Raw genomic sequence first — 140,523 nt, 5'->3', positions numbered from 1 at the left:
TCAGCTCATCAAGAGGAAATGCGTGCTTCATGTACCCATTAAACGCGTGATAAAACATATCTCGCACCTAACTCAGAAAGAAAAACAATTTAACTCGAATCTCTCTTTTACTGGGCTCTAAAAGCAGAGAACGAATTCTCGATTCACTAAATAATCCCATGAATTCGAGTTCCAATATCGCATATGAGTAAAAGGAACTGTGAAATCTCAAGAAAAATTGCAGGTGAACGCACCTCGTCTCGAAGCTGCTTCGCTTCTTGAGGAGAAACGCCATCAGCTAGTGTTGTTGTCCCAGTATAGACGGCGACAAATACAAAATACAATAGCCATGGTCTCATCTCTCTTAGATTTGCATCTAGCAAGAAAGCGCGCTAGAAGTGCGTACTGGAAAGGATTTGGGGAAAGGGATCATCTCCAGTTGCCTGAAACCATAGATTTCTTTTCAACACCACGAGGCGTTGAGTTTAGATTCGGACCGTCTGATTTGCACAGGCCTCTTTAATATTCGTGCTAAAGCAGATGGACCGTCCAGTTCTAAACTATAAATTCTGTAACCTCAGGTGATTTTGGTTTTGACAGGTAAATTATAATTAAAATATAACTTAGAGATGGAGATTGTTTAAATTATTCTTGTGATAAAAAAAAAAAAATTGTAAGAATGAATGATAATGTTCTTAAATAAAATAAAAAATGGGGGTTTTTTTAGATGCAACAGAATCGACCGTCTGAAACCCTCTATTTTTCATTAACCATAATACATGGTTTATGAACTTCTTTGTAATCACCAATGTTGTAAATTGCGGTTTTGTTCATGCATGCGGAAGATCACTGTATAACGCATATGCGAATTTTAATGCAAACGTATATATGCAGATTTTAATTGAGAATAATCTACAAATATAAATATGAATGAATAGTTATCGGATAATGACTCAATATAACAGCAAATATTAATGGGTGCATTACAAACTGATTCAAAATAGATGTGTGGCCCAAAATTATTCGGTCTCATTTGCTATTTTAGCCTGGACAAGTGGCATTTGTGAGTAACGGAGTACAAAGCATAACCAAGGCCCAAAATTCATCAATTATTTGTTATTTAAATTATTAAGGCGCACCAATTACGTGCTTACAAATGAAAGTTTCAGATTTTTGCACAGCGAAGAGCGAACCACGCTGAATTCACGTGAATCCCATAACGTCCGTCCGGTTACTCCGGTACAAACAATAGTCCCAACTCTTAAAAATAAAAATAAAAACTTTTTGAGAGCCTCTAAAAGAAGCTCCATGGCCAATGTAAAATTTCACTTAACTGGCCTTGCGTCCGGATAAGTTCTTAGATTAATTTGGATTTCGGATTTTACTGGATATTCAATTTATTTTTCTATTAATATTAATAAAAGTTTGATCCGATTTTGGATTAATTTGTATTTAATAATAAAAAATATTTGGTTGGATTGCATGTATTTTAATGTCGTATGCATGAACTGTATATGTGGTTGTGTATGCAAAATCACATATATATATATATGGGACTGCATGAAAAACTGCATACGCATATGCGGTTGCATTTTGCAACATTGGTAATCACTATACATTTTTTTTTCTACTTGAATCTTAACCGTTTAATTTTAAACGGAGCTAATCCGGCACATGCTTATAACATAAGGGGCCTTTCAATATTAGTGCAGATCTAGTCTGCACGAATCTTAAAATAGATCAGGCGGTTTAGATTCATTAATGCAGAGGATACGAATTCGAATCTTTATGCATGTGTATGTCTACTGCTTACAAATTAGGCCTAGCAGGATCTTCTTTTTCACTTGCACTTTGTAAAGCAAGACAAAAAGGTACGTAGAATATATAATTGATAAAGTACTTCTATCCGGGAATGAGAAGGTATATTTCAACAGAACTCATAAAATTTTTCTTCTGCCTTCTGAGGTCGTTGATGCAATGCATTTTACTTTATGTGTGTGTATTGGGTACTCACACAGTCAAATGTTGATGAGTTTTCATTGTTTTCTCATTTTCTCCCTTTCAAACAAATGTTCAGTTGAAATTTGAATATTGAGAAATTGTTGCTCTCTATGAAGTCTACACCATCTGAGTGATTTTATTGCCCATGTCTTTTCTGAAATGTTATTTGAGTATCTGATAATTTCTTTTCTTTTTTTCTTGCGAGCTTTAACGACACTACAATTCTTTACCAATGTAAATAAATTTCAAAGGCCAATTCCTGCTAAAGTTCCCCATGCATCAAACTCAACACTTAAGTTTTACATTAGAAACAACAAAAGATAAATAAAATCTTTACATCGCAAATTAAAGGTTTACAAGTTTGTTTTACATGCGTAAGACTATATATAAATGAGTTTCGCTCAAGGACTTCGCATCAATCAATTACCACCTAAATTTTCCAGATTTTACACCACCAAAAATATATAAGAGAAACCCACCGCACAACCAATCAAATCAAATATATTCTTGCAAGAAAAATAAATTGATCACCATTAACACCACAAAATTATATCAATCAGCAGACATCATGAAAAGCACAAAAAAAAATAGTGCATGCAATAGTGTGTATTTGGAGATACAAATAAACTTAGCTTGTAGTGGGAATGCAAAACAAGCAATTCTTGAAGAAAGATGACGAGTTGCTCAGCCTCTTCATCTTATTTGGCGATGTGCTGATGCCACTCTCTGACAGTTCACCTGAGACACCACCTTTTCCCAGAAGCAATTCTTTCTCCACAGCTGACACATTTGATGGTTTTTCATTGTGTGTAGCATTCTCGGCTGACTCATTTTTCAAATCTATTGTTTCATCAGTTTTCGACACCAATGGGCTCTTTGCACCATCTTTTGTTGTTTCATTTACCTCCGCGATATCAATGAATGGGCTTTTTTCCTTTTCTTCAGCTTCTTCTTTTAGGTTAAGTGGTGTAGAGGACCTCACCTCAGTTGCCATGGTGCTTACTTCTACGTTTACCTCTTTGGTGGATTCAACCACTTGGTACTTGTCAATTGGTTGTTCTGTCTCGGGTAGTTCAACAGCGGTTGAGGTGCCTTCTGCAGCTGATTCAATTCATTTGTTTGGTTAAATTGCAGTAGTTAGTAGAAATTGAGCTTATTTTATCTTAAACTTTTATGTTGGCAATTTCAATTAAACTGAGACATGAAATTCAACTTTGTACTTAATATGCCTGAAAAGAATTTATGTTAATATTAAGTTTAAAATAAAAATCATCCGAGAGAATTCCCAAATTGATTTCAACACAAAAAGTATCTGTCGCATACTACTATGACATATAAAATGGATGTAAAATTGTAATAATATAAGACTGATCATCTTGTAACATAATAATTTTTGTTAATTAATAATTAGACAAAAAGTCCGATTCATACTAAAAAATTCTATAAGATATGTTGTTTCTTTTTCTTCTTTGGATTGGAAATTATTGCTCAAGTAATTACATAAACCAAATTGAAAATCTAAGAAGAAAAGAACCTTTTTCTCCAGCAAAATGTGCCTCATTTTCTGCTGATGCTGTTACATCTGCACTTGTAAATAATAAGGAATTAATGGATCAGGATGAGAATGAGATATTACATCTTAATTCTTAAATCCGTTGTTTTACTATATATATAACATGTATCACAACAATACTATTTCTGCATATATTACCATTTGGTACAAGATATATGAAACAAACTCATATTGTACAGGGTTCCTGTGGTACCAACACAGAGTCTGAGATGAGCATATATACCTTAGCCCTCAACAAATTACAAGAGCTCAAGTTGTTTAAGAAAATACATCAATCCTTAGTAGAGTGCTGGTATAAACCATCCATGTTAGGTTAATTAAACTGCATAAGTAATATGATTTCAAACAATAGAGAAAAAGATTTCGAAAGTACCTTGAAGCTTGGTCCTTGCTGGTGAATGACCAATTTTTTCATCTATTGAGCGATCTGTTGATGCAAACATAACAATTATAATTAAGTAAATAAACTTCTCTGAATTGTTGCAGTTTACTTGGAATCTTCCAATGTTATGTAACTAAATCGTATTTGTTTTAATAAGATTAATTATAGCTTTCAGCTTTTCAATTTGGTATAACATGACATTTGAGTTTCTATAATATTTAGTCAAGTTTTAAAGTTCGACAATTTTTTAGAATGAAAAAGAAGAATACAAATCCTTGGACAAATTTAAAATGCTCAGAGACCTTGTTTTCCATGCTGGTTCCCCATTTCAGTAGTCGAGTTCTCTGCAACAAAACATCAAGGTTACACCTTTTGTCTAATTCAATTTGTATCAGAATTTACATGAAAAAAAAAAAAAAAAAAACATACGAGTTATATAAGACATCGATAATGGAATTAAAACATGCATGTTATTTTGAGTCAAAGGTTTAAATAGCGTTTATCGCGTCATAGCGGAATGGTTAAAAAAACGACACCATACCCATATAGCGCTGCTATAGTGCGCTATAGCGCCGATAGAGCCATAGCTTTTATAGTCCGAAAACGCTATAATGCCGCTATAGAGTCGCTATTGCGCGCTATTTATTAGAACCTTGTTTTGAGTTGAGAATGATGAAGGTGGGGGAAATGCTTACCTAATTAAGCACCTGATCTCTTTGATCACTTTGTGTGAGAGAAATAGCAACAATATAACACCCCAAAGAAGCTCAAAGCACCTGATTGATCACTTTGTGTAAGAGAATATAACAACAAGGTAACACCCCCAAAGAACCTCTATAAAGCAATCCTTGGTGAAACCATTGACTTGGGCTTTTTCAAACGCTACATGGGCTCAACAAAAATGTTGTTTTCATGCCAGTTGTTCCAACCAACAATAATAAATTATCCTAAATAAAATCAAATAAAATCAATAAAAGAAAAATACTTCCCCTCTGAATTTGGGGCTGTGACTCTTTATGTGTACTGTGTACACCTCACCTGAAAAACTTCAGATCTTCTATTGCACTATAGGTGTGTCCTTTTAGAAGTTGGGGAATGTTTTTGGCTATGCCAAATGACAATAGCATACCTTTACTGACAAAATATATGGATCATTTTGGTTTGGTACTTATTTGTTATACTTCATTGTACGGGAAACTTTCTGAAGCGTACAATTAATGTGCTTTTGATATTGCATGTCGATATTCTAATGGTGTTAATATTTATTTCATATTATTTTTTTGAGAAATATTCTGGTACCCCAAGTCATCATATTCCGAGCACATCTCCCAAGTAGTTTAACAGAAAAAACTTCGAATGTTATCTAACTTTCATTTCCAGTGCTAATATCAAAACATTTAAAACTATATTTATAACATTTTACAATGTTACTCATAAGCATGTAAACCTCTGTCTGAAAATATTAAAATTCTACATCTGTATAATTTTAACTCCTAACTACTTTTGTCTTCATGCCAAAAATGAAAATATTCATTTCATCCACTCTTTTTTATTTTTTCTCTGATCATTATAATTTATTTTCCCGATGATCAGTGATGAATTTTACGAATCTAAAAATACGAACATTTCCTATTCGATTTAATCTTTCAAATAAAATCTATGAAGAAATATTTTTGAGTAATTTTAAAGTCATTTGTTTTTTTTAAAGTAAAACTCATGAGCATTTTAAATTTTCAAGTTTTTAAATCTCAGTCTACAACCATTAAAATTTTCAAGACTTTGTACATAAGGTTTATATGCTTTGTAAATGCAGTGTTATTGTTGAGGTTTATATGCTTTGAAATGTTATTGTTGAGGTTTTAATTATTTGTACATGAGGTTTATATGTTTTATTTTAGAGATTTAAAGTGTTATTAATGAGGTTTAAATTATTTTGAAACAAAATTAAAAAGAAAAAACAGAAAGTTACAAAGATTTAAAGTGGTAAAAAAAATTATGACACAAATATAACTCGAAAGTTATTCTTCATGGATCTCATTTGAAAGAGAAAATCGAATAAAAAAACGTTCATATTTTTAGATTCACAAAATTCATCACGAATCGTCAAGAAAATGGATGAAAATAATCAGAGAAAAAAAAAGTGGGTGAAAGGAATCTTTCCATTTTTTGGCTTAAAAAAAGTAGTTAGGAGTTAAAACTATACAGATTTAGAATTTTAATACTTGCAGAGGTTTAAATGCTTGCGAGTAGCATTGTAAAATGTTATAAACAGAGCTTTAAATGTTTTGATATTAGTGGAAATGAAAGTTAGATAACATTGGTAGTTTTTTCTATTAAACTACTTGGGGGACATGCTCGGAGATTTTGTTTGAGGTACAATTATCATGCTCCTATTTTTTTAGAAAGTACAAACTTTTTAAAAATTATGTTTTGATACATTATATGTATTGTAAAAACCAATTAAAACAACAAACTATTTTTCAATTATATTTATATTATTTTCGAATCACGAACTTTGCGAATTAAATACGAATAATTCTTTTTTTTGGCGTTGCCTAACCGAATGCCGAATTATCCGGTTGACCAAATTTTGACCGAATTAAACCCGAATAATTGGCGAATTTTACGAATTATTCACGAATTTTTCCCATAACATTTTTTTTACTCTCTTGCAGGACTGATATCTCTGGTCTGGATAATTCCGAATCATTCTCGAATTATGCCCAAATTATTTTCGAATCACGAATTTTTATTCTCACCGAACCGAATCCGAACAATTCATTTGTCACTATGCCTATTACTATGGGATGAAGTAGTAGGGGGTGCTCAAAAGCTACATGTTTCATGCCACATAAAACCCAGATGCTAACAAAAATAATATCATGGGTCCCAACTCCCAAGCATGTATTTCCATTTCGGATCATGGCAGGCCAAGGCCCAAAATTGATGTTTAGTGTTTTTATCTTGTTTTGAAATTTGCAATTATACTTTAAACATTAGAAACTTGAGATGTGTACGTTTCTCTTCGCTTGTTTCAGTATCAACAATCACTTGTAAATTTCGTCAAAACTTAAGCAAAATAAGTGATTAGAAGAAGAGGAAATAATTAATCCCAAAATGATAAAAAAAAATCCAGATCGCTATCACAACAAAATGATAAAACAAGCAATTAATTAATGGCCAATGAAGAGTTTGCTCTATATTTTCACAAGTTCAGATGCGTTGACAGTTGACCCAACCAGTAAAGATAAGGATTAATAAACTGATCCATTATTTGTTGTCTAACTTGTAGCACAGACTAACTTATTAATATATAATTTTGTACTGGACCTGGAATTAATAAAAGGATGCGTAAATTAGATACATGAGTACTATAAATTAAAAGCACTCAAAAATTTGTACAGCAATTTACTTATTGGCATTAAAAATAAGAAATGGCCAGCCTCTTTGCAAGACCCAGCTATATCTCTTGAATTAATAACAAACAAATAAATTCTGGCCATGTTCAATCAACAAATAAAAAAGATATAATTAAATTATCATGAAAAAAAAACCAAGTCTTTTTTCCAAAAAAAAAAATATATCTGTATATCTGGCATTAGTGGACTTTCAGCTTGGGTAGAAACAATTACGCTGCAATTGTTACCTAGAAGAAACATCATGAGGAAAAATAATACATGGTTTCGAGATCAGAGAAGACAGCTTAATGAAGAAATTAAAAATAAAAATAATAAAAGAGGGGCAGGTGGCGGCTGCTAATGACCTTAACAATTAAGAAGTCATGAGACATTAACACTTAGGGGCTTAATTAAGCTTAAGGCACAATAGAAAATTAAACATGCATCTTTCGTACAAGTATATCTTTGCTTAATTAAGCTTAAGGCACAATAGAAAATTAAACATGCATCTTTCGTACAAGTATATCTTTGCATCTAATATCACTCCACGCCAAATGAATTCAAAGCTCTTGTTGACTGAGTAACAAGTACATCTTCAATACATGAATGGAGGGGGCTTCAGATCCAATGAAGTAACCTAAAAGTTGGGTTTTAGATTGGGACTGTCTGATTCAAATTCGTGATCATCCATCCGAAGTGGAGCGCACATATCCCGAACAACGAGTCCGAATTCTGAGACGATCTCAAGCGACGGATTCGAATCGGACGGTCTCGATCCAAAACCCAAAAATTGGGTTACTTTAGGGGATCCGAACCCGAATGGAGTGGGTGGTGGTCCATCAAGATCGTGGACATAATATATTAGGGATATTAATAGATACGATACAGATACGGTGAAAGCATTTTCATACTCATATTCACTAAGAATTGATTTTATCCATATCCTATCCATACTTATTAAGAATTGACTTTATTCTATCCTACTCTTATCCATTAAAATTATCGGTTAACGAAACAGTAGCAGGTGAATAACGAATAATACTAATAAAATAATTTATTTTATTATATTTTATAAATAGAACATCAAAACGCGTTCATTTCACACATATGCAATTACATTACTAATAAAAAAAAATATGCAATCAATTCCAACTACTTTTTTTTTTATATAAAGCAAGATAATTTAAAAACACTAATATCTCTTCCAACAAATTCAATTATTTAACTAAATAACAAAACATTCAAATTAAAAATAATATGTTTAATATTTTTCTTCTAGCAAAAAATATACAATCAGTAACAAATATCACTAATTATTGCTCGAACTTTATCATATAAAATATAATACAAATAAATTTTATCATCATTAATTATTGCTAAAACATTATCATATCATTTTTTTTATATAATTATTCTATAGGTAACGGGTACGATAGTCTTTATCCATATCCATACTCGTCTAGCTAACAAAAAAAAAGGAATCTTTATCCATATCCAAACTCATACCTGATAAGATAACGAAAAAAAAATCTTACCCATATCCATCTTATCGAATACGATACGGATAGAATAAACAATTAAAAAGATATGATTGACACTCATACTTATTATAAATGACGATTTTTATCTGTGATCGAATAGGTTGATCCGATGCCTATACAAAAATATATGCGATACATTAATAAATAAGCAACATAGGCAGTGACGGAGCCAGAAATTTATACGATTTTGATCTGTGATCGAATAGGTTTTATGATGTACACACATAGGCAGGGGTGGAACCAGAAATTTATCGTTAGGGGGTCAAAATTAGTAAGCTTTTAAATTGGAGAAGAAAATATAATATGGGGGTCAATAGTGAATACAATTAGTAAATTTTATGGGGGTCAATCATAGTTGAAACCAGGGGCGGATTCACTGTAGCACAGGGGGGTCAGTTGCCCCCCGCTGGATTTTCAAAAATAGTGCTAAAAATCTGTTTTTCGGACCTCTGCCCCTCCCTGGAATTCAAATTGCCCCCTGTAGCCCATTCTGGAATTATAATAGACGGAACGGAGCCCATATAAACTCTGAGCGAAACAAATTAGCGGAGCCCAAATAGGCGCTGATCCCAAATAGCGAAAATTAGTTGAACCAAAATGTTTTTATTTATTTTATTTATTTTTTAATTCAAAGGCAGAGGCTGCTAAGTTGAACCAAAATGTTGATTTCAAATTCCCTATAAAATGTTGAATTGTTAATTTTTTTTCAAGTAATTTAGGATTTTTATTATATTGATTGGTATTTTTTTTTGTTATGTTGAATTGTACCCGATAAGCTATTTGCATTCGATTATTGCCCCGCCCTAACAAAAATCCTGCATCCGCCCCTGGTTGAAACTATGATATTTTTCTAAAAATTTATAAAATAGCATGTTAAAATGCAATTATTTGAAGTATAAATTGAGTCAATTGATCCCAATTCATCTCAACTAAATCCGCCTCTGCACACAGGTAGGGGGAAATTAGCACCCAAGGACCATTATTGCTATATCTTTTCTGAAGCAGAGCATACTTGTAAACTCAAGAAAATTCATACTCCACAATAATTCCACAATCATGTCGAACAAAAAGATAGACAAAATACTATAACAGTAAATATGTTTTGAATTCATAACCGAAGAACAGAGACACAAATAATAACCCCTTAACACTATTCATCTTTTTATTAACACGACATCTTAAAAAAAAATTAAATATATGAGCAATCTAAATTCTTTTTAAATATCCTTTCAGCTGTCATATATTTACATAATGTAATTAATGTTGTATTCATTTATTAATTATTTGATTTCCACAATTGCTAGATAATTTTTCCCTTTTTCTGATTTTATATTGAATTATTCTTACAATATTTTGATTGAAAATAATGTTATAGGTTAGTTATCTAGTGACAGAGCTTTTTCTTTGTTGGTTTACCATTCCATAACATTAATGGAGAAAAAAATTAACAAGTTGGATGAATTTTTTTTTTCAATATGATATTGAGAAAATTTTGGGATATTTTTCAATTTAAATTAGTGCAAACAAATTATTAATTCAAAGGTCCAAAATGGGCTTTTCGCAATGAGGAGGATTCCAATGCCTCATGTCTTTCATACCTCATATTTTATATCTTCATTTTCAAAGTCCAAATTGTCGATCCGAACCGTTCAACATGATATATATACTAAAATATAGTTAGGGATGAAATTTTATAATTTTTGGAAATTTTTTACTATTATTTAAGATGGGAAGAAAATCACTATTTTTTGAACGGTTCAAAAGCAGTGATTTTGTATCTATCTTAAACAATAGAAAAAAATTCTAAAAAATATAAAATTTCATGTCCATGCATATTTTAGTATAAATATCATGTTGAACGGTTCGGATCGACAATTTGAACTTTGAAAACGAAGATATAAAATATGAGGTATGATGACGTATGAAAAAGATGAGGCATTGGAACCCTCCTCTCACTGATCTAATATCCAAAGACTCAAAAAACAAAAGAATAATAAAAGATAGAGCAAAACAATGGGATTTTTTTTTAAATAGAACAAAATTTAAATATTTGAACGAAACCAGGACACTGAATTTTGTTTTTATGAAAAATAGCTCCACCGATCCTGTGGATCGTTGCAAGCAAACATGTAAGCATAGTAAGTATGCATAATAAGTATAGTAGCTGCCAGGATCGGTGGAGCTGTTTTTCATAAAAACCAAATCCAGCTTGTTTGTTTTGTTGAAATATTTAAATTTGATTCTATTTAAAAAGAAAAAAAAAATCCACAACAACCAGTATAGATATTGTCCATGGACCATGAGTAAGAATCCAAAACATCCAGAAAATAAAATATGTAAGAATTAACGAGAGGGTCTTCTATAAGGAAGCCCATGAACAAAACAATAAAGAGAATTAACGAGGCCCAATTAAGGTCCATAAAGGCCCATCAGGACCACTAAGACCCATGGACCAAAATAACAACTGAGCCTGCATAACAGTAGTAGAATTAGAGGAACCAATAACATGGCTGGCGCACCAATTATAACACAGACGAAGCCGAAGACAGTGAAACATATTTTGCATTGAGGATTTATAATACATGAAGTCATGCTCTTATTCCCCCTTCCCACCACACACACTCTCGTTTCAGAATATTAGCACCATGCACACAGCTTAATTTCCAAATAAATTTGTCAGTTTTAGTTTTTTCAAGCATGGTCAATAATTCAATCATTTACCTTTGCTCTTCAAAATAGCTGATTATCTATGAGCAATAAACAAGGATTTATAACATCCAAAAACTGTCCTCCAACATTTTTGTATAAGGATGTGGTTTTGAAAATTGGAATATATCATTTATAAAAATGACAGAAAGCCCAATGTTATTATTTATTTATTTACATGTACATATATGATTATATCAAATGACAAAAAGCTCAGTAAACAGTAATAAACTAATTAATAGCTAGTTCATATCTCAAAATGTGTCTTCGTAAAGATTCCAGAATCCATCTTACAAATTGAGATTCTTTACCAAAAGATGCATATAATATCTTATTTTCGGAAAAGGATTCATCCATAGCCTCGATGCAGTCGATAGCTATCACATGTCGATGGTCCTATCGAGGATATGTTCGTTATCTGCTAATATTTTTATTCATTAAACCAACTGTAGTATATAGATATTTTATTGCAATATGCATATCCCCTGTTCTTGTTTACTGATAAAAGATTCCTCGATCGATGAATGATGCCAATGAAGCCTGATACCAATCATCATGCGCTTTAACCGCTATTAAAATTATGTCACCAAAGGATATATGCTGCAATTATGTATCTTATTTTTTGGAATTTGTTAGTGTGTGTCAATCGTCTTCACACATTTATAAGACTGAAATTATTTATAATTATACAGTAAAGGTTACCTTCACCGAAACATTTGTATCTCAGCTTTATTTAAGCGTGACAAGATTCTCGAATGTGTAAGCAAATGCTATCTACTTTTTCTGATAAAGATCATCAATGATCTAAAAAGCAGTCTGAAACTAATAATCAATCGCTAATGGTTTTTCCTATTAACTATATTTCTTTAACAAATTGTACAAGCATGTCTATATTTAATTAATTTTCATATATATATAAGACTTCACATTATTGGTTCTGAAATATACATTTAGTTAAACAGAGAGGACCACTAACACAAAACCCTAAGGACCACCCTCCAAGTACCTATTAATCTGTATAATAGGGTTTCTGAGTGCCTTGTATGGGGCATTCAATATTTTGTACGTCTTTGATCAGGGTCCTTTTTCTTTTCTTTTTTTTTGAATTGTTGTGATGTCTCAACTGTTTTGCTTTTATGGAGATGGCTACAAGCCTACAAGTCTGTACTGCGTTCTATTTATAGAATTGATATAAAATTATCTCTGCCTCTGAGTCTGATCCTCCTTTTAGTTGATACAGGGCTAGCTGGAAGATGTTGGCATCTTTCAAATCTACAAGATATTCTTACCTAACAATTATGAGCCAAATAATGTATACTAACTTTGCTATTTGTACTAATTAATTAAGAAGCTAGACAGCAGTACAATGGAGAGAACCCAGATCCCTCAAGTTGGAAAATTATACTCTAAATATAGGATTACATAACTAAGATGCTTAAGTAATTCATATATAGGTTAGGTTAATATTTTTAGCATATTAATTCCTATGCTTCGGAGTTCCGTTTTTGTCGTTAATTATTTCTGCTTGTAATATATATATATGAGGAGAGATCAAGTTACAATAATTTTTGAGTTACAACAAATTACAATAACCATTTTCTACAAATAAAACGGCGGTTCATTTATCATTAGTGGCCCCAAAAACCTAGTGTGTTCTCCCGGTTATTTAATTCCTTGAGCTCTTCAGTGGACTGTTTGCAACCAAAACAGAAATAAGAGAGTAAGCATTATTTTGCTAATGAAAATTATAAAGAATACTCTCCATATATATCCTCTAAGTTTTGATTGAAATAAAAAAAAAAAAGCTTTTATGCATCCAATCCACAATCTCTTTCAATCATGTTACACTTGAAGCTGGGTTACTACTAGCCACAAAAAACAATTTGCTGAAATTAACTTCAGTTCAAGTTAAAAGGTATATATAATGTTTTCCAAAAAAGAAGAAGATTAAACTACCTGAATTAGATAAAACAAATGAATTTTGATGTATATATTTTTTTTAAAAATAAATAAAGATCTTCTATAAACCAAACGGTTATGTTGACTCAAGAAACATACAAGTACACAAATATAAGCTGTGTAGCAATATTAACAACACTATTTTGGCTTCATACAGCTCCCATACAATATAATCAAAATGAAAAAAGTACATATATATATATAGAGAGAGAGAGATGGGCTATGGTGCATTGCAATGCATGGAGGGGTTTGTGCATTGGATCATAAATCTAAAATTTAAAATTCAAATGACTGATCCAAACCGTTCATCCTGTTCTCCATATTAATATGTGCTTGGAGACCAAATTTTACATTTTTTCTGAATTGTTTTACTATTTACTTAGTATTTTACAAAATTGTTGATCCAACGGTGGCTGCTGATTTTACTGTTTTGTTAAGCCACCGTTGGATCAACAATTTTGTAAAATACTTAATAAATAGTAAAAGAATTCAGAAAAATGTAAAATTTGGTCTACAAGCACATATTAATATGGAGAACAAGATGAACGGTTTGGATCGGTCATTTGGATTTTGAATTTTAGATTTATAGTCCAATGCACAAACTCCTCCATGCATTGCAATGCACCATAGCCCATCTCTCTCTCTATATATATATTTTGCATTGTATATGGAGTCAAATTAAACAGCATTATCAATATCTTTACCCCCATGATCAGCTACACAATATAATATTTTTGTGACAGAAAACATTTAGCAGAAAAGTAAGAATAGCTTTTAGGAGAGGGGACCAGGGATATGGTTCAAGAGAGGTGCTATACATATATATATATATATATATATGCCTTCTGCTTTTGTGCTTTTGGTCATTAAATATAAAAGCATGACAACTGATTGAATAAACTTTTGGTGATTAGTTATGCTTTGATTGGTTTAAGGCAGGCAATTATTGACTTGACCAATTACGTGTCGACCTTATAAGGGCTGTCAATGGATAATTAAGTTACTGATAATTAAGGTTTATTATAGGGCCGGTCCTGAAGATTTTGAGGCCCGGGGCTGGACAAAATTTTGGATCTTATATGTACATTTTTTTTATCAAAATAATATATGGAGAACCCCTATTGTATTTATCTTTAGAAAAAAATAATATTAGAATCTCTAATAGGACCATTGTCAACAAGCAAATCTCTAATCGACCGAATCGGATCGAAAACTCAGATTTTATTGGTAGAAACTTGTTTTCAGTAAAATAATATATTTTTTTTTTAAATTATGTTAAGCCAAATAAATAATTAACATGAGACATTATTGCTGAAATTATTTTTTTCTCTTAGTGTTCAATAAGTTAAAATTAATTTCAAACCAATTTTAATAAAAATGACAAACTTCACAGCATGGATTGTCTCTTTTTTTTTAATAAAAAATTAACGAGACAGTAAGCTTGTCTCCATTTTGTCTGAGTTGGCTAGCGACCTCTTCAAATATAACATGGATTGTCTCCATTTCTTATGTATTGATGATTTCTCTAGTACTGCGATGTAGGTCGCATATAATTTGGGCCCACCTACAGCGTTGTTCTTTTAATGTTTTTCTGCCCCGCACTTGACCGAACAGCCCGAAAACCCTTCTTCTCCAATCAGCATTTTAACCAAGTCAAAATTGTAAATTTTTCCCCCAAATCGGACGTGGGTGGTAAGTCGTAACACTTCGCTTCTCCTTATTTCTGGAAAATTGAAATTAACTTCAGTTCTTCACCGGTTCTTCACCGATTTTTCCCCCAAAACAGTTGTAACTTCGATTCTCCAAACTGGCTCCAAATGTCAATAATCAGTGAAGAATCACTTGATTAAGCCAGTTTGAACCGGTTTTTCCTTCTATGGTTTTTAACATATACAATTGTCTTTTAGGCCCCGTTGGATTTTGGAGCCCGGGGTCGTCGCCCTGGCTACCCTGGGTCAGGGCCAGGTTTGGGTTTATATTGTGTAAGGATATGGATTTTACCAGTATCTGTCAGGCATGCTAGCTAAAAGTATTTTATTATTCATACCGAGATTATACTTTTGTTGGAGATACAGCTAGGTCAAATGATAAAACCTTAATTTTCAAATTTTCATATTCAGTTGTTATATGTCGACTTCCTTTAAAATTTTGCTCAAAAGTTTTCTTTGATTAGGAAGGCAGCTGGTCGGATTCTTCATTTCGGGTCAGAATTTTCACCGCTCGTGTTATAAATAAAGCACAGACGCAATTAAATGAGACAAATTCATATTTTAGTAATTGAACTTGCCCAAAAAAAAAAAAAAACTTATTCTCTGAATTTTTATTTATGGGAAATCAAATTAGTCTGGAGTTTTGAAAATGAAAACAAATCAGTACTTGAACATATTGAACAAAAAAGTCTGTTCTTAAATTTTTATTTGCACCAAATCAGTAATTAATTTGATGGTTGAATTTCTTTCCAAATAATTGAGTACTAATTTTAGTATTATTTTGATTAAATAACATGGTTGTGGCTAGGTCTAGTCATATGAGCTGCATACATGGGTTTTCTATCAATGTAAAGAAAGCTAATGGAAGCCCAACCATATGAATTCATATCCAGTAAAGTAACTCAATTTTTTATTTTTAGATCGGGACTGTCCGATTCGAATCCACAACAATTCATCTGAAGTGGACCGCACACATCTCGAGCAACAAATCCGAATTCCAATGATCTCGAGCGACGGATTCAAATCAGACGGTCTCAATTTAAAACCCAAAAGTTAGGCTACTTTAGGGGATCCGGACCCCAACTATATAAGGGGAGTGTATCCTCTGTAGTAGTGTGGGAAAAATGGCATGGCGGAGCCGGCTCCGTCACGGAACGGCACGGCACGTGTTACTGTTCCATGCCGTGACTCGCGTGTCGCGTGCCGTGTCCATTCGCGTACTGTGACCACCCCTTGACATTTTGGTCACGGCACGGGTCAATATTCACTTGATCACGGCACGGCACGAGACCAAAGTCACGGTGTGTTAATCACGGCACGGTACGTTTTTTCCACTCTACTCTGTAGTATCGTATGTACGTAATCACAGTCGAGAGAGAGTTTTTTTTTATTTGGATCAATCGTAGATGTACGAAGGTCTTTAAAATTTGTGCCAGCTAATTTGAAATTCATAACAGTCAAAATGGACGGTATAGATTCCTCATTCTACACAGGAAGATACTCTAATAAATCTGGATCCACCATATAAGAGGATACCCAAAAGGAAATATATCATGAAATCAAAGTAGTATCCAATAAAACAAATTAGTTTATTACTTTATTAGAATATATATATTTTTAAGTAAAGTTGGAGTTCAAGCCACTGAACTATTTTAATATTTACAAGAAATTTTCTATCCGGATTTTGAACTGCGGTCTCTCATAGAAAACATTGTCTTTGTCAACAAAAACTCGTTCTTAAATAAAAGAATATAATTACTAAAAATTAATATTCTTGTAATTAGAGCATATACATAGGGGGGATTAAGATAAAAAAAAATATATATATTTTTAACTAGGAAGATGAAAGTCTAGTATTCCAACTTCTATTTAATACATGTAAAGATTAATATAAAATACAGGCTTGACTCTTATTATTTCTCAAAAAAAAAAAAAAAAATTACAGCTGTTGTTGAAATTTATCACAGACGCTGCATTTTAAAATTAAAATCAATTTTAAAACATATCGCTTCGCCTCGGTCCTGTGAAAGACTTTAATACGCCTAATTATGAGATTCATAGCGGTACGAATCCGAAACCTAGCTAGCTATCTATCTATATGAATCGCATTTTAATTTTAACCTTCCTCTCTGCACTGGGCCGTCCTATTTCCCTGCATCCCTAACCCTACAATCACACCCCCCACAAAACCACACACACACACACACACACACTGTTATATATATCGCTCTCTCTCTCTCTTTTTCTCTCTCACACACACACACTGTTATTGAAAGAAATGTCCAAGGGAAAGAGTGAAGCTGCCAGCATGATCTAGCTTAGGTTGATTAATTTGTGAATGGAAATTAGAACCAAGCTTTGCTAGGTCATGCTGGAACAGCCTCACTTCTTCCCTTTATATTGGACATATATAGATGCATATATAGTACATATCAGATGCAAATAATCATATGATGAGCACTCTGCAAATGAAAGGTAACTATTTATGTGTACTTTTGCAACGTACAGATTAAATAAAATAAGGGCCAAGGTGCATCCATTTTATATTTATATATTTGTTAAAGCAGCAATTTATTAGTGGGTAGAATATGCAGCTAGCTTTAATTCCTATCTATATGGTATCTTTACCAATTTATCTATGATCACTTATAGAACCCTGCTCTTCTTAATTTTTTTTTTTTTTCAAGTTATCATATATGTATCCTGTAATTTTGATTAAGTGAAGTGATATTTCTATCTTCAATGGAAGGATTAGATCTTATAATAATTAGTCTGAATTACATATAAACAGATTTTTTTTTTAAATTTAGAGAGCTGATCATATATATGGATTACTTTGCGGAAATTAAACAAATATAATACCAACATTGTTAATAGTAAATCTTAATTAGAAGGAAGTATATGTGTGTTCACAATTAGTCATTATTGGTGGCTCTATCTTACTGATCAATTCTGATTTCATTTTAATTAGAAACACAAAATGTGGTTAAATCATTAGCTCACCGCTTATTAAATATATAGTGATTTCAATCATTATATGTTGCAAGTGCATTACAACTATATATGCATCAAGCTATATATAAGCAAAGAAAGGAATAAGAATCATGCATGCATGAAATCATACAGTTTTTTTTAAAGTATATCTGAGCTTATATTTAACAGTATATGCCATCATAAAGTAATCAATAAGCAACTAAATCTTGTACATATAGAAAGAATCTTTCTTTTGTCCAAAAAGCTAGCTATATTTCATAAGAAAAAAAATATATAAAGTAGATACAGGGATATCACATAGTACTTGATTGTGGATTGCATCCAGTGATTGATTCCTTTTCTTTGCCTTAATTTATTGCAATAAATATGTGCAATAATATCAAATGTACATGTCTAAAAAAAAATTAGTCTTTTTTTTTTTTTTATGGTTGACGGCAATTGCCGACAACAGATATATTGATAAGAAAAGTTTAACTACAAACACAAAAAAATATTACAAAATGCTCTACTCTCCTATCTATACAATGATGTTAGCATCTCTTAGAACATAAAACTAAAAGATCAAATAACTCGATTTTTCTGATTTCCTTTAACAATTAATTCTCCACGACTCAATTTCTAACGTTGTTTTATTAATTATGAGACGATGAACCGGTCTCTGTTTATTAGAGAAAAATCTCTTATTTCTCTCCCTCCAAATTGCTGATGTTCCTACCACCCAAATAATTAATGTTCCAAAGAGATCTCCTTTTTGATGTCATTAGTCGGCATGTTTCTAGCCACACCTGTTGTATATGGTTCCCACCGCATCTAGAGATGTTGTAATGTGTGCCAACAGTCTCCACCAAAATCTGACCAAGTACCCACAATCCCATATAATATGATCCTTGTTTCTATTAGATTGGCCTCCCATAAAAAAATAGTTATATATGTTTGATAATATTAATTAGGAACTCACTTTCAAAATTATTCATACGACTACAAATTAAAACAAATTATGTACGCACACACACACATGCATGCATGCATGCATGCATGCATCATCATGCATGAGGGCAGGGCACGTGTACATGTTATTTTTCTTCAAAAAAAGATGAAGAACATTGTTAAGAAAAGAAATGGTGGATACACCCTTTAATTTGAGGCGGAGAGAGAGAGAAAAATAACAGCAATATTTTTCCTATCATCTATTCTTAGTATTATATTTTACATAACAACAGAATATATTTTCTTTATAACTCTAAATATCAAAAGAAACCTATATAAATTTGTACAATATTAAAATAAAAAACAGTATTAATCTAAACAACACAGTAAATTTTAACAACTCTTCACTTAAACAGTCATAACTTTCTATTGGAAAGTTTTAAGTGTCCATCTGACTTGTGATAGTTAAAACTAAATGAATTGTAAGATTACTATATATGATTCTTTAATTTTCAATTATTTATAGACTAGATTTAAGATAGATGTAAACTAAATGAATTGTAATAATAATATAATCTACGGTTTTTTCTGGTGCGTCGAAAAAGCCATACAATCATAGTTGTTATTTATAAGTAATTTTGAATTATCGATTTTTTTTTAAATGAGTCTTTAAAGATTTGTATATAGCAGTGTTATAAATAACGACATGCGCTCGTCGGACGAACAGAGTACTGTCAAGCGATTAATCAGTATACGGCTTATTAATTGTAATTTTGCGGTCAATATGTGTTTTTATTAAAATTATGTGCATATATTCATAATTGAGTAAGGCTACAATGCTTTGCAAATTAAAGTTGGTGTTTTAATTAATTGCACTCATATCTCTAGTTTCAAAGTTCAAAAACGTCGATCCGAACCGTTCAAGTTGATATCCATATTAAATTGTGCTTGGAGACCAAATTTTATATTTTTTGAAAAAATTTTACTAATTTTTAGAATTTTTAAAAATCACTGTTTTTTTTCAGATCTGGACCATCAAAAATAAAGCCCATAAAAATAAAAGGTTGTGAAGGAATCTAAATCCAAAATGGGGACTGCATAGGAGATTGTGCCTGATCCTGAGGGATGTCATATGATAGGGACACCATATCCCTTTCTTGGTTACTAAAATTAGGTTGTTACTGAAAGAGACTCATCTTACGATCTTGCTCTTTTCCTTTGCCATTTCCACATATATATCTGCCAGGAAAACAACTCACACCAACCATATAAAGATCAGAGCCAGAGCCAGAGCCAGAGCCATCCTTTCTCAACATTTCTTTGTGGCACCCACTTGTAGTTACAACGATCGATAGCAAAACAAAATTTAATTATGATCGATCGATGCCTCTTTAATTCATTCGGAGTTTCAGTTCCTCTCCAGTGGGGTAATTAAATATTAAGGATGTGATTGGATTGTTAAAGAAATAGTACAAAAAAAATGTTATTTAGATTAGATTTGTGTGTAAGAATAGTGTGACAAAAGTGTTAACCTGAATAATATATACAAGAAGAGTGTTAATTTTGTGCTCTTTATTAATTTCTATAGTAAAAGGCGCCAATTTTCCTATTTCATGGTTTGATGGAGCTAGCGTAATAATTGTTAATCTGAACTATTCGGAATAACAAAAAGTTGTTTGAATTGCACTTAACTAAAAATAGTGTACAGTGAAAGGGGAGGTAGTACAGTTGGCTAAAAAAAGGTCCTAGAGTTATTGTATCCAAAGATCGAGAGTTCGATTCCCCTTCACAACTTTGTAGCTTCTACGAAGATTTTCCAAAAAAAAAATAGTGTACGTTATTATTCCTAAGTGCTATTCTTATATATGAACATGTTCTTTGAACTGATTTTACGGCACTTTGTTGTTTTAAATTTATATGTTTCACAATTACAGATAAGAAGTAATTTTGGTATTGTGGTCAAGATATAACATCGTATGTGTGAGAAGTTGTAAGTTTGAAGTTCGAGTCCTTATGAATATTCGAAGTTGGAAGACATAATTAAAGAAGAAAAAATGTGACGTGATATAATATAACGTGATTATTACACTGTGATTTGGTCACATTACGTTACCAAAATTTATTTTTACATGTTGTAACGTGAAGTGACTAAAATGGTGGAAGACAGTCACATTACGTGAATAGTCACATCATGTGTGATCACGCTGTGACAACATCTGATATTAATATTCACGTGGCGTGACTGATTGTCTTTAATTATTGTTTTCAAGTTTAAATTAGTTCAAAGAAAATAATAACAAAATGTATCAAAAAATAAGAAACTACATGTTACAAATTAATTATACTTAACAAATAATTTTTATAATATCAGTCACGTAATGTACGTGTGACGTGACTAAGATAGTAGAGGACAGTCACGTCACGCGACACGCGTGTCACGTTACGTGATGTGACGTAACTAGTAATAGCGTGACTAATTTCCTTTTCTAGACACAATTCTAATTTTTTATAGCAAAAGCATCACGTACGCGTATACGTTAATTTAATTACCATCATTAATTACGGTTTGTATTACATATATATGGTGCCATTTTTATTAGAATCCTATGTTGCAAACATGATATTAGAGAGTTCCTTTCAAATTCTTCTATAAAGTAAACTAAGTGTGCATGGAAATTTTAATAAATAACTTCTAGTAAAATATCCCTTGGCCACTCATATATTTCACTAGAATACTAGAATAGTATTTTCTCATGACATAGATTTGAAACTTGTAAAGTAAATTAAAGCTATCAGAAAGCATTGGTTGACTTTTTATATAAAATGGAACTAAAAGATTCACTAATTAATCCAAAATTATGTGCACTCATGAAGGTTAAACATATAAAGTTTGAAAGGGAACATGCTTTGTACATATAACATAGAATTAAGTTACCCATATATAACTTTGTAATTAATTGTATGGATGTAACATGCGGAGTGTTTATCATTTATTTTTATTTTTATTTTTATTTTTATTTTGAATGATCTTAAAGAAATTCATCATAAAGATTTTATTGAATAAGTAAAAGTACAAATTTAAGAATTCTTAATCATAGTAGTGTAAGATATATCATCACATGTAAACATTTTTCGAAATATCGCAGCAAGTCAAATGAATTTCTAAATAACTATTAACTATCTTTTAGAAATTAAGGTCTCTAAAGTTTATAACTTTCACATGTCTGAAATTAATTTTAGAGTTTTTATTAAGCTACGTTAGCAATAAATTAAAAAAAAAAGAAATAATTTGAACCAATTATTTGGTCAGTGTAGAGTTTATAAACAGTTTCTTAATAAGAAATTTTCTTACATAGTTTATAAATAAAAAAACTCTCCCACATCCCTAAAAAGATTAAAAAATCTAATAATATCAGCGATGTAGATGCTTTAATAAATCATTTTCCTTTCTGCTCTCGCCTTACACCCTTAATTTGGGTCATAACTAAAAGGGAAGAAAATATTTAATAATAATTTAGCTTGCTAATCTTAGTAATAATTTTTAAATCATTTCAAATAAACTTGAAAGTTAAAAAATACTGTACAAATATCACCATTTTTATATGCATGATATCTACACCATATAAATCATATTAGTTAGATTGGATTATAAAATTATTATTTATTTTCTTCAATGATCAAAATTATCAAGATAATTAAATAGATGACAAGTGATCTAGCCCTAACTTATAAATCCAATGAAAACATTAATTGCTAGAAGAGAGAAATGAAAGTTAGACATGTCCCAATCCTTAAAAGAAATGGAGAGGATGGAAGAGAGAGAGGAACACAAAAAAGCCATCCAAAATGGTTTGTAACTTTGTATTATTGGGACAGTAGGGGACCATATTTATATCACAAGAAAGATCTCTCTCTCTCTCTCAACTTCATGGGCATGATGCAACTAACAACATAAGCCTCCATATTTATATCACAACTTCAGAAGAAAGATCTCTTTCTTAATTTCATGGCCATAATGCAACTAACAACATAAGCCTCCATAAATTATGACCCAAGCTTGAGTCGCCTTACAACAACCATTTTTTGACTAGTGATAGCCACATTTTGTACTTAATTAGTTCCTCTGTGGAGCCAGTGCATGGTTGGCTGGAAAATTAAAAGGTGAAACTATTAATTTCTTTATATAATTGGGACCCACATAAACAAAAATTATACAACTTAACCGCCGAAATATATATATATATATATATATATATATATATATGGCTGTGGCTAATTTGCTGCCGGCGGTGCTGCCGGCGGTGCTGCCGCCCATTTTTCTATTTTGTGATGTCCAAACAACAAATCTAAACCGTTAGATGTTTAATCTATATTATAATCTACTTGGAGACCAAATTTTACATTTTTTGGAATTTTTTTACTATATATTAAGCTGGTTTGAAAACCGCTGATTTCAATGCTGCAGAAATTTACTGAAATCAGCGGTTTTCAAACCAGCTTAATATATAGTAAAAAAATTCCAAAAAATGTAAAATTTGGTCTCTAAGTAGATTATAATATAGATTAAACATCTAACGGTTTTGATTTGTTGTTTGGACATCACACGGCTAAATATAGCCCCGGCAGCACCTCTGCTGAAATGCTGCCAGCAGCAATTTAGACAGACCCTATATATATAGTGTAATTTTAAAATTAATTATTTGGGACATTCATTTCAATCTGAACAGCTCAGATATATCAATCTTAAACTAATTTTGTTGCTCTTAATTTTTTTTAATGTGTGTTATATATGTTTCAACATGTTCTGACGTGTCTTCTGATTTTCTCTATATTTGCTGACATTTTCTATGTCATTTATATTACAGCCTACCTTGCAACAAAACTCCACATATAAATGAATTTTTTTTTAGAGACCATAAATAAAAAAATAGATTTTATCAAACCAACTTGATTGCTTTGTTTTTTACAAAAACCATAAGAACCGAGATGCCATTATTTCGGTCCCTTTTTTTTGAGACCGAAATGGCAATTTGGTCCGAGTCGTTTTTACATATTGCGAGAAAAAAAATACGTTCAAAAATTGTGAAAATATCTCGAACCGAATTGTCATTTCAGTCACGAAAAAAAAATCGGACCGAAATGACATTTCCGTTCTTATAATTTTTGTAAAAAAAAAATTAATCATGCTGGTTTCATAAAATCTTTTTTTTAATTATGGTTTATAAAAAAAATCCATATAAATGACATAGAAAATGACTTTATTCTCATTAAAAGACATGAAAAATCTCCACATTTTCTATGTCATTTATATGTTATTCTCATTAACATTGCAACAAAACTCCACATATAAAAACTCTTTTTGTCTATTTCGATCTCGTATGGCAGTATTTATATCGAGTCGCTGAATACTTCAAAACTTACCTGTTACATGAGAAGTTACATACAATCTGAGTCATGCTATATATAACACTTGTGCAAGATTGAAAACTCACTCTTTTGCATTCAGGCCCTCCAATTTCATCCAAATTGTAAATATTTGTGTGGTAAGTTAGCTTGATTTTTTTTTTATTTAAGGAATTAAATATAAGGATCAAAGTCCTTATTTATTAATTTATATATTTATTGGAAAATTAACTCGATTTTTTAACTGTTATTCTTCCTTGTTTCGAAATGGGATAATTTCCCTGCTAGAATGTTTCTTTTGTTATGTCAATCATTTGGGTCATTGGATAGTTGTGTATTTTTTTTCAGGATGCATGGACCCTAAAAATTTACAAAATTTATTTTATTTTAATATATGATTTAATTTAAATATTATTTTTTTAAATATATGTATCTAGTATTGCATATAAAATATATGAAGTGTGTATTTTAATATTGTGTAATTCAGATTGAGGTCTTTTTTTTTTCAAAATGCTCGTTTTGTACTTGCAAGCATTAATTATTGTTGAATAAGTTAATTTTGAGATCATATGCTAATTGTTGTTTCGAATGGTGACCTTGAGATTTGTAAAATTTGCATCCATGTTAGCAAATATAATACACGAGAAAAATATATTATATCAATTAAATGATAAGTATTAATATCTTTTTATATTTTGGCAATTATGTAATTATATAATTAGCTTTTAACTTTTTACATTTTACTGATAACTTGTGTCTTTTATCTCATTTATTATGTTTCCCCTTTTTTGTGACAACTTAACAATTCTATAAGTATATATTACATTTGATAACTGCATGAAGAAATTAATTTATATATATATTTATGAAATCGAATCATTTTTAAGATTATTGTTCTTTTCATATAGCATGCTAAATCGTCCTTTATATGTATATATATAACATCTCTTATCTATTACCATACTCTATATCAATACATAATCTATATAAATTTTAAAATATCTAAATAATTATGTTTCAATCTGTCTCATTTATCCGTAATTTTCTTCATCCAATTTATATCAAAATGATTCCAAACATACACAGAGTCGGACTTTCAAACTATATATAAAAGTCAAACATATATACATGGAATCAATTATATAAATTATTTATATTAAAAATAAAAATCAATTTTACGGTAGAGAGATGGGCTATGGTGCATTGCAATGCATAGGCACCCTTGTATATTGGACTATAAATCACCGATTCAAAGTCCAAATGACCGATCCAAACCATTCATCTTGTTCTCCATGTTAATATGTGCTTGGAGACCAAATTTTACATTTTTTGAAATTTTTTTACTATTTTTTTAGATTTATTGAAAATCCGGATGAATAGTAAAAAAACAGTAAAAATTTCTGGACCACCAGATCAGCGATTTTCAAAGTGGCTTAATAAATAGTAAAAAAATTCCAAAAAATCTAAAATTTGGTCTCCAAGCACATATTAATATGGAGAACAAGATGAATGGTTTGGATCAGTCATTTGGACTTTGAATCGGTGATTTATGGTCCAATACACAAGGGTGCCTATGCATTGCAATGCACCATAGCCCATCTCTCTCTCTATATATATAGAGTAGAACTAGGGTGCTCTTAAGCTCACCAAAGTTTTGGTGAGCTTAACTCTAAAACTCATCAAATCGATTTCAAATAACGAATCCGAACCGTTGAAACCCGCCTACCTTACGTGTGATGCATCTACATGTGAAATTTTTAAACATTCGAATTAATTTAGTATAAAGTCAAGCGGTCAAAAAACGTTCAAAAAATGAATGCACTAAAATTAATTTATTAACCTTCTAATTTTGACCGCTTGACTTTATACTAAATTAATTCGAATGTTTAAAAATTTCACATGTAGATGCATCACACGTAAGGTATATATGCGGGTTTCAACAGTTCGGATTCGTTATTTGAAATCGATTTGATGAGTTTTAGAGTTAAGCTCACCAAAACTTTGGTGAGCTTAAGAGCACCCTAGTTCTACTCATATATATACACACAACGGCCATGTTCGGCAACCTCCTTAAGAGGTTCAGGATTAAGATTTTAATCCTTGTTAAGGAGCATTTGTTCGGTAAAGTAGTAGGATTAAGAATGAAGACTTAGTATGAATAAAATATATTATGTAATATGTAAAGACTTAAATACCCTTACATTAATGTTATCATGCAATGTGACTAAGAAGAATCATTACATTATAATATAGTGTATATAATCACATTTAACTGAAATTAAAAGTAATTTTGTTAATAAAATAAATAAATAATTTTTTTTAGCTAAAATTTAGATTAAGTAGTCAAAAATCATTCATCAAAAATATTTAAAAGGCGAGCAATGGATTAACTTGTATAATGGTATGCAATAAGAACAAATTAATATTAGTGAGCCATAATAGCAAATAAATACCAATGTTATAGACTAGTCCATACAGGCACCAACTGGTTCGTACCATGATCAAATGGTATACCAACCAAGAGCAAAATTAAATCAATTGCAAATAACAATGATGTCAGTTATAATATATTAATTAAAAACATACAATTCAATAAATAAACAAAACCAGTAAACAATACCACTGAATGTAAAATTGATCAAAAATCCAAACAAATATGTGAGGTGGGGTACGCACCAGTAAACACAAACAAAAGAAAACAAAAGACCAAATTATAAGTTTTGCTAATTCTTTTCATTGAAGTTAATCACCGGTGTAGAGTTATTCATTTGCTTACTCAACTATACGCACACTCTCTCCTGAAGTTCATCAATGGTGTAGAGTAATTCTATTGCTTTCTCCCTCTCTCCTGATCTGATCAACAATGGAGCTCAAAATACTTGAACAAAATAATGAGCAAATGGGATGCCATTGAAGAGAGGGTTTCGCCACGAACGTCATACAACTGTCGGATTGAACTGCCGGTCACTAGATCGCTACCAATCTTCACCGGCGATAAGAGGGTTTTTTTCTTTCATGCGTCTTGGGAAGCGTCCTCCCAAGAGAGAAGAAGACATTAAAAAATAAATAAAAATGAGAATCCTTAAGGAGCTGTCCACTTTTGAGGGCATTTTTTGTCCGAAAATATTTGCTTTTGGGGCTTAAGGAGATCTAAAGGAGCCTTGATTCTTAAGGAGGGGGTGAGACAGGCTTAAGAAATGTTGCTAAGGAGGTCGGTTAATCCTGTCTAAGGAACTTGTGTTCGTCTGGATTAAGAGCCTAAGGACTCTAAAGGAGACTTAATCCCTCCAGCCGAACATGTACAACGGGCTAATGAAATTTTACTCCTGGAGAGGAGCCTAACCTTTACTGCTTTGTATTCTTTGTCAGTTGTTTTTTTTTCCCTTGCTAGTTACCATAGTGACAAATGAATAGTTCCGATTTGGTTTGATGGGATCAAAAATTCGTGATTCGGGTATTATTTGGAAATGATTCGGTACAATAAAGAAGCAAAAAAAAAAAAACCAAAAACCCTGCCAGAAGAAAAAAAAAATTGTGTTTTTTTCGCAATTTTCTCGCGAATAATTCGTTACTTGCATTTTATTCGCTTTTTATTCAAGAATTAAACGTAATTTTTTTTTTTGTATTTTATTCAGAGTTCGATTCGATAACATCAAACCAACGAATAATACATGAATAAATGCAAATTTTTCGCGAATCTTGTCACTATGCTAGTTATCTAGCTATAGTTGAGCATTGTGACTCGCTATATGATATATACGACCCGGGGCGGTCACGGTGGATTCGGGTTTTTTTTTCTCGGTTGGAGCATCTACCTGAATACGACATGCAGATGCATGAAATTGTTCTTGAAGCTCATTTATTTGTTGAAAACGCTAGCATTCGTTCCTCTCCATTCCAGACAAAATGGATATGATTGTTAGTGCGAATATTTATCCCAAATTTGACTTGAGAAAAGATCGCATATTACCATTTAAGGGGGTAATTTATTCCTATATATTGAAAAAATGGATTATTAATTCTTTCTTTTCTTTTTTTCTGATGACGAAGAAGAGGATTATTCTTTTTTATGTGATTGACGTCATTTTTTTTCTTTACTTTTGAGGAAAATTATAGCATACATCCAATTATTATGTACATTTATCTGATATATTTTTGTTAAATACTGTTCAAATTAGAGTAAATTTAAAATTTCATTATAAAATCATTAAAATTCTGCCATTAAAAAAGTTAATTATTTGATGAAAAAACTTCATCTTTTTTTCAAATCGGTTCAAATTAATTTGATACACGTACGTGCAATTTTAGAAATGAAGAGCATATATGTAATTCTAACTTTTTTAATTTAAACCATATTTTTTAAGAAATGATCAATGGATGCACATAAATCAGGTGTTCTTATAAGATTTTTCTAAATACAGATTACTTGGATAAATTTGCTAATTTCTTTTGGAAAATATATTTATATAAATAGCTATACAGATTTTGAGTGTTGTATCAACATCCAATATTATATTGTGTTGTGTACAAAAATGACCATAACATGAGACCAAATCTATCTATATATAAAATGCAGAATAAGCAAGTTTAGCTTCTTTTAAAATAATCAACCGAAACTTCAAAACTTTTGCATACAAGATATATACCAAATGGAGAAGAAGTACACCTTAAGTAGAAACCCTAACTGACATCTTAGAGGTCTGACTGAGACAATATTTATGCATTCTTTTTTTCTTATAGGACCACTATCTCATGCCTTAATTGTAAATTGCACCCTTTTTATTACCTTGCAAATATCACCTAACCCCCCTCCCAGACCGAATCTCCTGCAACCCCGGGGGCAGAAAATTCATACTCCTAGAGTCACTGCCGGGTGGGTCCGAGGTAGGCCCGAGATCAAATATTTAAATGTTAAAAGTTATTCTAGTCCCACCCGGCAGTGGCTCTAGGGACAAGAATTTCCTGCACCCCTGAAAGTAGGTGATCCCCCCACCCCTTCCAACCCAACAACAGATGCAGCAGCACACAGAGACACAAATCTCCTCTTTGTATATATGCCCTCTCCCCTTGGTGTGAACTGTTCCATAGCATATAATTATAATCCTCTTCTCTCGGCCTCTTGGTGTCTCTATGTCTTTCTATGGGGATCTTGTACTTGGAGAGGTTAATTAGTGCACCACAAGTAGGTGAAGCTGCCAGCTTGATCTGAGAAATCAGATCTCTATCTCTCCCTTCCGCCGTTCTCTCTCTAAAACTATCAGATCATGCTAGCAGTTTCATCTGCTATTGGGAAGCACGCGCGCGCCACGTGGCAATCTCTCCAGACTCCTAATTTTTTCAAGGTTGATTTTTCTTATACAACTTTTTTGGTTATTAATTACAATATAACTGTTAAATTATATTCTTATATATATAATTTTCAGTTTCACATTAATTAATTATAAGCCAATTTTTTTATTATATATATAGTCTTTTTTATCAAAATGTGTTGTTTATCTGGACAACCCTCATGGCCTCTCATGAATTCTCCTTAATTCATAGAACTTCTCTTCAATCATTATATTATTGGCAAACTAGTTTGAATTTTCTTTATTTTGATTGGCTATATAATTTGCTCCTTTTTTAAGCAGTATGAATTCAGTCGTGTTCTGTTCATCCATTCCTTATGTCTCTCCCTAATTTAAATTTGATGGGAAATTACTTGAGAATTCTTTATTTTGATATTGTTCACACACTTCAAAACTAAAATATAAATTTAAAATTAAACATTATATGCACAATCTATATTATCACGCATTGTGTAGTCTATAAAAAATATTCAGCTTTGTTGTTAGACTATTTGTTTGTCCAATAAACATACCTATAAAAAAAATTCGTTTTTAAAATTTTATTTGAATTTTTTTTTTAAATCATTGACAAGATTGAGCAGAAGGGTATATAATTATGGAAATAAATCTGCTACAATCATTCATGAGTGAATAGTAACCCTACAATTCCTCCTTTAATTTCCGAATCCAACTGTTGAATTGTTTCGAGATATGTGCACATAAAAGCTCTGAAAAAAGTTACTTTGAGATTCGTTCTCCAAATAAATAAACGGTTGGATTCGAAAAAAGAGAGATTGTAGGGTTACTATTCACTAGCAGATTTATTTCCAGATAATTATAAGTTGATAACAACGCTGGAGATATAAATGAAGTGCAATAAAAATTTTGATAGAGAACTGCTATAATTAATGTCAGCATTTTTTGTTCTGTGATGGAGAGGTCCAAATTACTAGATTCCCCTCTCTCACCTCTCTCTCTCTCTCTTATTTTGGAAGTTTGCCAATATTATCTATTTGAATTGTGTCATTTTCGACTACCCTCTTTGACTGCATTTATTTTCTAGAAATCCTTGTGAGAAATAGTAAAACAATGAGCATGGATGTTATATACCATGTTAATTATTAACCTTCTTTATTAGAGATTTAATACTAACGGTACTTTAAATATTGAAATTTAATTAAACCTAATTCGAGAATTGATATTGAAACTTTAAAAATATATAATTATCATATTAGATTTGAGCAAGTATATATGATAGAAGTATTAAAAACTCTCGTTTCTAGTTGTATTTGGTTTTCTCTTGTATCTTTCCTTCTTATTTACATTTTGTCCTTTTCTTTTTCTTATGTAAAATTGCACTTCTATGTTCCTTATTAATATAATTTGAAGATCTGACCTTCATCTTATTTCTAAAAACAACCCTTGTGTTTCAAAATTCACATCCTCTCCAATACTGCACAAGGGAACCTTTCACAGTTAAGGATCTGGACCATTTTTTTTTTTTAACTTGGTACGAATCTCAAAACCCAATAATATTGCCCCCTGTGCTAATCTGAATCCCAAAGCGATGAGATTTAATCTCAAACCATAAAATGATCCTTCCTCTACAGTATTAGAGAGGAATTGAATCCCATGTTTCAACTGTATGTGTTAATTATACAATCTAGCTAATAAATTTTTTTCAAATTTTGAAAATTGTCTCATATAAGATTATGATATTAAAATAAAGAAAATTCACTCAAACAGCCTCTTCTGATATAGAAATGTCATACTGGAGTGCTAGTTTTTTTTTTCTGTAGTGATAATATCAACTGTAATTAGTCTAAACATATTAGTGTTAATTAATTTACTTATTGGGGTCTATATAGTTCTAGCTGGCCTCATTATTAAAAAGTAATAATCCTTACACATAAAATTAAGGAATGATATTTTGAAAATCTAAATATTATATTCCTTGAGAAAATCTCGACCAAATTTATTTATTATATATATTAAGTTTCGTGAGTAGGGTTAAATTGTAAAAATGTCTCATTGTTTTTGTGCTCCAATTACGTCTGACATTTTTATCTCTGTTTTGAAAGTTCAAACAGTCCGAATTACTCAACATGATCTCCATATTAAAATGTGCTTGAAGACCAAATTTATATGTATCTATTTTTAAAATATTTAGTATTTTTTTTAAATAGCGATTTTGTATCATCTATAAAAATTTGTCTCCATGTATATTTTAGTATAAAGGTTATATTGAGTAGTTCGAAACAACAGTTTGAAATTTGAAAACAGAGTTAAGAATGTGCTCCAATAATAATAGGATATTTTAATCCTGCTCAATTTTCATTGCCGACTGATCTCTCTCTCATTTATCCTCTTTCTTAATTTCCTGAAGCTCCATATTACTTATTGTCTAATCGTCTTTCTTGTTATGTTTAACTATTTTGTGAAATATAATAATTAACAAGACAAAATTTTGAATGATTGATGACTGATGCTTGATAGAATTTCATTGTACAAATATGTAAGAAACAAGTTTGAACAGGTTAATTTTGTGATATCCGTGCGTATCTTTTTTTTATTATTATAGTCCGTAGGCAACACACACTTTTTGCTTTCAACAGAAATCGAATCCACATTGGATGTCATGACCAGCTGCACTAGACAACGGTGACTGTCCATGCATATCATTGCAACAGCCGGTAAGAAAGTCTTCCTGGCTTTTCTTTTCTTTCTTCTTTTTTTTATTTTTAAATACTTGACAGTGGTTGTCAAATATTTTTTTTCTTTTGTTTTTCTTTTTCATAGTCCTTATTATTATACTTTTCATTTTGTGACCAATTCAATGAATTTGTATTCATTTAATATATTAACTCAAATTTTAAGTTAAAATCTGGACCGTCCGCTTTAAATCCGCACTAATATTAAAGAGCCCGTGCATTATATATAGGTGTTGACCAGATTGGTCTGAATTTTGATCGAACGGTCACAAAATTAACTCAAACGGTGTGTTAATGCAGAGGATATGTATTCTAATTCGATTGGGAAGATTTTAACAGAGCAGTTTTGGCTTTATGTAGAATACAGGTTATAGAATCAATATAGTATATTGTATATTTGTGCATTGTATGAAGTCAAAATTGCAAATTATTTTCTGAGCTACCCACAGTTTTCTCTGAAGGAACGGAAAAAAAAAAAAAGCAAACGAGGAGCTTTGAAGATTTGATTAATATATTGTTGCGTCTAAACAATATTTCTCGAATTTATGGGCCTAGCTACTACTTGCTCAACGGCTCAACGACCCCCTCTCTCATATTGATTTTGTGATGTTGTCTCGTTGGATAGTCTAACTACCTTACCTTTTTCTCTCTCTAGGTTGTTATAGTATTTTGTCCGTATATACAGTTTTTTTTTCCAAAGCTCACCGTCCAAGCAGACAAAGTCTCCTTTTTATGAGCAACAATTTCTGACTTGCAAGCAACTAAGAGAACTCTTATCTTATATTCTGCCTAATTTATACCTCTAAAATAACTTTCCAATAAGCTAATTAACGCATGTAATTAAGATAGCAAATGAAGAATACTTATGTCGTTTTCTATAATTGATCTTGGGATGGAAAAAAAGAACAAAAATGAAGAGAAAAAGAATCTTTTCTCCTTGTAGAAAAATATCTCCTTAATAAGACAACATAATTGAAAGTATTGAAATTTGAAAGTGTTGAGTAGTTGGTAAATATTTCTTGTGTCAGCTACACTGTTATCGGTTTTATCACGGCATGTCACAAGTATCAGTTACATGATGTGTTTTCTTTTCGTCAAAATGGCATGTCACATAATACGCAAATAAATCTAATCAAATCGTTCAAACCAATTTACATTATGAGTGATGTGTTTATATACAAATTTTTTTATATTTTCGAGTTATTTTAGTATCAAATCAAGATGTATTAAAATTAACTTAAAAACTCACACATTTGACCACTTGACTTAATGCTAAATAAATTCGAAAAGTTATAAATTTTGCATGTAAACGCACAACTAATGAAGTAGATCGATTTGAACGGTTTGGATTCACCGTTTGAAGTCGATTGGATAGGTTTTAGAATTTGTGTTATATAGATTGAAATGACACTGATGATATACTAGCCAAACTCAACTTAAAGTTAGAAAAAAAAAATCAAACATGATCAATCGGATCATATATATATAAATAAAATTAATAATATTTATGACGTAATCAAATCACAACATATTAATTATATCACACCATATTTTCCCATCGTTGTGTGCCAATAATCTGCAACGAATTGCAGTTGAGTCCGCATCGTCTCCATTAACTCAAAAGAGCATCTTTTGAGTTAATACATATTGACCGTTCGATTATAAACGGAGTCCATCCGGTCCCGCTTAACCACTTAAAACATAGATAGATCTTCAATATTAGTGCGGATCTAATTCGTACGAATTTTGAAGTTGATCGGATGGTCCAGATACATTAACTCAGAAGATTCCCTTTCGAGTTAATGCAGAGGATACGAATTCTTGCAGTTGTTGTGACTATTTTTTTCTGGTGAAGGAAAATATTTTGGGCAAATTTAGACCCATCAACCATGCCTTGATGGGCTTTATTTTGGCAGTAAGCCCGTAGGCATAAGCTTGCTGGGCTTTATTGCCATAGGCCCAGTTAAATTCTAAACCTCAAATGCACCATTTGTCCTTTGGGGATACATTCGTTAAGTTCCTTCCCATCGGCTGTGCACTGGAATCCGTGAGAGGGGAGAGAAGGAGGTCTGGCGGGAAAAGGAGATGGAGGCAGGAGAAGAGGAGAGAATACAAGAAACGATTCGAATTTCGCATTTCAATAGACCTCTTTCGCCAGAAGAGTTTGCTACGCTGATCGAATCCAAAAGCATTCCAGGAGTTAGTACTCCTTCCCTCATTTTTTTTTGTTTAATTTCACAATGTCTGACTCGTCCTGACATCTAATTTTTATCGCTCAAAACTTGTAATTATTACTTATATAAGATGACTTCAATAGGTTTTTCGTGGAGTTGTCAAGGGCTGGAAGGCTATCTCCTTGTGGGATCCTTCAAAAGGAGGTCTTAACTACTTGTCGGTATTCACCTATACAACTTTTATTGTTGAATTATGGTTCAATCAATCAAGCTATGTCCATTGTTGAATTTATCTTGTGTTTGAAAGTTGCTTCTCACAAGCATTTAATATATCTTCTGAATAAATATGTGTTTTATAGTGTCTAAAATAATTTAGGGAATATTGGCGGTGTTTTAATCCAGTTATAAAGCTTCTTTCATGGTTATTGGGTATGTTGGAAATTTGAAAAAATAAACCATTTGCAGGAAATGGTGGGGCCCACTGCTGTTGTAGAGGCCATGATGTCAAATCATGCACATATTTTTTATGGAGATCTTAGAAATCATGAGAGGGTAAGAACATTTTCATATAAATAATATGGTAGATTTTGACTCCCAAAATAAGGATTGTGGAAGTGGAACTGGTACAACAGTGCAAGCATCATTTATTGTTTCAGTTTTTAGGCTATGTTAAGCTACTTTTTGTGTGATTAACCTCCTCCAATCAAAGAAATGGTGAAAGGGGGAACTGAAACTGGGGCACAAAGAAATATATTGTTTTAATACTGCCCAGTTTGCACCAGTAGTAGGTCCTTTGCTCAATTTGGATTAGACACCCAAGATCATAATTTTAATTCTTCATTGTTAAACTGAGGTTTTGCTGATCTCCAATAGCTGACTTATGGAGGAATATTGAAATCTAAGGTGTGATAAGTTATATATTCTGATGACAGGTGACGCTGCCATTCTCTGCCTTCATTGCCTCATGTAAATCATATATTGAACAGTTGAGCCTTCTTAGTGTCTCCTGTCATGTGTCAGACAGTGATAAAGATAAAGCTACAAATGAAGAAACATGCTCAACTTCCTTAGATGCTCCTGACAAACTCTATTTAGCACAGGTGCCTTTTTAGTAACTTGTAGTTTTGGTTATATGATCTATTTGTTCATTTATTCGCATTTTTGTCCCTATTTATATTTTTCTTATGTAGCTTTTCGTAGTTGTTGAACTTTATTTAACATGCAATGTAAATTTCAACAGGTCCCAATTTATAGTGCTGAAAGGAAAGAGCGTTGCTCTCTGGAGGTGCTCAAGGAGGATATACAGACAGTTGGTGCCTTATTTTGTCTTTTATTCTGTTGTAATATTATTATTAGTCTGTTTACAATATTCTCATTTTTCTTTTTCTGGCAGCCTGTCTTTATAGAGAATAAGTCTCTTGCATCAATAAACTTTTGGATGAATCGGGCTCATTCAAGGTCTAGCACTCACTATGATCCTCGCCATAATATCCTTTGTGTAGTTGCCGGCCAGAAAGAAGGTAAGCTTGCATGTCATGCTGCCAAATCTCATCACCTATACATGAACACTGGTACCTAACCTTACTGGCTTGATACTTGTAGCTGAGGCAGCCGGTTACCAGCAATTCCAGCATTTTTCTTTGGTTTTGTGGTTCTGTGTCATCTGGTACATAGTCATGCCGATCTGACCTGTACTTGCACCAATGAGTTTACCCTTGAAGTTGTTATGTATCGTGTATTACACTATTAATTGATTTCTGTTCTTTTTTTGTATTTTAGTTACTTTATGGCCTCCTTCAGCATGTCGGTTTCTGTACCCAATGCCTATATATGGGGAGGCTTCAAACCATAGGTACACTACTCTTTCTTCATTTCTGGACAATACTAATAGTTGTAGAATGAAATATATATTTACTATACTGTTTACCTCAGTGCTGTCAGTCTTGAGAATCCCGACCTTTCAGTTCATCCAAGAGCCAAGCACATGAAGAAATATTCTGCAAAAGTAATTCTCAATCCTGGTGATGCTCTATTTATTCCCGAAGGATGGTATGTCATAAATATTTTGTGCAGTTATACACCTTGTGAAAGTTCTCATTTTAGGGCCCATTTAGATAGGTAGAAATAGTCTTACAGTTGGTTGTTTCAGATTTTGAGGTAGATATCCTCGCTCACTTGTTTGGATGCTCTTGAAGTATGAAAAGTAATCACACAATCAGTTTTTATAATTCTAATAAAGTAAAAGGATTGGTGACCTTTTTCTCAATAAAGTAAGGATTTAAATGCTGATGTGACCGACAAGTACACCAACTGCTTTTCCAATTTCGAGCAGGAACCATTAATATGTGATGTAAGTGGTGCGTAGGCAAATTTGGATGTAGACCAAGTTACAGTAGTTCTCTGCATTGGGAATAAGAACATACTGTAAAGGATCGACTTACAACAAACCAAACAAGCAAAATTTATCTAACAGCAGTAAGAGATCTTCCAGCTACCTTACTTGCAACAATCCAAATGGGCCCTTAGTTGTTCTTCTTTTCAGTATTATTGAGCTGTTGTGCTTCATTAATTAAGTATGAACGTATTATTGAACAGGTTTCATCAAGTGGATAGTTCTGACTTGACTATAGCCGTCAACTTTTGGTGGGTGTCAAGCATCGTGTCAGATATGGTAGAACACATGGATGCATATTATTTACGACGCATATTGAATAGGTACATTTTTTCATATTGACCACCGATTAAGGCAAGCTGAGAACAAGATAGCACTGGAAAATTTGCTTGTATCAATGAGAAGAAGAATCAAAATGACATTATTAGTTTACTTATCTAGTAACTAACATTTCTTTTTGTCTCGTATATTCTCTTGGGAACTTGTTGAAAAATTGGCTCTACTGAAGATTGGTGAGCAAGGAAATGGTATGCATCTTCAGATTATTTTTATTTTTTTATTTTACTATATTTCTTGAGGGTATCTTGTTTGGGGCTGTCAATGGATCGGTTCAGATCGGATTCTAGTGTAACACAAATGCAAATTCATTAAAGTTATACAAGATCCATATGCTGATTTGTTTCCATTATTCTAGCAGATTTCAGATTGGATTTGGATCATATTGAATGTTTTAGTTAATATAGTAAGACACATGCATGAAACGAGTGAATATAATCATTTTAAATTATCACTATATTAATTAAGAATAATAATGTTATTAAGCTAATTTGTATGAATAATGGTGATTTAAATATCTTTGAACGTACCTGTTACATATGTAGCTTTGAAACAACTCAAGTCATATTTAGTATATTTTGAATAACATAACTTTCTCAATGGATTTTGGATTCGGGATGCACAAGATCCAAATGCGGATCCAATAACTAAGGTGGATCCTTTTTGAAGATCTATTGGGTACATTTTATAGATCATATGTGGATCCCTTCATGTGGATTCGGATCGGATTATCTGATTATGGGTATCCATACAGCTCTAGTCATGTTAGGTTCGAAAAATTCATGAGTTTATTAATTATCTGGTTATAGAAAAATTTACTTGTCCATTAGATTGGTCACCTCTTAACTTCTTTTACTGTCTACGTGATAAACTACAGAACAAAATTTTATACGTAATTAAATAGGACAGGGTAGGATGATGCCAAAGAGATCAATTCTTAATATGAAAAAGGAAGAAAACAGTCAAAATGATGAAGCCTCAGAAGGTTAGTTTCAATAATCCCACTTTTCTCAATCTTCAGCAATTCTTCTATTATCTACAAAAACATTTTTTTTATAACATTTAACTTAGTGGCGGATAACAACAGAAGGTTAGTAACTGTTTTCCGTTCTTTTTTATATATTTATTTATTTATTGTTTTTTTTTTGTCAGGCTGTGAGGAACCAAAAACCAATGGCAAATCAACAAATCTTGGTGTAAATCAAGATAAGAGCATGATATTAGGTCAACTTGATCCTAATGGTCTCCAGTTACTAGGTAAACTGATCTCTCTGGTTCATAAGAACGTTGAACATATTGGCCAAGACCAATATAATCCAACCGATTTGAATGATGAGTCTGTTGAAACAAGCAATCAACCAAAGCAGATTGCAAATGATGGTAATGCCCCAGTTTCAGTCAATGGGTCTATAGCCCAAATCTTTTCGTCACTCGAACCGTTGGCTCTACAGAAAATGCTTCTTGCGATGACGGTATGAACTATGCACCTTTTATTTCCAATTTCATCTTTCATTCGTTCTTGATTCGCTTATTGTGCAAGGAGTCTGATTAAATACGGAGTATGTTCTATGTTTTTTTCATTAAATTTTAGCTTTTACCAATGGTTAAGCTAACACCTTTTGAACACTGATATCTAATGTCGATATATCCTTGTTTTCATCTGTAAAACCCAACTAAACAACCAACCATGCAAAAGACATGGAACATCAAAACCAGATCCGTGCGGAACTTTTACTACTGCTTCAGTACCAAGCCTGATTGATTACAGTGACAAGTACGAGATTGCAATCATTTTAATAGTTTTCTTAATTACCATTTGTTTTAGGAACATTTTCCAAGGACACTTGAGGCGCTAATTCTGCATATGTTGGAACCTGCTGCTGCAGAAGTGCTCACATGTAAATTTGATGAGATGGAACCTCTTCTCACAAAAGAACAGCAGTATGTTAAATTATTTTATATATCAATTTTTAGCAACCAAATCCTAGTGGTTAATTCTATTTGTTTATTGTATTGGGGTGTGCTTTCATGATCCCATCAAAAATTAAAAGGTCAAATCATAACCGTTTATCCAAAAAGAGTGTACTAATTTTAATTTAAAACAATTAGAGTGAGGCTATGGTACTATGCATAGCGCAAATCGATCCGTACTATATATTTGTATCTCCATTTTCAATTTTCGACTAGTCAATCCAAACAACTTAATATGATCCATATGCAAATGTACTTGAGGCCAAGTTTTACTTTTTTGAAAATTCTTACTATTTTCTTAAATAGGTAGAAAATCAGTATTTTGGATGGTCCAGAATTTTAGATCAAGTGATTTTCTACCTATCTAAACTAATAGTAAATAAAATTTTAAAAATGTAAACATTTTCATATGGAGATCGCGTTGAGCATTTCAGATTGACTGTTTGAACTTTGAGAATGGAGATATAGATCCGTAGTGCGGACCGATGTGCGCTATGCATAGGTTCGTAGCCTTACTCCATAAAATTCTATTTGTATACTACCCTAGTTATGGACGGTATCTTTTCTCAAATTGCTTCGGAATTATACAAGAAATACTATAATATATTTGATGATTGGGCTCGGCAGTGGATGCAGTTCTATTTGTTAGTATTATAGTTATGGACTGTATCTTTTTCCAAATTGCAGGGAGGAATTCTACAAGAAATTCTATAGTGCCTTTGATAACCCATCTGCTGCAATGGATGCAATTTTAAATGCTAAAGAAACTTTTGCATTTCAGGTACATATTATGCTATGCCTCAATTAAGTGTTGCTGCTCCAGTGTTTTAGGATCATGATATCATTTGTGGATCCCAAATTCAGCCCAATGGCTGCCTGAATTCATTGCAGGATGCTAAAGCTTTGTTTTTATTATAGGCATTTCAGAATGTACTGGATCAGTGTGTTGGAGCAAAAGTTGTCGGTCCGACTTAGCAGATGATTGTGATTTCCATCCTACAATGCACTAAAGGAAAAGGATTAAGTGACAGCTGCAAGCTTATAAAATGGATGTGTCAAAACAGGGAGTTACCTCCCTATATGTTTTAATGTTGCTTGAATATAGTTAAGCTTGCTGTATTAGTATATTGAATTCTGCTGATTATGATTTTACATAGTTGAAGAATATATTTATTTTAATTCTTGCTGCTAGTGTTGTTGTTAGTCGGGAATAAGAGCATGCCACTAGTCCGATTCAAACCTCAATAAGAGCACTCGGTCCAAGGGATGTAATAATTTTACTAATTCAGCAAGGTGCAAAGGGTCGCCAGTTGTGCACATAGTCACAAAATTCGCAAATTATATCCAAATAATTTATTTGGGTGATGCTGAACCGAATGCCGAATTATTCGGTTGACCGAACTTTGATCAAATTAAACTCGAATAATTCGTGAGTTTTATGAATTATTTACGAATTTTTTCCAAATTTTTTCCTGAAACAAATTTTTTTTTTTGGTTTATTTTTTCTCTTGCAGAACTGAGATTTTTGATCTGAATAATTCCGACTCATTACTAAATTATACTCGAATTATTTCCGAATCACGAATTTTTAACCTCTTCGAACCAAATCTGAATAATTTATTTGTCACTATGGTTGTGCATAATGCAGAGACTGGGATGTTGCCGTGTCAGCTAACAAATAAAATATCCTTTGTTTATAGAGTGAAGCATTCATAATTGGCCAACTCAGCACCATTCATCTGATTCTATTTGAGAATTGAAAATAGGATAAATAACTTGGGGGGCGATTGTGGGTATTTACTTGATACTTCATATATGTTTTACCAACTTAAAATTTTTATGATTCAAAATTAGCACTCATTTATGAGTGTGGCTAGTGTCATTTCAGTCTATATAACACTAACTCTAAAACTTATCGAATCGACTTCAAACAAGGAATCCAAACCGTTCAAACTCATCTATTTCATTAGTTATGTGTTACATGCAAAATTTATAATTTTTCGAATTTATTTAGTATCAAGTCAAGTGATCAAATGTGTGAGTTCTTAAATTAATTTTAATACATTCATTTTTTAACATTTTTGACCGCTTGATTTGATACTAAAATAACTAGAAAATATAAAAGGTTTGCATGTAAACGCATCACTTGTAAAGAAAATCGGTTTGAACAGTTTGAATTAGTCATTTGAAGTCTATCTAATCAATTTTGTAGTTGATGTCATATGACACTGATGTCAAACTAACCAGACTCGTCATTTATCCGTTATCATATAATGCTTGAATTAGATGAAAAAAATTTGTTAGATTATCTATATATCCAATAACATGTCTATAAATTTTTTAACTTCTAAAATTTTTTTGTTAGATTAAAATCCTTAAAATAAATGCAAATAATCTCTTTTTTTAAGAAACCCCTCATATTAATAATAAGAACCGTCTCATTCTAAATTGTTGAAACTAGAAACGAGAATATCCTATACGTCGAACTTTATTATTTTCTCAAGAAGATTACATCCGACTTCAAACCACTAACATTTTTTCTTTTTTCGAACGTAACGCTATTTTTATTAAACAAAATTTTACCAGTTGTCACCTTGGCAGCAATCCAACACAACAACGCATCATATAAACACAAAAGAATGAACATAATCCCTGGTGTCTATGTACACATAACCCTCTCTAGTCTTCAGATAACAAAGCCACATAGTAGTGATGCAGCTGGGCTAAAACACCCTTTCTTCAAGCCTAGTATTTCTACACATTTAGTTCCTCTGATGCATTATTTTCCTGTAGGATATTTTAGGTCAGACCCAATAATTTTTGGAATTAATATTTGAATTAGTTCGTCAAAAAATTTGCTCAATAACAATAAAAGTTTATAAAAGCAAGGAAAAAAAAAGTGAATTTTCTCAGTTTCTGGACAAAAATCAACGTACTGTATTTCCTAATTTAATCCTCTATTTCATTTTTCATCAACCTCATTTTTTAGTCTATTGATAAGTAGAGATGGTTGTTCTATTATTTTTTATTGTTGCACACATGCACAATTTTCTCTGCATGTGCACACTAAACAAGTCAGCAGGCACGTGCGCAAGTTCACACGCATGTACAGAGAGAGAGAGAGAGAGAGAGAGAGAGAGAGAGAGAGAGAGGGGGGGGGGGGGGGGTCTCAACTTACATCAACCTGAATTTCAACAGGAAATAAATTTATGGCTCCAGGATTGAAGGAAAAGCTGCTCGAACATGAGAGAGTACAGTCAGTCAATAAGTTCTAAGAGCAAAGAACAAAGTTAAACATCTTCTATTAGACTAAGAAACAGTGCATCTTTCATTATAACATTTCTGTAAAGGCGAAGCGTAAAGAAAAATCACAGCAATATTGTTGGCTAGAAGTTATGTCACACTGCTGCCAGTATACCTTTTGAGCATGGTCAGTCAAGGTCAGTCAATACCTTTTTTGGCTGAATATATGTTTTATAATTTTTGCTGTTTCACCATACAGATAGTACCAGTTATTTAGGTAGTACTCTGCTATTATTAAAGCTTGAAAAAGAGAATGTCATTTACCCATGAGCTAGAACAAGTCTCCATACATATGGTATAAAGAATTCCTCAGGATGACTCTCTTGCTCATAAGTGAAGCGCAACTGAGTAAACATCTGCTCAATTAAAAATAACATCAACTACATGATATGAAAATGTCCTCTTGAAATGGTAATTAAGTTCTCTCTCTATCCATCATTCTACAAATTACTGCATTATACCAGAGATGGTTGGCACAACTCTTACCGAGCCAACCTGGTTAGAGTCAACCTAAGAGGTTAACAGGTCAATTTCTTGTCTGGGTTTTTTTTATCCGAGTCAAATCAAGCTGGTTCAGGTTGGGTCTGCCTGAGCCCCCTTATCAATAAACAAGTAGCAACCAAACACAACCCATTTAGTAATTATTCAATTACCTTTCTAATTTCAACTAGCTAATACTTTCAATTTAGGAAGTAAGAAAAAAAAAGGACTTTTTAAATGCATCCAAAACCAACCACATTGGATAATTTGAAAATGGTCACCTGTCAGCTTGTGTCCTGACACGACCAGCTGTTGATCAGCTCAATTGTTCACAAAATTGGTTCAGGCTGGCATTTGTCTGAATCAGCTGACAGGTCAGGTCAGAATTCAACCACTTATGTTTTCCAATGAAAATATGCCACACTGACATTCCATTACAAGTACTAAACGTAACACCTTTTTTGTTAATATTTACTGGAGTAAGAGTAGAATGTAATTTTTACTCCATTGTTTTCCTGTTGTAGTTGATAGTTACATTTGCAGGTTTAAACTTCAGTACTTCTGAACACGTTGCTTACACTTTTAAAAAGAGAACAATGTGTGCCAATTTATCAAAATAAAGGAACAAAAGAAATCTCACTTTCATCCCTTCACCCCGCCATGACCGGCAGTTATTGATAATGACTTGAAGAACTTTGTTTACAGACCACTCCCCTTCTAACTCTTGCATATCCATGCGACTATTGAAGAAATTCAAAACCTATATAATAAGATTTGTCAGAATCACACAGTGAGGCATTACCACCCAAGAATACTGACACAACAAATTTTTCATAATTGACGCCACAATCATACAGTGTATATGTTATCAAGCAGCTCATTGAACCTAGGATGGTTCTTGAATGGTTCAAACACCTCCTGCCGGTGCATCACTGCATATACAACCTGTGGAGCACAGCAAGATATAAGATCAAATGCAAAGTAACTAGTGAAGTATTATAATAAATTACATGGTACAAGTCATTCAAAACTGTACCTCCGGATTTCGAGGCAATGCATAAGTCAAAATTGCATTGATTATTTCTAGTACAATCCGTAAGAAGTCGGTGTATATGTGAAGCTCTGTTGACTACAAGAAAGCAATAGTCCAATGAGAAGGCAGGCAAGAACATATTGAAGGAAAAAATGTTCAAGTAAGAATATATAATTTATACTTGGAATAATTAACTTCCAATTGTGAAAACTTGCACGTCTCCTACTACTAAGTACAAACTCCCAGAAATTACCAACTTCTACAGTTTGCATTACATGAATTTCCTATCTTTTTTGCAAGGAAAAATTGCCTTCTGTTTTTCAACTTGATGAAATTACTATAACAGTAGACAATTGCTAATTAATAACATTTCAGGGAGAAAAGTGAAGTTAAAATAAAATAATCCCAGTAAACCTGATACCAGAGATCAAATAAATACCATATCATCAGCAATGTTGCCATCTTCAATGTGATCACTATCTATCTTGAGGACCTTGTCATTTTTTAACTCTGCTAATTTGGTATACCTGCAGTATAGATAAAGAAAGCCAATTAGGAAGCAGTATTGGAATCTCTTCACAAGGTTCAGCTCACATGAATATTAAAAGCCATCTGGCCCAGTCAAAGACCTCTTGCACCATAATTATAAATACACCTAAAATGTCTAGCATTGCCATTCAAAACAAGCATTTCTGGACTATTGCGCAAACAACGAGAAACTGTCAGACATAAGGTTAAGACCAGGAAAAAGACAAATTTCCTGCAATCTTCTTAGAAATAAACTTAAGAAAATCTTTGTGGTTTGTTTCATTCCAATGTGAGGTTTAGATTGGAACTTTTCAAGGATAGAAGCTAAAACAAACTGAATCAAACAACAAAAGATCCTCAGTTGTTTTAAGTAAATAATGAAATCAAATAACAAGGAAACATACTTGCGAGAAAGCATGTCAAAAAGGCTAACCAGCCTTTGAGATGCATATCCACTCAATCTATGTACATGTGGGGCCATGTTTGCAAGAATCGCTAGGCAGTTTGTATGAAGGTAGATATCCTTGAAAATGAACAAACGAATTAGATGCTTCAGCTAAGATCATAAAAGTTCAAACATACTTGTAGGCTACCAAAGTACCATAGAAGAAAAAAAAAATCTTGCAATGCATGGAGAAACTAAGAAATAAACAGTAAACAAACATGCATACAATGACCAAGAAAGAAAGAAAAAATAAATTTATTTGAGGTAACAAATCTTACCCGCAGCTTAGAGAGATTATAATTAATTGTGCGAATAAGTATAATAACCATCAACGAACCGAGAGAAGTTTGATGCAAGAGCCTCTCTTTGTACCAAGGAACACTGGGAAGTATCTGCATATGAAAAATTTGTCAGTAAATTACAAAACATGGAGTTTATTATTTTTGAAAGTAAATCGCATGGACTATGATACAAATGTGATCAGAGGTGACTCTTGTATATTTTCCATTTTCTTGACATATGAACGAAGAAAGCACAGTTTTTTCTTACCAACTTGTGTATTGTAGCATTGAATGACGAATCCTGGCTAAGTATGAGAAGGATAATTAACAGCATATATATCTGATTGGATGTTCTTCTCTGTGCATTGTAAAGTGTCTCCAGAATCGGCAGTAACTACAAGCATTTAAAATTACTCATTAATTTAAATCAAGTACCAGGAGATAGGTACTAAGATGAAATAATTCTAAGGTGAAGTAACAGGAACTAAAAAGCAAGAATCGAATATTGAGTATGAGAAATACCAATGTATCCAGATCAGTACGCACAAGACAATACTCAAGAAAATCAACATTTCCATGGACCAAAGAATATAGTAATAGCACAGAATTCTCGTCCTTTAAGTACCTGAACGCATCAAGGTAACTGTATAATTAAAAAGTTCTCTATAAATATAAAACGATGAGCATTGGTGAATATCATAGACTTACATTCCAAAAGTGTCGAACAATGATGCAAATGGCAATCTCACAACAGGGCCATTATTTGCATTTCCCTCAATATCAGCTCGATCAACTGCAAAGCATACAACATTTGTTTGAACTATAATAAATACGAAGAAAAAATTGTGAACAAAAATTATAAAGAAAAACAATGATGATTCAAAGAAAGGTCGTAGAACAAAAACGAAAATTCATAAAAATGGTTGGGTTCACATCTTCTACAAATCGCAATCCACGATTTGATCATACTAATTACTCTTATTTATTAAACATCAATTGTGCTTTTTCAATGGTGTCAGGCAAATCAAAAGCAATTTAACTACTGCATTAAAAGTAACAGGTATCAGAAGTCCAAAACCATGAGATAATCATCAACTTTCTCTGCTAATTACACAGCATCTCTCGCATTGTTGGGTTCACTGTAAGCTTATGAATAAGTAACAGAAGGTCACATTTTGAGGAAGTGGTCTCATTTTATGGGCTAAACATGCAATTGTCCTCGAACTTGTATAGATTAGGGGAATCCATTACATTGAATATCCTTGGAGTTCTCTAGTGCCTTGCAAAAGGGGTTGTCATGAAAAGCCGAAGTCTCCATTGAACTTTTACTCTCATCACTGGTTTCTGAATTGTTGATAGCCAACTCATCTACTAAAATGCACTTTCTATAGTGAATGAGAATTAGTAAAACGAGAAGGCTATTATCTGCAAGTGGACTTCCTATGCCTTCCCCACTGGAGCCGGTGAGAAGATTAATAGTGTAGAGTGGGAGTAGCACAAAATTTGCTGAAAACAAGATTGTAGTAATTTTAGGCTAGATCTCATTAAGGGATATATTTCAACAAAACCATGTCAAATAAACCAATCATTGTAAGGCAATGATTGCATGCTATCAGATACTGGTAACCCGCTGATTACAGAGTAACATCCTGAGAGTATTTTATCATTTATTAAGTTATTTTTATCGTTTGCCTTGTATGGTGCTTATTTGGGGCTTTCAAATGGGATATATGTCTAGGTTGATCTTACAAAAACCACTTCTACTAAAATAGGGTGCTTACCATACTAACTAGTGACAGTATTAGCTAATTGGATCCAGAACCCAAAGTCAAAGATGATGAAAAAGAGTAAACAGTTACCAGCAGCAGAACCAACTCTTTGCAAAACACCAGGTTCGCCATTGTCAGAAAAGATGGGATATGAGGAACCATTGAAAGGTACATGTGGCCTTGTTATGAAATTCAACAGCAATCTCCTCACTACAGATGTCACTATATCACTTTCCTGTGGAAGACAGACATAATGATTTGCTCTTTTCAGTAACTTGTGGGTACACAATTGAAAACTTAACAGAAGAATCATTACCTTGATTAGAGTACCAGCAGCTAAAAAATTTCAACTGAGACTAACATAGATACAGAATTATACTGCATTGGTTTTTTGGGGCGGCATATTGTGCGGCAGTTGTTTATAAATAATTAAATATTAAGAAAGATTTTTTTTAACTCCCCTGGCCTTAAATGTATCCAGTAGTTGCATACAAAAGTCTTGAAATTCTAAAAACAATCCTAAATATTCCACACACACAAGTTACTTAGTAATTTCTTTACTCGTGGATATTAAAAAAAAAGCATGAGTTTTTCATGGTACCCAATCATAAAGTCACTGCACTACCTGAAGCATAGCAGCATCCAAGAAAGGGTGCACATCCTTTGGTTCTGGGGATGGTCCTGAACAGAGCTGTGTCGACATGGCAACAATCATAAAATTCAGCAGCTCATGATAAAGGAACAACGAATGGCCACTTGCAAAAAGAGAACAATGTTTTAGAGGACTAAAGAAACTAGGCCTAGAGAGTGAAGATATATTAAATATGTCGTTTAGAAAACACATGTAAAGATACCTCACTGGTGCTGTGCCAAGGTAGTGAAGCACCCCTCGTATCACAAAATGTTCTAAGCTTTGACCTGAAAGGGGAATATTATAGTCAAGGTAGCTTTCATTATTATAGAACTTTTATGTTCTCAAAGTAGGATAGCACTTAGCACTTGATAACCAGTTCTAATCCAGTATGCAGTATACTGCATTCTTACAAGTGTGTATATCAAACTATAAGGCAAACTGTACCCGCCAAAATTTCAGATCGTGCATACAAGCAAGGACTGGATCAAGAAGTCTCAAAACTAATATTGAAATACATGGATTATATGAAGGAGGAATAAAAACCTTTGGGAAAATTTTCAAGCCCATTCTCAGTTCGATCAATATCAAGGCACAGCTCTTCCCATGTATAGTTTCTTGTGTTTTCAATCGTAAACTTGAGAAAAACTGAGGCTATGTACGAAGCATTAATGGCCTTCTTATATGCTGAAGTGGATCCATTAGATGTTGACACTGCATCTTGTAAGCACCATACAAGATGTACTAAAAGCTTTGCAAGGTGTTTAGTGTGATGATTGTTCTGAGCTGCACATAAACATAAGTGAGGTGTTATCAGTAAGTGATACAGAGTGATTAGGGATCAATGAGGCCTTCTATTAGGGATTGCTGAGGGCTAGGATGATAGCATAGGATTGAGGGACTTGTAACTGGTAGCAGGTCTGGTATCGAACCTTGTTGCCTGTGTAGATTTCTGCGAGGAAGTCAACTAGGAAGGCTGGGATCGTGAGTAACCTAGTTAGAAGCTTTATTTTGTTTGTTGATGCACACTGTTGTTTCTGATTTTAATAAAAACAAGCTGCAACTGCTGTTTTTTTTGGAGAAAAAAAAACTACAGAAAGTGATTTACACTTTTAGTTGAGAATATAGCTGACTAGCAGTCAAGTCAACAAGAATATCAATTGCCAAAATAAAAGTAAAGTAGCATGAATCTCTAATGTTTTTTTTTGTATTTAATTAGTAGAGAATAATCTGACGAGCATCTACTTGGAATTGGATACCTTAACCAGTGCTTATAAGCAAATTCAACTAGCCAATCTAGTGAGCAAAGCATCGAATTACTTTTCCTTCTTCCTAAATCTACATTTCAACTTCTCATCTGTTCACGTTCACAGCAAATTTCAAAGAATACCAAGTCCAATCGACCAAACGAGAGAGTATAGTAAGAAATTAACGAACCAAAGGCCTGACAGGCATGGAGCACGCGGTGACGCGGCCACTGGAGGGAGAGCGGGAGTTCTAGAAGGTTCTTCCAGAACTCGGATGAGATCGGGTACGGAGTGCGGCCGACGAACGCAGCGACCAGCTGCTCCGCCGAGGTCTGTGACCGTGGAGTCGACGGCGCCGCTCCCATAACAAGTTGTTGTTGTTGTGTTGTCTCTTCAAATGTGGAAAGCGTAAGCTGATAACGATGTGAAGCTTGAATGGCGGTTCGGGGGAGGGTTAGGCGAGATCCATCGCCATTGGCTGTCTGACTAGAGTCGACGCAAGGGAGGAGAAAATGGGATTCAAACGACCAGTTGAAAAAACTAATAAATACACTGGAGAATTTGCGCGTTTTCCCCCGAGGTATTGTTAAATCGGCTAAAACAATTCGCCGAATTTTTATTAATCAAAAAAATATATATATATCATTTTGCTGGAAAATTTAGGAAAAAACGGGATGGTTTATCCCGTTCAGCTACAGTATCTGAACAGGATAAACCATCCCGTCCAAATTAGTACTTCACTAATTTCACCAAGTAAAAAAATATAATATATATATCTTGGACGGGATAGATTATTCCATCCCGCACTGTAGTATTTTTTTTTTAGTTTGGTTTCATCTAAGAGAATGAAAAAATATTTTAAAAATATATATTACAGTGCTGGACAGAATAATCTATTCCGTCCAAAATATTTTCTTTTTTTTTAAGTTAAATCGCTAATTAGGGTCAAGGTTAACGGGACGGGATCAACCATTCCGTTTTTCCTTAGATTTCAATTTTTCAAAAAAACAATCCCCCTTTGCAATATTTTTTATTTTTATTTTCGATTAATAAAAAAATCAGAACAATTCGCGTGTTTATCACGAATATATCTTTATGTCAATTCTATCACCTAAAGTCTTATTTATGTTCATAAAATTAAACCGAAATTATAATAAAAATAAAATTAATTTCAGAAACACTGTATTCATGTAATTTATTTAATTACTTTTAACTTTCAGAAATTTAAAAATAAATTTTCATACATCCTTAGAGATTATCTATGTAATAAATAAACTATATTTTATACCCACATGACATTTCAAAAACAATTTCATTAACAGAAATCTTTCAAATAATAAAATTATCATACATTTTTAAAATTACAAATGAAGTTGTCACCTGAATTTAAAAATTCAAATACAATATATTATTGTGACTAATGTTAAAACATTCTTGCTTTTTAAAAGGGTGTACATGTAAAAACACCGAAACGAACTTAGTAACGAAGAAAGCGCTGAAACTTGAAATCAAAGCAAGAGCGGATCAGAAGAAGCTTGCGATTTGTTCCAGACCGTTCCACTTTTTCATTATTTTTCGGCACTCGTATCTAAATACCAGCAGTTTAAGAGGCGGACCCACCATATAACGATCCTTTTGGATTTTGAGTTTCAGCGGTGATTTATCGGTACTGATTGACTTTGCTTTTTTCTAGAAATTTTTTTGTTCCCATCTGAATGTTTGATTTGTTATTCGGGTTAAATTTAATGTTAAATCAAAATAAATTTATTGAATTATAATTGGTAATTAGAATTATAAGTTAAAGCATCAGAAATTACAAGTCAGAGCATTGTTTATTTATCGAGTACCAATAAATTAATGGGTTTAAATCTAATTAGCTATTTAAACCCAATTCGATATTTTTTTGTCCTCTGACGAAAATCCTGAATCCGTCCCTGAGCAGACCCTCGTTTAATAAGCTGATCTAGGGTTGCAAATTTAGTTTATAATTTGTGATTTGCTCATATTCAATTTAATTAGTTCGAACTACGGCGTTCAATTACATTTGCAATTGGTTCTTGTTCAAATTCAAAAGTATAAGTTAAAATCTGAAAAGCTTGATATGTAAATAATTTTTAGTATGTGATTATTGATATAATATGAGATCTTCATCTTTATTCAGTTGTAAATGTATTTTTTCTAATTAATTGTAAAATCAACAATGGCTGATAAATTTTATCTAGAAAAGAATAAAGTAATAATTATTTCATATTTTGATTTTTACTAAATAATCAGAATACAAAATAAATAATTATATAGTTTAATAATTGAAGTTGTATAATTAGTCCGAGTTCGATAATTTAATTAATTTCAAGTTAAATACAACACGATTCAATTAATAACTAAATCTAACTAAAACTGGATTCAGTTAATTACTTCAGTCTTCAGTATTATGCGTGAGCACGAGTCTTTATGCGAATCGAATAGCTCCAATCAGATATTATATATATACTGATTTTATTTTATTTTTTTCATAAAGACCTAACTATTTAATATTCAAAAGAAAATTCAATTTCAAATCTACAGTCTCCTACACGGAGAGAATTATCTTTCCTGCTATATCAAAATCTAGTTACTCGTATTTTGATTCTATGTTCATTTGTGATATGAAAGCTGCTACACACACACTAGTAACTTATTATTACTAAATAGCTCGAAATTCCCTGCCATCATTATAAAAGTCAAATTATTTTTTTTCAAAAATAGATGAAGTATCTAAGAATTTGAATGTACTAGAAGGATCAAAATATTTTTTTTATTTAGTATAAGTGACTTTTGAACCGGAATCAATAATTCAGATACAAAACATTTTTTTTCTAGTAACGCACTAAGAAATAATTTATTGTTTTTACACTCGAAAAAAATCATACCTGAAAAATATTTTGGAGTCCTTCTAGTACATCTAAATTAGAAGATGTTTTATCTATTTTATTTAATATTCTTTCTAACATATTTAAATTATTAATTATTCTCTCTATTTTTGAAAATTATTAGAATAATATATTAAAAAAACACAGGAATCAGATAAAATATTGGGTTTTTTAGTTTTCATGGGGAACGCAACGACAAATGGCGGGCTCCAAGAATAGAGCCGCCAATTGTCATTGCAACCCTGATAAATTTAGAATTCTCTAGAATTTATGTTTTATTTTTATTTTTTGGAAATATTATTAATAAAAATTTCGGCTAAACAGCATTCTCCTAATTTGAGTTCGGATGTAGGCATATTTTTTTACAATTGGACTTATTAAACGTGTAGCCAGTATTCGTAAAAGGCTAGGAATTAAGAAATCTAGGCATTAGTAATTTAGTATCAAATACAGATCCCTAATTGGTACACTAAACATAATTTCAGCTGAAGTGCTGAATCGGCATCAAATATTGGAGCGGTGTTTTTGGCTGGTTTCTTGTCGGTGGTGTCTAGGTCTAGGGAGGATATCCGCAATGTCAGCCGTTGGATCAACGCAAGGAGGGATTTTGCTTCTGATATCAACGGCAGCGATTCTAGGAAGGCACTCACATGAAGCGGTTCATTTATTGCGAGGTTGACCGCCGAGTTTTGTTTCTACCGAGTCATCAAATCCTGATTGATATAGAAAACAAATCATTTCATTAATCATGGTCTCCGCCTCCGCGAATGCATTTCGGATGCGCATATCAAGTATATTGAGTATTTTTAGAGTTAATTTCACAAAGCAAGTGGCCTTGACCATCAATTAATAACTATACATGTAATTTTTTTTCTTCTTTTTTTTATTTGAAATTGTTTTCTTAATTATTCATGCAATTGTTATGTCAAAGGCCCATTCATACCCCAAAACCAAAACAAATGAAGACCCATTCGTATCTCAAAGATCGAACAAATGAAGGCCCAATCAAATTCGAAACCTAAATAAATGGTATGTACATGTCTAACATTCAACATAAAAGGCATTTAATTTCATGCCGAAATCCAACACAAACCACTTCCGAAACCAGACGAGATGGGCGAAACCATAAAATTATTTTATGATTAAAGGTGCATGTCGTGTAATTTTATTTATTTCACTAGAAGTATTAATTCTTGTCGAACTTGTAATTCTTAAATAATAAAAATAAAAAAAATACTCAATTCGTAGGAGATACTTAACACTTCTTTGCTCATGCATCTCTCTGCACCTCTAGACTTAAGGCCCAAACATATTTTTTGTCTATTCTTAAAAATTAGATTGTCTACCTCTGTTATTTGACAATTCAATACTGCAATTCAATTGAATGGATTAAATTACAAATTGTGACTGATAATTGACTAAAATTGTTGAGTATTAATATTTTTCTTGATTTCTGTTTAAATCTGATTTAAAATTCGGTAAGACTGATTAAAATGATTCAAGTATATAAATTAATTTTGCCCACCGACTCGGTAACTCGGAACCTTTTGCTCATTGCTAGCTCAAATCCTGACTACGCCATTGATTAATCCGAGACACATAAAATCCAACCCAAATTTAGTGTACTTGAATTATACTAGTCAAGTGCCCGTGCGTTGCAATGGGGATCAAAATATTATTTTGATTATTTATTTAAATGCGATTAATTTAAAAATTGATTGCATAATCATATAGTAGTTAATAATAAAAGCAAACAAGAACATTAGTATTTCATTCTAGAAATATCCAAGATTACATATTTTTAAAATTGCATCGCATCCAAGATTTATTCTCTTCTTCTTGTAAGCAATTCTTGCGCGCTTTCAATCACAAATAATATAAAGTGCCACATATATAATTTCAAGATTCAAAAAGGCCACATATATAATTTTAAGATTCAAAAGGGCCACATATATAATTTAAAGAGAACAACACATAAAACAGATTTCCAAAATCAAATAATATACATTTAGCTCTGCACATTCTTGACATAACATCTCTTGTTAGACTTCCTCTTACACATAGAGTTTCTTATCAAAAAGATTTCATCATTTATTGGCATCTTCTTGGAACTTTCTTTTTATCTCTTCTCACTCACTCAGAGTTAGATGAATCACGTTCACTTTCAAACATGAGTCCATTCCATATTCCTACAACACAATGCAAAGATGTACACGATGAAAGTAAATATAACATTCAAGTAACTAATTGATAAGTCAGTAAAATACAACACAAAATTAAAACTCGGTAAGACTTAAATGATTTCTCAATATATAGTACCTTAACATTCCTTGCAAGACCGTCTATGCTTGTTAGAATGCCATAGGGCCATCGTTTTATACCTTTAATTCTGCACCACATCTTAAGCGTGGTTTGGCTCACTCGGAGCTCTTCTATAGCTTCATTTTGTGGTTTTCTAATCATTGGACATACCAACTCAATAGATAAATCTCCAACTTTCCTCCTAACAGTTATAAAACTTTACGAGCAATTTGAGCCTTTTAGTAAACAATTTGATAAATTGCTACGAGCAGTTTGAGCCTTTTAGTAAACAATTTGATAAATTGCTAGTGCCTCATTTTCAATTTGATCTTCAGGTCTTGTTCTTTCTTTAAACTCCCTAGTTCCATAGAGATTTACACATGACTAAAGAAAGTTATTGAACCTTTTAAAAATTATAGTATGTTAGACCCATAATAATTTTTAAAATTATAGTAATTGAATAGGTCCGACTTAGGATTGACTTAGAAGTAAGGTTAAAAGTGCAAGAAATTAATCCTATCTCGGGGTAAAAGGGTAAACATTCTCCTAAAAAATGTTAAATCAGTGCAAAAAAAAAAATCAGCATCCCAATTTTATACAGAAAGCCCATCAGTTGGTGAAATTCATTCATAATTTGTCATGGGTGAGGCTATGGTACTATGCATAGCGCAGATTGGTCTGTACTACGAATCAATTTCATTTTGAATGTCCAAATAGTCGATCTGATATGAACTGTTCAAAGTGATTCCCATTGCAAAATGTATATCGTGAATCCACTCCAAAAAAGAAAATATTCTTTTTTATTAGTGTTATCCCTAAGTCTAAGCATGTGATGTTGCATCTCACACACCTTATTCCATCCTCAACCGAGCCTTATAGCAATTCAATAATCCAAATAGTCGATCTAAATCGTTCACCTTGATTTTCATATGATAATGTATTTGTATATCAAATTTTATAATATTTCTTATATTTTTTTTACTATTTTATTAGATAGGTAGAATATCACTTGATCTAATTTTGCTATCCAACTCGTCTTAAATATAATATAAACATCTGAATCAACAATTTAATAGTAAGGCAACTAGCAATTTGCAGGGTTATACGTGCTCAAAAAAATACGTAGCATAAAAACAACTTTAACAAAAATCACGCATTTAAAACAGTATGGTCTTTGTGCATATGCTTTGTGATATCGGTCCTTATTTGTTCCATCTAAGAAATATTGCATGGTAAACTACTGAAAATTTAAAACAGTATGTCAAATATATCATTTTACATTGAGTATTTGATATACTGATTCAATCTATTAGTTTCTCAGACCTGATTAAGTGAAATGATAATGTGAAGCTTCCAATCAACATATAAATATGATATAAGGTCTCTGAAAATGAAACATACAAGGACTTTCATAAATTTATAAATCTGTTTATTGACTTTTCTGATATACAATATATATATAATTTTTTGAATAAAAGACAAGGTTAAAACTAAAAAACTCCAATTTTTGTCAATTTTGACCTATATAATTGAAAGAATAATGTTTTTAATAAAAAATATGGAGTAAACACTCTATATTCTATATGCATTATGTGATTTTCAGAAACAATATGGTTCCTTGTTTAATTTGACAATGCCCTCTGTCAGACCATGGTAAAAGAAAATTAACAGAAAATAACAGAAACTATCATAAAACAAATGTCTTTCAGCACACTACAATTTATACATCCATAACAGGAACAAAACAACATTTCACAAAAGAACTAAAAGAACTACCCAACAAAATTTCAAAATATATTGAACCTTAATTGGTTGGGTGCTGGTCTTTCATAACAAAGCAAAGTAAAATTTGAGAAAAATAGCTACCCGACAAAACTACAAAAATGACAACATCAAACACAACAATAATATCCATGTCCTAAACCCCGAACATTATTTGACTCCATCCTTGCATAATTAAACAAGTATGTTAATTTTGTGCAAATTAAAGAAAATCATAAACATTATTGATTTATTAAAGATAACAACATTCTAATTGTTTTTTAAAATTACAATTACCTATGTGTCAAGGCCAAGACTTCCGACATGATTGGATCAAAAGTAACACTGAAAATATCTGTGGTTTGCAAATAATTAACTGCAAATAAATTCATATTTAACATATTTTTATACGTTACCAAGAGAGGAATACTAAAAATTGAAAAGAGGACAAATATGAATGCCGTACGTGGTGTATGAAGAATTACTTTCACCCGAGTGACAAAGATGATAGACCTATCATGACATGCACAAACAAGCCTCACATGATTAGTCAAAGGTAAGCCGATCAGAACTAATGCAATCACATTGTATTTGGAAAATTAAAGGAGTTGAACAAATGCAATGAATAGAAATACAAAGTTAGTGGGAAATCATCTATATAATATAACTTTTGTAAGTAACACTATAATTCTAACTCACGTCCAATCCAGTAGATAAATCTCAAGGGCAGGTACATGATATCCTCCATCTCGATTAAGGTATTCCACTTTATGCCCATAACAGATTCGACCCACTACATCTAAAGGAAATAAAAATTGTAAGGTGTCCATTAAAATTAAGAAAGATTTTTTGGAAACACTAACAGCTCCTAAATAATAACTATCTATACAAAAGTTAATTACCTATGAGATGATTGCCGTGTTGGATCCCGTAAATTGTTTCAATTGATGGCACCATGGGATAAAGAGGAAGATTACATATGCTTTAAGGAAGGGGAATGATAGTGGTATCCTTGTGAAAAGCAATTTGAAAATCTCGGTCCACTATTTTACATTTAGCAAAAACAATATACTTTTCATATGCCGGTTCGACTTTGAAATCCTTCAAACAAATCAAATTCCCAACTCGAACTTGGTTTTCTACATCCGATTTCATCTCGTCCATAACTTTGGCCAACTTTTTACTCTCTAAAAGAACCAAATGTTAAAAGATGAAATACATATATCGAGCCAATAACAACATGTAGGAAATAATACAACTAAATATGACAATTGAAAGAATAATGTGATTCTTACATCATCATTATCTAAAAGGACTAAGTAAAGTTTGTTATTACGGCGAGTCTTCATCATGAAATGCACTCGCGCGACATTCATATCCAACCAGAAATAATTTAGACACTTAAGTTGAGCAAATTTTTCCACTGTAAGAAAACCCATTACTTGATTGCCATAAAGAAACTCTTAATTATATGAAAAGGTTATCACTCTATGTTTATTTACAAATACGTTGTGGAAAAACAGTAAAACTTTGTACTCGACGTTAAATGCATCAAAATTTGGTAAGATCAACCGAGAAGAGATCAATCTGCAAAGAAAAATTTCAAAAAGTTATGAGAAAATAGATATCTTCTATGTGGAAAAAAACAATGCCATGTACCATTGATAAGAATGATAACAATAAAACAATGCCATGTACCAACAATGTACCAGCAATGCCATAATGATACAATTTTTAAATGCCACGTACCAGCAATGTAGCAGCAAAAATAAGTCATGTACCAACAATATATGACAGCAGGTGATACTTCTAAAATAACAGCAAGTCATTACAATGTTTCAAAAAGCAATGTAGTAGCAAAAACTGATGTTATGTTGTTTTAGTAACACAATTCCAGATTACTTCTAGAAGAACAAATACTTAAAAGGTCAGGGTCACCTTCATCTAGTTGATACAATTTCTGAAAAATACCTCTAAACCAAAACAGATTTCTAAAATGCTCAATTGTACTCTTTAATGTACAAATTACATAAATTCATACATATTTAAAACACTACAATGTTTCTAAATTAACGTATGCATTATGATATGATGGACATGATATGGATTATGAGAAATCATGATATGGATTATGAGAAATCATGATATGGACTATGGGACTATGGAAAAGCACAAATGAAATTGTACTATTGAATTGCGCAGACACATTGTACAGTAACATATGCATAATATTGAGAGCAATAATCTTATCAGTGCACCTCTTCTATTTAGTATATAATCCATATTAATTTTTGAATGTCATTGAACAACGTATTAGATGCTCATTTGGAATCGTGAAACTAATTTGATTTGGATTTCAACGTGAGTTGATGCACTAACTTTAGGAATTTTGAAGAAATATTTACTGTGTCTTAATGTAAAACTACAAGCTAGTAGCTGATACTATAACAAATAGGAGAAATAACACCATAATCATGGAAGCAAGAGAAATTGAAAATGAGAAGAACATAGGAAACACTATGTCTTCCGGCTATCATTCAATGATGAAGTTGCTTCTACTTGGAGCTTGCTGCCGCCTACATTGGGAATCCAAATAGTTTGAATTAAGGTGAACAGTAAGTTAATAATTATAGCAGTGGAGGTTGCCACATGAATAGTAAATATGCATAACATTGTTTGATGTGACCTAGTACCATATTGCTATGTGCTTCAAGTAGTGATTTTCGGTGATGTGTTGTTTTACGGACCAGTTGACTTGCCTGTAAGGTTTTTTTTGGCCATGCATGATGTGTAGGCATCAGTTTAAATTTAGATAAATGAATAGAAAACACGTGGAGAAGGAAGGAAAAAGTGTAGATAAATGAAACAATTACTATGTGGTTTTTCATGTGGTTGATACTTTTTTAATTAAATTTAGATTTCTACACACTTGACAACATGAAACAGATGTACAAAATCAAAATAATTTATTAAAGGCTGAGATTGAGATGTGTTTTGATCAGTGGCTGAGATTTATAGAATCAATGACTGAGATATTCTATTGACAGATAGGTGGTTGGATTCTAAAAAAATTTACGTGGTATTATAGTAGTGAGGATGAGGACGAGGACTAGAATTAAAACCAAGTCAAACATATACTTCAAATCGAAATTGTGATTGAATACCTACATTTTAATTCATGCCCAGACCAAGCATGTGTGTACCAGCACCACGATGCATCACGCTTAAACCTAACACAACCAAATCACACCTAAATCAAATCATAATGTCATATGAGCTGTAATCCAACTTGTATCAAATTAAATCAAACCATGATGGTGGATACATACAATCTGACTCATATCAAACCAAATTAAATATATGATTGTATGTACATCAAAAGTAAGAAAAAAAATTATTTGTCTTCAAAAACTAACCAGTCAAAATAACAAATATCTCTCTTACACATGCTACATATTTATTATTTGGGCTATTTTATATATATACCCCTCGTAAACTCCATAATTACATATTTCCCCTCTAAACTTTGAAATGATCCATCTAAACTTTAAAAAATAACAAATTTACCCATTATATTACCTTTTATATAAAACTCAATTTTAAATGTATATAATACATATTTTACGCCTTATAAAAAGCATAAAAAATGTAGCTTGTTTAAGAAAAACGCCGGTCTTATATTTGCTCGTTTTTTCAGGGCAAAATGGTAATTTTATAAAGGGTAAAAAATATAATGGGTATCCAGTTTTTGAGAGCAAAAATGGATATTTTATAAAAGGTAAAGGGTATAATGAGTATCTTAAAATTAAGGTTGACATTTTTCTTAAACAAACTACAGATTGTTTATTCTTTTAATAAAGGATAAATTAGGTATTTTACAAATTTAAAATGAGTTTTGATATATAAAACAATAAAATGGGTAAATTTGTAAATTTTAGAAGTTTAGAGAAGAAAATACTAATTTCAAAGTTTAAAGAGAGAAATACTAATTTTAAATTTTTTGAGGAATATATGTGAAATTCTCCCATTATTTTATCAGTAACAAGTGAAATGAGAACCTAAAATATTTGAAAATAAATCTGCTGTTATTCCCAATGAATAACAGGAACCTCTTATTCCCATCTCAACCGTTCAAACTTTTCAATGCATGAATCTAAGCGAAGTTTTTTGTGTGCGAATCTTGACGAAGATCAATGGTTGGGACGAGAATAACAGCAGATTTATTTTCATCATATTTTGCGTGACTTTCTGTAAAATCTCAACCGTTCAAATACGTTCTGCACGAATCTCAAAGTTCAAATAATACTGCCCCCTACGCTATCCCTGAATAGGCACCGGTTGTCACGCAAAATACATCTCATAGGATACGCACTCGTCGAATCAAGACTGCAACCCGAGTCAGATGCGAGCCCGATCACTCTTAGCAAGACCTCTTCTCCAGTCTGCCAGGTCTCGTGCCTCAACCACTTGTCTTCCCTGTTCTAAAACCCTAATCCTAGCAATGCCTAAAACCCTAGACGAGCCCGACGTTGGCATCTCCTGCTTCGTCTCCTCTCTTCCCGGTTTCCGTGGCGTCTTGAAGCATAGGTGTTTCTCTTTCTCCTCCAGACTTCAATTACTGATCGAGACATATACTTTACCATTAGGACCTAGTTACATGATTTTTTTTCCCGTTTATTGAACCTAGGATACTTGAATTTCAATATCTCACATTTCAAATTATGTGGCAATTTAGTGCATCATTTGTAATGCCTACCTTCCTCTATGATAAGGTATTCGGACTTCATTGTAAATGAGGTTGCCAAAGATGGAGAAGTGGTCCACCTCACCTCATTTGATCTTCCCCAAGAGGTAACAATTTATTAAAACCATCCTTTATTTTTAAAACGTCCCTCGTATCACCAAATGATCCATGTGTTTAAAAATTGAATTTCAGCGCACTGACATTAAGCCAGAAGAGGAGTCTGGTCCAATTGATAAAGATTACTCGACACAAATCGAGTCTTTTCGCATTTTATGTGGAGATGCTGATGCAGAAGCATTAAAGGTGCTTTTGGAGAACATATCATCTGAATCAGATAAAGAAATTGACCCAATAATTCTTTCTCCTGATTCTGACAAGTTGCATCGATCGGTTAGTTTCTGATACTTGGCAAGAATTATCAACAATAACCCCATGCATGCTTCATGCCAGTCATAACTCGATACTGTTTTAGGTAGCATATCAATATAACTTAGAAAGTTGATATATTGTTCTTTCACAAACCATTTTGTTTGCAAGTAGCACCCTTGATTTTTCATTGTTTCCAACTAACATCTATACTTGTTATTGGCAACCATCACTAACAATTCTCACTGATTACGGATCAAGCAAAAGGATGACGAAACTATCCTTGTTGACTCAACCACATCTATCCGCTACAAGTTTATAAAAAACTTTTCAATCAGAAATCTAAATTTCTATACCTGATTTAATAAATATGGATCTCAGGAAATGTAGAGGTTAGTGAGGTAGCAACAAAATTATCAGTATTTGATGGATTATACTTATACTATCACAGGAGATAATGGTTTGGTATAGACATGCAGTGCAAGCATCTTAAGAATGTTTATGGTAGTTGCAAGAATGAGAAATTTTGGGCATTATTCTTCAAGTATAGAACATAAAGTACTGCAAAACACTAATAAAGTAAATAATCCTTTGTACTTCAAAATACCAATAAGCTGAAAAATAAATAACTAATTTGAATGGTTTCTTGTTTTAAGTTGTACCAGCTTGGGTAATGAGTGTATGGTACCGCAATCTTGTACCACAGCTCATTCTTGAGTATGTTTTCTGGATAACATTTTAAGCTTGTTGTGTTAATATTTATTTTAGGATGTTCATAACTTTTTTAAGAAGAATTTCAATTTCTTTATAACGGACACGGTTGAAGGGCCTGATGACAAAAGCAAATGTGTAAGAGTGAGGTTTAGTTCTTGTCAAGCTGGAAATAGAGGCAATAACAAGAGAGGGAAGAAAAGGAAAGGTACTTATGGCTCAGATACAAGAGAGGGTGGAAAGTTTGATAGTAGAGGTTCTGACAGCTGGCATTTAGGAAAGTTTGTCAGGTAAAGCTCCTGTTTGCTTTCTATCTTTTTGAACTTCTTGTTATATTTTTTTTCTTACCGAACATGTGAACTTTAAAGCGAAATATTATTGAAATAATATTTACCAGGATCAATAAGCATGTATTAGACTATAAGATTAAAATAAGCATACTACTGTATGTAATTGTCAGGTTTCACCTTTACAAGGAGAACAAGGACACCCAGGATGCACTGGGGGTGATTGGGAAAATGCTTGGAATTCAGGTACTTCCTATAGTTAATTATATCAGTTTTCAAACGGATAATCATTGTTAGTTTATTTATTGATTCAACCAGGTTATATTCTGTAACTTCATTTATGCAGCAACGTGCATTTGGCTTTGCGGGAACAAAAGATAAGCGTTCTGTGTCAACACAACAGGTTTGGTTTTACCTTTTCTGTGTTGGTAGATGTTCATTTGGGAAAATTGAGGCTAAAATGAGTATATGTCAAAGCTCGGATAGTTCTAGTTGAGAGAAGTTGCACTGTTGAGTTCTTATTGTGAAATTTTTGATAGGGTTGATGTTTGTTTGCAAAATTGAAGATTTTGGAGGACCGTAAGGCTTAGTTGTGGTTACTTGTGGGTCACATGGGTTTTTAAATTGGGAAAACCAAGCCAGTATTAAAATAAAATAGCAGCTTTAATTATCTAAAAGGAACATCTTTTCAATTAGGTGACCATATTCAAGGTGCATCCCAAGAGATTAGCAGCTCTTAATAGTAGACTCTTTGGCATTAAGATTGGAAACTTTTGGTGAGTCCATGCAATTTTTTTTTTTTCTACATTACCTTCTTTTTTCTTACTCCTAATTAGACATTGAGTATTTGACTACTCATTCTAGTTATGTTAAAGAAGGTCTTGTTCTCGGTCAGCTAAAGGGAAATCACTTCACAATAACCCTCAGGTACTTAATCTGTGTGATCTTCATTCTTATTAGGTTAAACATAGTATAACAGGATTGAAAATTGATGTTGTTGAGGTTTTTGTAGGGATGTTGTTGGAGATTCCGAGGAAATAATAAGAAATGCTGCAGACAGCTTAGGAAAACAGGGTTTCATTAATTATTACGGCCTACAGGTTTAGCAAAGCTATTTTTCGATCTATCTTGTTTCCTAAAAGAGGTTGCACTTTCAATTTGTTTGCAACTGAAACATTTATTTTTAACAGTTAGTACAATAGCATCTCTAGGCCTCTAGCCTCATACAATAGTATGCTCAGGGTTCTTTATGGAAACAAAATTTATAATTAGTTTGCAAAAACAATTTTAGAATTTCAAATAATCACCATATAAATTACAAAGAATGATGAAATGAGACAGGGATTGTACTGTTACACTAGGGTAATGCTATTCTTCCAACCAGATATATGCCGGTCTATACAGGTAATGGTTACAGTACAATGCCTTCAGCTGTTAATCTATTCTTTCTCAACACTTTTAAATGAAAATATCGTGGATTAGTAACCATCAACTTCCTTCTTAAGCTGACTATGTTTTGCATGTGTATCAGCGTTTCGGAAGTGGCCCTATACCAACACACCTCATTGGTGCTCCATTACTAAGAGGAGAATGGAAGAGTGCTGTTGATTTGATTCTAAACCCAAGAGAAGGAGATATCCTAAGCAATAACATTTGTTCTTGAACTCCATGAATTTAGTCCAAGTCATTGTTGTATGTCTCCTTAATTCAAAAAATTCAAACAGAACGAAGCTGTAAAGGAGTTTAGAGAACATTACAAGGAAGATGGAAATATTGATGAAATGTTGAGAAATTTGCCTCGCTATCTTGTTGCTGAGAGATCTATTGTAAGTTTGCAGGTTAATCTCTTAATTATTTGTGGTATGGTGTTCCTTGGCTTGCATAATAAATCTTAGAAGGCCAAAACTTTATATTGAACAAATAAAATACTGGAAAATAATTGGGGCCATGTTGTAATATTAGGTTGTAAATTTGTTGATCATTATTTTATTCAAGGGGGTAATTTGGTATGTCAACATTTAAGAGACTAGGCAAATGGGATCTTATTCCTCAGAACCGCAGGCCGCACTGATGGTATAGGCATTGCCTCTCAATGGAGAGACACATGTTCGATTCTGGCAAGAGATATCCAAAAAGAAATGGATTTCGGGGTTCACGGGAGCTTTTATTTAAAAAAAATAAATAAGAAGAAAATCTCGAGTAGAGATGGAATCTTAGATGTGCTTCTTCATAGCAAGAGGTGATTGCTGTTTCCTCTAAGTTAAGCTAATTTGTTTTATACTGTGTACAGCTACAGTGTTTGAAGAAATGCCCAGGTAATTATCTGCATGCACTGAAGGCAATACCTAGAACTCTTAGAATGATGTATGTATTAAAGAGTCATGTTGCACCCTTTTTTCTCCTTCATCCGTCACAGGCTTTAGAGTGGATTCTTTTCTGATAATATTCCTTTTTAGGTATGTGCATAGCTATCAAAGTTACCTGTGGAATCATGCTGCTAGCTTGAGGGTGCAGAAGTATGGTGAGTACAGTCAAGCATAGTCTTCTTATTTGTTATGATTATCTATTGTATTAATTGCTAATTATTAACATAATATATGATTGCAGGAATGTCACAAGTTGTAGTTGGTGATTTAGTTTATTGCAAAGACAGCTTGCCTGAGGAGACAACAGTTATTGACAGTTTAGAGACCGAGAGCGATGGGGCTGATGCTTTTCTAGCAGATGCATCCAGTGAATTACAGCCTGAAGAAAAACTGCCTGTTGTTAAGGTTGGATATTTGTCTAATTAGTTGTGATTTAAATGCCCGTATTTAGTTGCTCTACCATTTTGAAGATGGCATGTGATGATGTTAACAAAATAAAACAAAGTATAAGAAAGTACACACATGAGATGGAAACTATAGCTGAAATTTATTTATACCTTTCTTAATTTCTTTTGATAGGTAGTTGATCATGAGGATGTATCAAAGGGTATCTACACCTTTGACGATGTTGTGCTTCCGTTGCCAGGGTAAGCAGCCAAGTATAACACTATGTTTGGTTGAGTGTAGTGGAAGGGATGGAAGGGAAATAAAATTCAATATGTTTACCTTGATTGGTGATAAATTTATATTTGGTGGTCCAGGATAAAGAAGCTCATTAATTTAATCTCAAAGACTTGTACATTGTCATCCTCCAAATTTTGGTATAATAGAATGAAAGGAAAGTTACTACTTATCTTGATTTTATGATTGTGATTGGGTTTCATTTCTAGCCTACCCCAACTTGTTTGGGACTAAAGGCTTGGTTGTTGTTGTTGTAGAATGAAAGGAAAAAATTTAACAACAGTCCTACAAGATGGAGAACAATAATAATTTCCATTTTCATCTGTATCCATTATCTCTTCCTCTTGACCTCTTCTCATCCTTCTTCTGGTAACAAAACCGGTGTTACTCTATCTGAATCCTTATGTGAATGAAAATAATTGCAGTTTACTTTTTGTATAGGTCAAGAGTGATCTATCCTGAGAATGATGTTGCTAGCATTTATCATGAAATGGCTGAAAAGGTGATTGTATCTCATATAGTCATATTCATATCTTGTTCTTGATATTTTGGTGATTCCTTGTTTTTCCACCTCTTGACATGTTTTCTAGTTAAGGTTCAAATTCTTTCTTATTTATGTAAGTATTGCGATACAACACAGAGATAAGGGGTTCAAACTTTTTTATCGATTCTGATTATTTTTTTAAGATGCACTTGTGAGCTTGATGTAATGTTCATGTGTATTAGATTGGGATGCACTGGAGTCCTGAAATTTACAATATTATTAAGTAAAAACATTAATTAATTGAACATGAATATCACTTGTATTTTCAGTTTATTTTAATATAGTAATCAATATTAATTGCCATATTTTTCCCTTTGGAATGACTCAGGATGGTATCAGCTTGACAGAGAGTGCCCATGGAGTGAAGTAAGTCTGTTGGCATGTTTTCTTTGATAGGCCTAGTCTTTATTGATTTATCTTTCTTTGATTTTATTAAACATATCCATACTTCCTTCAAATAAGTTTCTTAAAGTGCCATAGACTCGCCGTATTTCATAGCCCCTTTTTTTTATAGAAGTTTGCTATTAATTCAGTTTTGTAATGAGTCACTGCACTAGTTGGACCATGGCATTTTTATTTTTCCAGCATCACGAAGTTGGTTAAATGTAGTGAAAATGGCAAGTGAAGCGTTTATATAGTAGATTGAATCTTGCTAACATTGTGACTAATTTTGGGATTCGGTAATAATTCGCCAAGGTCTAAAATTTGTGATTCACTTATAATACGGGATAATTCAGGAATAGTTCATTTTCTTATAATGCATATAAACATATCACAATTCTGAAGCTTTAAGAAAGAAAACAAATTCTAAGATTAGTTCGTAAAGTTCATATAAATTGGGTTTAATTTGGAAATCTGTTTAATTTTTCTTTTCATTTGGGAAGATGCTGGAAACAAATAATTTGTGGATCTTGTTACTATGCTTTCTAATGTAGTTTTCTTGATGCATTATTAAAAAAAAATGAATTACTGATGATTTCAGGAGTATTAGAGACTTAAAATTGGAATTTTTTCATAAAGAAGGGAGTTTCTTGCAAATAGTGAACAAGAGGCCTGGAATTTGGTTGAACTTATTTAATAGAGTAGGTTTATTTCTTAAATGACGAGAAGGGACTTCCGGTAGATAATGAAGGGAGCAATTTTTCAAATTCTTTGGATGCCAGCTAATAAGTGTTAAAATACAGGGAATTTTCTATCACAAGCATGACAGGAGGCTACAGACGGGTATACCAGCGACCCATTGACTATATGTGGTAAGTTCTTCTTTGATTATTTCTATTTTTTTGTCTTATGTAGAGTCTGCTGTTGGAAAATAATGAAGCAGGCGATACTCTTGCTTTGTTCTATATAGTCTTGATTTGGATGATTTTCTTGTTTAGATTGGATAATTATGTTAAGGGAATGATATCGGTTTTCTCACTTTTCTGTAAAATGACTGGTTTGAGCATCTAACGAACTTAAAAGAATATCAAGGGGAGTTTTTTTTTTGGTTACCTTTCTCAGATAAATTGTCAGGCAGGCGATACTCATGCTTTGTTCTATATAGTTTTGATTTGGATGATTTTCTTGTTTAGATTGGATAATTATGTTAAGGGAATGATATCGGTTTTCTCACTTTTCTGTAAAATGACTGGTTTGAGCAGCTAATGAGCTTAAAAGAATATCAAGGGGAGTTTTTTTTTGGTTACCTTTCTCAGATAAATTGTCAGGCGAAGGTTTAACTGCCATATGCCACTTCAAAAGACTATCAAGTAAGAAAATGGGCCCATCAGCTAAGGTTTCACCCCTGAACTGACCCCAACTGGTAACCCTTGGGACATGGAGGTTTTGTAGGGTTTCAGTTAATCTTATTTGGTCATAAAGAAAAGATCAATAAACAATAACAGAAATAATTTCAATTGATTTCAAAAATATAAGAAGAGATCAGAGAGTATACAAAAAACCCGAGTACTGTTTCTCCAACTTGGTAGTTAATTAAACAGTCAATATTGATGATAGTAATAAATAAAGATTAAGAAATGAAATCGAACATTTTACGAATGATCGATATGTTACATGCATTAAGTCTGAACTTTTTATCCTCAATGCACGATGAAGCCTACCCCAACTTGTTTGGGACTAAAGGCTTGGTTGTTGTTGTTGTTGTTGTAATGCATGATCAAGCGATGCTCAAATTGCATAATAGGTTGGCTATCTGTAAAATTTCTTGGCTTTAATGCTTCATCGTGAAGATTATCAATGTATATCATAGTAATTATAATGTAATATTTAATGCAAACCTGCTTGAGTCGTTAGGTGTGACCTGACTCAATTTGCAAGTTCTTGGGTTGAATTGAGGACATCCTGGACATAATTAGCATGTTGGACTATTAGGGAGCTGGTAAGGCAATCCTTGTACCTTTTGGTATGATTGCATTAATTTATTCTTCTATTTCTTGTCCTTGTGCAGGGAATTGATAAAATACACAGAGGATAATACATCTCTAGCTGAGACTGATCTTGATATTATAAACAAAAAAGCAACTGAAGGTGAAAAGAAGGATGAGTCACTGACGACTGGGGTTGAGGGCTCTCATATAGTACCTAAAGAGAAGTTAGCCCTCAAGTTTGGTTTTACTTTGCCAACTTCATCATATGCCACCATGGCTATCAGAGAGCTACTGAAAATTTCTTCCTTGGTATATATTTCCTTTTTGTTATTTATTGTTTATACTTTGTGCAGATGTTATTGTTATGCCAACTTCCCGCATCCTAGTTATAGACTAAATTACTTATCCTATCCTTTTTTCCTTTTTGAACACAGGCTGCTTCACAGAAAACAAACCCTTGAATTAGGTAAAAGAATCTGAAATCTCGCTTCTAAAATTTAGTCGGAGTATATGCTTTGAAAGAAAGGTTTACCTTCTTTTGGTTAATTTTATGGTTATCTTGTGGCTTTTTAATCTTGGATCTTGTAAATTTAAGGCTTGCAGGAATAACATGGCTCAATCAGAGAGCTACAACCTTCTGATGCATGAGGGAGGCAATAGAGTTTCAATAACTTCAATGTGTACGTCTATACTTGCTTCTCAATGGGATTATGCATGAGTGTAATCAAAACCAATTGTGGTCTTCTAGATGAAATATTTGATACTTTTGTTTCTGGAGGCTGTGTTTGAGTTTATTGTGTTGAACTTGAAAATCATTTGAACCAAAATATGAGGCTAAATTTTCTTTGCTTTGAGATTTTTTTATATTATTTCCTCCCAAATATTATGCAATGATTGCATTGTTTTGCAAGTTGCAAGTTGCAACCTGGATACACTGCTCGATCTAGTAGACAAAAGCCAAAGCCCTATATGCAATACAAAGATATCAACATAATTCCCACTCGGGTACCTGCTGAAACTTTATCATGCTTCAGTTTTTAGGAACGGGCATTTTAGTTTTCGGCTTTTTGAGTCTGAAATATCAAGTTGTTAATCTCTGATGTTGCCCTTTACAGTATTAAGATAAGGAAAAATTTGTCAGAGCAGACAAGTCCATTTGGATTTTTCTGGGGCATCGACTCGTATCAAATAATCTATTTTCAGTTGATTGTTCCTCATGCATCGATTCAGTGTTGCTACTAAGAAATGATATAAAGTAAATAAACAAAGTTTATTTCGAAGCATGATGGTTTTCTTGTCGAATATATCAGGGCACAGAATGCCAGGCAAGAGTAATAGGAAATTAACAATACATTGACACATGAGTTTTACTCTTTCATAGAGAAAAGATGCATCTAATCCTTGCCAAATATTTAAGTGGACTCCTGGAACAGAACAGAGATGGTGCTCAAGATTTCTTTCCATGTCAGTTTCCTGAACGAAATAAAGAACAAAAAAAAAGATAGACACCTTATCTGTACAGTTTTTAATAAACTTTTTAAAAGAAAAATTATAAGTTAGAAGAAAGGAATACAAATTTTGTATTATCATTTCGACATGGAGACTTATAACCACGATATGAGGTAAAGATTATCCCACGACCTCAGACCCTTGTAACAGCAAATGGTATCTAATACCATTCCGGATTCACATCAAGCGCTTAGATTTGCTTTTATCTTCTGGACTTGCAGTGTAACAAAATGAAATTTGGAAATCAGAAAGCAACAAAGAGCAAATAAAGAAAACAAGTTAGCAACACGAATAACTTGCATCCCTACAATTCTATCACACAAGCATTCTCTATGCAATTACTCTCTTTAGCAATAGTTCCACACGTTCATTGCCAAAATAGTTTTGCATCAAAATTGACAACCCATAAATTACTATCCGGGAAGAAGCCTCATTTTTCGCCTCAGCCACACTGGCCTCACTTCGGCAGTTAGAGAGAGAAAAACCTCTCTATTATTCGGATCTGAAAACACATCAGGTGCAATTGACTTCTCTACCACTGATAACTCACTCATCCCATTCATGATCTCAACACATTTAGCGATGGTAAATTGATCATCATGCCTCGAACTGCGACCATGGTTAGCATTTCTACCATTATAAGTACCATTAGGAGCACTGTTACCAAAATTACCATTATTTTGGTTCATATGTAAGGTTGTCTTGTACGCCAAATGGGGTGGTGCTGAAGGACAGAGCTGTGTGATAGGTTTAGGGAAGAAACGGTCCATCACAGGCGGGGCAGGCTCATCAGAGCTTTCTTGCTGAAAGGAGGATTCGCGGGAAGTAGGGAATAGAACATGTGGTGAAATCTTGAGCTTTGTGCCTAGTCTTTCATCCTCGTCTTCTGATTCTTCATCAGTTTCTTCTGATTGTTCTTCTTCACCAACATGCATGTTGACATTGGTGTTCTTCTGCAGTATGAAAGGTAGATTTCTAATGTCTTCTGCAATTAGACAATTTAATATTAGTTCTGAAGGAACTAGCATCTTGTGTAGAAACTAAAAAAATATTGTCCATAATTAAATAACTAAAATCAAACTATAATAGCATTGACTGATGTCGAATAGCATAGAGCATGATCAATTCAGTTCTAAATTAATAAGAAAGAGCATATAGTGAGATCAGATACCTTTTTGCCCATAAGGATTCTTGCAATCATCACATCTGCAATTCCGAAAGCACCCAGCTCCAGACTTCATGCACCCAGAAATTTTAAAAAATGTTAAAATGGCCAATGTTAGAGAAGATCTAGCTAACTGTTTACTTTAATTTACCTGGAAACAATCACAATACTTCTTCCCACATCCAGACTTCTTGCATCTGCATCCCTTTCTACGATCTGGTGCTGAACCTGATGAATTACCAACTACTTCCTGCATAAAACAGGATATACAAATAAATACAAATACGGAAATAAAGACAATAAATAGGCATAAATTCAGTCTCCATCTATTATTTTAAGCACCATAACAAATTCTTTATTTTAGAATATTCTTTCATTCTGGTTTTTTCTAAGCACATTAACTGATAAAACTCCTTTCACCTATATAATATGCTTCTGGTACATAATTTGCCTCATGCATTTTGATACCCGAACATATATGTCCCGTATCCCTATAAAAAAAGCACTGATTTTGGTCAGTTTTGTCATTCAATCCTCACAGGTGTATTTTTAGACCTCATTTGCTCATATTCAAATGGAAGGAAAATAAAGAGATCGAATTCATGGATATCAACCTTAACATCATGATTAACATTAGAAGATTGAATCACCACTTTCTGAAATGTCGGCTGGTTGAGACACTGCCGGCACAAGCATGCATCAGAACAGTAGCCTCCAGACGCAAAGCAAATGCAGTAACTGTGATAAAGGACCATTTTGTCAATGGGGAACGCAATTACACCTAGCAAATAAATTCTTAAAATACAGCTGAACCTTTTTGTGCTGCAAGTAATGTTTACAGTCCGATTTTTTTACCAATTCTGCAAAATGGTCTCTTACTATTTTACTTCTCAAAGTAATAATATTTCTCTCTTCAGGAGCATTAAATATTCTACACAAACTTTTTTTAACTGAAGAATGCTTAAAAATCCCATATCCAAATTTTATGCACTTGGAGCTTGAGAAGTTGTCCTGGTATTATCTCATCACTAGAGTTACCAGGCCATTTGAATTGTAGCAACTAGAGAACATACTATGAGCAATCAACCAAGTGAACATTGGAGAACTGGACTTTTATTTGCTTGGTTACACAACACTGCGATTATGGTTTATCAATCTGAATATAAATACACTACAAAATTGTAACACTAAACCATATAGGTCATTTGTTAGATTTAGTATTTTTCCTTTGTATTTTCCAAAGATCCTCATATATTGTACTAAAACCTTTCTAACCAGAAGCGTGTTGTTTCTAAAAAAGGGAAAACAATAGCAAAATAAAATTTTTAGGAGAGAGCAATATTACTAAGGTATCCTTGAATTTCTACCTTTAGAAGTTCTTTTTAGGAATTTTCTTATTAGGGAATTGGGAAGATCCCCATCAGTCATCTCAACATTGTCAATTCATATTCCTCTCCTTCACTTGTAATAGAATTGTTAAACACATTAAGATGTGCCATACATGGCCTAACCCAAGTATATACTAGTTTTTTTTTTTAACTTTTGGGCTTTTGATATAGTAGGACATACTAGGTTTCTATACTGCTAACACCCCCCACCATTTTTTTACAAAAAATCAAAACATGAGCATCTATCACTACTTTTCCGTTATTTTGTGAGGGTAGAAGTGCATACTGCCATGTTACAAAGCACCTTTTCTTCATATGGTAATGTAAAATGCAAAAATGAGAGTAAGATGTGGTCAAACATGTAAATTTTAGTAGGAAGTTCACATTCATTGTTTGTAAACCTAACTATGCTTTATTTTTCTAAAAGGATGCACAAACATTGTCTGCAAATTTGAAATGGGTTTACACACAATGACTAATAACTTCCTGGTTCTGAAACTTTGAATTTGATAGTCCGTTACTCTTACAGGGGCATATAAAATACTTCTCAATTTATAGGAAAATTCATGATTTTCTCAAGAGAAATATTCCTACTATTTATAGCATGTTAGCCATCATTTCTATCCTCTTTTCCACTTATAATACCATATAAAAGTAGTGTACAAAATCTCTCTCTATCTTCTCAAGTGTCTGCAGAGTAGAATATAAAAGATCATCAAGATATTGGTGATCGAATCACAGAAAATTTAAACAAAAAATCTCACAGTTTCAGGCATCTCGATTTTCTGCAACTGCAATTCTTGCATCCATCTCCATCACCTCCATCCTCAGGCTTGTGCCTGCCGAGATTTTAAATACTTTTACGACATGCATAATTTGTTCATGATTTAATGGGATTTCAAAAGCTATTATTATGTGCAAACAGTAGTACACAAAACAAGCCTTAAAATTGTTTACAGGACATTCTAAAGTAAGTATTTTGAAACTTCAATCTGAAAACCCCCTAATGTTTCACAAGTGAGCACGACACTAATAAACCCTATCTTTTTTCTGAAAAAAGGCAAGTAGAACTGGTATTTTGGGTGATCTTCAGGTTTTGAGGTTCATGACAGAATAATATATCCCTTCTCTTAGGTAACTATCAGATTTCCAAAGTTTGCAATCTTCACACAAAAAAGTTATCCAGTAAGTGTATGAATAACAGTGGACATGAACTAAATGCTCATATACATAGTAGGTTTGGCTGAGGATGTACCTCTTCTTGTCGAGACTACTCGGGCTGGCGCTGCCTGGCAGTGATCTGTCGCTGACAGACGCCCCTCCGATCTGCGCCAACACAAACGGCGGCGGGGGCGGCGCGCGTGCCGAAGCATCGCCGGAATCCGTCGGGTCTCCACCCTCCATGCGATTCGAGAGAGAGAAACCGACGACAGTTTTCAAGGAGAAAGCAGAGGGCGGGCAACAGAAAAGGGAGAAGAGGTATTTTAATGGAGAAATTGTTGCATTGAATTTAGACTAGAGATTGCCATTAGTAGATAGATCTTTTCTTTTGGGTAAATTTCACGGGAGCTGAATAGCATTTTAATTTGTTTTCCAAATTTGATATGTCACCAACTAACTTTTACTTTAGATTCCAAATTGGTTTTGCTCAAAGATCTATTTTTTTTCCTAATTATATTTCTTTGTTGACTCTCAAAAGAGTTCGTATGTCAAAATCCCTGCCCTTAACCATTGTTGTAAATAACGGTATGCGATCGTCGGATGAATGAGTACCGCTAAGCGATTAATCGGTATGCAACTGATTAATTGAGATTATGCAGATAATTTAATATTTTTATTAAATTTATATATATATTATCATAATTTATTTAACTCATCAAACTTATTAAATAAACTTAGTTTAACTTAGTTTTATTATTATAACATGACACTACCCTTTATTTCTTCTTAAGACATAAACATTTTACATGTGTAAATAACACATTTATTTAATAAAAAAATAAATTTGAGAATTAAGTATTTTGAAATAGTAATAACATATTATTTGAAAGAAATGAAACATTTCAACATAAAATTACTAAATTTAGTTTATGATGACAACTTAATTTCATAAATGAACACGTCGTACTAATTGAAAAAATTACATATGTAAGTAAGAAAAATATATGGTATATAAATAATAGAAGAAATAATCAATTTCAAAGTAAGTAAAAAGAAAAAAAATATATAAAAGATATTGGATGTATATTCAAGCACAAATAAAACTACAATACAGAACTTATAAACTTTATTATCACACACTATCACTGAAAAAAAAATGTGAAAATAAATATTCACTGGAATAAACGGATGATTAAATGATAAAACGGCTGATTAATCGGAAAAAATGGCCGATTAATCGTTTTTATCTACAAACATGCATCCGTTAAGTGTATTCGTAATGGTTTAACCGCCGTTAACGATTAAACAACAGTTTAATCGGCTGTTAAGACTATTTTTTTACAACACTGCCCTTAACATGCTCAAGTTTAACACGAAAAGAGAAAAATACTGGTTACGCACTTTTTCAAATTATATCATAAATTGTCACAGATTTTTAATTAATAATTTAAAATCTAATATTAAAATAATTTTAAACCACACACATTCTTTTGAAACTTATTTAGATTATTTCACGTATGACCGAGTCCATAAAATGCACGAATACTATAACATAAATTTTTTTGGAGTGAGACTACTTTGCGAAGAACGGATCATTCGTATTATGGATTCATAATTTTATCTTTAAAAATTAAATAGTTAATTTGAACCCTTCAATATAATTTTTATATAAAAAAAATAGTTTTAGAATTTTTTACTATTTTTTAGATCGGCAGAAATCACTACTTTGAGATGATATAAAAATTTTAGATATAATGATTTTCTTTTTATATAAAAAAATAGTAATTTTTTAAATATAAATTTAATTTTCAAGTATATTTTCATATAAAGATAATGTTGAGTGGTTTGAATTGATTGTTTGAAATTTAAAAACGAAGATACGGTCATAACATGGACTGATCCATGCTTTGCCAAGTACCATAGCCTCACTCAAAATTCCGTTTTTTTCTCTACCACCCTCAAAAATCAGAATTAAATGAATACCACTCGAATAATCAGATTTCAGATTCCGCCACGTTCGCATCGTGGATCTGCAGACGGATCGCCAACCCATTCGCGGAATGGATCTGCGGACTGACCCGCTCGCGTGACCCGTTCGCACCGACCCGTGGATCTGCGCACTGACACGCTCGCTTTGACCCGCTCGCGCTATGACCCGCTCGAGTGACCCGTTCGCACCGTGGATCTGCGAACGGGTTGGCGATCCGTCCACAGAGCCACAGTGCGAACGTGGCGGAATCTGAATTCTGATTTTCCGGGTGGTATTCATTTAATTCTGATTTTTAAGGGTGGTAGGAAAAAAAAACGGCTCAAAATTTTGGTATAGCAATTTTTCTTTTTCTTTTGATCATGTATAAAATGAGCTTGAAAATTATAAATCTAACGTAGAACGCTAAAAGCATAAATCCAACAGACATTTGTCATTCAGATTTTAAAATTTAAAATATTAATATAAAAAAATTATGACTACATAAATATATAGTTCGATATTTTTCAAGTGACTTCTCATTCAACAACTTTGGCGCCGATGGCATACGAGCACATGCATTTTACTGAATATTTTATTAATAGGAAAATAAATAAATAAATATCGACAATGAGAAAGAATTTAGCAGAAATTTGAGGAAACGTGATCCATAACGTCCAAGGAATGTTATAGCACATGCATTTTACCGAAATTTTTATTAATAGAAAAATAAATAAATAAATATTGACAATGGAAAAGAAATTGGCGGAAATTCGACATATAGAGAAAACGTGATCCATAACGTCCTGTTTAACGAAAAATATTAACCCCTAACTAAACAGCGGAGAAAAAAAAAAGAAAAACGAGACTTCATTATCTATCACGGCCAGAAAAAAAAAACCCACACGTCTGATCCTATAACCTTGCTTTTTTTGTTCCCGTTGTTTAGTTAAGAGTTAATATTTTTCGCTAAGCAGGACGAGATGGTCTATAACGTCCTCTGAACGTTATACACCATCATATGTTTTTTTATACGTTGAATTTCCTCAAATATCTCTCTCTATTGTCGATATTTTTTTAGAATAATCATTTATGTACCTGCGCTACAGTACCCGCACAGTACCCGCGCTATAGTAACTCCATTTAGAGGAATAATGCATTATGGTCCCCACTAATTATATTGTGTCCACTAATTATTGTTCTAAAAAAATATTATATAGTCTCAACTAATTATTATTCTAAAATCCCAGCAGCACCCTTTCAAAGCCTCGGCACTAATTCCGCGTCAACATTTATCTAACAAAAATATAGTTGACCTCATAAAAATAAATACTTCAGTGCATAGATATAAATATTTTCAATATTTAGATATTAATACTTTCAGTGTCATATGTAAAAAGAGGAGGGATCCAATTACAACATTATGGCAGTTTAGGTCTCCACAAGCAGTTATGTAAAAATTACAACATTGTTTACTATATAGATATAAATACTTGTGTTCTTTGAACTATATACTTCAAGATTTGACTATTAATATTAAAAAAAAATTTATAGATCTGGAACGGTTGCGGTCCCCACAAACAATTACGGCAGTTTAGGTGTGGGTACGACGTCAGAAATTTCAAAAAAAGGTGCGGATACGATTATTTAAAAGTAATTAATTTATCATTTACATTGTTTACTATATAGATATAAATACTTGTGTTCTTTGAACTATATACTTCAAGATTTGACTATTAATATTTGAAAATAAAGTTACAGATCTGGAACAGTTGCGGTCCCCACAAGTAATTATGGCAGTTTAGGTGTGGGTACGACATCAGAAATTAAAAAAAAAGTGCGGGTACGATTATTTAAAAATAATTAATTTAACATTTACATTGTTTACTATATAGATATAAATACTTGTGTTCTTTGAACTACATACTTCAAGATTTGACTATTAATATTAAAAAAAAAGTTACAGATCTGAAATGCAGTTATGGGAGTTTGGTCCCCACAAACAGTTATAGCAGTTTAGGTGCGGTTACTCGTATCAACTTCCATTTTTTTATTAATAAAAATTTCGGTGCATTTTAGGGTACCATTTACTTTACTTTGATATGCAACTCTATCGGAAACCGCCCCCCATCGACACTATTTTGCTTTTGCACGATGGAAAATGCAAGCGGTAATATTTGGCGCTTTGAATTGTATGCAATAAAAAAGCCTACTGTTGTACCATCCAGACTAAAAAGCAACACTAGCACTAAACACGGGTCAAAGGTGCTCGTCAAGGCAGACTTGTATCCGTCAAAGCAAAGGTGACGATTAGCTTGAACGAATAGTTTGAACGCCCAGGCCACGCTAATTAATTGGGCTTAAGAAGAGGGATAAATTGGTTAGTTCTTTTCCAATACATCACATCTAGAAATTTGTATCTATTGTTCTCTTCCCTTTGGATAAATTCTTATTTTAAGTTACTAAATTAAAAAAAAAAAATCGCCAGGACACGGTCAGGACTCCGGTAGGAACAAACCACCACGTGCTGGCAATCTTCTAATCAAAATACTGACAAATAATACACTTGTGCAGATAAGATAACAAACAAAAATCCACATTAGCAGAAACACACCAATTTATTCTGGTTTGCTATTCTGTCAATCACATGATGCCAAACTGCTTTAACATTTCTGCAAGTAGAATTGTCTTCGTTTGGTATCCAACAACTAGAGTTTAGCAGGTCAATTGCTTTCACCAAAGGATCCAGCACAACACGGCAATCTACCTGATGATGAAATACAAAAACAGCTTCCATAATCTACCGATCATACTCTCATCTTCATGTGTTAGAAATACAAAAGTGAAATAATAAAGGAAACAAAAAAATTGACTATAAATCCGATTATGAACATAATCTATCTGTCTGAGCCAGGTCCGCCAAGGCCACCGAGGCCACCGAACATGGAGGCCATGTCCTTGTTGCCGCCCATCTGTTTCATGAGGGACTGTAGGCCACCCATGCCACCCATCTGCTTCAACATCTGAGGTGGCAGTATCTTGCTCATGTGCTGTGCATTCATCGACCGAGACAGGGCACTCATGTCGCCCTTCTTTGGGATCTTGAGCCCCTTCATCTTGCTCCAGACCTTAGCAAGCCGCTTATACTCCTCGATCATTTCCATCACATCCCGCACTTGGCGCCCTGAGCCACGCGCTATGCGTATAATGCGTGACTCATTCATCAACTTCGGGTTTGTGCTGTCTAGCTCTGCAATTTTGGCCAGATAGTTGCGACATTTATGATTTGCTTTAGAGATTATCGTTTAGACTACCTCCTTTAAGAGTAGGGTGGTTTATAATACGAGACTGATTTTCAAATGATAATTTGTACAACTGAATGCCAAACAATTGAACAAAAAAAAATACAAGAATTTTCCATACTCAACAAACTTACAAAACATATTAACTAGGCTGGATTTTTCATCAACATCACTACCCAAAGAACATGCATCTACTACCAGAAATAACACCACACAAGTCCACAGTACAGGACCACACATCCCAAGAGTGTTATTATAGTGATCAGATCTTATTAACTACTTATTAGGGTTATGGAAAAGAGTCGTTACCAGCATCAGTCATGGAGTCCATCATGGTCATGTATCGCTTGATCTTGGCCTGGCTTTCCTTCTCGTGACCTTTAGGCATCAATTCTGCACTAAACCCAGGTAACATGGAAAACACCTGAAAAAAAAAGTCTGATTGTCTGAGTACTAAAAATCAAGCGAAACAAAAAAAAGTTGCATATCAGAAAGTTCATACAAGATTTTCAAATATCTGAGCATTTAAATTGAAAAGCAATTACCTGACTAATTGGCCCCATATTCATAATGTTCTGGAACTGCTCATACATTAGTCTAAGAGTAAAGGTCCCTTCTGATAGTTTCTGAAGAAGCTCTGGCTGTTGATCGGTTGGCACAACTTCATGAATTTTGTCCATAAATCCAGACCAATCTCCCATACCTAAATAGAAAAATATAATGCTAACAAATAAGAAACCAAGAAAAACGGAGAAATAAGAAAGGAAATAATTACTCTCGGTACTAATATTTTACCTAAAAGGCGGCTAACGAAAGGTTTGACATCAAAGATTTCAAATTCATCCATGTGCTCTCCTGTACCAATGAATATCACTGGACTTTTTGTAGCTGCAACTCTGCAGGTAATTCCAGCAGTCAGGAAAACCATAAAAAAATGATAATTAATCAATAACACACCAACTTTAATTTTTGCAGCAAATCATCTTCTAATAGTATTCAGAAAACCATGAGAGCATTAAGTTACAATTATGGCTTCGTGTATCCAAATATATCTGTTTTGGCTATTTTTTTTTCCTCTTAATAGTGTGTAAGCAATAGCATCCAAAAAGCCATGACATGTGGAGTGATTTGGTAAAAAGGTAGAAGCTAAACACTAACAAAAAAGGAGGAAAATATTATAGGTTAATGGCACAGCACAAAACAAAGCCTCAAGAAATTACAAAAGGCAACTGAAGCACTTACGCACTAAGAGCACCACCACCTTTCGCATGGCCATCCATCTTTGTGACAATCACAGCTCCAACAGCCACACTTTGTCTGAATGCTTGTGCCTGATCAAAGGCCGCCTGACCAATACTGCTGTCCATGACAAATATTACAAGATCGGGTTTCTGCCAACAAATTAGAAAATAATTGTCAGTGTTTGTTTTGCTTCATGAAATATTTTTTTCCTAAAATAAAGGAAAATTAGAGAAAAACTAAAGAGCATTGTCTTATAAAAGGTTTGCTGGAAAAGAATGTAGCTTTTCTTTTTTGGTATAATCTCATGATAAGTCATTCATTGGAAATATGTCCTAAAAGAATGTAGCTTTTCTTTTTTGGTATAATGTAAGGACAAGTCATTTGTTGGAAGTATGTCCTATGAAAGGTACCATACACTCTTTTAGGAAAAATTCCTTCATAATTTCATTTTCCCATTGGTCTCGTCTTGTTAAGTTCCACACTCCCTTGTGTAGCCAAACAGGGCAATAGCATATTTGTTTAATCAAGGATCAAATATCAATTTTAGATTTAGAAAAATTGCACATTAGCTCATAGGCAGCATGTGTGTTCATTGACACAATATAATAAGTACTTCATACCATCATATTCGCAACCACCGTACAGGCATGCCCCCTGAAGTCGGTTACATCATAATATTGCAACCTACACCTCAAACTAACACAATTTTCTAGTTTATCCTTAAAACAAGTGCTAAAAGATTGGTCAAAGCCATTTCTGCTCTAACCCAGTAAATATCCTAAATTACCTGATCCACATGCAACCAGATTATTATAATTATTATTATGGTGATCTCTCACTTAATATGTTATGTTAACAATTAGGTGAAGCCATCTGAGGTTATATCTATACCGTAGTTTCTGAGACTTGCCGCATTTCTTCAAACAGCGCAGCTTCTTGTTTATGTCGACCACTAGTATCCACAATAATAAGATCACAGTTTTCTTGCTTGAATCTTTCCACACCCTCGGCAGCAATTTTCACAGGATCTGATTCCATGTAACTGTAAATAATGCAGATCAACAGAAAAAAATCTAGTCAAATCAATGGCTGCAGTGTTGGTCAAGATTGGAGACCCAGCACAAAATCTGGCCATGGCATACCTCAGCAGTACAGAAACAGTGTGGTATTGAAGTAGGACATTGTATTTCTTTTGGTTTTCCTTGTTTATATATTGATTATAAGTATCAAAAACTCTAATTAGCCTTAACTAAGTATTTCCAAAACAACAATACAATGGAGATGAATTGAGATTCAATCACTATGGACCAACAGATTGGCACCAGATTTGACTAAAAATGGAACTGACGCTGAAGATTAAGTCCGTATGCAATTTTGTGCTTAACAAATAGACAAGTAACAAACCTGCCATAGAAAGGAATTTTAGCTTTAGTGGCATTCTGTTTTAGCTGATCAAAAGCACCAGCTCTGAATGTATCAGCACATACCAGTGCCGGCTTCCATCCCTTCTTCTGATAATAATATGCATACTTTGTACAAGTTGTAGTCTTTCCAGAACCTTATAAATCACAAAACATGAGCATCATATCAGTGACAGTTTAATAAATTGTAAAAAGAACTCACATAAGATCAGTAACCAATTCAACAGCATGTATCTCTAACAAAAAAAAAATCAGGAAAAAATCAGCAAGAATGAAGCTGCCATTTGTAAGATAAAACAAAGGCTCTTTAATGCAAGTTTTACTCCTGATTATACAATCATGTTTAACTGGTGATAAATTCAGATTTCCATTTGTTCACAAGGACTAAGCATTTACTGTAAACATTATAAAAAAAAAAGATGAAAGCGTATAAAACAATTACAAATAGATGTAAAACAATTACCTTGTAAACCAACAAACATGATTACGCTAGTCTTCCCCTTCTTTGGAGTGAAAGATGGTTTACCAGGGTCCAGCATCTTACAGAGTTCATTAAAAACCGCCTAAGAAGTGCAGGATATAAAAACATAGATTTGAAACAATTAGTTTACCTAGGCAGGTACATGAAATAGTCACGGTTGATATAAATAAGGACTATTCTAATATAGTTTTCTTTCTGAATCTACAGTTATAAGGGAAATTCACCCAATTAATAATTCTTAAGACCTACATCTGGAAAATTTATGCACAAAATTACCCAATAGTATCTTATAAACCAAATTGAACAAGATAATCAAAGATTCCAATTAAAGGATCTAATCAAATACATATTCCCTCAATTTAAATTAAATCATCACCAACCTGCTGGATGATTCTTCGCTTGTTGTGTCCTGCCGCCAGGTCATCTAAATTAACTATTTTCTTGATATTCGTTTGCATATCTCTCACCATACGGAATTGTACATCTGATTGTAGCAACGCACGAGAGATCTCGTTCAAGCACTCATTCAACACCTTCTCATCGATCACCGTCGCGTTGCTCATCTGTTGCAACGCGCGGGATATGCTCCCGCCAAGCTGTGCGAGCACCATGGTTGATACTTCTTCAGTTGTCCGTACGGCAAATTAGGGTTTGGATTTGGGAGAGATGATGAGACGAGATATGGAGCTTTCGCAAGGCGAGAGGGTTTCTTGGTTTCGGGGAAGGCCAAGAATTGCACGGATGGGATCGGGGATTAATTCACTACGCTGACGAGCAAGAATAGCACTAAGCGAGAATAGCACTAATCCCGAATTAATTATTTAATTCATTATTTTTTTGAGCTATTTTATTTTTGAATGAAATAAAAATAGTACTAATTTACTATTCTTTGTTTGTATTATATGAATTAGTTTACTATTTTACTAACTCAACTAAAAATTAAGTTAGCTACTATTTTTAAATTTAAAATTAACTCTATTTTTACTTTATTCCTTGTTTCATCCAACCGTACCTTAAAATTAGTCGGTCCCGCCTCACATGAAAGAAAGAAAACCCCCAGTCGAAATCGATTTTTGGTTTTAACTTTGTGTTGTAATTAATTCTGATACTTTTTTTTATCAGAATTCTAAAATTAGTTATTTGCTTATTTTATTAATATTCAATTTCTCAATTTAATCAATTAAAAATGTTAAAAATGTTATAAATTGTAGCATCAATATTTAGAGCTTACTCAATTATTCTATGTTATTTTAGATTAGTCTAAAATACTCTAAATTATTTGAGAATATAGTAGAGCATACTAGAATGTTTTAGAGTATATTAGTATGTATAAATGTATGAATATTCTAAATACATCTTATGTAAATTCTCTGACAATAAGGAAGTATTTGAATGTAGCAAGAATAAAATTAACTTTAAATTAGCTGTATTATTTTTAAAATGTGGTGATTCAAACACAAATTTAAAAATTGGGCTAGCTCAAAAATTACTCTATTTTACTAATCCATAAAAATAGTAAGTTAACAAGAGTAGAGCTAGTGGGTTGATGATATTAATAAAAAAATAGTTTATACATTTTTTTCATTCATTTTAATCAAAAGTAGTCTAAATATTAAATTAGTATTAAATTAGATTAGTATTAAATAAAATATTAGTATTAAATTAGTATTAAATAAAATATTAGCTTAAATATTAAATGTAATATAATATTAATTTAAATATTAAAATTTATCTCCAGTTTAGATAGATTATTGCGGATTCGAATCGGACAGTCTGATTTAAAATCCAAAAATTGAGTTACTTCACTGAATCTGAATTCTTATCTAAGTCATCAGAATTATCAATAAACATGTGCGTGACACTTCTCAGGCAGCTACAGAAAGAAGTTATTTAGTGATGTTAGTGTTATGCAGGACATGACAAATGTGAGGCATAATGATGGCTGAAATGTATTTTTGGTGATTTATTTTTCTTTTCTAGCTTATTACAAAGAAAAATTGTAAAATTTCAATACTACCATGTACATTATTTTTGTATGAAATCGGACATTAGGTTCTTTTCTATAAAATATGAAATAGATTAATTACTTTTATATGAAACAAACATCTGGTATCAGCTTATTTTAACAAAAGCTTTCCAGTAAAGTCAATGTTAGACATGACCATATACAATTCTAAAAAAATTCAAAACAACCTAAAAAAAGTCCTTAATATCTTTAGTGCAAAGCTTTTTTTTTTTAATAGAAATGGAGGTCATGCCCTCATTTGTATTTTGTATTGATATCAAGATTCAGTTACAAGAGTATGGTAACTATCATCAGAAGCGGAACTAAAAAAATTTAATAGGGGTGATTGAAAATTACAATGTACAATTATAGTAAGTGAAATTTGAACTTAAGATCTCTTAACCATAAAATAAAGCTTTAATCACTAGACTACAACTAAACATTTATCATATATTGATGGTGGGTAAACTACATAGAAAGTTAAAAAAAAAAGATAAAATTCAATTAAATTCCTATACGTTTAATTAAAATTTTAAAATCACAGAGATTGCTTAGTCACTTTTCATTAAATCTTAGAGCATCTGCATCCCTGAAACTCTTTGAGTTTCTAATCTAATGTGGCAGTTTCTAAACCAGTTTCATGGATGCAGATGGGTTTCTTATTTAGCAACTTTGCTCCAAAGTTTCTTAATAAGAAACCGTTTATAAACTCTGATGTGGCCAAATAATTCGCTGAAATTCTTTTCTCTTGTAATTTATTTGCTGATGTGGCAATTAAGAAACTCTAATTTTGAGTTTCAGGGATGTGAGGGTTTATAAACTTTCAGAGATAAAGTTTCTAAAAATTAGTTAACAGTTATTTAGAAACTCCAAGAGTTTCAGGGATGTAGATGCTCTTAGATCTGTCTCCGACCACCATTTAAAACAATAAAAAGAGATGCTCAAAACAACTGAGCCAGTGCTTTAAAAAACAGAAAAGATAAAACTGATTGCAAAACAAGGGTAAAGCTGTAAAAAAGCATTTGTAGCTAGATACTGGTACAGGTATACTGTTACTTGAATTCCTTAGACTTCTTGTACCAGTTATTTTAATATATCTAATCAATCTACTATTTTAATATACTAAATTAGATTTTGTGTACTAAAAAAGCTGGTTAGTAGAATAATTAAAAAAAATGATAATGACTAATTAACCTATATAAATCCTTGTAAACAATGTAATGATCAATCAACAAATTAATAAAATATTCTCTTGCAAGCCAATCTCAATCTAACTGTAGTTTAGTAGAGGAATTTAATTGAAAAAAGCTTCTTTTTAAAAAAAAAAAAACCAATTGAAAGAAACAGACTTTTCCTCAGATGGTTTACTCTCAAACTGAATTTTTAAAATAAATCTCCCAAATTCTCATTGAGCAAGGAGAAAACACTAACTAGCTGGTTCCACATGAACACACTGAGACAATGCTGTAATTAGAGTAGAACAACTGAGACAATGCTGTAATTAGAGTAGAACTAGGTGTTCTTAAGTTCACTAAGTTCTTTGTGAACTCAATTCTAAAACCTATCGAATTAGTTTCAAATGAAGAATTCAAACTATTCAAATTCTTCTACCTTACAAGTGAGGTGTCTACATATAAAAATTTAAAATTCGAATTAATTTTATATAGAGTCAAGTGATAGAAATTAAAAAGTTTATAAATTAATTTTAATGCATATATTTTTTGAACGTCTTTTGATTACTTGAATTTATACATAATTAATTCAAAAATTTAAAATTTTTATATATAGACGTATCATTGTAAGTTAAATTTTTTTTAACAATTTGAATTCGTCGTTTAAAATCAATTCAATAGATTTACAATTAATTTAAAATTTTAAAATTTTTGCATGTAGACGAATCACTTGTAAAGTAAAAAAATTTCAACAGTTTGAATTCGTCGTTTGAAACCAATTTCAAAACAATTCGATAGAGTTGAGTAAAAGGTTGGTGAACTTAAAGAACACCCCATTCTACTCCTGTAATTATATTCCAAAAGTGAGAAACCAAATAAGCCAAAAAGAAAAAAAAGTAGCCGCACGGGCTTGAACTATTTATTTTCATTAGTACTTGAGACTTAAAGAGCTACATACGCAGAGCATTAGAGCATACAAGCTCTCTCTTAACTCTTCACTTATTACTTCTCTTCTATTTGCATATATATACATACACGCATACCTCCTTCAACCTCACAAAAGCACAAAACAGTAGCAAGTATTCTCTCACATCCCCACCGCTGCCTCCACGATGGATTCGATGAACTCGCGGCCATGGCCACGACCACCGCTGCCACCCTGGCTGCGGCGGCTCTCGGGCCCAGGCACGAATGCCTCCTCACGTTGAGAGTCGAACAACTCATCCACTTCCTTTGCTGAGGTGTCAAACGCCAGTTCCTTTGCCTCTTTCTCCATCTTCCTCAGAACATTGTTTCTCCCTGCACCAGTAAAACAAAAAGGAAAACCATTAAGCAATCATAACAGCCAAATCGGTTTATATATAGGTGTCATATTGGAATATATATATAATATATCACAATAATATGATATATGTGCCATCTGTACCAGCAAGGAAAACCCTCTGATTCTTCTCAGCACGGGTTTCAAAGCACATGATTTGGAGGTTCTCATCCCTGGAGGCTATCTCCACATTTGGATGCCCTGCCGGTACGACGAAGACAGTACCGGGAAACAGGTTAGCCCGCACTTTGCGGTAACGTTGACCCTGCTGTGCGCGTTGGCCCTGTTCTTCCTCCTCCTCCTCTTCGTACCTCTCCCGGCTCCTCCTGGTACGCGTCTCAGATTCCTTCGCCAAATGCGGGCAAATTATCTCCACCCGACCCTGACCTTGCACAACAACCGCTATCTTGGTCGAACGAGAATTGTAAAATGGAGCTAGCATAGATCCCTGTCATTTAACAGAATATCAGAAACTGGTACAAGGTAATATCCGATATGGAATTTATAGTTAGGAGAAACAATTTACACTGGTAATGTTGGCAAGGGAGATTTTCACATCTAGATCTCCAAGCTGTCGCCAGTCGTTCGAATCGGCCTCATACAACTCACCATGTTGATTGGAGAAAGTTGGTCGTTTCTTAAGTAGGTTGAAAGTCCCCTTCGACTCGCCGAATCGACCCCCCTCACCGAAAGGCCAAAGATGGCTTCCTTCAGAGCTTCGATGGGTCATGGCACGAATCTGTTCTTCGCTTGCCCGGACTATCGGGCCTCTCTTTTGCTTTCCGAAAATCCTCTCGATTTTATCCCTTTGAGTCTGTGATCAATTAACAAACCAACATGTTTACAATCTGAAAACAATGATCTTTAATTTGACAAATAATTAACTAAATAATCATGTTGATTTTATTATCATACATACATTGAAAGCAGCTTCGAGGACTTCATCACTAAAAGCCCGGTAGAAGGATTCCGGGTTCTCCCCTCCAGCGCCGAAGAAGGCCTATAATTTCATTCAAATGAATGAATAATTGAGTATCAATCCGTGGTTAATAATGTAATCCATGCATCAAGCAAAAGTTGTTCCATTGTACCTCAAATTTGCCAGGAGTAGAAATAGGGTTGACGAGCTTAGCGATAATTAGCTTCTCCCGGCTATCGCTATTGATCACGTAAACAATCGACCCGGCATCAACTTTCATTATATCACCTCGCCTGATCTCGTGTGATTCCTTCTCTTCCTTCTTAAGCACGGTCACTGTACCTCTTCCTGGCGTGGTCAAAAACAAATAATTAGGCAATGTTCACAACCTAGAAGATGAATTAATCCAATCAAGCATAGAAATGAAGATTAAAAAACAACAATTAATACCTTTTACAACGTAGCATAGATCGTCGGCATCCCAGTGATTTGGCAGGAGGAAAGTTCGTGGGTTAAGCTCGAGAACTGCAAGACGGTAGTTTGCAATGCCGAGCAAGAGCTTCGATTTTTTCGCAAAGTTCTTCAAAACCCTTATGTTTCCGTGCTCGGTTCTCAGCTTCTGCTTAAAGTGTTCCCGCTTGAACACATAAGGGTTCTCCCCTCCTCTCTCCTCCCTCTCTTCCTCTTCCTCCTCTTGCTCCTCTCTCCTAGGGTTTAAACCATCTCTTCCTCCATGCTCACGCCTGTATTCCCTCTCCTCGCACCGCTGCTCGCACTGCTGACGGCCCTGCCTCTCGCCATGCTCCTCTTTGCATTCCTTCTTGCACTGGTGTACCCTTTCTTGCGGGTCGACCTCTTTACCCTGGCCCCTCTCTCTCCCTTGCTCCTGGCCTCTTTCTCTGGTCTCTTGCTCGTAGCGTTGCTGGCACCGTTGCACACACTGCTTGTGCTGCGCTTCACCGTGTTGGCTCTCTTCACACTGCTCGCGACACTGCCCGTACCGTTTCTCTGCCTCCCCTTTAGGGTTGTCTACCAGCTCCCGCTCTCTTTCACGCTCTTGCTCGCGGCCCCTCTGTTGGTGCTTCTCCCAGCATCGCTCCTCGCACTGCTCACGCTGTTGCTGAGGTCTCTGCGAGCATTCACGCCTACACTCTCGCAGTTGAGGGTCCTCTTTGGCTTGAGAGATGGTGCAGAGAGCGGACAGGGAAAGGAGTGTTAGGAGGAGGAGAGGTAAGAGGGATTTGTGTTTTGTTGCCATGCTAGCTAGTATACAGTTTACACTATATATATGTGAGTATGGATTGATGAAGAGTTGTTGAAGGGATGTGGAAGAAGAAAGTTGATGCTGTCGCTTATTTATAGTCCGAGAGATTGAGATGTATCCAATGGATTTCAAGTCATCAAATTGTAATTTGTAAAAACGGTGAGACAGATTGCTGTGTAGCCATGCATGTGTTGAGCTCGGAGCTTCGCGCATAGTGACAAATGAATTATTCGGATTCGGTCCGATGAAATCAAAAGTTCGTGATTCGAATATATTTCGAGAATAATTCGGAAATGATTCAAAATTATCCGGATCAGATCTCAGTTCTGCAATAGAGAAAAAAAAAAAAACAAACAAAAAAATGTTTTAGGAAAAATTCGGAAAAAAATCGCAAATAATTTGTAAAATTATAGAAATTTTTTGTTAAATTCGCAAATTATTCGGGTTTAATTCGGCGTTCGGTTCGGCATCATAAAAAAAACGAATTTTATTTGAATTTAATTCGGATTTAATTCGCGAATCTTGTGACTATACTTGTTATTTGTAGATAGAATATAACATAAACAAATATTCTAAACTGAAAATAAATAGAAAATAAAAGTTCTACTTACATGTTTATGGACAAGTGCTACTTACATACATGTTAAATGCATATTTATAAGTTAATTGCGAGAACTACTAACATGCATGCTAACATATAATTTGTTCGTCTCTTAATTAATTTCTCTTTTTTTTTTTTGCATTTTTATACACCAACATTATATAATATTATTCTTTCTTTTAGTGCAGCATTTCAGGCTTATGTCGTATGTGATATTTTTCCTTTTAAGTTGTTCTTATTACAATTAATTTCACTTTAACAACTCATGGTCTCTTAAAAAAAAAAAACTCTTCGTACGGTACAAAAGAAATTTAGGATTTTAAAAGTTAGATTGGTTTGGAACCTATGATGTAATTTTAGTGCATATTTAAGGCACTACACTTTTATTGCTAATTTAAAAATTTAAGTTTGGAATCTTTTTTAATTTCAATTTTACATGAAAATTTAAGTTTGTGAGAAGATAGAGCTGAGACGTGGCAGGCGATCGACGTCGAAGCTAGCTACAATTCATGCAGAAATGAATTGACGATCGAGCATGCATGCATAAGCCAAAGCGGTTCTTGGAACTTGGCACTCGGCACTCGGCACTCGGGTCCAGACGTGCTGCAATTTATGTTTTCACGTGAACATCCACGCCCGTTTCGCCGAGTCCGATTTGTATTCTTCCGAGCACATCCGGATTCTCTGTAGCCTCAGACAAATTAACTTGCGTGTGGCGAACAAGAGTTTCTCAGTGAAAAACCATTCATAAATTTGAATAATTTTTTTTTTTTTGTGATGTTGAACTGAACACCGAATTATTTGGTTGACCGAACTTTGACCGAATTAAATCCGAATAATTCACGAATTTTAAGATTTTTTTTTTCCGAATTATTCGCGAATTTTTCCCAAACATTTTTTTGGTTTACTCTTACAGGATTGAGATCTCTAGTCCGAATAATTCTGAATCATTCCCGAATTATACCTGAATTATTCTCAAACCATGAACTTTTAACCTCGCCGAACTGAACCCGAATAATTAATTTGCCACTATGCTTCGTCAGTCACCTGCCGAAGTACGTACGGGTAGTCATACGATTTGCCACAGAGGATCCGGGCTAATTTAGATGAGGCTCTCTGACAGTCTGGCTGGTGCACACTGAGACAGTGGAGGTTTTCTACAAACAGACGCGTGTGAATGATATTCGCCACGTCCCGCATGAGGTGCACAGGTGGTAAAGGGAGGAGCAGATTGTGCTAAAAACCGTATCTATATATGGTCTATCTATTACAATCCGCGACAAACTTGTACCGACGATGTTAATTGAACCTGTAGCGAGGAGCAGATGACAAGAGCATTTGGCCTTTTCTGTTAATTACCAATTGTAAGTTGCGAAGTTGAAAATCAATATAGTGAACAATGGTGATTGAGGTGATCGTCAATGATGAAAATGAATACAGTAAACAATAGTGATAGAAGTTACTTAAAATCATTTATCAGATTTTGATTTTGTCTAGTTACATTTTTGCTGCTGCTGTTCATTTTAGTTAGTGAAGGAATGCTAAGCTGCAACTAGGGGTGTTCATCGGTTCGTTTCGGTTGAAACCGAACCGAACTTGGCAAACCAAAATTATAATTCGGTTTTAAAAATAGAACCGAACCGAACCGAATTAGCATTGTAACCGAACCAAACCGAACTGAAGTTTTATTTTGGTTTGTTCGGTTTGTTCGGTTCAAACCGAAATATATTAATTTTTTTTTATTTAAAATAATTGATTTATAATAAACCGAAGTATATTAAGAAATAAACCGGAGTATTAAGAAATAAACTAAGATATTTAGAAATAAACCAAGTATTTAAAGCAATTGATTAAAAAATAAACCGGAGTATTAAAAAATAAACCGGGGTGATTCCGATCAAATTCATATTATATGAAAGTTCGGTCGGTTCTGTTATTTCGGTTTTGAAATTTTTCAAACCGAACCGAACCGAAGTTATAATTCGGTTTTGAAAAGCCAACCGAACCGATCCAATAAACCAAAATAACCGAACCGTTTAAACCAAACTAATTCGGTTCGGTCCAAAACCGATTAAACCGAACCGTTTGAACACCCCTAGCTGCAACCCGGTTCTGTCAGTGGCATACCATATTAAACTTCACGAAATAAAATTGGAAGTGTTAGATAGTTCTATTTTCATATTATTCTTTTTCGACACATCTTAAAATTATTAAAAAAATATTAAAATATAAAAAAATAATGTTAGTTACTTCATAGCGAGATTACATAACTTTGCAAAGTACAAATCAGGGTGTGCTATGAATCCATATTTTCATTTTCATTTTCATTTTCAAAGTCTAAACAATCAATTTCAATATGATTTTCATATGAAAATATACTTGAAATCAAATTTTATATACTTTGTTAGAATTTTTACCATTCTTTAGATAGATAGATAATCATTCAGTTTCAATTAGTTTAAAATCTTTAGATCAATTAATTTTATCTATTTAAACAATTATTAAAAAAATTCCAAAAATATATATATAAATTTGATCTCCAAATATATTTTTATCTACATTGTAAAAATTCATATTCTAATACTATAAAACAAAAAACTATAATTGAATAATACTATATTATATTCGAATCATAAACTTTTAAATTTAAGTTTAAATTATTCTTGAATTTCAAATTGCTCTTGGCACTACTCGTCAAGATATGTTCCTATTTCCTAATCTCACGAAAACACTTGTCCGAGAATCAAAAGACCTCAAAAATCAAATGAAATATACTGATGACAATACGGCGTACCAGTGGGCACAGAGCGGCTCAATTCAAAAAGCTCCTACCAAGTTAAGTGACTAGTAATTGTAGCTATCATTTAAATGCATTAAAAAAAAATTTGTAACTACGTACTAAAACCACAGGAAGTTCCAACAAAAGGCCAACAGGGAGGCAATGTTTATGAACTTCAATGCGATATTATCAAAAGTACCAAGCAAATACAGAGAGGAAATAGACAACCCAATTCCAAGAAAGGATAACACAGGCAATACGATAGTCGTTCATTCAGTTTCCTGTAGCTCATGGAACAATAATAGATCACCAGAAATTAGAGCAACCCTTCCCCTGAGACATGGAATCCAGGACGAGAAATTAAGTATTGGAGAAGTCAGGAAAAAAGAAATAACAAGAAATGAGTGAGGCTATGGTACATTGCAATGCGCAGATTGGTCCATGCATTGGATTCATATCTCCGTTTTCAAATCCAAATAATCAATCCGAACTGTTCAACGTTGTTATCATATAAAAATATACTTGAAGATTAAATTTTATATATTTTGGAACTTTTTTTTTTACTATTTTTTAGGTAGGTAGAAAATCACTACTCTCAGATGGTCCCGAATTTTTTGATCAAGTGATTTTCAAATTGTCTAAATAAATAATAAAATAATTCCAAAAATATATAAAATTTGATCTCCAAGTATATTTTCATAAGATAATAATGTTGAACGGTTCGGATTGATTATTTGGACTTTGAAAATGAAGATATGAATCCAATGCACAAACCGAATCCATGCATTGCAATGTACCATAGCCTCACTCACAAGAAATTATAACTAATTGAAGCACCAATAATACCCAGTCCATGCTGCTTGCTATAACATGATCAGATAGCAGGATTATTTTATTAAAAAGAGCTGTTCATTAAGAAAAATGATGGTGGATTTTGTATACTAGAGAAGTTCATTAACAAAGATCCAGTCTGAACAACTAGATTTCAATCGGGCTGTCAGATACACCCTACTAACTCGGCTATCCTCGGGGAATGATAACACTTGATACCATTGCATAAATTTACAAGTATTTTAGATCGGACAAATGGTAACATAAGACTTTCTGCAGGTTACATAAACATTTCACATATTTGCAAAAAACACTGACATGATTTGTTACCTTGTTGGTTAAGACAAATTATCATTTTTTTTTTTTTTCCAAATGTCCAATGTCTGATCCACTTGGCCAATACATACACTTCAATTACAACCTTGCCAATAACTTTTTGAGTTTGTCAAATATATTCAATAAACCAACAAGCATGAAAATATTCAATTAGAAACGTAAAACACAAGAGATAGTGCTTACTCAGCTCATCCAATGACCAATTTGCAGCACCATTTCCTGCTTTAATCAACCGAATTTTGCCTACATATTAAACAAGCCCAAAATAAATTATTCCCGAAATATTTTTGTAACTTTCTTTCTGCATTAAAAAAGAAAATGATGTCGAGAGAAGCGCATTTTAAAGATGAATAACAATAAAGCAATTAACTATACCATAACAATAAAGCAATTAACTATACCTTCACGCCTCACAACAACCTCAGCTACGCTTCTCACCTGACCTGTAATGCTGTCATTATAGACCCTAGTCTCTATATCTCCCTCAACAAACACTGGAGCACTGCATGGCTCACAAGATTTTGCAAAAAGATAGTTACAGAAAGCATTTACCAGTTTAAATCACTGTCTTGGCCAATACTTAGCCCCTTTAATAAAAGAAAGCACAATAGGTGTGAGTTTTCTTCTTTTTAAGAATTATTTGGCAATTTTAGATACTTGTTTTAATTAGAATAACCACAATGGTACATTCTGCAATTCTATGATTCAGCAGCTTGTTCCAACATTTTCATTGTAAAACAAAAGATCCATAAACTATGTTTACAATCAGAACTATTGTGTTGCCAAAGACAACTTATCTGTCAAAAAAAAAATGCTCGGAAAATGTAAATAAAAAATCCTGTTGGAAGGAAAAACAAAACCTCCCAGATAATTGGAGGAAAGGGAAAGAATCATACTCCTTCACCAACTGACGAACTGCATAGTTGCCTAAATTCTCATTGTGTATCGTAATACGATGCCACTGTACCGGCCTTGGAACATCATTACTTCCTACAATTCTCTGATCGAACATTCCCCCAGTACCAACAGTTAATATCGTCACTGAGCGTCCACTCCTTAGTATTTTCTGCACTGGTGGATCCCCAACTTTTCCACAAAGAAATGCCTAAATAAAATGGAATGCTGAAATTTATCAACAAAACATGAATATCAAACCAGTAATGCAAGATACTGGCAAAATCTTGGTCCTTGTGCATGGGCCGAGCCATAAAATTTTCTGCCATGTACAAGGACCAAGGTTTCTGGCTCAGCCAGCCAATACCTTGTTCTTGTGCCGGCAGATTGGTTGGTTCAGGTACTTGAAAGGAAGCCCCAAATTAACAAAAAAAGAATGGAAGAAGCAGCATGGCCAGATGTGCTTTGGTGCACACAAACCAAGATAAAAAAAGAGAGAGAATAGGTTGATAGTGGAAAACAATACTTTCTAGCATGCACATACCAGAAAAGGTACGAGTTACCACCAATTGAGGCCTAGTGAGACAAGCTACTCTCAAAGTGAAGGTCTATATGCATTGGATATAAGAATGGAATTTTAGATAAATTAATTGAGAATTGGTACCTTGTGAACACCCCTGAAGCCCCAACCCTTTGCGGGGTCGACATTTTCCGGCCCAACACCTCTCTTTGTGTTTATAGTTTTGTCACTGTCTAAGTTGTTCATCTCCGGCAATTCATCGAACGACGAGGTTGAGTAATTGCATGCGAGAAATTTTGTACTGAGGTCTGCATAAATTAAAAAAATCAGATAACCCAAAAGCCTGTGGGCCATATTCAACTAAAGAAGAAATTGGTACTGAATGCTTTTGTCATTTTATCAGATAATTCATTTCTCATACTTCAGATCCAAAATGAGTATAGAAAACTATAACAATTGAATTAACATTTTATGGGAATGGAAAAATTAACCACCTATTGAACTTCTTTGTGCTACCATCCTTTTCAAGCCCTTCAAAAACCCAGCACTCAGTGAACCCATATTCAATCTACACACAAGAAGGAGGTTAGCAACAAGAATATTGCAAAATAAGCAAGAGGCATCTTAGAAGATAGATACAAATTACACTAGATATGTAACAATAGACTTTCCTGTAAATAGAGATGCACAGATTACTGAAGGATATGAAACACAATATAGCAGTTAATTACGAAATTAAAGTGACAATGTCTCATAATACTTAATTTAATAACGCTCTTGCTTATCTTGACAGGATTAATCCCACCTTCATTCAACCACTTGTACAAACAAGTGAGTGCGTATCCTCTGAGATATCTCATATTTTGCATGACCGATGTGTCATTATTTGATCTCTGAGATTCGTTCAGAACGTATTTGAATGGTTGAGATTTTCCAAAAAGTCACGCAAAATATGAGATATCTCAGAGGATGCGAATTCCAAATCTCCCTTCCGTATAAAATTAATGAAAGCCTACATGCCAGTATATCTCTTCTCGTCACAAACCCTAAACCAAAACCTTAAACCCTAAACCCTAAAGCCTAACAATTTCCGAAAAAAGAAACATACTTTCAGAGGATTTATGCACGCGTTACTGCGAGGAGAGAGGGAGAGAGAGAGAGGAGGTGCCAGCAACAGACCTGGGGACTTTTGTAAAATTTTGCTACTTTATATGGGCCTATTGGACCATGAAACCTATAGGGTCCGTTTGGCCCAATATGCGTCGCGAACTGGCGATGTCTTTTCAGATATTTTGATAAACGAACGGCTCCGATTTGTTCGAACAAATTAGGCGCCGAAAATTTTGATCTGTAGAAAATCTTGCATATATTGATATATATGGTAAATTAGGTATAATAAATATTTTTTTAAATGTTAGGCCATGTTTGGTTGTGGAGTAAACTTCTTACTCTATGCTTAAGGAGCTAAACAAGAAGTAAAATAGAAGAAGTAAGATCGAGTAAGAGGTGAGTTAATTCGGAGTAAGTTATTCCATCTCTTCATGTAGATTAACTTACTCTACTAATAGAATCCACTATTATAGACTTGAATTCATTTCTCAATATCTTACTCTTTCGTGTGGATTAATTTAATATACAATATAAACTATCAAACAAGATATATAACATATGAAAAATAAGATAGAGTAAGTAATTTAATTCCCATTAACTTTATATAAAACATGACATTAAAGACTTATACAATAGATAAGTCACATCATAAATCATGTAGAAAAATACAAGAAAGGTTGTATCATTTTAAAATTTTGTTTAAATGTCAGGTACATCAAACACATTTGATTTAATAAGAAAAGATATGTGAAAAATAAAGAAAAATAAATAGAATCGTGTGGCTCAGGATGAATAAAGAAAACTCAGTCCTTTTTAATGTACTTGCACCTTGCTGACTTGATTCTAAAATCCTCTTTGATAGCATCATTGTATGCTTTCATTGATAATTTATGAAAGATGACGACGACGATGATGATTATGAGAAATGCTTTTATTTATTTGTCGTAGAGGATATTTTGTATCTCGATAAATCCATCGGTACAAATGGGACATATGTAAATCTTATTTACTAAAGTATAAAATTATGTATAAACTCTATTTGAATTTATGTTAAACGTGAATTTTATATAAATATAATTTGTATATAGTTTTAATAAAATATGTTTAAACATAATCGCAAATCCACAGAGGCAAAGGTTTGTGATGATTTTTTTTGAAAATCTTTGCAGAAGCTGCGAAGTCGTGAGGAAGAATCGAACTCTCGACCTTTGGGTATAACAACTCTAAGATTTTTTCCTAGCCAATTGTGCTACCTCCCCTTTCAAAGTTTGTGATGATTGCTAGCATCACAATAAGAAGAGGAGGGTTCAAATATTTATATTTTTTGTGTTTTATTGTGTTTCACATTTTATTTTAAAGTTCAAATAGTCAATTCAAATTGATTAACACAATCTCCATATTAAAATTGTTTGGAGATCAAATTTTATATATATTTTCTTGAAAATTGTTTATTATTTTTTTGTAAGTACAAAATCATTGTTTATGGATCATCTAAAAACAATAATTTTGTATCTATTTAAAAATATAAAATTTAATCTCTATCTATATTTTAATATAGAAATCATATTGACCGATTACTATTTAAATTTTAAAACTATAAATAAAAGATTTGGGACACAAGACACTGACACATGAAACCCTATACAGGCAGTTCAGTTATACACTTGGTTTCGAAAAAGCCTTGAATCCGGCTGAATCACTGCGTCACTTGACGAGCTAAAACAAAAATTGAAATATAGGATCGAAGGAATTTGTATCCTCTGCATTAATTCAAAAAGAAATCTTTTGAGTTAATGCACCTGAACCGTCCGATCAGTTTTAAAATTTGTACAAATCAGATCCACACATTAATATTAAAAACTATATTTTAGACAGGAACCAGATGGATTCTGCTTACAATCGGACATTCGATATGTATTAACTCAAAAGATGCTCTTTTGAGTTAATGCAGACGATGCGGATTCGGATCGAAGTGGGGTTGAACGATTCCCTTGGTGGCCGGTTTATTGGACGAGCTGGTTGTGGTTCAAATAAACCAGCATTGGGTAAGTTACCAAGTTGATGCCTTGGATCGATTTTAAGTATGATGCTGACACTGTCACCGTCCCAAGTTATTTCTGTAAATTTATAGTTCCCTATGTCATATTTTTTAATTTATTTATCTTTTAATGGCATAAGAAATTGACCCGAATTTAATTACCACAACTATTTTTCATTAAAATTTGTAAAACTACAAATTTAAAAATATGTAATGATCATGGTTATCTTTAAATCAATGCATGCACATACAATATCAGAAAATTTTAGTTTTTTTGTACAAGATAAAAGAAGTCGAAAAATATTAACGTTCTTTGATTTTTCCCACTTGTGATCTTACACTAACCGAACACCATTTATGATATTTGACATGAAATACTTGTACTTCTCCAGAGACTAGTGTATTCTCCAGAGACTGGTATGTTAGCTGTTTCTTTAACATTTGCTAGGAAAACAATAATACAACACGAGTCAGATATAGGAGTGATTCCTGTAGTAAAAGACAACTAGATTTAAAATTCCCTATATTTCTTTTCTAAAATTTCTTTACAAGAACAAGGCATTACAAAAAAAAAAAAAAAAAAAAAAGGTAACTCACAAATGTGCTCCAACGAATCAAAAGAACACAGCAAACAAACCTCAAATAAAATGAAAAGCAAGACATAATCTAAGTCTAGATTAATCAAGACAGATGTTGCAGCCCAAGTTCCGAGGTTATTAGTCGAAGAAGCACTTGAACAAGTTCTCTGACTCTTGCTTCCCTGTAAAATCAACCGTATACATAGCAGTCACAACATAGGCAAAATTTGAGGTCAAGAAATTGAGAATTTATGTCCTTGTGAGAGAAAATAATTTGCCAAACCTTGACACAACAAGCTCGCAAAGTGATGGAAATAACACCAACAAATGAGCACGCTCACAAGATTCCTTGTTCTTCAATATCTCCTTTAAATATGGCAGTAAAGGAAGAGAGGCCAAAGTGTCAGAATGAATATTGAGCCGAGCAAGCTCCTGAAGGACAACAATCGCCTCTTCAGTTCTCACACCAGGTAATGAACTTTCACCTGTGAATCAAACAATATTCATTGAGGATCACATCTGTTCATAAGGCAAATGATGAAGTACCCAAGGCATTTGCTAGAGTACTTCATCATTTAAAAAAAAAAATATACAAGGCAAATGATGAAGTACCCAAGGCATTCTCGTCTTTTAAGAACTGGTTTAGTATAACCTCACATCTCTTCATAAGAATCATGATCGAAACTTTGCTGACTTCTAACCTTGAAGGGGGCCAGCTACCTACTGATGTGCAACTGCAACCAGTAGTCAGCAGATTAGACTATCAGAAAATATGCCGTATTAACAAGCATGCACATGTTTAATTATTTCAGAACTACTTTTTTCTTTTGACCTACATACATTTTAATCAGAGATTATTAGCAAATCTCTACCTACATTTATGTTGACCAGCCCCTGATAGCGTCAGAGTGACCAGATCCAGCCAAAAAAGTAGAGGATATACATTATGAAATGATTTAATTTCACGATTTTCTCTGAGTATAGGGTCAATTAGGATTTAGGACCTCATATAATGGACCGATCTTAGACAGTCGGTACTTCATTTCAATTCTTTTGAAAACACAGGTTCAATTCACAGGTTATGATCCAAAGATGTTAAAAAATAGGATCAATTTGCCCAAAATTCCAGGCTTCATTATAAATGTTCAACATTCAGAATGCCATGGTAAGTTAGCAGGTCAGATTCAGATCAAGATCTCTTGAACAATTCAACCAGGCAAGGTCGAATTGAACTTTTCATATAAAAGGATTGCTGAACTGATCCAATGAAGTACAATTACACAGTAGAATGTATCACTGACAACTAAAGTAACTTCACAACAATTTAAGTAAGATGAATACGTAACTTCTAGCAAGGAAGACGTACCTGCACAGAGAAAACATCATCTGCAAACAACTAAGGGAGAATCTGCTACAGTTCGGAGGCAAGAGTCCGACACTTTCAAGAGGTAAAGATCCTGTTCGAGATGCACATCGATCTAGGGTTGTCACCAGCTTCTCTAATATCTGCACATAGATATATGTATTTAGATGAGCTAAAACAACTGTTTGGTTATACCATTATAAAAAGTTATCACATGCAAGTACTGCTTTCAGCTAAGAGGATAATTGAAGATGTTGTGACAACATAAAATCATAAAATACTGCAAGAAAACAATGTCATAAGACTTGTAAATAACCCAGAAAATGAGTTGGGAACCAAAAGAAATTAGCGCCTGTGCCAGTGTACAATCAACTCATTTTTTACCTGGACATTATCAAGCTGGCAAACCACAATATAATAAAACCTTTAAGAACTAAAATAAAATCTTTAGATCCAGCATAAGCAACTGAAAAGAGACACAACAAACTTCAAGATCAACAGGCTACTAACAAGTGACAACCAACCAAAAGCCATAGAGACCCTAGGTCAAAACAAGCCAATGAAAACCACAAAACACACAGCAAACAAAACATACACAGACCTATTAAGCATATCATAAAGGTACTAATCACGATAAGCATACCGCTAATGGTTTGGTAACCAAACAGGGGAGCCTGAAGAGTTCCAAAAGAAGTAATAGATGTACCTCAACAGGAGCGTCTACTTGGCCTTTTAGCACATGTTCACCAAGTACTTTAAGAAAATTCATCTCAATCAGCTCATCAGCCTTTAGCACATCAGAGGTCAATGCACGACCACATGAACCAACGAGAAATATTTCATAAACATCAGCTACTTCCTTCCACAGTCGTGCTCTAGTAAGCCTATATGTAGTTGTCTCAGTTTTGGCATCCAAAAGTGAGGGACTTCTGCCATCATCAGCCACAAGCTTATTGAAACAGTCCAGTGAAATCCTCCAAAGGGAGCCTGTCGGGTTGTCCCTCCTAGTATTCATGCACCTAACAAGTAATGGCATTTCAGTATCTTGTACTTGTGGATTTCAGTACTAGATACCAAGTAACATAAATGGTTGTGACCAGTAATACGGGCAGACCACAGAAGTAATCCATATTTAAAGCCAAAAGGAACAAAGATAAAGATGATACATAAAAAATTGCAGTTGTCAGGAAATGACTGACATAAGTATTACTTTAGATGCAATTTTTTAGTTGTATATAATGAATGATGTACATCTATAGATTACAGGTGAATAAAAACATGAGGTGTTTGCTTTACCTCCCAAGACCTTTTATTAGTTCAGGAGAGATGCCAAATCTTTCAATTGGTGGAGCATGGACATAGAGATCCACAATAATAGGTAGAAGCTTCTCTACAAACAATGGACTCCAGCCATATGTAATCGTATCGTTGGCCTCTGATTCAGAAGAGTCCAAGGGGGAATGAGGTCCTACCCCTGTCAATCAAGGTACCAGTTAGTATCAGTGTCATTCACCAAACATCACCATCAACCACCAATGTATAACACAGCCCAATTCAGTCTATCATAATTGGCCTGGTTCATTTAATTTACTGGAGAGAAGTATGGATTGTTTTTACTTGCTCTTTCTATAGGGTTTCTGCTTAGATCTAGCTTCAACCTTTTAGGTTTAGAACAAATAACAAGATAATGTACCACTTCCAGCACAAAAAGACATACTGTCAGTTTTGTAATGCTAGACAGTCCATTTACCAATACAGCATAATATATATTAAAGTAACCAGACAACAACCAGATGCCAATTACCGGCATCCTTGTGGAGGCCACCACTTTGTTCTTTGCCACCTTTTCCTTTGTCTGTCGATAATTCGAGTCCAATGAGATAGCAGAGGAGCTCATGGAGAAGGGGGGCCCACATTGTAGGCAGATCATCAGTTGGTCGGAGCTTTGGTATTATATCAAGGACAGTCCTTTGCACTGGAGATACATTACCCTAAAGCATCAAAGTTCAATTGTAAGCGTTTCAAAGAAAGAAAACATTTTCTAGTTTGTTAACTAAAATAATTAATCTATGAAATACATCAATAAATAAACAAGAAAGTTAAATATTAAGAAAGGAGAAAACTGTACCACTAAAATGTCACTTGAAGTTGGCGCAATGTTAAAAGATAGATGATTGGCCAACAACATTAGTTAACAACAGTTCAATTCACTTACAACTCTGATCAGAGTATTCAAGATAAGTTTTCAATAAAACCAATAACTATAAACCAAAGGAACTCCAAACACAAACGCAAAAATATTTTGTAACACAGTGACTGATTAATTGGGCAAGCTATTTGTTCAATTTCTACTAGTACATCAACGTACCACTTCATTCTCAAAGTCATCGGAGCCCTTTGAATTCCGGATTGTTGTATGAAGGATGGATGTGAGCCGTAGATACATGTCAGCATCAAACAATGATTGAGCTTGGAAGTACAAATCTCCTACATTAACCAAAATAGAGAAAATGAAAAACCAGTAACAGCCCAAAATGGAACCATTTGTCATAGCTTGCACAAAGGTTATGCAAAGTTCAATGTATTACCAAGACCATGTAGAATCTCCTGCTTAACCTTATCAGCTGAGTTTATTTTGTAATTTGGAGTTTGAAGGACCAGCTCATAGACTTCAAGCATAGATTTGATATAGGAGGCTTCGAGATTTCCCTAACAAATTTTAGCAAAAATGAATATACTATTAGACTCTTCAACAAGATAAATATCTCACTTATCCCACTTTTAAGCTTTAACAAAAGAAGAAAAGTGCATTTGCTTTATTAACAACAAGAACTCCTTGATAAGAATGAAAATCAAAATATTACCTTTGGGCAATGTGAGCTAACAAGAGTTTGCAAGCAGCTTATTGCAGCAAGTCCAACTTCTTTACTACCAGTCAAGATGCTGTTTTTGACGAACTCTAATAAAATCTCCCATCCTGAAATTGTATGCATGCTGTCAAATGCAGTTAAGACAAGATACACACTCGCAGCAATAAATACTGGCAAGCAACCTTACTACTGATGCACTCACATGCCTACTGTAACTGAGCAGGAATCACATAGTTGTTAATCAACCATAAGTAGACCTAATTAAACCTCAGACAACCGTAATAAAATAAAGCCTTGATAGACTCAAAATACTACTGAACAAAAAAAAATGCTAAGGATCAGACGAGTTGTCATTATGGTAATCCTTAGTCCAACAAAAAAAAAATTGCAAGCACGTTATCTTGAGAAATGGGCAATTCACCAGATGAGAAATTGTGTAAGCTCTGAAGCAGGGGAAAGAAAGAACGTAGCAGCCGCGCTATGCCACCTAACACCAAAACAATTGTCTCATCCCACTGTTTCTGTGCAGTGTTACGGCTGTAAACAATTGAGTTTCATTAGCCAAAACAACTGTATTATTTTAGGAATATGACAAAACTATAATTTTAAAGTAAAACCCAACACAAAAGGTTAAATAAGCCAAACATACTGGTTCATGGACATACATCCATGCTCCGTAAAAGAGCATGCATAATCAAAATTTATGTCCATTTACAATAAATTTCCCACCAACAATGTTTAATAGTATACCTGTGATGAATAAGCATATGAACAGCTTTCCCACCCCGTGTTCCAAGTTCTTTCCCTTGCCATTCATCCTTTGAAGAGGTGGATGCCTGTGTAAAAGCATGTCAAGCAATTAAAAGAAAGCAACGAAACATAAATAGATAAAAGGATGACTGATCAGGGGTTTAGGAGCATACCAGGTGCGAAACAAGATCCAAAATGGGAAATACATATGTCCAGAGACAATCTTCCCACATACTTCTAGATATTTTCTGGCCATGGCTGCTCAAGGTTTGGAAAAGGGTCCGAATTGCAGAATTCCTTACCTTGAGCAAAATAAAAGAATAATAAGGCCAACTAATCAGGTCAAAATAAAACCAGGTATTAAAATTTCTGGGATTTTGTTTAACACATAAATTGAATCATCATCCATGCAATCTCACATGTAGATTGCAAAATTATAATCTCATCAACTCCATACGAATACTGAAGCTTTGTACTCAACTCTAGTTCCCACTTGTTAAACTAAAAAAATAGTATCTCATCAGATATCTTTAGGAGATGAAAAAGGGTACCTCAGGCCTCTCATCAGCACTTAGTTTTTGCAATATAGAGAATACTGAGAAAAGCAGCTTATTATAATCAGGCACACTTTTCACCAAATTATGATTATCAGAAGCTACATCTGAAAATTAAAATTAAAATATTCAGCAAAAAAAAAAAAAAAGGAGTGAAACTAAGGTGTAATAGTACCAGTACCATTTTCTGTACGAAGAGAGGAATCTTGAGCGCGATTGTTAACTAATCCCTTAGCAATAAAATCAGTGGCCATCCACAGAAGCCCAATGGCAGTAAGACTGATGTTCAAATCTTCTTTCTGAGAACCATATGCCCCAGTAACTTCCATACATCTACGATTATAAAAATAGGCCAGAAAAGGATTCTATAAGTCGATATTATCATTATATTTTAATGAACTCCACATTCAAATTCAAGTGCTAGCCATATTTTCATTAATGTTGCTTATTGTCAGCAAAGACAAACTACGAATTTTAGGAAAGGGAAGATGATCGCGAGACGTAAAGTGTCCAGTGGGTCACTTTTAACTAGATATCCAATTAAAAACATTGTACTAAGACAACCTATCACATTACACAGCTCATAGGAATTTTCTATAATCAAAAGACAAACCTATGCAAATTTTCTTTTAGGACAGATTACAAACTCAAGATGTTAGTATGCTTACTGATCAAGCCACTGTAAAGGAATGGCTGAAAGCTCTTCATTCATGATAACTCGTATGCTCTGCAAAACAAGGCATTGGAAAGACATCAGAAAGAAGAGATGCAAGTTTTGTAATAATAAGAGATGACCATATGATTTGCATATCATTAACAAATTTGATGTGTTGATTCAATAACAAACTTTGTTATAATTAATTCAGATATTTACCTGAAAACCTAACGGAATAAGATCCTTCTCTGATGTATCGGCAACAGCTCTAGAAATATAAACTAAACATTAGCAGATCATGTTTTTGGTTTCAAATGCTCGTAGGCTTATAAACAGATCTCGTCAAAACTAAGAAAATCAGGTAAAGACGAATAAAACGAGAACTCACCTTAGTATTTGAAGGACATTGGACCAACTGTGGTACAGCTTTTCTCCACACCTCTAACAGAAAACTGAAGTTACTACAACAATTTCATAATTGATTTATTTATTACCAAACTGCAAGGATCATTGTACCAGTTTGTTGCTGGATAAAGAGTTTCACTTGGTTTGTACCAATTTAAGCAACCAAGTTTAAGTGCCTCAGACATGCCCAAACATTTCTATAAACTACCAAAAGGACTTGTAAGGTCAAAAAATGACCAACGAAACAGAGTCTCAGTCAGGTTACATAATTTTACCTCCAAAACATGCAAAAGAATTTTAAGAGCTCCAATATTAACATCAGGATTCTTGTTTGTTGTGCAGAGACCTATCAACGGAGACAGCAGTGCGCACTCAAACTGTCGGGAAATACAACCATTCTCCACCTACAAGAAGGAACTTAACTCAATCCAAAAAATCATTTTAAATACAAAAATTATTCAAGCAGCAAGCAATTGTCATGTGATTTCAATTTCAGATATGCCATTTACAATCCGTGTCCTACATGTTCCTCTGAGACGAGATACAATAAATATACAAACAGAAAATGCTAGCTACCAAACAGATACTTTCATGCTTCCAAACTCCTCAAACATCTACCACTCAATTATTACAAAGGTTGGCCAGAGAAACTAGACAACAAGGAGTAAATGTCAAATGCAACTCAATAACACAGTAAAACTTGCAATAGGATCAAAATCCAAGAACAACTTGCTAAATTCACCTGATATAAGGTAATGAATGCTAAATACTCACCTGGAGATTGTCAGAGCTTAAAACAGCACAAATTGACTTGTCCAATGCTTCAAGGGCCATGCTTCTTAATTTAGGGTGGGAGGAATCAGAAAGCTGAAATTATTCTGTATTTCATTAGATCGTGCATAATATGGATTTTGAAAATAATTGTAAAATCAATCATATCACCTCTATAAGATGGGTTGCAATTTGATTCCATATAGGCTCAGCTCCTAAAAAGCAGGACAAGATGAATTAAGGTAAGCATATAATGTTGGAGCAATGATATCTCTCATAGATACGAGTGCTTTACTGGTATTCCAGTTAAAGATCACACTCTTTTATCTCATCATTTTGCTTTTTTCTTTCTATTAAAAAAAATATTCCATTTGTGATTTCTCTTACTTTTTTCTTAAATACTTTTGCTTGTTTTGGTGTTAGCAAGGTGTTGGTGGTGCACGGGGATGGGGGGTGCTGATCAGTGATTTTGCATGCCATAGCCTTATATCATTTTGTTTTCAAATTTTCCATAACAATTATTTATACCTGCTCCTAGTGTTAAACAGCCTATTATATGACCTTACACTAAAACAGAACAAATATACTTAACTGTGCAGGTTGTTGAGAAGTATTGTTGTCATGCGTTGTACTGAGAATGAAACACTCCCTATATTTTGGCCAGATATAAACTGGCTTGATAGCTGGCACAATGCAGAGAGGAGTGACTTCACAGCATAGACATTCATCAGTGCTGAACTCTCAAACAACTTACTCCAGACAAGAAAGAAAATCTCAAATTAGCCTAGCAGCTAACAGTAGAAATATAAATTTCTCATTTCTTTATTATTATTATTTTGGGGGGGGGCTCATCAAACTAGCGAGCCGCAATTTATTTTCAAGCCAAACAGTTTCAAAAACTAGATAATAAGAAATTAATTCTAAACCAGTAGTTCATACTGGCTGGAACCCTGACTAATTGTCTGCCACAAAATATACTTGGCTTATAGGGGGAGGTATATGCAAGTTATTTACTATTTTATAGACATCTCTTAATTGTCCTTCCCCTCTGCTGAGGATAAGGATGAGATATCACTTTCTAACAGGGAAAAACCACCATTCATGGGCTCATAAAAGCATTTCTAACCTATGCTGGTCTCCTTACCTGAGAATTTAAAGAGGATAGTATGTGGAAGTCACTGTACTGCCCAGATGATTCTCTCAAAATCCGTGAAACAGACGTAGATACCTCCTACATATAAATTAAGAATCTATACAAATAAATAACAACTTGAGAAATTTAAAGAACAGACATAACAAAAGTCCTCAAGAGATATTACAGTATCAGACTTTTATTTATCTTTGAAGCATTACAGATTCATGTACATTCGAGATAAACATATATTTTAAATCATGTGAAAACTAAGGGCTATGATAAAGAATAGACATAAAAATTAAGTCATGAAAAATGGATATAACCTGTGTAGAAGCGTATGGAGAATGAATAGCTCGATCAAGTGCTGCTAGTGTCTCCAAAACCTATGATTGCATTACCCAACAAAAAGGAAAATTAAGTAGAGAAAAACGCAATCTGCTATGCCTATCGTATACAAGGATGAAAGTAACATTTGACAGCAGAAATAAAAAAAAACACATACCAAACTCCAGGACGGTCCTAGGACATTATGCAAGCGATGTGCCACATTGAACAGTGTTCGCAGTGCCTATGTCAAAGCATCAACAATATAAAATGTCAAGTGAAACAACAACTAAAAATTACATGAACTGTTAGGAAAAAAAAAAAAATTACCTGCACATTCTTTGGTGTAAGAACAATGCTCTCCCTCTGATCTGGCACAGGTTCTGCCCTCTTTGATCCGGGTGACATGAGAACACTGTCATAATGAATGCATAAAAAACATTTACAAAGTTGATCCAACTTGCAAAAATCTATGAAACCCAGTAATTTTGTGCCAAAAGTGTAACCAAGAAATTCGTCTAAGTCCAAAATCATTAATCAGCAAAATATTAGTACTGTTTTTCTCTTTTTTCCCTTGTTTACATTTACACAATATTTCCATGAATATCGACACAGTTTTTCCATATAAGCACACGCTATAAAATCATATATGCTTTCAAATTAAAGGATTGACAATCACCTTCTCTTCTCAGTTTCAGTTGGAATGCTGATTGTGAACTTGCACAGCGATGCCAAAAAAGAGTTAAGTGGCTCTACAGCACCCAAAACTCCACATGCCTGAAACAATGTTAGTTCACCTGAGAATCTGTTTAAACGTACAGATTAAACAATTTTAAACAGAAGTATATTCTAGGCAAGGGGGTGCAAGAAATTATATTATCTGGTGGCATAAACCTCTTGTACTACTTGCATATTTTTTCTGCTATCTAGACATCCCTCTCCTCCCACCACAAAAAATAGAGACAAATCCTAATTACAAACCAACCTCTCATTTGCTATCTAAAAAAGATATACAAATATCACAATTATGTTTCTATATACACATATATAACCTGAGTGAATGCTTGATACCCTTTAAGTATTTCCAATATTATTGCTTCTCCTTGTGATCTGCCAAAGTTCATTCACAAAGAAACTTCAGCCAAAAGAAAAAAAAATGTAATACTGATAATATTTTAATAAAAGTTCAAGCCACCTTGTCAGAATAAAAGAAAGAGCATCAAGAATGGTTAACCAAGTTGAGCAGACCATAGAAGTACACATATGAAATGTTTGTCCAGGGCACAAAACTGCAGCATTTTCTTCTTTTGGAGAAGCAAGCTGCTCAAAGTGTAAAGTATGAGCCACAAATCCTATAAAACATCCTCAAATTTATTGTATGCATTTCTTACCTCACCGCTGTCAACTGCCTCATCTGTCAAAGTAGCAATAGTGAAAACTACACCTAAAAGTCCCTCAATTGCCAGAGTAATGGCATGAGCTTCACTTGCAACTAAAACAGCACTATTGGATGCATCATTATCCATACTCCATTCAATTCCTGAAAAAATGCATGTTTACTTGGTATCCAGCTTGATAAGTGGGTAAATTACCAAGTCATACAGGTACAGCAACAGAATTGATTGGGTTTTATTTTCCTTTACGTTCACTCGCTTTTGTCAACTGACCTATTGTTGGAAACATTAAATTGGGTTTCAACTTAAATCAAAATGAATTTGGTGCAGAATTTGGACCCCATACTGGAGAGACTCTGTAACCATGGTACAAAAAGATTGATACAAAATAATCTTTTACAAACCTTTAGCTTTACTGCTAAACATCCCAGCAACAGCTGCAAGGCTCTCCTCACTTGAGTCTGAAACCTAGAACAAAAGGAGGTATGATCTCTTAAAACTAAACAGTGAATTTACTAAAACAAAGGATCCAAAATTAGGCTTGCAGTTAGCTTTAAAGCCGAAAAAAATTAATAGGTATTAGTAAGGAAATAAGAAATTAAAATAACTATGTGTCTATGTTGCAATTTGCAAACAATTAACCATTCTAAAGCTTATATCTGTATGTAATAGAGATAAAGACCCAAATAAACTCAAAGAAGCAAACAAACTCAAAATGAGAAGCAATACCATCTGAATGTTAGAGACAACTAAAGCCAATGCTCGGACCATATTCTCTACAACATTTGTGTTCTTTGGATTCCTGCAAAATGAAGAAAAGGACACTTAAAGAAAGAACAATTTTTATTTACCAAAACAATAACAAAAGATGACACACTACTGAGTAAATGGCTATGGAAGTTACACAACAACCCAAAATGCCATTGGGCTGAGACGTTACTGCTCCTATATGGAATCCGAGACATACCACAACTTGGCTCTGACAACAGCCACTCATTCTCCCTGAAGTCCCTAGGGAAACTCACATCCTTCTACTCATGCTCTACAGCACCTGACAATGATGGAACATGGCCCGTGTGGCGTTGGACACAACACGGGCAATTCACAAGTGCATCTGTGTATGCTCTTATACACCACAGAGGTATAGAGTGCATCTTATAACCGAGCTCTCTGGAAACTGAAATCCCCTACAAAGGTCAGAGCATTCCTCTGGCTGGTCATACAGGATAGACTTCAGGCACAGCATGTACTAAATAAGAGGGGTTGCAGCACTGCCCCCGAATGTAAGCTCTTCTATGCAAAACAGCTCGAGAATAGGGATAATATCGTATGATTTTGCCCCTACTCACAACGTTTCTGGAGAGGGCTGCTGCAAACTGCAATATTTCCCTGCCAGTAAACAACCTAGATGCCATAGATGTCATTTGGTGATCTAACAGGAGAGCCATGTCACAGCCAGTGGTCGATCTATGGTCTGCAGGATGTTGGTCACTCTTGCGAGAGAGGAACACAGGGCTATTCTCTCACAAGACAGAACACAACTACATCAATATTGATTCATGATACAGCTCTTGAAATACACCAGTGGTACCGGCACTGTAAGAAGACAGTTACTGTACCAAAGATTAGGTATGGTAACTACTGTTATTACTGTTCTATGCTTGCTGCACTTTTTACTTTATGACTAGGTTGTAACCTTCTCTTTCATTTATAAAAATTGGTTAGTGGGCAATTCGCCCCCTAACCTTAAAAAAAATAACAAAAGATGATATCACAGGTAATAAAATAAAAATACTTGAGTTATTTTCACTTACATGTCAAATGTCTGGAAAAGGAGACGAAGTGTGCAAGCTTCTACACAAAATCCCTAGCATAATAACTCCACATTAGCATATGCACCAGGTGCTTTAAGGTCATGAGCAAAGTTAACAAAAAAGAACTCACTCTCAATATTTCTAGCACGAGTATGCGGTGCCATAAAGGCAAATCAAGCCGAGTAACTTTCACTAGCATGTTGAGAAACACCTGTTAATAGAAGGAGGATAAGTAAAAATTGCTGTAATAAATCTGATTTAACGGTCTGACTAATATCCAAAATGCATCCTGGAGCCAAAATCTGCTTCCAAGGTGCCAAAGACAAACTAAAAACTAGTAAATACAATAACATACAATCACTTCCAAACGTAACAACAAAGAAGAAACTACGAGTAACAGTAAGCTGCTGTCACATGTCTAGACGACTTAAGTACAAAAATGGAGAAAGAAAATACTACCTCACTTTCAGTAACAAGGGATGAGCTATAGAGCCTTATTACATGAGCAACTGACCGAAGAACCAAACGTCGAAAAATTGGTTCTCCTGCTTCCCCTTCAAGCTGGGAATGAGCAGTAATAATTAGATCAGGACCTTGCCCAAAAATTTTAGAGTCACTTGTCTTTTAAAAAGGATGATAAGTGACTTGATTATAATCTCAATCTCACTTAAGGACCAACCTCTTAGATGTGATGAACAATATAATTTACAACATTTAGAAGTTTCAACACACCAGTGACAATTCACATAACCAGGCTTTAAGTACATATTTGGTTCAAGATTGGATACCTCTGCATTTGTCCGAAGCGAAGTCATGAGGAGGGAGCATATTTGGTGGCGTAACACCTGATGTGTAGAAAAATTGTATTAGGACCCCCTAAATCAATAAAATATTATAAAATAGAAACAAAATAAGTTTTTCGACAGTAACCTGCTCATAAGGCAACAAAGTCCGAAAGATGGCCACATAATTGGACATGACAAACCTAACGTGATACAAGAAGTCACCAACATATGTTATTACCCATCCTACATCTTAAATAACAAAATACAAAGTACATTAAATTAAAATCTGAGTATAACACTTACTCGATAATATCAAGAGCAAAAATCCTCTGGATTGAAATACACTTCAACCAGACAGCCTAAATAGAAAAGAACTCTTATTAATATGAAAGTTACCAGATTTGATGCAGAAAGGACAGATAAGTAAATTGAGGCATCTTATTAGCACATACAGATCCACCTGCAGCAAGTGCTGTCAGGTCTTCAAGAAGACGAAGCCCAAGCTTTCCTTCTTTGGTAAGATCTGCCCGCATGGTTGGTTTGCTCTCAATTGATCTATCATAAGATACCACACAAACTACCAATTTAACCAGCAGAAAAAAAAATACCGCAAAAAGGGAACCAGAATACCATCCTATTTTGTTTCAATTATATCCTCAGTAGTTCTAAAGTACTATTTAGTACTTCTTATCGCAAATTAGTTTTGTCCTACTCAGTCACAAGCATAAGATACATATGGAACAAGATGAAACAAAGGCAAGAAAAATACACTGAAAGATGGAAGCTACGTGTAACGCTATCAGTGACGGAACCTGTGCGAGATAAAAGACTTGTTGCTGCTGCTTTGCCAGAGGGAAGGGATTCAGCAGCAGCAACTGCGTCAAACACCAGTGCAACTGCTTGTCTGAAAGTGGCAGCAGCAGTGCTGAACAAAAATAGCATATAAATAGGCTTCAGTATCACAGTCAGGTTAAGTTTGGGTAATTAAGAATTCATTTTACTAGTCAATTTACTTCCGAACACTATCAGAAGATTTGGTGCCTTCTAGAAGCCGGAGACAGATGCCAAGTGCTTGAGCCATGTTATCCTGTAATATAGTAAACTAGCATGAAGGCTGCACTTGTGATCTTCCTTGAATAAAAATGAGTTCTGTTTTCTTACAACTGACAACCACTACTCTGTCATTCACAAATAACACACCATAAACTGCAACACTTCGGATTACATGCCAATGAAACCCATCGCTTTCTGATAGTCAAAGCAAAGCAGCAATATTGGCTTTTTTTCCATGTGAGGAGGCAAAAGCCAGTTTAGACAATGATACCAACCATACATAATGGTTTCTAAATTACATGCTTGTCTCAGGTCTATCAACAAAAAGATGCACTTATAAATTACAAAAGAGTTATGAAGAATTTATTACCTCATCTCGAGGTTGCAACTGTGATTGAAACATGATCAACATAGTTTGCAAGGTTTTGAGTTGAACACTTTCATCTGTCATCTCTGCATGCTGAGAGAGTTACCAGTGACGAATGTTAGTAAACATAAAAATGACAAGCATAACATTGTTAACCGGAGACAGCTTGTAACTGAAAGGCTCACATCTTTCAGAGTCGACAATATATCTTTCAGAGCTGAAGGCGCCACTGCATCATGTGCTATGAGTTTTTGCAAACATGAGAGACCGATAACATTTAATTTTAGTGATTTCACATCACATGCCATAAGAAATATTCGCAGTATATCCTCATTTTGTGCAATCTCCTTCGGACTAGACATAGACCGCAGCTGAAATTAGCAATATATTCACCTCAATCAAAATAAACAAAAACTAGAATAACTAAAATCTATTATGTTCATATGGAACGAATATGAATATAGCTTTTAGTCAGTGGTCTCAGCCAGTGGACTTTTAGAATCCTTTTGCTATTTTCAGACTCAAACTTCAATTTAGTGCTTCAGAGAAATAAGAAGACTAGACTAGTGAGTTCAAATCTTGTTCTCAGTCATTTCATTCAGTCAACTATACAGCAAGGACTAATACATAAAATTGGAATATACTGTGTCCTCATTGTTCTTACAGACATGGAATGGTATACTACTGGAAGTTATCGTCACAAAGTGAAGGGGTGAAATGAAACATTCCACTAACCTTCAGGATCGCGTGCTCGGCAGCATCCTTGACAGCTGGGTGGCGGCGGCGGGACTCGGCGGATAGCGCGCGCAGATCCGCCTCCAGCGCCGCCATTAACGCCATTTTTTCTTCTCTCTTTCACTCAATCTGTTGTATGTTTCTTACTCTGATCCAAGCTTGAGATCTCTCTCTCGTCTTTAGTCTCTTCTCTGGTTTTCGGCATAAGGTTCGGGAGATCTGGGAGGGAGACTGGGAGCGGAGCGGAGAGACTTATCGGGTTCGGGTACGTTAGTTCAATACTTCCATAATACCCGCGAATAAAAGATAGATTTTTTGAAGCTCACATCCTCTCCAATATTGCACAGAGGAATATCTTACAATAAATGAATCTGGACCGTTCTTTTTAACTTGGCACGAATCACAAAGCCTAATAATACTGCCCCTCCACGCTAGCCCGAATCTCAAAGTGATGAGACTTAATCTCAAGTGATATCCATATTCTACAGTATTGGAGAGGAGTTAAATCCGATTTTTTGTTGGGCCAGTTTTGCTCATCTGGACTAAAAAAAGGCCCAAGCATTAGTTTTGTGATTGTGGTACCGGGTAATTAATTTAGAAGCAACTTGAAGGCTTCAATAATTCCGTTAAAATAAGAAACTTTAACACTCAAATTCAAACGAATCGAATCCATTAACAATTAAACATGGGTGAAAACTATCAAGAGTCGCGACTTCTCCTTATTTGTAAAGAAAAAAGTTTCCCCGAGCTTTAGATTTTTAAGGATGACTAGTTCACCTATACAACGGGAGCTCGTAATTCTTGCGGTACCGTAGGGTATAATGAAATTCCAGATGAATCATAAAAAATTCTGACCTATCATAAAAAATGTCTACTTTAAACTTACATTGAAAGATTTGGATCTAAATTCATTCATGAGCTTGCATCCCGAGTCCGGATCTTTTGAGGTAACGCAAATTTTGAGTTTAGATTCAAATCGTCCGATTAGAATCCGAACTGATCTTGTCTGAACACAGAGCCTCTTTAATATTTGCATCAAAAAAAATAAATTAGACGGTCCGGATCTAACTCAAGATTTGAGTTAACATAGTTGATAATACGAATTCAATATTTGGAGGAAATTAGAGCCACTGGATCTGCATCTAACCGCTGCGCATCATTCAGCAACACTATTCACCGACCACTGTGTAGCCTCGTGTTGAGGATTGATCCAATAGAGTTCAGAGTAGGTCTGATGCCCATCGGACCTACTTTGGTTCGATGGGTGTAGTGACCATTAGATTGCATTAAGATTCGTGCAATCTGTATTAAAAGCCGTGCGAGTCGGTATCAATTTATGTGCGTACCTATCTTAATACTAATCGTGCGATGTTAGAGCTAATTGAACCTAAAAGTAGATCCAATGCCCATCGTACCTACTCCTATCTCGATCCAATATAAATTTAGTTCTTTAAATATATCAAGCGGTTCCAGTGGACAAAACGAGGAATTTTTTTTATAAACCATGATTAAAAAAAATTATGAAACCATGATCTTACTTAATTTCATACCTTTTGATTGATTTTCTTCTCCTTATCATCATTTGAAGACTTGATAATTTATAATCACAGTTGATTTAGTGTTTTGAGGATTTGCTCGATACATGAAGAAATATATTCTTATCTTGACCAGATGATGCATCTTATAATTCTGTAAATCACCATTCCATTATCTTTCTTTTTCTTTCTCACTTTGTTCTTCTTCTTTTTTCCTCTAATTTGAGTTTGTTTCTCTAATTTTGCTTCTGCTTACCTATTTAATTAGCCTAACATGTCCAGAGGGCTTGCTTTTAGCACATCTAAAGTTGTTCTTTAATAACTTCAGACACCTAAGCTTCAACCAGCTAATTAATTTTGGACAGCTATATACATTAATTTCAATATTTGTGCGAGACTGGTTCTTCATTATTATCTTATGCACTAAATCAAATTGTAATATTTGGAACTCTTAACTCTGGCATATGCCTTCATGACAATTTTCTTTATTTATTTGGTTTGGTCTGGTACGTTTGGATGCACTAGAGAATAGCTAGAATAGTAGATTAAAAATAGCTACTATTTAAAAATAGCGCTAACTCAAAGCTATTCAGAATGTTGTTTGGATTAAACATTTAGAATAGCGAGAACAGCAATTGAACATTTGAGAGAGTACGTTTGCTATTCTAACTTTTTGTAGGAATAGCGAGAACAGCGCTATTCTCGCTGTTCCTGAGTATGTTTGGATGGATCGGAACAGCACTGTTCTCGCTATTCTCGCTACATCCAAACATTTATTTTCATAATGCCAATATAATGATAGTTTATTTTGGACATTATTTGAGCACACTCTTACAAGAGTATGCCATTTTAGTTAAAACTAATTATATTGTTGGATAAATAAATGTAAGCATATCTCATTAATAATTTAAGAGTGAGGCTATTGTACTATGCATAGTGCATATTTGTATGTATTATGGATCAATCTCTTTTTCTTTTCTTTTTTCACATTTCAAACAGTCGATCTGAACTGTTCAATATGGTCATCATATAAAAATGTACTTGTAATTAAAATTTTACATTTTTTTATAAGTTCTACTTTATTTCAATAGGTCGAAAATAACTTGATCTAAAAAAATTAGGCCATTCAAAATAGTGATTTTCTACTGATCTAAGAGAAATAGTAAAATGGTTCTTTCATGGCGTTTTTTGGTAATATGTAATGTCAGTTTTGATAATCATTTGTGGGTATTTATAATTAAGGGTAACTTCAACTGGACAACATCTAAATATAAAAGAAGTTTTTTTTTTTTTATCATTTATGCCTTGTTGAAAATATTAACTGAACAATATCTACATCTAAATATTAGCTAATCTTCAGGCTGGTACAGGAGATTGTGGTGATGTTACAATTTTTCAAATCTTTAGAGATTGTGGTGATTTTAAATCTCTAATGATATGGATTTTATTAGAGGGTTTCATAAAATTTTGGACGTTAAAGATACTATAGATTTTCATCTTTTCTTCTATGTACATAATACAAATTTTCACCTTTCCTTTTAAATAATAAACATTTGAATGTACAACCTTTGGAACGAACCACAAAAATTAAACGGATGTTGCCAAGTTTTACGAATAATATGTGTAATATATACCCAAATAACCCGCTTTGCTAAAAAGATTGGATTTATACCTGAGGCAATACTCTCGAACGTATTGAGAACGAGATTATCAGTGTGTTGCTTCTACAATGCTAACAATTCATGAGAATTATGAGAGTTTTACATGCCCGTTGTTTAACTATTAAGATAGCTTTTAAATGAATTTTAGGAGATCTTTTATATATACAATCAAACATGTGTATCCAAAATAGATATAAGCCTATGGTCATTTGAATGCAAAAAGAAAAAAAAAAAAAAAACTTATGAATATTTACACGATCTCTCTTGATTTATATGTAATGTGGTGATACTCTTATTAAAAATATGGATGTAAGCCTATGATCATAACATTAGTAATTTTGGAGGGAGGAGGCAATTCTATTATTTAAAATATGTAATATAATACTTGATTAATGCCATAATACAAAAGCCCGGAGTTAATTTGTAAGCCCGGAGTTAATTTGTAATTAATTATCTCTACTAAAATTAATTGCTGGCTTTGAAGACATAATATAATATCAAGTTTTAAGGTTATCGTTTGTTTTTATTATTGAGTAATACATGATGAAGAAATCAAATAAAAATTAATCACATATGAAAAAAGTGATCAAAATAATATTTCAACTAGAATATATCAAAAGGCGGTGAATGTATACTGATTACTGGATTAATGATTCTCATTAGAGCATCTCCATTAGTGAAAGGCTTTGCAATTGCAAACAGCCTATCATAAGATTCTTTGCAATTTCAATTCATCTTAATTTCAAAAACTCTAAAATTAGATTTAATTTCATTTTGACCGCCACATTAGCGATCTCTTTTGTTTTTTTTTGTTGATCTCTTTCTTTTTCTCCGTGAGTTTCAGTTTTTCTTCCAGTCTCCGCTCACCACATTATTTTCTTGAATTTTTTATTTTGCCAGTACCACTGGTACTATCTCTCTGTCTCTCTCTCTCTCTTCCTCCCGCTCTCTTTTTTTTTTTTTGAATTAAAACTAAAGCATCCGAAAATTACATTGGAAAAGTAAATTTAAAAATAAAAGAAACTACCTAGGAAACAAATAAAATCATTTCACATAAAATTAGCAAACTACCAAATGGAAATTCAAATGTTTCTGGCTACAACCCTTTCTCTTCGTGAAAAGTGAAAGGATGAGGGGCTATTTGCAAAAGTTTCAGTGCCCCTCCTCTGACAACCTGGTGTTCTGTTGCCAGTATGTTCCAAATCGCCCATTTCTCTCCAATTTGAAGCTTTGTGAAAAAACCAACAACAGCAACTGGAAGAAGACTGGGATGAAGGATGGAGATAGCAGCCAGCCATGCAAAATTCCTGAACTGCTCCAAATTTCCAAACAAATAGCATGCATACATTGCTGGAATCAAATATTATCACAGCATCATCATATTACTATCTAAATTATACAGTACATATGAAAAATTATCCCAAAAAAACAAAATAGCACAATTCTTCGCGTGCACAGACAAATGTATTTGCATGTTTAATTTCAGAAACAGATTTGTCATGGAAAGTAACAACAGTACCAGTTTCTTGCTTAAAAAAGAGTAACTTCATTTAAATTAATGTAAGTTTTATTGATAACATATGCAAATATATAGCATTGTAACTATTAGTCTAGAAATATCTTTGTTTACAGCTCGGTATCTGACAGTAACAGTACCTACTATTTGTCAAATTAGCATAAACCTACATCCATGATATATTTTCTTAAAATAATCGACAAGGTAAAGGAAGAACTTACAATACCTTCTAAAGCCAATAGAAAGAGAAGCCTCTTGCACAACACTTGAGAGTGCCTTTACTGTTAGTGGAGAAATCCCAAACTCATCGAATCTGAAATTGAAGCAATGTAATGAAAAATAGTAACACAGCAACAATGCCAATCTTTGTTTTGATTGCTCTTTCTTTTCCACCTAAAAATAGTAGTTCATTTCTGAATTCCTCATTCAAAGGAATTGTTGGAGGAAAAAAAAAAGTGTAATGAAAAAATTGTGAAATGAGAATTTGATGTTTTGTCACACTTCATTGCTTTGCTCGGTTGAGTTGTCTTTCACCTTGCTGTCACCCGACATATAGGTCCTCTAGCGAGATTTCTCCTTCCAGGTACCGCTCAATCTGCTCAATTCAGTCAGCATTGGATTAAAAAAATGGAGGTATAATTCAGATGCTAGGAATGCCCATATATAGACACCTTCTGTTCAGCCTTTAGATAAAAGCAAGAAGTGCAAGTTCAAATCCTTCAAGATAGGTTCATAATCAAACCATTTCATGTGAGGTGAGAGTGTTACAATTAATAAAAACCTAAGAGACCATGTCCTCTCTCAGTTCAAGCTTTTACAGAAAGTAGTTCAGTTACATCACATCTGCTATTGCGGTATAAAGTTACAAGATAGTGTCCACACTGTTTAAAAATATGTATGAACAAGCTTACCCAATTAACCAAATCCTGATCCATGTTAGGGTCAGAATCCATAATAGGCTTCCTCCCAGTGATTAGCTCAAGAGTCATAACCCCATATGAGTATACATCTGACTTGTATGTAAGTTTACCGGTTCTCACAGACTCTGGTGCCACAAAGCTGGATATATGTATCAAAAGAATGATTGTAAGTAGAAATTCAAAAGTATTCATGTGTTGCAATTGAGAAGGAAAACAAACGATATTTGAAAGTAATATAAAGACATAATGATCAAACAATATTTGAAGTAAAATGCTGACTCAAAAAATCTTATTTGCCGGGCATGGTAGAAATGGGACTCATCAGTAACCCCAAAATTTACAAATCCAAAATCTGCTACCTACGGAGTTTGGCATGTAACTATATAAATCTCAAATAACATAGTAATTAAACTGCAAAATATTGAAAATTTCAGGATTATAAATAAATCCATCACTACATGGATAAATCAAACAATATGCCTACCTTGGACTCAAAGTTGTAATCAAGTAGTATATTTGTGGCTTTAATGTTTTGGTGAATGATTTTAGGATCACCTAAAATTAGTAAAACAACACATGCTTAAGAAGTCAAAGCAAGAACCAAAAACCACTAGTACAGAAGATCATATCAGTAACAGTTGTGAATCAGACGTTGATAGTACCGTCACTGACAAGTTCTCATTATTTACATTGACGTACCTCGATTCACATTGCACATTCTTCAAGGGTTTTGAGCGAACATCCATTTATCCCTGTTTATTCAAAATAATCACAATTTAATGCTCACTAAGTCAGGAAATTTAGGGTTTAGGGTTTGCCAGTATGGATGATGCATTGGTTTGAGGCTTTGAGCACACTTTACCCATTTAATTTGAACCAAGCTATACATACCTAAAATTGTGAAATTCCAAGCATTTTCTTCTGTCACAGCTCTAACGTATCTAGTTCGCAAATGCCAAGAGAAAATAAAAGAAGCACATACCTCACTTCAAATCAAAGGCAAAGAAGCTCTAATCGGATGTCACTGTGCTTTCACCAAAAGCGATTCAGAGTTTGATTTTGAATCAGTTCTACGATTCAGAGTTTCATTCCTTACGATTAATATAATGTACAGGGCCAATATACAAAATTAGTTAGTAAATTATATAAAATTTGATGCCTTTCATGATAGTTTGAACTGTACAATGATTCATTACTATTTGATCCAAAATTATATTGACGATTTTCATTTGCTAGAAAACTATGGCAAAATCAAACTCAAACTTTGAATTGCTTTTGGTGAAAGCACAGTGGCATCCGATTAATTTTAGAGCTTTTGGTGAAAGCACAGGCTTTGATTTCATTTTAGAGCACAGAGTTTGATTTCATTTTAGATCTTGTCACAGTTCTAAACGGACCCATTTTGCAAATGCCAGGAGAAAATGAAAAAGAAATCAAAGGCAAAGAAGCACAAACCTTGAGCAGCGAAGAAGGCGTCTTCGAGAAGAAAGAAAAGAAAGATTGTTTAGCTCGATCGACGGATTTTCTACGCCAGTGTGGAAGAGGGAAGCGCCAAATTAGCGAAATGAAAGCCATATGCAAGCTTTCATATTATGAAAGCTTGCAAATTTAAAAATGTTTCTCCATCGGTGAAAGGAAATATGCAATTGACATGTCGGAGAGAGAAAATGACATGTCAGCATTTGCAATTCCAATTGAAAGGCGTTGAAGATGCTCTTAACATCCAAAAATCATTGATAAGGATTTGAACTGAATTAAAAATTTGATCACCATTCTAGAGATGTGCCAAATAAGACACGATGGTTTCTCTTATAAGATTCGCAATGCTAAAAATATTTTAATCTAATAGATGATATAATACTGTGCAATATCTAGTCTCTACTAACGTTTATTTGTTATTTTGAAGATAGTGCTATTAATTTAAGCTGGATGAAGCCCTATTTTGAAAACTATTCCACTGAAATTTCTCAATTTTCAGTTTGTCTGCCATAAATACTCTTTTCAGTGTGATAGTATACAATTTCGTAGAACCCTAATTTGGGTCAACATTTACAATTACACTTGCATTTACACATACATACTTTACCTACTCATGCAAATTCCGTATTTCGCTTTGTGACAGCTAATATCCGAAGTATATTAGAAGCCAAGTATGTCACGTACAGAGTACAGATTACTATTCGTAGGACCTAAAATTTGATTCCAAGTACCAAAGTTTGACATAATGAAAGAACCCACCAAGTCACCAACCGAATGTTACAACAATCACAATTTATTTTTCACATCTAAGGTTCAACTAGTAACACAAGTAACATAAACAAAGAAGAAACACCTCTTTCATCAACCAATGATCTCAACAGGTTCAAAGCCATTGTCGACTGACTTCTTTACAGCATCAATTACCAACTGGGTTTTTCTCGAAATTTCAGGCCATTTTGTTTCTGGCTCCTTACCTTCTTCCTTAATTAACTTGACCAACCTCGCAAACTCCTGTACCATCCTTGCCTCCTGTGGCAAATCAGTAATCACCTCATGCTTGCTTGGTACTGGGTCCCAACCTGTTACCAGCTCAGTGAAACCCGCATCACTAACAAATTTGAAACTGCACTTCCCCTCTTCATATGGTATAACGAAATCAGTAACATGCAATGTCCCCTTTGTACCAATCACAGTCATTTGCATGGTGAGATGAGCAAAAAAGGAGCAGTTGAGAGTAGCAGATCTACCGTCTGGCCAGAGGAGTTGAGCCCCGCAAGATAGTAAAACACCAGAATTATTCTTAACAGGCTCCCTAAGAGCGACAGCAGTCTTGGGCAGCTGGTATGAGTTGGCCCAGAGGATCGAGCGTATGCAGTACCAGCCAGCATCCCCCAATGCACCAAGAGCATCAAGGTCAGGTTTTACACGTATGTCATTTTGCAGGAAGTCTTTGTCTGCCAAAAAGGTAAATATGCTATCCACCTGTAAACAGTGGGAAAATGATGATTAGTGCATTTAGAAACTCGTGTTATTCATATCAAAACAAAACAATAATACAAAGATCAATGTCATTCATTCATGTGCAGAACTTTCAGTCTTCCTCAATGAAGCTTTGATATTATCTTCAATCGAAAGCAAATATAACTCAAGAGCAAAGCTAGGGTGTGTTGTGCTCACCGAAGGGTTTGGTGCATAACTCCAAAATCTATTATATTGACTTCAAATGAGACGAATCCAAACCGTTGAAACTGATCTAATTTACGAGTGATGCGTGTTACATGCAAAATTTTGAAATTTTCGAATTTATTTAGTATAAAGTCAAGCAGTCAAAAATATGACTTTGTAAATGCAAAGAAATGAAGTTTTACAAGTTATGTCAATGCATTCATTTTTCATCAATTTTTGACCGCTTGACTTTGTATTAAATGAATTCAAAAATTTCAAAATATTGCATGTACATGCATCACTCATGAAGTAGATCAGTTTCAACGGTTTGGATTTGTCTCATTTGAAATAAATCCGATAGATTTTAGAATTATGCTTACGAAATCCTTTGGTGAGCACATCAAACCCTAGCATTGCTCATAACTCAAATAAAAGGGAAGACTAGAACTGTCAAAAAATCAGAGTTAGATCAAATTTAAGCAAGGTCCAAATCCAAAGTAGCAGCTCCAAAGTCCAAGGCAGATAAATAATATGCAATCAGAATATCAAGGTACAAATGTGGATCCAGTAATGTCATGTTAGCCGGATCAGAAACATATTTATGTATCTTGTCCACAGGGAGACAGGGTTCTGGGTTCTGAAACTATTCTATGCTGTATTGAAGTTATGTTCTCATCATTTTGTCTCAGCATTGTAATGTTCTCAAGCATTAATTGTTATTCATACTAATTATAGCCATAGGCCCTCCTATTGCCAAATGTCTAACATAACACATGCATCTGACAAAGCATCAAATTATAATCAGATCAAATCTACTATTGGATTCAATACTGAGATCCACATATGGATCCAATGAGCTAAGTATAATTTTAATGATCTGCAGTTAGATTCACCAGAGTTCCTAATCTAAATTTATAAACAAAAGCAGAGCACTACTGACTTACCGTCTTGAGCTCCCCAAAGCGGGTCAAATCTGTAATCAGCTCGCGCATTTTCTCAGTTCTGGGATGATGCATCCACATGGTGGAGTCCATAAACTGGACCCGATTCTCTCTGCACGCCTGTAGTATGACGTCCAGTTCCTCCACGCACAGCGCGGTGGGTTTCTCCAACAAGACATGCTTCCCCTTTTTGGCAGCAACGACGGCCCAGGTCACGTGCAAGCTCGTAGGCAGCGGCACATAAACCGCGTCCACGGAGGGATGGTCGAGCACCGCGTCGTAAGGGGCGAGAGGGATGGTGGAGGCGGGAAGGGCATTGTCGGAGATGAACTGTCGCGCCTTGTCGATGGATCGGGATCCAACGGCGATTAAGGTGGCGTTGGGGGAGAGAGAAATGGCGCGTGAGACCTTGCGTGCTATCTCAGCGCAGCCTATGATACCGAACCGGATTGGGCTTGTAGACATGGTGTCTATCCAAGTGGCGTGGTCGTGTGGCCTGGCGAACACGATTCCAGGAGAGGCTAGAGAGTTCTTTTGAGTTGATCCGTCAATGATTGATGATGGTCAAGTGTTTCTTCCTCTCCATTTTTTATGAAATGGACAAATACTATTTTCCTTTTGAAAACTCGGCAGTGCCCGCCGAAATGGACAAATACAAAATTGGAGATGGCAGCGAGAGTTAGGCTGGGTTGCTATGGATAGCACAGTGGTCTCCCGTGCTACGCCTCAATATTCAAGTTTTCAAAATCCAAACGGTCGATCCGAACCGTTCATCTTGTTCTCCATATTAATATGTGTTTGGAGACCAAATTTTACATTTTTTGAAAATTTTTACTATTGTTTTAGCTAGGTAGAAAATCACTTGATCTAAAAAATTCTGCACCATTAAGATATTTGATTTTCTACCTATCTAAAAAAATAGTAAAAAAATTTCAAAAAATGTAAAATTTGGTCTCCGAACACATTAATATGGAGAACAAGATGAACGGTTCGGATCGACCGTTTGGATTTTGAAAACTTGAATATTGAGCCGTAGCACGGGAGGCCACTATGTTATCCATAGCACCCCAGCCTAACTCTGGCAGCAATTCTATGAAGTAATAACTAGAACAAGTTGTGGGTCGTCCGATAATAATGAAAACGCTGCACGAAATTATATGTGTGTTTGGATGCACTAGAGAATAGCGAGAATAGCTACTGTTGAGAATAGTAAATTAAAAATAGCGAGAACAGCTACTGTTTAAGAATAGCGCTAACTCAAAGCTATTCGGAAGTTGTTTGGATTGAACATTTAGAATAGCTACTGTAGGGATTGAGGTTTTGAGAGAGTTCATTTGCTATTTCATGTTTATGTAGGAATAGCGAGAACAACGCTATTCTCGCTGTTCCTGAGTACGTTTGGATGGATGAGAATAGCGCTGTTCTCGTTGTTCTCGCTATTCTCGCTATTCTCGATGCATCCAAACATATATTCTGAACTAATTCGCATGGTTGCATCCATTTTCTACATATTTTGAGTCTAATTGGTCTTAGTCAGTTCATAGCTTTTGTTCATATTGATATCGAGTTTTTTTAAGCATTTGGTAGGTTATACAAAGAATTTCGGATATAAATGTGATATAATCAAGAGGGTTACAATGTCTCATGTCTTTCATCTCATCATACATCATATTTTATATTTTTGCTTTCAAAATTCAAATTGTCGATTCGAACTGTTCAACATGATATTTAATGTTAACATAAACTCCGAAAGCGAATTTTTTTTTTTTTTGTAACATAGAAATATCGATCATTCGAGGCTTGTCTTTTGTTAATGATTGGATAATTAATGTAAGACAGTTTTAATTTTAAAATCCACTTTTGTACTTCATTGTAATTAAAGGTTTCCAATAATCATTGTTCTGAAAATGTATCGTCCCAATCGTAGTCCTGAATCAATCAGTGTAGTAATATTCTGACTATTTGGTCTAATATTCGGTCGAATATACCTATTCGGTTGTAATTCAAATAGAAAATTTATATTCGATCCGAATATACAGTTTAGAGCATATTACCGGTTTAGAGTATATTAACAGTGTTTATATATATATTCTCATTTAAAATCCGCATATATAAATCCACATAAAAATTTGTATATACAGTTGCATACCACATATGCAGTATGTTGGAAATCAAATATTAAAACACTGGTGCTGATTTTATATAATTTCGGCTGATTTTACATTCCAAAATTTTCACGGTAATTTTTTTCTGATAGAGGACCTCTATCAATTTTTACGATGATTTTTTTAGAAATAAAAAAATTGTAAACAAAATTAATTAATTTCTTTAAAAAATACTTGAACTAGTGTGATGCGGATCACAAAACCTGGACCTGGTGGAATGTATTATTGGTGCGGTTCTATTTATTTTTCAAAAAAAAATGGCTCTCTTTCTTGAAAAATTAAATTTTAATTCCTTTAAGAAATATCAATTTATTTACACCATCCACACAAAATACATGTATGTATCTATCTAGAGAAAAGAAGGTAGTAAAGTTGTCTAGGAAAAAAATTTAAAACAGTTGGTTACCTAAAGATCGAGAGTTTGATTTTCTTTCACGACCTCGCAGCCTGTGAAAAGCTTTTCAAAAAAGAATGTATGTATCTCCATTCTATTATTAAGCACGTTGGGTGTTTGATCCGCCAACGACTACGATTGAAAGATGAAACTTCGGATTTGATCTCAGCCCTTCAATTACATAATTTGTCTTCTTTTAATTAAATGCATATGTTTTATTGTATAGAAGTCTAAATTTAGTTAAAAATATATCTACCACATGTGCTGCCATGATGTTGATTATTACAATACAAGTAATAAATCCTAGTTGATACTCAATTCGGTTGCAAGTGTACAACCTTGTCAAGTAGTACTTAGGGATCGTCTCCACAGGGACAAGTTGGAATATTAACTCTAACCTAACAATTTAATTTAGTAAAAGAAAGTAAAAAGGTTTTGTGTTTGTTCAAGTGGTTTGGTTTCGATTAAGATGAATTAAACTAAAGTCTTTAAAGCAAAATTAGGTTTTTAACAAGAATGAGAAATTAGGGTTTCTTAGGGTTCATATCCACTAGTGTTACGACTAATTGGTTTGTAAATTTTGTTCTTATATTTATGAAGGCATAGTTGGGTGTTGTAGGTACAAAGTGATATCTCTATATTAATACCATCTTTCAATTAGAATAAACGTCACCTATCGGTACTTGGCTACTCTAATCTAAAGTCATTAAGTTCTTACTGTCCCAATTGATCTAGAAAACTATCTTTCACCTCTCGGTACTTGGCACAATTTTCTAAACTATTAGGTGAAGCGCGTATAAGACAAGCGTCACCTCTTGGTACTTAGCCTATCAAATACACTATTCCTTATGGTCTGGACCTAATATTCAATTTCTCAATTGCAAATACCAAATCCTAGGGTTTCATGTGATTTCGATTAAGTCTTCACAATCAATTAAAATAAAGAATAGATCATAACAAAGAACAAGAATATATATAAAATAAAACCAACTAAATCATAACAAAAGTTTCATGTACAACCCTAATCAACCCTAGAAAAGCCCTTAGCCAGTCATGGCTAAGACACAAATGAAATCAAAAAAAGAGTAAAAGAGTTCCAAAGGAAAGAAATTAATAAAACCGGTTGATCAATGGTGTTCTCTCCTTCCTTCTTCTCTCTTCCTTGCTTTTCCTTGCTTTTCCTTGTTCAAAACTAGAAATTCTGCCTAAAAAATGTACTCAATCTGTTCTACAGGTCCCTATTTATACCCCTCTCTAAAACCTAGAAATAACTAACTAAAAATAGCAAATTCGGGCTCTGAACCGCCTTATTGCGGGCCGCAATGAATGGAGGCAGTTAACAGACTGCGCAGAAAAATCTGGAGAGGTCATTGCGGGCCGCAATGAGTTTGGTTGCGAGCCGCAATGGATGTGCAGAAATGAAAGGGGCTCTGACTTGTTTGGTTGCGGGCCGCAATAGATATGGTTGCGGACCACAATGAATGGTGACAATTGCTCTAATCTTCGTGCTGACTCGCCCGTTTTGCTTCGTTAAGCTCCAAACACTTGATTACCTGTAAAATAAACATAACTAGGGCAGTAACTTGAACTTTTAGACATTTCTAACCTAATTAAACCTAATTTAATCAAAACTTGGCTTAATTTACATACCTAACCCTAGGTTTCAATAGATACAATTTCGGCTTATCATGCCACATGATATGTTACAATTAAAATTGAACAAATTCTGAATTTTAGCGATATATTTATCTGTTTCCATATTTCTCCTCTTCAATTGAGAAGACTCTACCTTCCATTTTCTTTTTTCTTTATTTCTTTACTTCTTCTTCGTTTCTATACGGATCACAATAGAAATCATTTTTTTTTATTTCCTTATTTCTCTTTCTTTGTTTCTATACATATTGGTGTGAGCAATTTATAATATATTTTCAATATAGAATATATCAGTGTGTGTGTGTGTGTGTCTATATTCTAAATTGAAAACAAAGAAGAAGAATAAAATTGGAAACAAAGAAAAATATAAATTGGAACGTGTGTGTGAATATATATTTCTCTTGTAATATGTGTCCTATACATACAAAAGATAACACTTTTTATTTATGTTTTTTTGATATCATATTATATGTTGATATTGAATTGTTGTATGATATTTGATATTAGATTCGAATCGAGCTATTATTTGATATCATTTGTACTTAAAAATAAAGAATCATCACATCATCAAATTGTTATCAGAGATCACGATTAAAGTTAATTAAAAATACATAATCATATAAATTTTTTATTAACATGTGTTTTAATTTTTAAATAATTATTATTTTCATTGATATATTTGTTTCTTATAATATGTCCCGTTACAACGCACGGGTATGATACTAGTCTATCTATTATGTATATTGCATACATACACTGGGGTGAATGTCATGTTTCCGATACTCATACTATCTTGTCTGGCTGGCTTGAATTTTTTTTTTATAAACCATAATTAGAAAAATAATTTTTATGAAACTGATTATTTTTTCTTTATAAAAATCATAAGAACCGAAATGCTGTTTCGGTTCCGCTTATTTTTTGAGACAGGATTGCAATTTCGATCCCAGCCGTTTTCACAGATTTTGAGAAAAAAATACTTTGAAAAATTGTTAAAATACCTGAGACCGAATTGCCATTTCAGTCTCAAAAATAAAAAAATCGGTTCTTATAATTTTTGTAAAAAAAAAAAAAAATCACGTTGGTTTCATAAAAAACTTTTTTCTAATTATGGTTTATAAAAAAAATTCGGCAGGCTTCAAGCCTTTAACCACATCTGCACCGGCTGATAGCTTGTGTTGGCCCACTGTGCAGTGCAAGAGAAGCATTTCTTTTGTATTCCTTCATCTCTTGAAGAACTTTTGAGGCCCATTGAGAGAAGTAAACTGAGTCGTGCCCAATCTGACGGTCCTTGAATGAAGCGAGGCATTCCAACCTTGCGGTTGTGCCATTGCAAGCGGGACCCCCGTCGTCGCGCCAGGCTCCCTGGTGCCTCATCCCGGCCCAGTCTGCGAGCCACCTAAAGACGTATTGTCCCGAGCCAGCCATCTCCTTCCATCCCATCGGGTAGAACTCCATCACACTGCTGTTTCTCTCCATGAAGATCATGTTCGTCATTTGCGCGCCGTGTGCGGTGGTCAGTACGTCAGTCTCGCTTAATAATTGCACCTGAGAATGAAAAATTTGAGATGTATCTGTTGAAAATAAATTAACCATTTTAATGAAAACAGGAAATATTATCCACAAACCTGATCACAGAAAGTCAAATTGTCTGATTTCACAGCCATAAATCTACAAGTTTCCATCTTAGCACACTCCTCCTCAAAAATCCTCACAACTGCTGTTTCATTTTTGAATGATCTCGTACCAGTTCGCAGCAAAAGTGTCATGCGTACCTCGTCGTTAGCCTTAATCTTCTCCGTGTCAACAGTGCAAAATTCTCTTGCCAAGCACCTAATTCTATCATACACCTCCCTTAGCCTCATTTTTGCCATAGCACCTTGGTTATGTCTAAATACCACGGCTTCCTCGAAGCACACGGGACCGACCTCGATCGTTTCAAAAGTTTCTATATTTACCTTACCTATTGTCACCTCGGCAATGGATCTGAGCCAGGGTGCTATTTCGGTACGCAGTTCACCCCAATGGAATAGAACCCATCTTGCCGGTGGATCAGCACAGCCTTTCCTCATGTGCCAACCGACAAACGGTACCAAAGCGGAGAGCCCGTGCCAGAGGTTGGTGTAGTCGTAGTACGTATCCGAGACATATGTTAGCCCAGGGAGTAGCGTTGCGCCATGTGGCAGAGCATCAGGCCATGCAAATGCATACGAGTTTTCTGCGCCGTCATATCTGTGGCGTGACGAGAGGCAGAGCAACCGGTTGTTGGACGAGTTAGATGGGAAATGGAGGTACTCTGAATCGTTCGGATCAAACGTGTCGTTTACTGAGCTCATGAACCATGTGTGACCGGTCGTTGGTTTGTCAGAGTACCGGAGGTCTTTTAGAGGTAAGAAAGTAACCGCATCGCGGAGCATGGCCGTCAGAGTTTGGTTGGCTGGTGGATTTGAAGCCAAAGGCCATGAGAACTGGAGAAGAGACTGGAGGCCTTGAAACCAGAAGAGAAGAAGAAAAATGATGAAGCATGAGATTATGACTAAGATTTTTGGTGTTTTCTGGAGCTTAAAAAGATTTTCCTGAGCTATGTTCATGGCCCTGAAACTCAGATCAGTAAATTTTTGTTGCAAGGGAGAGAGAGGTTGCTATGTTGTGATATTTTCATACATGGTAGGGTCTTACCAGAAATCTGGTTCGGTAGCACAATTATGATTCAGGACCTGAATTTTAGATATCATAGCAATATTAAAAGTTTAAGAATTACTTCCAAGGCTGTAAGATAATAATATTAACTCTAGAACCTTAAAAATAATAAAATTGACTATTGAGGTGTGCACTGATTCTGTTAGAACATAAAATTAATCTGATATTAGCAGCTGATGCGCAGCGCAAGTTGCGTCTATTTTAATTTTTGAGTCAACTAATCGAGGTTTTGACTTAATTTTGGGTGATATATACATCAACTCTAGCATGTGACATTTAATTTCTATTCAAAATTCAACTGTTGGGAATTGTGATTCTTCAAAAAAAAAAAACTGTTGGGAATTGTGTTCTGTGACTTCATTAATGAATATATTTCAACATTATAATTCGAACTCTTTGAATAAAAAATTGCAACAAGATCCATACTTTTTATTAACTTACAATTCCAATTAATAATACAAATTGTACTGGGAAGGAAACTTTTTTTTTTTTTGACGAATATCTAAGTTCCCCCAGTCAGCAACATGAAATAGTTAGCAAAAACAAACAAAATTGGAAGAGCTGAAATTCATATATAAAAAAACCAATTAAATTCATTTAATTTGTACATGATTTTTTTATTCTCAAGAGCCATTAATTTTAAATAATTAAAGTTTTTTAAATCACTTGATTAAAATAAAAAATATATATATCACATCTTGTTATTCTCTTACATACATAATATTTAAATTATATCTATAATATTGTATTTCAAATTTAAACAATATTTTTTTTGCTGATTGTTAAAATGATTAAGATAAATAACTGTTAGTAAATCCCTTCCAATTTAAAAGGTGGATTCTCTAGTCAACCAGAAAATTAAAAAATAATCGGATAGGTCCCAAAGTTTGTCAGCTCAAACACAACAATGAGTTATCTGCCTAACCTATTTTAGAGTTGGGTCCAATCGCAATTAAAAGATCATAATTCCAACTTTTCGAAGGATTCACTGGACAATTTGGTAGGATTTCTTTACAAAATTTCTTATATTCCCATTTCAATGTTTTTGCCTAGGATATACTGAACAATTTGTCAAAAATCTGGTAATGTATCCTCTCAGGTATTGCAGAGGATCACCCTCACTTTACGGTTTGAGATTAAATCTCAAAGGTTTGGGATTCGGATCATCATAGGAGCAGTATTTTTGAGCTTTGAGATTCGTACCAAGTTAAAAAGAATGGTCTAGATCTAATAATTGTAAAAGATTCTCTTATCAGGTATTGGAGAGGATGTGAATTCATGCAAAATGGGAGTAACAGAGAAGAATTGAAGAAAGGTTAACGAAGAGGAAGAGATTAGATAATTTTAGGAGGAGAGTCAGAAGAGGCATCTGAAAAAGATAAGAATAAATTGGAAGGGGGGAAGTTTTACATGAGTGAATCTCAGGGTATTTTGTCAAAAAAAATTGAGAGGCATTTTGTTTGATTTTTTCAAAAGGAATGTTAGATTGTAAAATTCCTCGTAATCTAATCATCCTATGCGCATCCAAACAAGACCAGTCGTAATTTCCACTCCTGGTCTAGTCTCTAGAATTGGAGTGACAGTACAGTAGGGTGTGACAGTGCAAGTGTCAACTTTAATTTGAAGAATATTAGGTCGTATATTTGAGTGAGTCTGGTCACATTACAGGCGTTATAAATAAAACAATAAATGCTTAAAGCCAGGCATTTAATACGTTCACATGAAACTTTAGAGAATAAGCAACTTGATTCATAAAATATTATAATTTAGCCATTTTCCACCAATTCGGAAAGCCTAAATCGGCCCTCCCATAAAACAAAGGGTAACAAAATGTACAAGGATTTCAGATCAATAGCCTTCATTCAAATCAGGCTAGTGTCTGCCTACTTGCACAAGCAACCTTTCTGTTTATTTATACAGGGGATAACCGGATAAGAGAGGCCGAATCTCATAACCTACTCTCCTCTCCTCAGACATCAACTTCGCATTCCTTCTCCCATTCTACCTTTCTGCAGTTAATACACCTCACACCTTGATTTAAACCATTCAAGTGGAAGGTTAATCAACATTCCCCTTGATCTGTTAAACCAAATCCCATCACACGATAATTTTAGACCTTCATAAATATAAAGAGTAGGCGGGGAGCGTCAACAAACAGTCCGACCAAAGCAAATTGAAGCTATATAGAGATTCTTGGCCCACTTTTCCTGCAAATAAATTTTGTTAGTCCAAGATTTGACTTTATTTTATTATTAAGTGAAAAATTTACAAGAATTTGAATCAAGGATCAAATTTTACCAGAATGCCAGATCTAGCAAGAGCTTTTAGGAAAAAATTTAACAACAGAACTATTAAAAGTAACACACGAGAACTTAATACGCACTAGCCAACCGATATAAGCAAGAATGCAAAACAAATTCAAGATATGCAATCGTACTGGAATAAGTTTAGTTAGTACCAGATAGAACCAGTAGGGTACACAAATCTACATGCAAATAGGTTACCTTTACATGATTGCTTGGAAATGCTGAAGTACGCAAGGTTTCTTGAGTCTCATCAGTCTGTTTTCTCTTTGGTATGCTTAGTATGAAAGCAGCTTGATCAGGTGTTGCCGCAGTGGCAGTTATTCTATACCCATTCTCCCACCTCCTATGGATACCTTCACTTGGGTAGAGAAAATCTAACTCCACAACCTGGCATTATATAATTTGTCAAAACCCACAAAAAATCAATTGCATTGTTTTCCTCAGGAATTAACTGTTTACAATTTACACGATGATCAAGTCAAACCAAATAGATTAACCGAGGGCAAGATTTAATAGGCACATATCAGATCCATATATTCACCCAGTCAGGTTAAACAGGCATGCTACTGACACTTGAAATCCAAATGTTCACCAAAAAGTAACTAAAATATTCTTGGCATCAATAAAACAAAGTACTTTCATGCATGAGCCCAAATACTTTGGTTAGAAATGATTTCTTAAGATTATGTATCTATCTATCAAATAATTGGAATGCATTTGAATAATACCTGGTCAGAAAAACCAGAATTTCTTGACATGACCACCCCCCAGCGACTCCCAGCAGTAGTCATTGAAGTAACATGAAAACCTTCTTTCCACTTTTTATTTATCCACTTAAAGGGGAAAGATTCACTCACTTTATATGACTGTTGTGTATATGGAGTTCCTGCATGGACAACAACAATGCAATTAAATCATTTCATCATTCAATAATACTATCTGTTCCTGAGATTGCTTCAAAGCTAAAACCGCCCAAAACATTGCAAACTTATCAAATGAACAACTTTATAGCCTTTGTTTTACTATAATGTCGATATAGCCTCAAAGGTACAACAAAGCATATTAGCTAGTGAAATGTGAAAAATATGGTAGAATAAAATATTTTAGTTGCTAACAGTTAATCAACTTAATGTCATAATTTAAAGGCTAGAATATGACATAGACATAGTAAAATTCCTACTCTGTACCTTTTGACATAACAACCAATGAGCTTCCATTTGTTGCACCAGCAATGGCGCTGATGTAAAAGTTCTTCTCCCACTGCTCCATAATCCAATCCTAAACAAAAAAAAGGATAACAGAGAAGCCACTATTAGTTCAGCAACTCATGTTATCACCTAGTTGACATTCAGCTAGAGTGGAATTGAGATGGGGAATAGATTGCCATTCCACTATTCCAATTGTGTCTGATGGAATAGGCCTAATTTCAAACACAGTGGCAACTCTCTCATATCCCCATCATTTTCAATGGAATAGCCTAATTCCATACCCCTACATAGAATTAGATATTCCAACAGGATGGAATAGGAAGGGGGGCTTTGGGCAACTATTCTACTGTTGTCCGACTAATTCCATTCTATTATAGCGTGCCAAACTACCCCAAAGAAACAAAATATAAAATATATATATAAGAGAGTCAAACCTTATGAAGGAATATGGGAGACAAATTATATACTTGGGCAAAGAAACCAGTTCCCGCGTCCATTATAAGAGCCCAGAGATTAGCAGATGATGCCACTGAGCTAATATACAATCCATCTTCATTGCCCTTCTCTATATGTTGCTGAAGCCTTGCATCTGCTACATTGTAATGGTATCTGAAGAAAAGGAAGCCATTATCAAAATATTGTAAACACAAGATATTAACCATAATTATGGGTCAATAACTCCTCATATTAAGCTGATACATGCTACTAGGAGTGACTAATACAGTAACTCACCTTTGCTTCATGGCCCGTTTAGCATTGTAGACTGAAATCCATTGAGTGGCAGGGCTTCCCATTCGAACTTTCTTTCTAGGCTGTTCTTCTTCTTCCATTCCAGCTAACCTCCCTCGCTTCTGTCCAACCTGTAATGGCATTTAGTAATGTTACTTAAATTAAGGATTAATTAAGAATAAAAATATTAAAATGTGATAAAGTATTAACTCATAGACAAGATTGTGCTCAGTTACCTTTAAGGCGCCATCAATCCTAATTGCTCTTAAAGCGGAGCAAGGCTCTATTAAAGTATCAAATAGTGCAATAAGCTTTGCATAATTTGGCTCTTCATCAAATTTCATATTTGTGACTGTCTCGAGAAATAGCCTAAAAGGAGGAGGGCAAAGGTAGCACATCTGCTCTGCTGAGGTGGCCATCTTCTTTTTACACACTAGAAAACTCTTATTCTCTCCCTGAATTTAATAAACAACTTCAGTCAAAGAAGATCTATAAATTTAAAAATAAATTAGTCTATAATTTGTGAAAAAAAAATCAAATTACTTGCTTTCTGATGTGTTATATAGGTTTTTTCAAGAAAAACTTTTCACATTTAGAATTTAACTAGTACCGGTAAACAAATTGGGGTAAAGAAGTTTACCTGATACCCTTGCCAGGGTAACCTTCCTCTAATGAGAAAAATTAAGGTATAAGCCAAAGACTCGAGGTCATCCCTCCTACTACCAGTGCGCCCCAAATGTGCATGAACACTTGCGTACCTTATTGTCCCTCTGCCAAAAGCATTAATGAATTTGAAAGTAAGAACTAAAATGGAACAAAATAAAAGCTAAAACCAAATGCATGAGATTGCAGTTCTTGATCAATCTTATTTTACATATTACCCAAAAACTTCCTAAATATGTTCATTATTAAGAAAAAAGACATGCATCTTTGTTAATCTACTTTTCCTACACCCATAGAAGGGTGAATACATTTAAAGAGCAATTGACAAATAAAAAAGGTTCAAAAACATTAGAAATTATAACCCACCTAAAGATGTCCGGCCTCTGATCATATTCAACATGCTGACCTGAAGTTGTTTCCTTCCATCTAGAGGCTGCGCATACATCATATTACCCAAGCCTTAGTTTCAATATCACAAAACACAAAAATAATAAAGAATATTTACCACATGAGTCATCTCCATAAAGACATACCGAGACCAAGATCAATTAGGAAGAGCTTTTTCTCATCTGGAGATCCAGGCTGACCAAGTAAAAAGTTCTCAGGTTTGACATCTCCATGCACAAATCTGGCAAATAAGGTGCCGTACGAAAATTAGTTGGTTTAAAACGAAAAAAGCCTTACTAGATAAATTTATAAGAAAAGGAGAACAAATGGTACCCCTTCAAGTGAAGCTTCTCTAAAATAGATATGGCCTCCACTGCAATGCACGCAACCATGCTCGGGGACATGCTGTAACAGAAAGTAAATAAAGTAAATTTCAGTTGGTCAAAGAGTAATGTAAAAGTCTCAGATATATTGAACCACGTGCTCTGTATTCCATAAACTTCAAAATTGAAATGTTCTATAACTCGTGTAATATTATTTTGAATGAGATCTTAAAAGTAAAGAATGTAAATTCACTTACGCTTGACCAACTGAATTCCAAACATCCCAAAGACTAGGTCCTAGCATGTCCATTACCTAAAAAAGGAAAAATATTCATTTTCATGAATCATACTTAATTTGAAGCACCTAGAAATAATCCATTGGTTACTGAAATTTTAAACTCACCAAGATGTAGTAATCCCCTTGGCGGCCTTTATAGTGAACACTCGGTACACCATAACACCCGTTCAATGTGCTATAATCGTAGAAATAAGAGACAGTTAGATGACCCTGAATCACTTAAACTAAAATAAAAGGTACAAATTGCATCGAACACCTCCATTTTTAGGATTGAACGAAGCAAAGAGATGCCAACACTTAGAAAGAATTACTGTCCATGGTTGAAAATAGTTAGTTTAGTGACTTGATGTGTGTATCAATAATTTTCTGGATATTGACAAAGAAAGAAAAACTGAACAACAATAAAAATCCAAGATATCAAAAGAAACTAATACCTATAGACCTGCCACTCATATGGAGGTCCATAGTTGCAACCCTTGCTATTACGGTGCTCAAATTTTAGAGCGACCTATCCGCCACAAAAGGAAAAAGAAAATCAGTATGTCATCAGAATATTAAAAAAAAATGTTTCTCCAAATACAAACAGAGAAGGAAAGGGACGAAACCAAGTACCTCATAAGCATCTGGTCCAGTACGGTCAGCCCCACCTGAGAACCTTCTACCAACATAGACCTGGCCAAAACCACCTTTGCCCAATTTCCTTTCTACTTTGTATTGTGGAGAATTACCTACTTGTACCTGTGATAAAGGTTGCTATCAGTTAAATGGAATATAGGAGCAATTATAGGATTTTCAAATAAAATCGGCATTTCTAGAGAGAAACTGTTGTGTTAATTCATAACTTCCATTTATAGCATTGGGTGAATAAATTGTGAGATAGGAACTACAAATCTTCTTTCAATAAAGTAAAAGAAAAAACATGGTACATTTTCTATAGCTTCACATATAGAATATTAAGTTAGCGTTACTTTATGTTCATCACCTCTTTAACAAAACCTACATTATTCATAATTTATTTAACTTTTAAGTCAGATGAGTACAGTCTGTCCATTTTTTCAAAATTGATGATTCTTCTCCAGTTCAAAATAGTAAAATAATCCAAAAATATAAATTTGGTTTCTCAAAAGATTTTCATATGTATGTCACATTGAGCTGTATGTCTCAAAAGATTTTGGAGCTGTAGCACTGGCAGATCGGTGCTATTGCATAGCACCATGGCGTTCACTTTGATTATGTTTCCTTTATAAAACAAAGTATAAAGTAAATTTGATTAGTTGAACCAGAAAATGTTAGCTCATCTCGGAATGGCTAATATCAAGATTTCCATATCATCACTATCGCTCGTAACATTTCACCATAAATAATCAATTCAAGCTAAAGTGCAAAATATGTATACCCTATCAGGAACAGGAGGCGCAGATCCTTCTTCCTCTCCAGCGACCACTTTTTCACCACTTCCACCTTCCATCCCAACAGGCTTACCCGCCACACCGTCGGCTGCAACTGGCACGGCCTCAAGATTCTTATCTGACTCAAGATCAATTACTGGAATTGCCCTTCCCCTCCCTGTTGCTCCCTTTTGTCTGACTGGTGCGGCTTGCTGTGCCGGTGTCCCTTTGGCTTGAGTACCCCTGCCCCTGCCTCTGCCTCTGCCAGTCCCACCCCCACGCCTCCTATTGTTTGTGGGAGGCGGCAAGTTGTCCACTTGTAGTTCAGTTTCTCTTTTGGATTTTAGCCGAGCTTGCCGGACCCCGCTTCTCAACTCTGGCATTTCTCTCTCCCCATGCAAGTCAAGACCGCTTTTTTATTTCCTTGTAGGAGCTTCCTATTAATAACAGATGCCAAAATATGTTAAGCCAAAGCTGTAGTTAAGTAGCGACATTAGTTGCAAAAGATGGTGCATGTTTAATGTAGAAAATAGCGGTTGCTTCTGTCATGCTTGGGATAAAAGTTCAATATGAAACTACCTTAGTATCTGCTTCTATGGATATAGTAATGCAACTGATTATACCTAAAATGTGAATTGTGTTTTCAGAAAGTGAGATCCATTAGCTACAATGACGATGTTAGCAGCACACACTTAAGTCGACTTAGGGAAAAGGACAATAGTCTAAGACTTATTTTCTGAAAATAATCACAAATTCATGCTAAAGCAATAATAGTGAAAGAAGAATAGCAATTCTCAATCCCATAAAAACCATTAAATCCAACATTTTTTCCAATCGTGCATGGTCCTAACAGACAACAGAAGTATCCAACAAAGTAATATGTAGTCACCTCGAAGCTGAATAATGGTTTCTGCAGTCAAAAATTTCAATTAGAATTTCACAACGAGTGAAATATTGTCCAGTATATATTCCCAAAATTCACTCCCCTTTTTGTTTGATTCAATCCGGAGCTCAAATAGGGCTTATCCAGTTCTTATTCCCCAAATAAACACTAAAAGGAACAAATTTCTGATCTTAAAACCATAATCAATCTCTTAAATACACTTCTTACAAACAAATTTCAAAAGAAAACCAAGCATCTCATACATTCCCATTTCATTTCAGGACCGATCTTCCAAAAACAAGACCATAAAACCCAATCTAACCAAGAACAAGAGAGATCGGACATGAACCGATCGACTATCTGACGATCGGAAGTTAATTAGAAAGTAAAAAAAGAGTCGGCATTCTCACCAATCAACAGCTCATCTACAGCCTCTGATCGTCGAGGGAAAGCTAAAGGCTATGTATGTTCGCGATGGATGAGGACTAGGGTTAGATTAAAGTTGTGATTGGGGAGAAATCGAGAAGGGGGGGGAATGGAGATAGAAGGGGGAGCCTGCGTCTCACGCCGCTCTGTCTATAAAACGGATGAATGTATGCTTTTTTCTCTGTGTTGCGTATTTGTGCTGAGTGGATGCTCACATAGACACACACTATTCGTGCATGGGTTTGGTTTTGTATTGTGTAGGGTTAGATATTGAGGACTCAAGACGTTTCGATGGATTCACCAACGGTCACGATTCAATCACATGGCACCACAGGTCCACAGCGCTTTGTACTAATCACCAACGGTCACGATTGAATCACATGGCACAACAGCGCTTTGTTATACTAATCACCAACGGTCAGGATTGAATCACATCGCACAACAGCACTTTCTACTAATCAAAGTTGGCTCCTGCCTCTTGGTCTCGAATTTTTTTTATAAACCATAATTAAAAAAAAAATTATAAAACTAACATGATTACTTTTTTTTTTACAAAAATTATAAAAAACTGAAGCTTTGGCCCTCTTCCACTCTCATCCGTTTAATTCAAATTCGGGGTGGATGAGAGTGGAAGAGGGCCATATTCAGGTGTATAAACATATTACTTTGTTAGTTCAGGATCCGTTTAATTCAAATTCGGTTTATAAACATATTCGGAACAGATATCCACCGGATAATTCGGATCCATTTACACCTCTGCTAATCATACAAAGTTAATATAAAGTATGCATCGTTACTATATTTAAATTATACAAACATATCACAACAATAAAATACCTTAAAAATTACCCAATCAAAAAGTGTACGCAAACACGATGTTGCTATCTCGCTATCTCTTGGACTAATCATGATACACATCTTATTTCTGGCTTAACTTGTTTTGATCTTTTTTTTATTATTATTTTTTTAACTTGTTTAAGACGAAAAAATATATATATATATATATATACCCAGATGTAAAATACCGATTAAGGTTGTGTTGTTGTTTGCTCTCAATTCAGCGAAAGAGATTGAAATATGATCTAATAAATGCGTAATTAATAAGGGTGAAAAAATTCACAGAGCTATTTTGACTTCATACAGCATACAAATCACATGTTTTGTTTTTTTTTTTTTTTCATTTTGAATTTATTGTTTATGCGCGTGAATTCAAAACGACGGTATCTTTACTCGTTAGTAGATCGTGAATTCATCGCACTACAACCTTGACCTGAACTCGTTGGATTTGTAGGTCAATTAATTGGCAGCATATCTGATACCAAACCCCTTTTTACTTTTTATTTATTCTTAACTTTTTTCTAGTAAAAGTATATCGGCCAAATTATTACACAGCAGTTTTTTTTTTTTTTTGAAAGATTGATAGTAGCTATCAATCGGTTTTTTAAAGGATTGCAACAAAGACTTCCAAATTTTTAAATATACCGTACCTCAAAAAAAAAAAAAATCAAACAATCAAGTTTTTTGAAAAATTTGAATTTTGACACAACCACATCCTCTATGTGCGGCCACCTTTCTACAGGCCGCATCTAGAGGATGCGGCCCTTTTTTTTCTCTTCTCGTGCGACAGTTCAATCTGAACGAAAAAAAAGAAGTGACCGCATTTAGGGGATGCGGTCCGCAAAAAGGTGGCTGCACCTAGAGAATGCGGCTGTGTCAAAATTCAAATTTTTCAGAAAATATAGTTGTTTGGTTTATTTTTTTTTTCGAATATGATATTTTTAAAAATTATGGTCTCAGGAGTTTACTCATCATAGTACTACTCATGTGTAAGCACGCTTAATTGCAGAGATTTCTGATGAGATCCAGTACTTCAGTGCTAGTGTGATCACATCCCACATCAGTTGAATTACAAAATCTGTGTTTATTCAAAGTTTCAAACTATCAAGTTTATGTAATTATTAATTGTAAATTATTGGAGTTTACCAAACCATCCCTTCTTTTTTAAATTCCTTCTAAATCTATTAATTTATCGTCCCAAAATAGAGACACCAAGCATCGTAACTGAAGAA

At 33.8% G+C, this 140,523-nt stretch overlaps 13 protein-coding genes and 3 long non-coding RNA genes across 32 annotated transcripts in view; 2 read left to right on the top strand and 14 right to left on the bottom strand.

Moving 5' to 3' along the window:
• The window catches only part of LOC144569311 (Glycosyl hydrolase family 47 protein), a 6,668-nt gene extending 6,248 nt beyond the window's left edge, over positions 1-420 (bottom strand). For 2 of the 4 annotated variants that reach the window (XM_078319593.1, XM_078319594.1), the window contains exons 1-2: positions 234-419; positions 1-67 (exon numbers count right to left, since the gene is read on the bottom strand). The exon at positions 1-67 is cut by the window's left edge and continues 53 nt beyond it. In XM_078319593.1, coding sequence (XP_078175719.1) covers positions 1-67; positions 234-338 — 172 coding nt within the window. In that variant the 5' untranslated portion in view covers positions 339-419. Of the gene's footprint in view, positions 68-233 lie in introns of all 4 variants that reach the window. The other 2 variants (XM_078319596.1, XM_078319595.1) reach the window with 2 other exon arrangements.
• Positions 421-2,298: 1,878 nt separating this feature from the next.
• Positions 2,299-5,054, bottom strand: LOC144569310 (uncharacterized). 2 transcript variants are annotated; one of them, XM_078319591.1, is made up of 5 exons: positions 4,631-5,054; positions 4,238-4,279; positions 3,927-3,980; positions 3,515-3,562; positions 2,299-3,081 (listed from the first exon to the last, which is right to left on the bottom strand). In XM_078319591.1, exons 2-5 carry the CDS (start codon positions 4,260-4,262, stop codon positions 2,609-2,611), a joined length of 600 nt encoding a protein of 199 aa, XP_078175717.1. In that variant the 5' UTR covers positions 4,263-4,279; positions 4,631-5,054; the 3' UTR covers positions 2,299-2,608. The 2 variants fall into 2 exon arrangements, with proteins under 2 accessions (XP_078175717.1, XP_078175718.1); XM_078319592.1 differs by having other exon boundaries at positions 2,299-3,075; positions 4,631-4,852.
• A 29,413-nt stretch (positions 5,055-34,467) lies between these two features.
• LOC144569100 (2-oxoglutarate (2OG) and Fe(II)-dependent oxygenase superfamily protein) lies at positions 34,468-40,674 on the top strand. Of its 7 annotated transcripts, XM_078319284.1 has the most exons (16): positions 34,619-34,809; positions 34,928-35,005; positions 35,250-35,336; positions 35,717-35,884; positions 36,025-36,093; positions 36,178-36,355; positions 36,564-36,636; positions 36,717-36,833; positions 37,380-37,499; positions 37,685-37,703; positions 38,422-38,497; positions 38,665-38,769; positions 38,905-38,984; positions 39,338-39,453; positions 40,171-40,264; positions 40,402-40,674. In XM_078319284.1, the coding sequence occupies exons 1-16, from the start codon at positions 34,696-34,698 to the stop codon at positions 40,456-40,458; spliced, it is 1,551 nt and encodes a 516-aa protein (XP_078175410.1). In that variant the 5' UTR covers positions 34,619-34,695; the 3' UTR covers positions 40,459-40,674. The 7 variants fall into 7 exon arrangements, with proteins under 7 accessions (XP_078175408.1, XP_078175410.1, XP_078175407.1 ...); XM_078319282.1 differs by having other exon boundaries at positions 34,468-34,809; positions 36,178-36,304; positions 38,665-38,984; XM_078319281.1 differs by having other exon boundaries at positions 34,620-34,809; positions 38,665-38,984.
• A 1,281-nt stretch (positions 40,675-41,955) lies between these two features.
• LOC144569099 (dyggve-melchior-clausen syndrome protein) lies at positions 41,956-49,743 on the bottom strand. 2 transcript variants are annotated; one of them, XM_078319279.1, is made up of 18 exons: positions 49,391-49,743; positions 48,500-48,739; positions 48,177-48,240; positions 47,948-48,077; positions 47,413-47,557; positions 46,805-47,059; positions 46,262-46,346; positions 46,076-46,178; positions 45,822-45,947; positions 45,551-45,664; positions 45,232-45,350; positions 44,739-44,826; positions 44,303-44,395; positions 44,122-44,211; positions 43,907-44,026; positions 43,051-43,142; positions 42,662-42,716; positions 41,956-42,270 (listed from the first exon to the last, which is right to left on the bottom strand). In XM_078319279.1, exons 1-18 carry the CDS (start codon positions 49,563-49,565, stop codon positions 42,238-42,240), a joined length of 2,127 nt encoding a protein of 708 aa, XP_078175405.1. In that variant the 5' UTR covers positions 49,566-49,743; the 3' UTR covers positions 41,956-42,237. The 2 variants fall into 2 exon arrangements, with proteins under 2 accessions (XP_078175405.1, XP_078175406.1); XM_078319280.1 differs by lacking the exon at positions 41,956-42,270 and having other exon boundaries at positions 42,667-42,754.
• Positions 49,744-53,984: 4,241 nt separating this feature from the next.
• On the bottom strand, positions 53,985-54,619 carry LOC144569663 (uncharacterized). Its single transcript, XR_013516121.1, has 2 exons — positions 54,429-54,619; positions 53,985-54,298 (listed from the first exon to the last, which is right to left on the bottom strand). It is a non-coding gene; the product is annotated as an uncharacterized LOC144569663 (long non-coding RNA).
• Positions 54,620-56,370: 1,751 nt separating this feature from the next.
• LOC144569496 (uncharacterized) lies at positions 56,371-57,712 on the bottom strand. Of its 2 annotated transcripts, none has more exons than XR_013516076.1 (4): positions 57,467-57,712; positions 57,074-57,356; positions 56,638-56,970; positions 56,371-56,526 (listed from the first exon to the last, which is right to left on the bottom strand). It is a non-coding gene; the product is annotated as an uncharacterized LOC144569496 (long non-coding RNA). The 2 variants fall into 2 exon arrangements; XR_013516075.1 differs by having other exon boundaries at positions 56,372-56,547; positions 57,467-57,711.
• Positions 57,713-60,549: 2,837 nt separating this feature from the next.
• On the top strand, positions 60,550-69,120 carry LOC144569309 (Pseudouridine synthase family protein). Its single transcript, XM_078319590.1, has 21 exons — positions 60,550-60,758; positions 60,944-61,022; positions 61,108-61,305; positions 62,050-62,282; positions 62,453-62,525; positions 62,626-62,682; positions 62,976-63,055; positions 63,144-63,206; positions 63,292-63,379; positions 63,811-63,913; positions 64,002-64,105; positions 64,570-64,643; positions 64,736-64,800; positions 64,887-65,050; positions 65,225-65,292; positions 65,768-65,828; positions 66,199-66,236; positions 67,055-67,123; positions 68,320-68,548; positions 68,674-68,705; positions 68,835-69,120. The coding sequence occupies exons 1-20, from the start codon at positions 60,574-60,576 to the stop codon at positions 68,698-68,700; spliced, it is 2,058 nt and encodes a 685-aa protein (XP_078175716.1). The 5' UTR covers positions 60,550-60,573; the 3' UTR covers positions 68,701-68,705; positions 68,835-69,120.
• Positions 69,121-69,924: 804 nt separating this feature from the next.
• On the bottom strand, positions 69,925-73,856 carry LOC144569308 (uncharacterized). The gene is made up of 6 exons (XM_078319589.1): positions 73,557-73,856; positions 73,066-73,140; positions 71,528-71,651; positions 71,065-71,163; positions 70,920-70,983; positions 69,925-70,733 (listed from the first exon to the last, which is right to left on the bottom strand). Exons 1-6 carry the CDS (start codon positions 73,703-73,705, stop codon positions 70,162-70,164), a joined length of 1,083 nt encoding a protein of 360 aa, XP_078175715.1. The 5' UTR covers positions 73,706-73,856; the 3' UTR covers positions 69,925-70,161.
• Positions 73,857-78,005: 4,149 nt separating this feature from the next.
• Positions 78,006-82,644, bottom strand: LOC144569307 (signal recognition particle subunit SRP54 2). 2 transcript variants are annotated; one of them, XR_013516037.1, is made up of 10 exons: positions 82,255-82,644; positions 81,857-81,956; positions 81,377-81,530; positions 80,864-81,014; positions 79,973-80,121; positions 79,526-79,626; positions 79,276-79,433; positions 79,040-79,154; positions 78,233-78,678; positions 78,006-78,195 (listed from the first exon to the last, which is right to left on the bottom strand). XR_013516037.1 is itself a non-coding variant. In XM_078319588.1 (9 exons), exons 1-9 carry the CDS (start codon positions 82,483-82,485, stop codon positions 78,326-78,328), a joined length of 1,512 nt encoding a protein of 503 aa, XP_078175714.1. In that variant the 5' UTR covers positions 82,486-82,644; the 3' UTR covers positions 78,006-78,325. The 2 variants fall into 2 exon arrangements, 1 of the variants encoding a protein (XP_078175714.1); XM_078319588.1 differs by having other exon boundaries at positions 78,006-78,678.
• Positions 82,645-85,958: 3,314 nt separating this feature from the next.
• On the bottom strand, positions 85,959-88,786 carry LOC144569306 (vicilin Cor a 11.0101-like). Its single transcript, XM_078319587.1, has 6 exons — positions 87,742-88,786; positions 87,464-87,639; positions 87,292-87,372; positions 86,899-87,186; positions 86,478-86,820; positions 85,959-86,350 (listed from the first exon to the last, which is right to left on the bottom strand). The coding sequence occupies exons 1-6, from the start codon at positions 88,766-88,768 to the stop codon at positions 86,139-86,141; spliced, it is 2,127 nt and encodes a 708-aa protein (XP_078175713.1). The 5' UTR covers positions 88,769-88,786; the 3' UTR covers positions 85,959-86,138.
• Positions 88,787-92,040: 3,254 nt separating this feature from the next.
• Positions 92,041-95,758, bottom strand: MTSSB (mitochondrially targeted single-stranded DNA binding protein). Its single transcript, XM_078319585.1, has 7 exons — positions 95,625-95,758; positions 95,011-95,084; positions 94,661-94,824; positions 93,999-94,207; positions 93,504-93,604; positions 93,286-93,345; positions 92,041-92,268 (listed from the first exon to the last, which is right to left on the bottom strand). The coding sequence occupies exons 2-7, from the start codon at positions 95,075-95,077 to the stop codon at positions 92,252-92,254; spliced, it is 618 nt and encodes a 205-aa protein (XP_078175711.1). The 5' UTR covers positions 95,078-95,084; positions 95,625-95,758; the 3' UTR covers positions 92,041-92,251.
• A 2,396-nt stretch (positions 95,759-98,154) lies between these two features.
• Positions 98,155-113,455, bottom strand: LOC144569299 (ARM repeat superfamily protein). Of its 3 annotated transcripts, XM_078319574.1 has the most exons (44): positions 113,218-113,454; positions 112,668-112,853; positions 112,486-112,575; positions 112,076-112,149; positions 111,832-111,987; positions 111,515-111,617; positions 111,366-111,421; positions 111,208-111,262; positions 111,066-111,122; positions 110,737-110,838; positions 110,408-110,488; positions 110,278-110,330; positions 109,193-109,265; positions 108,868-108,931; positions 108,461-108,609; positions 108,265-108,389; positions 108,122-108,179; positions 107,749-107,846; positions 107,400-107,484; positions 107,248-107,313; positions 107,069-107,128; positions 106,755-106,841; positions 106,203-106,359; positions 105,782-105,825; positions 105,614-105,706; positions 105,115-105,243; positions 104,823-104,875; positions 104,654-104,702; positions 104,448-104,506; positions 103,961-104,112; positions 103,777-103,886; positions 103,399-103,527; positions 103,226-103,311; positions 102,897-103,012; positions 102,470-102,582; positions 102,194-102,314; positions 101,974-102,092; positions 101,410-101,596; positions 100,902-101,079; positions 100,312-100,624; positions 99,609-99,748; positions 98,855-98,976; positions 98,526-98,727; positions 98,155-98,424 (listed from the first exon to the last, which is right to left on the bottom strand). In XM_078319574.1, exons 1-44 carry the CDS (start codon positions 113,320-113,322, stop codon positions 98,346-98,348), a joined length of 4,734 nt encoding a protein of 1,577 aa, XP_078175700.1. In that variant the 5' UTR covers positions 113,323-113,454; the 3' UTR covers positions 98,155-98,345. The 3 variants fall into 3 exon arrangements, with proteins under 3 accessions (XP_078175700.1, XP_078175702.1, XP_078175701.1); XM_078319575.1 differs by lacking the exons at positions 98,155-98,424; positions 98,855-98,976 and having other exon boundaries at positions 98,593-98,727; positions 113,218-113,455; XM_078319576.1 differs by lacking the exons at positions 111,832-111,987; positions 112,076-112,149; positions 112,486-112,575; positions 112,668-112,853; positions 113,218-113,454 and having other exon boundaries at positions 111,523-111,540.
• A 4,009-nt stretch (positions 113,456-117,464) lies between these two features.
• Positions 117,465-118,968, bottom strand: LOC144569088 (uncharacterized). Its single transcript, XR_013515972.1, has 4 exons — positions 118,841-118,968; positions 118,431-118,524; positions 118,156-118,242; positions 117,465-117,763 (listed from the first exon to the last, which is right to left on the bottom strand). It is a non-coding gene; the product is annotated as an uncharacterized LOC144569088 (long non-coding RNA).
• Positions 118,969-120,955: 1,987 nt separating this feature from the next.
• LOC144569554 (Oxidoreductase family protein) lies at positions 120,956-123,444 on the bottom strand. The gene is made up of 2 exons (XM_078319953.1): positions 122,938-123,444; positions 120,956-121,810 (listed from the first exon to the last, which is right to left on the bottom strand). Exons 1-2 carry the CDS (start codon positions 123,397-123,399, stop codon positions 121,190-121,192), a joined length of 1,083 nt encoding a protein of 360 aa, XP_078176079.1. The 5' UTR covers positions 123,400-123,444; the 3' UTR covers positions 120,956-121,189.
• A 4,812-nt stretch (positions 123,445-128,256) lies between these two features.
• LOC144569495 (uncharacterized) lies at positions 128,257-129,758 on the bottom strand. The gene is made up of 2 exons (XM_078319868.1): positions 128,772-129,758; positions 128,257-128,691 (listed from the first exon to the last, which is right to left on the bottom strand). The coding sequence occupies exons 1-2, from the start codon at positions 129,732-129,734 to the stop codon at positions 128,290-128,292; spliced, it is 1,365 nt and encodes a 454-aa protein (XP_078175994.1). The 5' UTR covers positions 129,735-129,758; the 3' UTR covers positions 128,257-128,289.
• Positions 129,759-131,570: 1,812 nt separating this feature from the next.
• LOC144569300 (casein kinase 1-like protein HD16) lies at positions 131,571-138,699 on the bottom strand. Of its 2 annotated transcripts, XM_078319577.1 has the most exons (17): positions 138,439-138,699; positions 137,154-137,582; positions 136,370-136,495; positions 136,192-136,265; positions 135,863-135,932; positions 135,717-135,772; positions 135,470-135,541; positions 135,283-135,377; positions 135,116-135,182; positions 134,727-134,856; positions 134,323-134,541; positions 134,090-134,217; positions 133,792-133,966; positions 133,337-133,427; positions 132,878-133,035; positions 132,348-132,536; positions 131,571-132,050 (listed from the first exon to the last, which is right to left on the bottom strand). In XM_078319577.1, exons 2-17 carry the CDS (start codon positions 137,526-137,528, stop codon positions 131,991-131,993), a joined length of 2,085 nt encoding a protein of 694 aa, XP_078175703.1. In that variant the 5' UTR covers positions 137,529-137,582; positions 138,439-138,699; the 3' UTR covers positions 131,571-131,990. The 2 variants fall into 2 exon arrangements, with proteins under 2 accessions (XP_078175703.1, XP_078175705.1); XM_078319579.1 differs by lacking the exons at positions 134,727-134,856; positions 135,283-135,377; positions 135,470-135,541; ... (4 more) ...; positions 137,154-137,582; positions 138,439-138,699 and having other exon boundaries at positions 135,116-135,157.
• Between the last annotated feature and the right edge of the window lie 1,824 nt (positions 138,700-140,523).

This window comes from Carex rostrata, chromosome 18, assembly GCF_964058835.1.
Source record: "Carex rostrata chromosome 18, lpCarRost1.2, whole genome shotgun sequence".
Taxonomy (NCBI): Eukaryota; Viridiplantae; Streptophyta; class Magnoliopsida; order Poales; family Cyperaceae; genus Carex; species Carex rostrata.
This window is presented reverse-complemented; position numbering and strand designations above follow the sequence as displayed.

What these genes read in the sequence shown, in the direction of transcription:
- LOC144569307 (XM_078319588.1), bottom strand. Translation starts at nt 82,485, where the DNA reads ATGGTGCTCGCACAGCTTGGCGGGAGCATATCCCGCGCGTTGCAACAG. An exon ending in GGTGGTGGTGCTCTTAGTGC is followed by an intron (nt 79,627 to 79,972) that starts GTAAGTGCTTCA and finishes AATTACCTGCAG; the next exon opens with AGTTGCAGCTACAAAAAGTC. An exon ending in TTTCGTTAGCCGCCTTTTAG is followed by an intron (nt 79,434 to 79,525) that starts GTAAAATATTAG and finishes TTTTCTATTTAG; the next exon opens with GTATGGGAGATTGGTCTGGA.
- MTSSB (XM_078319585.1), bottom strand. Translation starts at nt 95,077, where the DNA reads ATGGGTTCACTGAGTGCTGGGTTTTTGAAGGGCTTGAAAAGGATGGTA. An exon ending in GCTTCAGGGGTGTTCACAAG is followed by an intron (nt 94,208 to 94,660) that starts GTACCAATTCTC and finishes CATTTTATTTAG; the next exon opens with GCATTTCTTTGTGGAAAAGT. An exon ending in GGTTGTTGTGAGGCGTGAAG is followed by an intron (nt 93,346 to 93,503) that starts GTATAGTTAATT and finishes TTTAATATGTAG; the next exon opens with GCAAAATTCGGTTGATTAAA.
- LOC144569299 (XM_078319574.1), bottom strand. Translation starts at nt 113,322, where the DNA reads ATGGCGTTAATGGCGGCGCTGGAGGCGGATCTGCGCGCGCTATCCGCC. An exon ending in TTACACCAAAGAATGTGCAG is followed by an intron (nt 107,314 to 107,399) that starts GTAATTTTTTTT and finishes GCTTTGACATAG; the next exon opens with GCACTGCGAACACTGTTCAA. An exon ending in GGAGATTCTACATGGTCTTG is followed by an intron (nt 102,093 to 102,193) that starts GTAATACATTGA and finishes TGGTTAATGTAG; the next exon opens with GAGATTTGTACTTCCAAGCT.
- LOC144569100 (XM_078319281.1), top strand. Translation starts at nt 34,696, where the DNA reads ATGGAGGCAGGAGAAGAGGAGAGAATACAAGAAACGATTCGAATTTCG. An exon ending in GAGGTCTTAACTACTTGTCG is followed by an intron (nt 35,006 to 35,249) that starts GTATTCACCTAT and finishes AACCATTTGCAG; the next exon opens with GAAATGGTGGGGCCCACTGC. An exon ending in AAATGATGAAGCCTCAGAAG is followed by an intron (nt 38,498 to 38,664) that starts GTTAGTTTCAAT and finishes TTTTTTTGTCAG; the next exon opens with GCTGTGAGGAACCAAAAACC.
- LOC144569310 (XM_078319591.1), bottom strand. Translation starts at nt 4,262, where the DNA reads ATGGGGAACCAGCATGGAAAACAAG. An exon ending in GAACCAGCATGGAAAACAAG is followed by an intron (nt 3,981 to 4,237) that starts GTCTCTGAGCAT and finishes TTGCATCAACAG; the next exon opens with ATCGCTCAATAGATGAAAAA. An exon ending in ACATTTTGCTGGAGAAAAAG is followed by an intron (nt 3,082 to 3,514) that starts GTTCTTTTCTTC and finishes GAATTGAATCAG; the next exon opens with CTGCAGAAGGCACCTCAACC.
- LOC144569306 (XM_078319587.1), bottom strand. Translation starts at nt 88,768, where the DNA reads ATGCGCGAAGCTCCGAGCTCAACACATGCATGGCTACACAGCAATCTG. An exon ending in TCTATGCTACGTTGTAAAAG is followed by an intron (nt 87,640 to 87,741) that starts GTATTAATTGTT and finishes TGACCACGCCAG; the next exon opens with GAAGAGGTACAGTGACCGTG. An exon ending in CCCTTGCCAACATTACCAGT is followed by an intron (nt 86,821 to 86,898) that starts GTAAATTGTTTC and finishes GTTAAATGACAG; the next exon opens with GGATCTATGCTAGCTCCATT.
- LOC144569099 (XM_078319279.1), bottom strand. Translation starts at nt 49,565, where the DNA reads ATGGGAGCGGCGCCGTCGACTCCACGGTCACAGACCTCGGCGGAGCAG. An exon ending in ATAATCTCTCTAAGCTGCGG is followed by an intron (nt 45,351 to 45,550) that starts GTAAGATTTGTT and finishes TTCATTTTCAAG; the next exon opens with GATATCTACCTTCATACAAA. An exon ending in TTTGACATGCTTTCTCGCAA is followed by an intron (nt 44,827 to 45,231) that starts GTATGTTTCCTT and finishes TCTATACTGCAG; the next exon opens with GTATACCAAATTAGCAGAGT.
- LOC144569308 (XM_078319589.1), bottom strand. Translation starts at nt 73,705, where the DNA reads ATGGAGGGTGGAGACCCGACGGATTCCGGCGATGCTTCGGCACGCGCG. An exon ending in AGTATTGTGATTGTTTCCAG is followed by an intron (nt 70,984 to 71,064) that starts GTAAATTAAAGT and finishes GGGTGCATGAAG; the next exon opens with TCTGGAGCTGGGTGCTTTCG. An exon ending in GAATCCTTATGGGCAAAAAG is followed by an intron (nt 70,734 to 70,919) that starts GTATCTGATCTC and finishes GTCTAATTGCAG; the next exon opens with AAGACATTAGAAATCTACCT.
- LOC144569554 (XM_078319953.1), bottom strand. Translation starts at nt 123,399, where the DNA reads ATGTCTACAAGCCCAATCCGGTTCGGTATCATAGGCTGCGCTGAGATA. An exon ending in GCTTTGGGGAGCTCAAGACG is followed by an intron (nt 121,811 to 122,937) that starts GTAAGTCAGTAG and finishes CACTGTTTACAG; the next exon opens with GTGGATAGCATATTTACCTT.
- LOC144569300 (XM_078319577.1), bottom strand. Translation starts at nt 137,528, where the DNA reads ATGCCAGAGTTGAGAAGCGGGGTCCGGCAAGCTCGGCTAAAATCCAAA. An exon ending in GAGAAGCTTCACTTGAAGGG is followed by an intron (nt 135,378 to 135,469) that starts GTACCATTTGTT and finishes CTTATTTGCCAG; the next exon opens with ATTTGTGCATGGAGATGTCA. An exon ending in GGATTGATGGCGCCTTAAAG is followed by an intron (nt 134,218 to 134,322) that starts GTAACTGAGCAC and finishes ATGCCATTACAG; the next exon opens with GTTGGACAGAAGCGAGGGAG.
- LOC144569495 (XM_078319868.1), bottom strand. Translation starts at nt 129,734, where the DNA reads ATGAACATAGCTCAGGAAAATCTTTTTAAGCTCCAGAAAACACCAAAA. An exon ending in ATTTGACTTTCTGTGATCAG is followed by an intron (nt 128,692 to 128,771) that starts GTTTGTGGATAA and finishes TTTCATTCTCAG; the next exon opens with GTGCAATTATTAAGCGAGAC.
- LOC144569309 (XM_078319590.1), top strand. Translation starts at nt 60,574, where the DNA reads ATGCGAGCCCGATCACTCTTAGCAAGACCTCTTCTCCAGTCTGCCAGG. An exon ending in AAAAACTGCCTGTTGTTAAG is followed by an intron (nt 65,051 to 65,224) that starts GTTGGATATTTG and finishes TTCTTTTGATAG; the next exon opens with GTAGTTGATCATGAGGATGT. An exon ending in GTTGTGCTTCCGTTGCCAGG is followed by an intron (nt 65,293 to 65,767) that starts GTAAGCAGCCAA and finishes CTTTTTGTATAG; the next exon opens with GTCAAGAGTGATCTATCCTG.